Consider the following 102,124-nt stretch of genomic DNA (forward strand, 5'->3'; position numbering starts at 1 on the left):
AGAACCGTCGCCTTGAAGATGTACGACTTGTTCTGTTTTTACTCTGTGTCTTAATGCAAGATAACATGTGTTTAGTCAGTGATTGTCATTAGCACTGCAACTAAGTAATGAAATGTTTTGTCCCCACCCCTTAGAGTTGCAGTGTTCTCTGTGATAGGGACTCTGAAAGTAATAAAAAGAGAGGAGCGGACAAATGTGTTTCAGAGCGGTTGGAGATTTGTAACTGTAAACACATCTCTATCCGTTCTCCTCGCGAGATCAAAATAATCTAACTCTCTTGTCTTTTCTGTTTGTTCAATTTGTCTTTAATAGGTGTCAAACCTGACAGTTAGTTAGTTAGTTAGTTAGTTAGTTAGTTGTTCCAATTTGCCCCAGTAGGAGTTTGTACCTCGTGTTTGAAGCGTTACATGTAAATATAGATTTTATGTCTTTCTCTGAAATGCCCAGCAGAGGGCGCCATTATTCTAATAAGAGACCGTTAACAAATCGCGCCAGACCAGCGTGCAGACGCTCCTTAGAAGTGTCAGATCCGTCCTAGCGAATCTGAAGTCGATCCGGATGGCACAACAGATACATCAGATCCAGTCGATCCAGTGGGACTGAGGCACCGCTGCTCTGTGGTTTCTGCTGGGCATTTCAGCGCCAGAAGGAGGAAGAAGAGGAGGAGGAGGAAGAAGAGGGGAGGTTTAAAAAAAACTGCATTCCTTTAAAAATTGTGTTATTAACCGGCGGAGGGAAGGGGGAGGTCGATAAGTCGGATCCGATTGATCAGGGTTGCAAATTTTGCACGGTGAATATCAGCGAAGCCTCCCCTGCTCAGCGCGCTTCATTTCTTTAAGGTGAGAGGAGCGTCAGACAGCGTGTCTGCAGGTGCCACACAATCAGATTCAAGTGCAAGGTAGGAGAGAGCCTGTTGATGCCACTTTTCTAATGTTGGTTCATCTACTGGACGGGCTCTACCGCTTATACAAAGCAGGAGAACATTAAACCGGGGGATCATCCCGGTGAATCACATCCCTGCACTGATCAACAATGCTGAAATGTGTGTTAACTCTAACACTATGTTTGAATGGACCCATTACAGTCTTACTACTGTTGCATGACTTATGTGTGTGTGTGTGCGTGTATACTGTATGCTAGTGATACACCCCCTCTTCCTTCTCTAGTCTAATTCTGGCACAGAGGGCGTATGTGCACGGCTGGAATTACAGCGGTGGCTGCATCTGCTGCAGTGACGGGCTTCAACAAGTTTATAGAGCAGCAGTGACAGCCTACAGAGGGTGGGTTGGGTGGATGGGGTGGGAGGGCTCTGAAAGGAGGAAAAAGGAAAAGTGACAGCTGCCAGGGGACTGCAGGATTAGCGCGTGTGCTTAGGGGAGCTTGTGTTGTGTTCATTTCAGGGACAGCAAACAGGCAGCATGGAGCTGATGAAAATTGCATTGTCTCTTCCCATTCTTCTGTGTCCCGCTTGGGCCTTATCCCATCACTCCTACCTGGACGACATCCTGTCGCCTCGCTCAGGTAAGGTATCAGCTGTGAGTGTGTGTTGCTGAACGGAAACAAGCCCAGATGTTCTGTAACAGTAGACCATGTAACATGAGTGTTTCGCCGCAGCGATGCAGAGGGACGTCCTCCCAGCCCTCAGGTTCCTGGATGAGGCATTGAGGTTTGACCCCTGTTGTCTCATGTCGCCTCCTCCACCGCCGCTCTTCCCTCCTCCTCCTCGGCTTTGGAAGAGGGGCACGCCTGTAAGTTAGTGTACCGCACCCTCTCCTAGTCGGCCTGTGCTTCTATTCCCATTGATGGCCACTCATTGAGGAGCTATTGTTTTTATTTATGTGTTAACACGATTGGTGAATGAAGGACACACTGAGCTTATTGGAACCAACCGTTTTCGGAGGTGAAGGGCCGGATAATACGCAATTAACCACAGATTGTTCACCAGGACCCCCAGGACCTCCAGGACCCCAGGTAAGGACTCACCTCAACATTTTACATTTACAGTGCTTTGTAAACACATTTGTGTCTTTTGAACTCTTCACAATGTAGCCACAAACTTCAATGTATTTCTGAAGATACTCGGGGGTTCACCGATTGATCAGCCCTGAATTCTTTAGCTTTAGGTGATCAGCCGATACTCAAATGTCAAAATGATCTTATCCATGTATCTTGCACTGATCTCCACAAAGATCTGAAAATCTCTGCCTTGAGAGAGGGCTGAGTGACAGACCTGCCCACCGGGTCACGAGTAAACATTTCATTTATATTTGAGAGCACTACCACTACCTTTTTACCTGGTGCAGGTAAAAAGCTTGTGCCATGAGCTTTGTTCAGTCTTTTTCAGTAAAATAAGATTGGAACATTGAAGGTGTATTGTACCCTTATAACACCTGACACTGTCAGCCATTTACAAAAAATCAGTATCAGTCCAAATCACAATCGGAAGGTTGGGCTCTTTAAAGACTGACCAGAAAACGGCAATCGGTGCACTTTTGGAAAAAAACATATCACCACAACTTGATGCTGGTACCTCCATGTGTCACCACTACGATGGTGCATGCAGTATGGTGTGAAGTGTTAATTTGCAGGCCAAAAAGTTCAACTTTGGTTCTTTGTGACCAGAACACTTTCTTCCACATGTCCAGTTCAGGTGGGTGTCCACATCTTTGTTGGTTTGCAGTTGTGCTATTCCAGCTCTTGGGATAAAGGTTGAAACTTAATCCTACTGTAATTTTCTACATTAGCCTTTAATTTGCAGTATCAGAAACATAGTGCCGTCGGCATCATGTTGATGGGATGATTTTTTGGGCAACATGTAGAAAAGGTCAAAGGGTGTAAATGGCTTTGCCGGGCCCTGTGCATTAGGTTTTGATTAAATCATGTTGCATTGGATAGCTACAGACATTTAAGGCAGTAGATGGAAATATTGTTCAGCAAGCACAGACAGGAATTTCGATAACCTTGTTACTATTGATCATGCTGCAAATGTCTTGTCCTCAGTATAGGTCACACAAGCTGGATAAAAATGTTTTGTGTCATTTTTCAGGGTGAAATTGGATTGCCTGGTATAAGGGGACCAAAAGGGAGAAAGGTGTGTGTTCTCCTTGAGAATTGTGCCCCTAATTCAAAGCTCTGCTGAAGGAATTTGTCCTTGCACTCATCTGCGCTCTAATGACATCTCTTCTTCTTCTCCTCCCATTTGTCGTCCTCCAGGGAGAAATTGGACGTCCGGGGGCAAGGGTGAGCAGCTTCACTACTGCACGTGTTCCTTCATGCCCCTCTCTAGCTCCCTCCAAGCATTCTCTTTCTATAATCCAATTTGTTTATCTATATCCCCGGAATTCTCCTCCCGTTACTAAATGGGTCATGCAACATTAGTCTCAGCAGTAAGCACTGGGTTGATCTCCCAGGGCATCCTTCGGTACCCTGCTCATTTTTCCTTACTCTCTAGCTCTCCTTGGCTTGGTCCCATTCACCTCCACGACTGAACCCAAGTCCTGCTGATCAAGCCCCTCCACCAGCACTCTCCTTGTGCATTTTAATCTTCCTAAGTGCTTTTGCTTTCCATGATAAATCACACAGGAGGTCCGCTGTGCCTCCAGATGCCGCAGCCTTACACACGGGCTGCCGAACGAAAGCACGGGCTGCAGCTCTGGAATGCAGTTCAGGTGTAAACAAGATGTGAGGATGCTTCTCTTCTGTTCAACTAGCAGAAAGCTGCAGAGTGGGACTAATTAGGGCTTTATGTACTGTATATTCCTCATTTTTAAGGTTTTACATCCAGACTTTTTAAAAATACAAGTCTGAACAGATTTCTTCCAGATTTTCCCGCATCTAGCTCCACCCATCTTCTTCCATGTTCTGGCCAGCGTCTTTGTTTTTGGCTGCAGAAAAGCATGCTGCATGATTCTGCCACAGAGTGTCATGGTAGCGATGCTGTTTTTGGTTGTAATATGACAAGAAATAGTGGGGAAAAAACATGAGCATATAAATCAGTATTTCTAACTGGCACTTTCTTTTCCTGCAGGGCCGTCCTGGCGCGCCCGGTCCCCCAGGGACACCAGGATTTCCAGGATTTCCTGGTCCACAAGGACCCAAAGTAAGTGCCATAAGGTACAAATATATCACTGTGTACTATGGTACACCTATCTACAATGGCACACTAGAGAAATATGTGTCGTAGACATCTGTATATTGGGAATGATTGATTTTTTTAAAAATTGGTTGTAAGGGAGAAAAAGGAGACTCGGGACTCATGGGTTTACCAGGGCTGCGAGGTCCGCCAGGAACAAAGGTCAGAGAGATCTTTACATTATGAAAACAGTCGGGTAGATTCAAGGCCAACCTTAACATTCTCTGCTTGTCTTTTCAGGGTTTACCTGGTTACAAAGGTGACAAGGTAAGCTTAGAGGCAGATGTTCTTCCTGCCAAACCGTAACTGTTTCCAAGAGAAGTTGGAATTGTGAAAAGAACCAATAATGTCAGGGATCCTCCTGACAGTGCAGTGATTTATAGCCTACCCAGTTACATTTATGCAACAGAATAATATCAATGACAGACCCTCTGATGGAGGAAGTTCCAGGAAATGCTTGCTGCTTTCTGTTTTTAATTGAATTTTGACACATTTCAATCTTCTGTTTTCAACGAGGGGGACCGAGGCGACCGTGGCTCTGCAGGACCAAAAGGGGACAAGGTCTGTTTGTTTACACTGCAGGTCCTGAAGTCACCTGGAAACTGTTGTATCTTTGCATTTAGTACTTCTGTTTGGTTCTATGATAATCTGCTCATACTTCGTTCCAGAGGACTTAAACATCTACACTATAAACATCTTCTCCAATTAACTAAAAGTTCCAAGTCAAGAAAGTCTGATGCAAGACAGTTGATTTAAATTGCTGTAGTAATATTTATTTTTCATAACGATTTTTCTCTGTCCAGGGTTCAATTGGTTTGCCTGGGATGCTCGGACAGAAGGTATTGAATAAACTGTTAGGAACTTTCACATTAAAAATGAGCCGGAACCCTGAAGTATGCTCTTCTCTCAGGGTGAGGCGGGCCCAAAGGGAGAGCCAGGTGTTTCTGGGAAGAGAGGACCAACTGGGAGACCAGGGAAAAGAGGCAAACAGGTAAAGAAATCTTGTACTATTTGTGTGACTCTAGTTGTACTAAACAACGTGATAAAAGTGACAGTTCTCTGTGTTTGTGTTTACGGTTGGCCTGCTGTTGAATTTGTGCAGGGTATCAAAGGGCATTCAGGGGCCCCAGGCGTCATGGGACCCCCAGGACCTGCAGGTCCCAATGGCCTCCCTGGCCCACCTGGGCCTCCAGCATCAGGTACTGTAACCAGCTCACACACCCACACCCACACACCTCTGTTCCAACCTCTATATATTGTTTTGACCCCTGTATGCATTATCCATGCACCCTTTTTTCAGGTCTCTACTTGGTGGGGGAGAAAGGAGAGAAGGGCCTCCCGGGCCCGCCAGGTCACTGCGACTGTGATACTGTAATTGGATCAAATAACGCCCCCTTTGGAAACTACTACACAACGCGACGGGGCGGCAACAAACTCACTGCTGTGAGACTCTGCGTGTTGACAGTGCGAACTGAAATCGTACCGTTAGTGTGGCCACTACGTTTGTGAGTGTGCTCCGGTTCTTTATGCAGATATTTGTGGTGAACAGCGAGGAGGAGATGGGTCGCCTTCGTGTCGAAAACGCAATCGTACTAAGGAAAGATAAGCGAATGCTTTACTATAAGGATAAAGACGGCTGGAGTCCCATCCAGGTAATTAGATTCAAAGGTGTACGTTTGGTATTATAATGTCTTGCACAAACAAAAAAAGAGAAGGGAATAAAGCAAAGCAGCACAGATTCTCAATTGGATATGAATGCTGAACTTTGACTGGGCCATGGTAACACATGAATATACTTTGATTCCATGGCATGCCTAGCTGGACATTCATGACTGTTGTCCTAATGAGAGGCGAACCTTTCTTAAAGATTCAACCTTTACCAAGTTTTCTACCAGGACTGCACAGTTTCAGCAGAACAGCATCATGCTGCCACCACCATGTTTTAGCTTGAGAATGAGGTTTTTAGGCTGATATGCATTGTTTTTCTTCTCATGTGGTATTTCCCATGTAGACCAAACACTTCTGTTTATTGTACTGACTCTAAGTAGGGGCATCTGAAGCTGATGCAAATGCATGACATATTCTGTTTTACACTTCTGCATGTAAAAACAAAACAAATCTGAAAACCAAAATATTAATTTCCTACTTGAATATTATGTACTTTTGGTTTGTCCAGCAAAGGGGCCTGGAACCTGCGGCTCCGGAGCCGCATGTAGCTCTAGCTAAGATGATAAGAAACCCAATGTTTTTGAATTTGGACCCAATAATTACAGCTTTAATTGTAAAAATTGAATTTTTGCAAAAATTACATTTTAATTTAAACATAATTTAATTTAAATGAATGTAATTTAAATGAATTTAATTATAATTACATGTAATACAATTTTATTTAAATTTTCAATTTACAAAAGTGTAAATTCCATCTTTGCATTTGCAAAAACATGCAATTTTTCCTGTCATTACTTAAAATCCGTGTACTTTTTTTTTCTTTTTACATAATTTTCCACAAATACTGACATCCTAAAGAAGACAACGTATCCATCTTCTGTTTGCAAGTGTTGTTTTTTATGTCATTTTAAAACCTGAGCATAGAAATAAAATGTCAACTCATCAAAAATGACAAGTCTGGTACTGCAGATATTCATCAAAAATGTCTTATCCAAACGTTCATGTTACATGTGCAAATCTAAACCAGACTTTTAGCCTCACTGGGGATAAAAATGGCTCTTTGCACTGTAAATGCTGCAGACCCCTGGTCTAGCACATGAAATCTCAATCAAATGCAATGTGGTAAGTGGCAATACTTCTGTGAAGCACTGTGCATTCGAACATGTACTGATCTTCAGCTTGAAAGCATAATATGCTTAGTCTCTAAATGATCTCGTGCTAGCATTCTTTTAGTCTGCATAGCAACACCTGGACAGCGTTTATATTTTCTGTCCCTGCAGCCCTTTCAGCCATTCCAGTCCACGGAGACCGTCCCAGAGAGAGGAGGTGTGTGTGGGGATGGGAAGGTGCAGATCCAGCACGGGGAGGAGTGCGACGACGGAAACCAGATCGTCACAGACGCTTGTCTCAGTAAGTAAAACGCACAGACTATATTCTCAGTTTCATTTCAGATTATTATGCAGCAGTTTTACTATAAACTAGTCTAGGGTTTTGCCACAGGAAAAAATAGAAGCATGCTGCAGAGCAAAGCCACAGCATGCCACTGGATCCTGTGCTCATGTGGCGCAGTCTAAAAGACTTTCCTTGATCTTTTATTAATCCCTCGCCCGTCCCTTTCCCTGCCAACCTCTCACTGCGCTCTGCCTCTATCCAATTAAATTAGCAGGAAAATGCTTTGCTGGCATCGCCGAACATGGGTCGCTGTGCCAAAGAAATTAGTAACGTCTTCTTTCTCCTGCCCCGTTGCGTTCTCACATTTTCTCTTACCCCCCTGCAGATTGTAAGTGGGCCTACTGTGGAGATGGATACCGACATGAGGGTATAGAAGAGTGCGATGGGAAAGATTTTGGTTACCAGACCTGCAAATCCTATCTCCCCGGGTACGCTAACTGATTCTTAGAGCATGCACACATGTATTTTACTGGGTTATTTTTTTAATTACAGCAACTCTCATTACAGATTTTAAGACGATACGATAAAAGGAAAGCGGTTTTAAGGTGTAAACAATTCATACACCTTAAATTTTCTTTCCAGTCATGCCACGTTACGATCACAAACTTCAATGTATTTTATTGGAATTTTTTGACATAGTCCAACACAAAGTAGAGCACAATTGTGGAGTGAATCAAAAAAGGTAGTGGCAGCATAATGCTGTGGAGTTGCTTTTTCTTAGTATGGACCTCTCAGGCTATATTAAGCTAATGGGAAGACGAGTGAAGCTACATATAGAGCTACGTCAAGAGATATCTAGAAAATGAGGACCCAAGAAAAAAGTGAGGATAGTGAGGGAGTTAAAATATCTTAATACATCACTGATTGTAAAGTGCAGCAATTTTTAAACGTGAAATATTGCTAAATTATATTTAACAAAAAAACTGAGCTGCAGATGCAGAGGTAGACATATTTTCATGTATTTTTATCGGGACTCCCTGACTTCTTTAAGTTTGCCCTGCTTCTATTTTCATGTTAGCAGACTGGTAAATGATATTTTCATTCATTTTTAACCACTCTCTATGTTTTTTGCAGGTCCTTCGGGCAGCTTAAATGCACCGAGTCCTGCCTCATTGATTCTACCGGCTGCAAGTACTTCACCTGAATACAGAAGGCCTCCCTGAATGAAGAAATTGTACTTCAGACTTCCTCTGGAGTACCAAAACTCTGAAACCAACAAGTGATGCGCTGAAAGACGGCACTAAAGCGAAGCTGATGTGCCTGCTCCCAGGCATGAAAAGTCATGGAAGAATGTTTTTTTAGTTTTTTTTTTACATCAACTGTAGTACCCTCCACACCTTGAGGTTTGGTCTTGAGCCCATGGATAACAGCTCCATGGGCTGCAGCACTGTTAGAAAATCATTAGAGATGGGGGGAAGCATTTTAAGGATGTAATGATTGCACCATGTGAAATACTTAACGCTGTTTAAGACGTGCTGACTGTTAATGCAGAAATAAGCTATGTGCTCTTTCCTACAAGACGTTAGAAAAGGGTTGTATTGTATTGTCGTATGCAAATGTAAGGCGCCTGAATGTTCTTACTCCTGTGCAATGTATAACAAAACACGTGTTTATTAATTACAATGTTGTGATATTGCATGCAAATATGTATAAGTGCACAGCAGACTGCTTTATCTGTTCAAAGCTGTAGCCATATTGTGTCCCCTCTAGCAGAGGAATTTCAAACAATCCGACAGGAAAACATGAATGTCCTTTAGCAAAAACATAGTAATAACATACGGTTACTGAAGCAGCATGATGTATGAATGTAAGTGTACATTTGATAAAATAATAACATCAATAAAGACTTGATCTGCACATCGGGGCTTGTGTGGAAAGCAGCCAAGCGGAAGAAAAAGATCTGCAGCAGCTTCCTGTAGATATTCCTGTAAATATTCCTGCACTTGTTGCTTTTCTCGTTCAAAAGAAGGATCTCTGCAGCACAGAAACACAATGCTGTCCCTCACTGGCAACAAAGACTAAGTCATGTATTTTTATTCTGCAATTATTCTGCACTGTATTATTGAGAATATTTAAATGGAGTGAAAAATAATGCTCCTTACCATTTTGTTCAAATGTCTGTCATCCTGGTTATATTAAAAAAAGTAATTATTAAATAAACATGAATGATGTTAAGGACAACAACAGATATGTGAGAAGGTAAAAGCATCACCCCAAACCACTTCATTGGTCTTATTTCATGGAAACATTTTGCTGTTTCTGTGCTTGATGTTCCATTCATAGATGTTTCACCTGCTTTAGCTATGAGAATCCCAACTGTAAATAATCATGATCTCACTTCCTTCTTTTTTAGTTTGCTTGGCCCAGACTCTGTCTCTTTATTCACAACTTTTGAGGTACTGAAAAAATTCTCAATTTTTTTCTCTCCCGCAGGTCTGGTGAAGATGGATAAATGTTCATAGTTACTTTTCTTGGGTTTTTTTTTCTCATGTCACTTGGAAAAGCTCTGATTGCCCATCACTACCATACGAGTACCATTTATTATGTTTCTGTGTCAAGTTGTCCTTCTTGAAAAGAATTTGATCCAGAATCAGAAATGCTTTGAGGCATAACTTTACTGATTTGTTCTCAAACTGTGACTGAAATACTGTAAATATTACAGAAAGCACTGCAAATGTAAAACAAAATCAAATCTGAGAATAACATATTAAGAAAAAAAATGATCACAGTAAAATAAACATCCCACAATTGAAATGCAGTCTCATATGAATTTGATCCTTACTGGTAAAGAACATTGCAGATGTGGCGCCTCTTAAGACTCAATCAATACAATTTGGATCAAACTATATCTGATTCTGGATCTAGTTCTTTGCAGGAAGGACAATTTGACACAGCCAGTGTAGAAAGATAACAAGTAACACTTGCTTGAAAGCAATTTAATGGGCTACAGTAATAAGAGCTGTATTTTGTGGTCCATTTTATAATCATTATGTAATGATTGATTGGATGAGTTTGTGCAATTAGTTACCAGTTTTGATTCATTTTCTAAACGTTTTGACACGATGAGAGCCTTTTGCAAACACTTTTGCTGTACTTATGGTCACTTTGATCATGAATATTGCTGTTTAGGCCCGTGTGTTAACTGACTTGAAAATGAGGAGTTTTGAGTCGACAACTGCACAAGAAAAGCTGTAAATTATGAATAATAAAGTGCAGAAGGATAACAATTGCGTGCAATGAAAAAAGAAACTTTCAACCATTTGAACAAAATACTCTAATTTATTACAAGTCATTTTATTAGATTAGAATTACAGTAACTTGAGCAAATTAGAGTACTTTGTTAAGCTGGTTCAAAGAAAAAAACATTTCAGTGTGCTGCAGAGTACAAAAATTTGACAAAACTGATGTTAAACTTTACAGAAAAAGAGTAAGTATCTGGTTCAGGCTGATTCACCTGCTGTGGAAGTTAATGATTTTCTTTTTTCATTTGATCCATTGGACCAAAAAAACTCACTAATCGAGCAGACTTCTCTCTGTGGGACATATGAGAACATGACAAGACGCAGATGAGTTCATAACATCCGTCAGTGAAGTTCAGCAAGACATCAACACCAAGGTACATTTTTTTTATCTTCTAGCTCCAACATGTTGTTGATCTCCTCGTTGGGTCTGGCTCTGGTTGCTGTCTCTCCTTCAAACGGGAATGAACAACAGCTGTCCAGAATCCTGGTACATCTTCAATTGGACCTGCTACCAATATGTTGACACAAAGACGACCTGGGCTGATGTGGCGGTCCACTGTGTTTCTGTGGGCGGCAATGTGGTGTCCATCCACAGTCAGGAGGAACAAAACTATGTCAATTCCGTGATTAAGACCTTTGATCCTACTCAGGCCTTCACCTGGATTGGACTCTCTGATCTCCACAAGGAAGGATTCTGGATGAGGTCAGATGGGGTCCAAAGTGGATTTTCTTTATTGGGACGGAAGACAACCAGATAACAGAGAAGCACGTGAACACTGTGGACATATCAACATGCACCCACACTATAAGTGGAACGATAACGTGCGCTCTGAAACATTGTCTATTGTTTGTGGAATGCGCAGGGTTTGTCAATAGCAATGCGGAAAAACATCTGAATCTGCTGTCCAACTTAACTTGTTTCTGCAGCCGTGAAATAAATGTGCTTGATTCAGAAAAAATAAAGCTGCCTTCCAGAAACCTTGTTTGAATGATTGTTGAATACTATTTATCTTTTGGTAAAAAGGTTAATAAAGGAGCAATGTTGTGATGACTTCCTGACAGTGAAGTCTCAAAACAGTAGACGTTTTTAAAGAGCCTGATTTCAAGGATCAAATCAGGAAGTAAACTTTCTTTTAAGTCATATTTCACATAAGTAGCATTTTTATAGCAACTGAAGATAAAATAGTGACTTGACGATGATATTAAATGTCACTATGTGCCTGAAAAACACAGAATGCTGCCCCTGTAATCTTGCAATCATGGAAAAAACTAAATAAATCACCTGCAATGCTGTGTGCGTTCAGGACAAGATAAAGTAACTATGACATGATTTCTTTTACTTTAGTGTTTAGAAATGTGAATAACTATTGAAAGTACAGAATAATGAAACAATCAACAATCACATGCTGCAGGAGAAAAACTTTCTTTTTACTTAAAAAGATTAAATATCAGCTTTAGGGGGATACAACCCTTGGAGGTTGTAGGGAAATGTTAAATTAATGATTATCTTTCTTTTTCTTTTTTTTTTCCATTTGCTAAATTCATTTGACCAATGAAACTCGCCAATCGAGCAGACGCCTCTCTGTGGGATGAATCAGAACGTGACAAAAGGCGGACGACTTCATTACATCTATCAGTGAAGTTCAGGAAGCCATCAACATTTTTGGGTACATTTTTTGTCTCCTAACTCCAACATGTTGTTGATCTTCTTGTTGGGTCTGGCTCTGGTTGCCATGTCTCCCTCGAACGGGAATGAACTTGTGCTAGCGACAAACAATTGTCCGGAATTCTGGTACAGCTTCAACGACCGCTGCTACAAGTACATCGCCACAAAGATGACCTGGGCTGACGCCGAGCTCTACTGTCTGTCCATTGACAGCAACCTGGCGTCCATCCACAGTCTGGAGGAACAGAATTTTGTCAATTCCATGATCAAGAGCTTTGATCCTACTCAGGCCTTCACCTGGATTGGACTCACCGATCTCCACAAGGAAGGATCCTGGATGTGGTCAGATGGGTCCAAAATGGATTTTCTCTATTGGGACGGAGGACAACCAGATAATGCAGGAGGAAATGAAAACTGTGGACACACCAACATGTACACACACTATAAGTGGAATGACTATGTGTGCTCCCTGACATTTTCTTTCGTCTGTAAAAAACACTGTGTTTGTTGTCTGTAGAGGCAGGGGAAATCATTTGAATCTGCTGTGCAATTTAACTTGTGTCGGCAGTCATGAAATACATCTGTATAATTAATAAAAAATGAACCTGCTCTCCAAAAAACCTCTTTGTGATTATTGAATACTATTTGTAACTAAATGTTCTTACATTTTTCTGTGATGTAGTACATCTCAAGCATTAGATCTAATAAAATCAAAACAAACAAAAAAAAACCCCAAGATTAATCTTTTGGAACTGAAATTTGTGGCATTGGATGTATTTTAATAACTTGTGTTTTTTATTTACTTTTTTTTTTTTCAAGCTCTTTGGACATTTTTAAAGCAGCACTTTAAGTGTAGTTGACATTTTTGTGAAAAAATATAACTTGTGTGAGGAAAATTCAGCAGAATGTTACACAAGATCCATGGTGTACTTTGGTCCAGAGACAAAGTCTGAGCAAACAGTACATGTTGTACTGTAAACTTTGTGTGGGGTTTATTGATTTCCCTTAGCCGCCCTCATTATTTTCAACAGTCGGAAACATTCATTTTAAATTGACAAACTATTAGTGTGAATATTTCCAAACACACTTCGCTGACTTAAAGTGCCACAGATATGGAAAAAGTTTTTAATTTAACTGGCTTGAGGTGAATTCATTTGAAAGTTTATAGCAACTTCGAGTGTAACAAATGAGGTTGGACAAGGACCCAGGAATAATTTGAAGTTGGTGAGAGGAGGTGAAATATCTTTTTAAATCACTCACCGGGAACTAAGTTATTTTGTATGTGGAAATAAATGCTTCTGCAAAGAATTTTACTTATTAAAAAAAAAGTAAAATAAAACATAAAACTGAGCCACAAATGCGTAGGTGGACATATTTTAATGAATTTTGACTCCAACTTTGATTTTTTTTTTAAGCTAACCATTTTCCTGCTTTATGTTTATGTAAGCAGAACTACTTTAAACAAGAAATTGTATTTTTGTCCATGTGCTCAGATCCATAAAAAGTCACGGATTTTTTTGCTGGTGTTCTTGAGGTAACTATAATATATAGCAAAAAATAAAAGAAAAACATTTTGTTTTTGCATCAGCCTATAAAGCATGAATGAATACGTGTAATCAGATGAATGTTTGTGGGCGGGGCCTTTGCGGAAAGCAGCCAATCAGAGGAAAGATTCCTGCAGCAGCGTCACTCACTGCCACGTAGAGGAGAAGCTGCTTCTGCTGCTGCAGTTTTATGTTTTCTGCGTGTTTTCTTCTTAAATTTGCCTGAAGTTGGGTGTGTGGGCATGTGGCTGGTCGTGCTGCTCGGCTCCTCCATGCTGGCCTCCGTCAGCGGCGGGAAGCTGCCCGAAGCCGAGGTGGACATAGAGGTTCTGCACAGGCCCTTCATCTGTCACCGAAGGTCCAAGTACGGAGACATGCTGCTGGTGCATCATGACGGATACTTTGAGAACGGGACCATGTTTTACTCCAGGTACAAAGTGTTTCCATGACTTGCTTATTAAAGAATTTGAAACATAATAAGATGGGGGAAAAAAAAACAAACAAGTCTTCATGTTTTTTCCTGGTGGATTATGTTCTAGCATGTTGTGTAACAGAGGTTAGAACACTGATCCCCTCTCTTCTTTGTGACAGTAAAAAAAAAAAGAAAAGTTTTCGTCACCCACAAACCTAAAATTTCACAAAAAGCTTAAGTGTTTGTACGCAAAACTCTCCATTTGTTGGCATCACGTGATTAAAACCTTAACCGGAACTGATACTTTTACAGACGTAGGGGTCATTAATATTGTATAAAGGAAAAGATGCAGCAGGTCCAGTCTAATGCACTTTTACGTTTGGACTAGAGAAGGTGCTTGTTTGGACCTGGCTGGCATTTTACCTTCTCCTGGCTGCTTGGAAATATTTACTTTAACAACTACAAGAACAAAAAGCAGATTCAGCCAGTACTCTGATTAATATTAGGTGCAATAATCATTTAAAAATCAGAAGGTTTTCATATTATATATTTTGAATTGTGTGCATTAAAATCAATATTAGAATAAGAAAACTTTTGTATTTTCATTGTTATAACTATATTAACGAATATATTGTATTGTTTTAGCAGCAGAAGGAATAATTGTCTTTCGTCCACTTCATCAAGCTCATTTTAAAGGATCGTGTTGATTATGGTATTCTACTGTAAAATAGTTTTATTCTTTCTCAATATTATTATACTGTGAAAATCTCATTGCACCCAATGGGAACTATCTCTCAAGTTTTAAAATGTTGCTGGTGAACCCAAGACAGTGCCCGACGTTTATAAGAGCTGTATTGTTGCTAAGTATGGAAACCAATTGTGTGGATATTGCCTTACAAAGGGCAACTACGGCATTGCTTATCATATCTGAATATTTCACAAAAAGGTTCTATGTCTTATAAAACTATGAAACATCACTAGTTGTAATTAAGCAGACTCAGTGATTCCCCCAGTATAATATAAGCCTGGCGGGCCACCAGGCTTTACTGGCTCCACCCCCCACCAGGCTAAGCGGCACACTGAGTTGGATGTGAGGGATGCGCACCAATTTTGTTGGCTTCACGTGCTATTATTTCCAAATTATGATGCCTGCTCGTGCACCTCCAAATATTTGTAACTTTTAAGATTTCTTTTTACGCAAAAACATGGAGGGCCGCCGGTGGACTGCCCTAGCGCCTCTACTACCAGGTTTAGCAGATTTTCTGTAGGAAACTCTTAGAGTGAACAGGTTTATTTTTAAATACCAACCTCTTGCTCACGACTGTCAAACTGTGAATGAAGGCACTGGTGACACCTTTAAATGGCGTCTCTCTCGTTATGTTTTCCCGACAGTCGAAGGCAAAATGAGAAAGCAATGTGGTTCACGTTGGGGATCAGGGAGGTACTCAAAGGCTGGGATGTAGGCCTGCAGGACATGTGTTCAGGAGAGAAGAGGAAACTGGTAATACCTCCAGACCTGGCCTATGGGAAGGAAGGGAAAGGTAGAGAGGCCTTGTTTGTCTTCTGTCTTCAATGCATGCTGCTGAACACAGTCTCTCTATGTGATATTCATGTTTCTTTGTCTTACTTCCAGTGGTTTTCTAGGACTATCATGCTAAGCTGAAACTTTATTGTGGGACAGTGGTCTGCTTTGACTCAGCATGGAGCATGCAAACAGTTCTGTGCTTTCACTCTGGTAAGCACAAACTACACTAACCAAAACTATCGCCCTGTAGAAGCTAACCATCCATTTTATAGATGTCAAAATATCCAAAAGCTTGGCTGAAAGACTGAAACTGCCCAATGACTGTTTTGTTGAAGTAATTTTTTGATGGTTCTATTTATTAACCTGACTTGTTACCTGTGACCAGGTAAGATCCCACCGGAGAGCACGCTGACCTTCTTGGTTGAACTGCTTGAAATCAGAAATGGCCCGAGGTCTCACGAGTCCTTTCAGGAGATGGACCTCAATGACGACTGGAGGCTCTCCAGATACGAGGTGACCACAAAGATTTTTCTCTTCAGCAATAAGTTGAGTGTACAGAGTCAAGAAAAAGTGTTTATCTCTTTCAGGCTTCTTTAGTTTTTTTCACATAATTATTGCAGACAGAGTTTTTGTTGTTTGTTTTTACTTGGTATTTATCGTATTTTTTTTAGTATTTACTTTGTTTAATCCCTATATCTCACTGTTTGTCTGTTTTAGGTGAAAGAATATCTCAGGAAGGAGTTTGAGCGCCACGGCTACCCGCCCAATGACACGTTACATGAGAACATGGCGGCCGATATCTTCGCCAAAGAGGACACGAACAACGATGGTTTCCTATCTGCAAGAGAGTTCACCTACAAACACGACGAACTGTAACATCACTGCTGTGGCTTGTTGCTTAAACACAAGAGACTCTCAGGTTATTTAAAGCAGCATGCTTGTGTGAAACACAACTGTGAAACTGGTTGCGTCATACATTTTAAGCAGACTGTTTTGCTTTTGAGGCCAAGTTTTCAATCAGAGGTAAGATTTTTAAAAACCAAGAATAGCAAAGAAGGTAAATCATTTGGCTTTCCATTCGAACACATAAGATCATTGAAGACAAACAGTTTTGTTCAGAAGTTTTCATCTAATCAGCAGGGGCTAAATGTTCTTTTAGTGGAATAAGTATACCACAAAAAACTTAATTGTCTCTTGCAATAGTCTCAAAACTTTATATATACACCTTCACTAGTAGTTGGTTTGATGTTTTTTAGGAAGTAGCAGAAAAACCATACGGCTTCTGTGGGGCCTTGAACAAGCTCTGGAGCTAAATATTTTACCACTACTCATCTTATGAGAAATTGCTAAATTATTTAAAATATTTCTCTTTTTCACCTGGACCTGGCTTTCAAGTACATTTTTTCATGTACGTAGCTGTATATCCAGAATAATGACTTTCATGCCAATCATGAAGGTATATAAACTTCTGACCAGAACTGCAGGTCAAATGACTCCACTCCATCTGAATTAAAAAAAACAAAAACCTATGGTGCTCACAGTTTTCCTACTGTAGAAATGCCTTGTCTTTTTTTGTTGTCGTTGTTGTTGACATCTTTCTAAAGCTAATTTTCTGAATCCATTTGGATAGGAAAACATAAACTCTCCAAAAACTTGATTATCATCAAAACAAATTTACCTTAAAATCTGGAACATGTGTTATATTTATTGTATTAAGCATTAAAATAGTTCTTTTAAAGAGATTTGATCTTTTTTTTTTCTAGAAAAAGGAACTCGGACACGATATTCAGAATGTAGCTGTCAGTCACACACCACCTACAACTGAAGATGGTGTATCCAATACTGCACAATTTATTTTATTTCCAAATACTTTTGTTCATTGCTTGTGGTCAGTCTTCCACTGTAGACATTATCAGAAATGGAGTAGATACACGTCAGTAATGTCGTTTGTGCCAACTTTTGTTAATTTGTTGATACCTTCACATTTGACCAGCAGATGGCACTGTCCTCCCAGCTTTTAAACTTTGTGCTAGCTGCTGCTGGAACGAGGAAAACAGCTGAACTCATTTATTATTTGCTCATAAAATCTTAATCCCAAACATCCTATTAGTCCATCCTTGCATGTCAGTCTCATCTATTTCTCTAAAAATAAAAGTCAAATTAATACAAAGGAGCACCACTATGCTGTATGCAAAAACTACCAAGCAAACAGGTAAGACTGAATAATCATAAAGGATGTACATGGAACCTTGTTTTTTACTCCAAAATTTAGCACATCCACTAAAATGTGTGTCTGGGTGTGTGTGGGTGTGGGCGTGTGTGTGTGTGTTGCTTGACCATTTAGAAATGACAAGAAAAAGAAATGTACAAAATTCTGCTTAAAGTTCAACTTAAACGCAGCATAACTCTTGGACAAAAACAAGTTTGTATGTCTTTAAAACGTTGCGGCTATTAATGTAATAAACAATATAGAGTTGAGGTAACACAAGATGACAAAAATCTAACTTTTCAGTCCTTCCATTAGTGTGTAAATTGATCAAAATGTTTTTAAAAAGTACAAAAAAAAAGAAAGTGATGGAAGACTGTGTCCCACGACTTAGTGTGTAGAGACTGTATCTAGTCTGTCGAGCCCTCCTCCTCACACACATTGAAAACATTCCGAGCTGAAAAAGGTCAGAGGTCGCACAGTCGGAATAAGGCTGGACCCTGTTTCACACTCACGCTCACGTAGAACACGCAAACACACCAAGGATAAATTAGTCTCTGTGTCCATTTTGTGAGTGTCTGGAGCCGTCAGACGGCCGACCGAGGAGAAGTGTTCTTCGAGTGAGAAAGAAGTTGGAGGCTCAGTGACTCATCTGAGGTGTGTCCTGATCCCAGGTGGCGTTGGGTTCACTGAAAGACAAAGCAACAAATGAGACCACAGTGCTAGGAGACAGTGTAAACATCATTTAGTCTTGCAAAAGTGTCGTACGCCTTGAACCTTTTCACACTTTCTTGAGTTTCAACCACAAGGTTTATTGTACTTGATGTGCTAGACTGGCACAAAGTGGCACATAAATGTGAAGGAGACATAAGGACACATGGTCTCACATTTCTTTATAGGTATGAAAAAATGTGACAGGAATGTATTTGCCTTCAACCCTGCATCTTCTTTCACATGTTTGCTTTGTAGCCTACATGGCTTATATTTGTAGTACATATAATGTTATTGTTGCCTGTTTTTTCCAAGACAGTTGTAAGTTGTTATTTCAACTTACAACTGTCTGTAAGTTGGCAGTCTTTTTGGGATGATGGGTTGAACAGTGTTTTATGAGATGCTTTAAAGCTTGGGATAGGGTTTTATAACCTAACTCTGCGTTAAACTTCTCCACAATGTCTGGTTTGTTCCTTGATTTTTAAGATGCTGTTTGTTTGCAAATGTTCACTTACAGACTTCTGAAAACTACACAGAGAGGCTACAATTATATGTAGCTGTGCTACATTTTCATTCAACTCCACAATCATACTCTATTTGACGTATGTGCGTCCCATGAAATCCCCCTAAAGTAACCTTAGAGTTTGTGGTTGTACAATGACAAAATGTGGAAAAGGGGCAAGGTCCTGCATGTGTCCAGAGTGACTACCTCTGTTTTCTTTGCTTGGGTAAATGCGAGGGAAAGGCTTGAATTCATCGGGCGGCGGGAGGTCTTCTACAGGGTGGAACTGGAACTTGGATTCAAAGTCGTCTACTGGACAGAAAAGATGCGGCTAACGGTTAAAACATTCAAGCTCGTATTGTTCTCATCCAATACAAAAATTTATTTTAGCCTGTATCACAAAATAACATAAAATCTATACAGATACCTAATAGAATAGAATAGAATAGAATTACTTTATTCATCCCAGCAGGGAAATTATTTTGCAGTTACAGCATAGAGACAAGACACAATAACAACTACCACTGTGTAGCAATTGTAGACAAAATAAAAATAAAATATAACATGCTGTCAATATAAAAAGCAACTTAGAGCAGTCCTTGCAAAGATTCAAAAAATGCAGATACAGTATGTATATGTAAATATATGTACAGCAAGTGTGCCACAGTGCAGTTGTGCAAAATTGGACTGATTAGTGCAGAACAATGATTTAGCTTTTATTGTACAGTGAGATGGCATGTGGCAGGAAGGATTTCCTGTATCTGTCCCTACGACAGCGGAGCTGGAGCAGCCTATGTGAGAAGGTGCTCCGCTGTCTGTCCACTATGTGGTGGAGAGGGTGCTGTTTATTGTCCATAATAGACAGAACCTTCTTCAGTGTCCTCCTCTCCACCACAGTTTCCAGGGACTCCAGCCATAATAACTCAAACCATAATTATGATGTATGATTAATTTGAATTTAAAATGCAATTGTTTTATTACGTTTTATTTATTAACTGATGCATAAAAGTTGCCACACAATTTCTTGACATATAAATAATTATTCAATGATGTAATGATTTATTTATCCGTTAGCAAAATTGAGGCACGTTTGAACCTCCATGTTTGCAAGGTTCTAAAATGTTTCATGTTATTTATATTTAAGTATTTAAATTCAGCCTCTACAATGCAAAACGTCACAGTCCTTTCTACCTCCCAGGCTATTGTTTAAGCTGTTGTTAAGCAAAAGCAAAGGACAGATATAAAGGTTTCAGAAAACACAAGAACTTTGTGTTTTCAGATGCATCAGAAAACACAGTGCATCAAACCCCACAATTTAAATGTGGCGTACTGTCTTTTTACCACAATTGTACATTCTCTCTCTTTATACGCAACAAAGTAGTGAAACTTTACCCAGACTGTGGAGGTGTCCATTCCTAAGGCTGAATGGAGGTGGTGGAGGCGGAGGGGGAAGAATGCGGGTGGACAACTCTGTGGTGGGGGAACGTGCCGGAGGAGCCGGTGGAGGAGCCAGCAGCCGACCCACACCTGTCAGAGAGACGAGGGGGCCCACGTCAGCAGTTTGATCCGACCACATGCAAAGTCACCACGATTTGATCTAATGCCAGCTAACGCACACAGAATGTTTAATGATGCTTATTTCTAACTCAGGGAAAAAGCAACTATTCAGGTAAACTCCCAAAGCACACACAGAGTGTTGGGTTTAATGGCAAGGTGCGACTAGCGCCACAGAATCCAACCTGGACTCTGCATGGAAAGTCCACAAAGAGATGTTTCTGTACTCACATATGGAGAAAATCGGCAGAGGAGTCAATCTGAGCTCGTTTTAAGTCAAACAATTTCATGATGACTGTATTGCATTGTTTCACTGTCTCATGGTTTAACCTCTGGCCCTATGTGAGGGTTAAAAACTTTTGCCAAAATTGACTTAGGCCATTATTTTAGGAAGGTGACAGTTTTCCAAGTATCTCAGCAACTCTGTGGTTGTCCTTCACCACATGTATCAAACTCGAGGCCCGGGAGCCAAATCCGGTCCACCATAATTTTTAATGTGGGCCTCTTGACTCTATAGAGTCACATAAATATAACTTTCATGATAAAAGTTGTGTGCTTAAATATTAGTTTATCAATAAAATCAAAGCAGTTTTGCTTTGATTACATATTACATAGGTGTCAAAAGCTTTCCAATATTATTCAATTTCAAGAAATATTCATCAAATGCAAAGAAATCTATTAATATTCTAACAATTTGTTAATAATTGTTAACAAATTGTTTAGAAAGCAATACTGCAATAGCTGACAACCGGCTCTTTAAGGACATTTATGGTCTTGATATGAACCTAAATGAAAATGAGCTTGACATCCCCTGACACCATTTTAACTCTGGACAATTATATTCTGAAATGCTGATATTCTTTTGGGCTGTCAATAAATGCCACAACGTCACATATAAAGTTGCATCTTGGCTTTTCACCTGTTCAATACAAGATAGCTTAGAAGTTAGCTAAGAATTCAATCACCTTTCACTTTTATTTCATTTTTTTTCTAAAACATGACTCAGACTGCACTGAAAGCTTTTCCAGCTTTGCAAAATCACTGTGTGCAGTTTTAACCTTCGAGCTATTTATAACAACCTGCATGATGCAGAAAGCTGTGGACAATAAAAGGTGGATATAAAAACGCCTCCCCGCTGACATCAAAGACATATAGGCACCACCTACCTAAACTTCTGGGCACAGCTGGCGGGCGCCGAGTGGGAATGTTGCAAGGGTATGACGGTGGCAGCGAGCGCATGGCTGGCGAGGGCACCGGGGCCACTTTGGGTGGCGGTGGTGGAAGGGTGGTTGGGCAGCTTGGGGTGAAGGACGTTGGTAAAGGCGGGGGAGGAGGAGGTGGAGGAGGTCCCAGGAGGCTATCACGCAGAATGGGGAACCTGGATGGTTCAGAGAAGGGAGGCGGAGAGTAGAAGAAGTAACCTGACGAGCGGTCTGGGATGGATGAAGGAGGCGGGTGTGTGAGAGGGGGAGGTGGAGGAGGAGGAGTCGATGGCTGGGGCAAGGATGTGTGGTGAGAATGTTGAACAGGTAGCCATGTTGGCCTGGTGACCTGGGACGGAGGGGGAGGAGGCGGGCAGGAGGGAAGGGAAGGGGGCTTGTTGGCTGGTCGTTCGGCTTGAGGTGGCGGAGGAGGGGGAAGCACAGAGGGAGGGGCGGGAGGAGGCGTCGGGGGTGAGGACGCCGGGAACGGTGGTGGGTGCTTGCTGCCGTGAGAGGGGGAGGGTGGAGCAGAGGCGGAGGAAGTGAGAAGACGTTGGAAGGGGTTTTGGATCTCTGCCGTCTTGGGAGACTCTGGAAGGCTGCTTGAGTCCGCCGATGTAGGAGGGTTCCACTGCGGCCTCAAGGAGGCAGAGGAGCTGGACCGAGACACTTCACAGGATAGAGACAAACAGGAACCATAGTTAGGCTAATACAGTAAACAAAAAAATAGTTTGTGGAGGACAGGGTGTGTTGAACTCACCTTGGGTCTTGCTTGGTAAGTCTCTATGACCAATAGGCCTGAGAGTGGGAAACCCTGCAGCAAACAATCCACTTAGTGAGGGTCCTGTGGGACCAATCCCAGCTGATTGGTTTTGAGAAGAGCCAACATCTCCTGTGTTAGACTTGGACTCTATGAAAAAACACATTAAATATATTTGATTAGTAACAATATCTCAATGGTGGTCATCAAATTGAATCAAAATAATAGAAGCCTGATGTTAAAATTATGAAACTGATGCTTCAGATTAGGTCAATGAATTAACATCCATCTGCTTTCTTTCGGGTGGATTAAACCGCAAACTGTTTGGCTGTCACTTCATATAAATCATTATAAGATTTTACTCCTATCTTTAAGAAAAGAAGATCAGAAGCAGGGAGATTATAAATCACATTGTCTGTGTTTTATTAGCCTCTATAGGGATTCCTCCCTGAAGTGTAACAGAGTCCAGTTTGTGTGCATGTGTTCAAATATAGATCACAGACACACAACATTGACACCCCACACCTCAACTCCCCCTTTGACCTACATAATCTTCTCCCACACTCTCATCTTTCATGACCTTCTTACTAGAAGGGCATTTTAAAATAGACTTTTTATCAAATCTCCACACGATTAGACGATACGGTTCTGGGACTCACTATCAACTGCAGGAGCACTCCGGTCGTTGACCTGTGTGACTTTCCTGAGTTTGGCGCCTTTCTGGATGTCGGCCAACAGAGCATTTCTTCCACCTCCTCCGCCAGGCTGGAGCTGAGGAGGCTCCAAAGGGCACTACGTGTGCCCCAGGGGGAAAAGAACAAGTATCAGTTATGCCTATTACGTTATTGTAATTTATGTCGCAAACAAGAGGAAAAAAAGCTCCTCACAATATTTATACCACTTGATGTTTTTTTTTGTTTGTTTTTTTTTACATTTTTGTACCACAAACAACAATTATTTCTAAGATTCATAAAACTTACAGTAGTGCACAATAAAAAATAATTAAGTGCTTTTTTTATTCAATAGCCTTCAATCTGTAGAATCACGTTTTAGTGACATCTGCAAGTGTTTTGGTGTGAGCCTCTGCCAGCTTCACGCCTCTTTGACTGACATTTCTGCCAAGTTTTTTTGCAAAAATACTTTCAGCTCAGTAAGACCGAATAGAGAGAGCCTGTGATATTTTAAGTCTTGCTACCAGAAATTCTCACTTAGAGTCCGATTTGGACGTTGACTTTGTGACTCTGATAAATAGTTACTGTATAATCCTAACCTCACTTCAAAAGTCTCTGTAACTTTATTCTTGGTGTGTTCTTTAGTCGTCCTGATGCTGTTGTTCAATGTTCTCTGACCTCTGAGGTCTCCATAGAACAGCTGCATTTATACCGATACTCATGTAGAGCAAAGGGAAACAGGACCTGTATTGTTGCTACAAACGAAGCTCCCTTGTCTCCTATGTTTATATGTGACCAGTTCATGCGTTGCAAGTTTGCAACCTGGCAGACTGTCCGCCGTTGCTATTCCTGTCTCTATAATGGTCTCAAGGATCTTCTGTGACGCTGCCTGTTTAGATTTATGAGAGCGCCAAAAGCTAGACATCTGCTGAGCTCTGGCCAAGCAGGCGCTACAGAGAGCGCATGCACACAGTCTCCACCAGTCTTTACCACCTTTCGCCCCAAAGGTTGTTCGGCCTCCTCCAGACAAAAAGGAGCTCATGTGACTCAGACAAGTAACTGGAACTGCTTGCAGATTCAACCGGAATAAGGAGCATTTTAATGACACTCAAAACACGTTGCCTTTGGAATAAGTTTCTTTCCACTGCACTCTAATCAGTAATGGAAACATTTGCACAAACATCCTTCAATGCTGTAAAACAGTGAAGAAAGGGAAGACAAGTTGCTCCTTTTTGACATTTTAAGCGGGAAGACAACAAAAAACGAAAGGAAAAAGTGAATTTTAAAAACCCACAGCCACCTGAATAGCTAAAAGTTATGTTAAATATCATATAAAATGCATGCCACACTTTTCAGAGTACCACTTCATAAAAATGTACTACTTTATGACATTTAATCTACCCCGAACTGCAATATTATTCTGGTTGTGATGTACCAACATTTGAAAAAGGTGTCGATACTTATTCATAGTACTGTAAATCTAAATGATTTCTTATTGGATTTTTTGTTTGTTTGTTTTATGGCCATATTCTTGTCCATATAATCATTTCTTATGCAAATATATAAAAGTTCACTGCAAAAACACACAATCTTACAAAGTATTTTCAGTCTCCAGTGCAAAATATCTTAGTACTCTTTAAATAGGATAAAACTAACTTGCAGGTAACCTTTCAGTAGAAAATCTGAGCTTGATTTAAGTCAATAATTACTTAATATTAATGAAAAAATTCTAGTTATATGAAATAATCTGACAGCAGAACAATACATTTTTACAATAATATAACTTATAGTAATATTAGTAAGAAAAATTACTTGTAACTAAGATTTTGTGTTTTTGCAGAGTATCAAATTATTTTTCCTGTAAACTGCTAATTAAATTGACACCAGCACATAGAGACACACAAATTAGAAAAAATAAAAAACAAAATGAACTAAGAGAATATTGTTTGTGACACATTTCCACACGACTTGTCTTCCCCCTACACAGAGAAGAAGAAAAGCTGGAGATCACTGAGCTGTTTCTTCAGTTTGCTCCATGCATTAGTTCATTTAAAACGAGGACGCTGTGGAAACACAACACCTTCCATGCTGGCCAGAGTCGCCTCTTTGTCCAGTTCTCTGCGTGTTTGCGTGCATTGCTCAATCAATAATGCAAAGGCCTCCTCCAGGTGTCGGGTATACGCAGGTGAGCGTTTACAAATGGATGAGAAAGATCTAGAGGTACACAGGCTCACCTGTGGCAGGACAGCGGAGGGAGGAGGCGGTGGCGGGGGGCCGGGTGGAGGCGGTGGAGGCGGTGGAGGCCCTGGGGGCGGCATACCGAAGATTCAGATACCTGCACAAGAGAAATGCACGCTTTATCACCACAACTATTTTCTTCCAGCGTGGCTACTGGTGATGTTCAGATTGCATTTTGTCACCATGGACTGCCACTGTGTGGAAGGGGGCTAGATCTGATGACCTCCTGGCCTTTTTTCCTGAACAGGAAAGGCCATGCAGCACAAAACAGGAAACAGAAAGCACTCCATCCTCTCCGCAGAAACCTGACACAACTCTCCGCCTCCTATCTAACTCTTCTTCCCACAATGCTGGGCTTGAGACGGGAACAATGGGGAGCGTTGTGTGAAAAGTACTAGACCCCTAGCCTTTCGTCACTGTGTGACGAAAGGCTCTCGGTGCAGTTACTGGATGGAAAACACATCGAGGAAAGACCAGATGAAGAGGTCCTGCACTGTTCAAACATATTGTTCTTTTTTTTTTTTCCTGAATATACTCAGCATGTCTTCGAAGATCCAGGATGGTGTCAGCAGGTTCTAACCAACGTGGTCCTGTAAAAGTCTCTTCAGCCTCTCAATGACAAACACTCAGACTGAAAGCATCCTGATGTTTTTGCACACTCATCCCTCTGTGGAATTTGCTCCTGCTCCTCCTTAGCAATTTAATAAACGCTAAACAGGACCTGTATTGTTGCTACAAACGAAGCTCCCTTGTCTCCTATGTTTATATGTGACCAGTTCATGCGTTGCAAGTTTGCAACCTGGCAGACTGTCCGCCGTTGCTATTCCTGTCTCTATAATGGTCTCAAGGATCTTCTGTGACGCTGCCTGTTTAGATTTATGAGAGCGCCAAAAGCTAGACATCTGCTGAGCTCTGGCCAAGCAGGCGCTACAGAGAGCGCATGCACACAGTCTCCACCAGTCTTTACCACCTTTCGCCCCAAAGGTTGTTCGGCCTCCTCCAGACAAAAAGGAGCTCATGTGACTCAGACAAGTAACTGGAACTGCTTGCAGATTCAACCGGAATAAGGAGCATTTTAATGACACTCAAAACACGTTGCCTTTGGAATAAGTTTCTTTCCACTGCACTCTAATCAGTAATGGAAACATTTGCACAAACATCCTTCAATGCTGTAAAACAGTGAAGAAAGGGAAGACAAGTTGCTCCTTTTTGACATTTTAAGCGGGAAGACAACAAAAAACGAAAGGAAAAAGTGAATTTTAAAAACCCACAGCCACCTGAATAGCTAAAAGTTATGTTAAATATCATATCATACTCAATTTTGAAAAACAAAGGTGTTCTGGCAAATAGTAACACATATTCACGTCATTGCAGCAGATAGAAAACATTAGAATTTAGCAAGACAAACAACCTGGGTCAGTGTTAGCCAGAATGCATAGATCTACATTCATGTATTTTTGCGACTTATAGCCTCTGACATGTGCTCGATTTAGTTTCTTATGGGTCAAACTGTTTTAATTTTTTGTGACACCACCTAGAGCCTAATTTTGATGTGGAAGATACAAGTTATATGGCTTTTGATTTGTTTATCAAATAAAAACCTGAAGAGGTGTGCTGTGCATTTGTATCCAAGTCTCTTTACTCTAAGACCCCCCAAATAAAAGCCAGTTCAACCAGTGACCTTTAGAAGGCACCGAAGACCAGCTGTTTTGTGAAGCTCTTGAATGTTTGTGAGAAAATGTTAGCGAACGAAGGATAGAAGAGCAGCTTGAGGAAGGGTTATATATGTTAAACTCTAAACATCTCAAATGCAAACATGCCAAGAGGTAGATGTCTGCCTATGCTGACACGCAAGGCAAGGAGAATATGAATCAGATGTCAGTAGTAAATCGGCAGCAGCTGCAAAAATCCACAATTTAAACCATTAGAATAGAATAGAATTCAACTTTATTGTCATTGCACTGTCACAAGTACAAGCAACGAGATGTAGTTTGCATCTATCCAGAAGTGCTCTACGAGATATAAATATTTATTTACAGATGTACAAGACTATGTATGTATGGACTATAAGGGGTTATAGCAAAGAGATATAGATATTGTGTATAAATATAAATATAAATATGGGAGCTATATGCACAAATTATACAGAATATACAGAATATACGAGAATGTTAGGGAATGGATTATATATGTATATAATATAATACAAGATAAATAATGGCAGATAAAATTTACAGGTTGTATATGTGTGTGAAGAAAACAGTCCGTGATGTGTGTGTGTGTGAGGATAGTCCATGTGTTATTGTTGTATGAGAGGATAGGGGATAGTCACTCAAAAATGACTTTTATGGAGGAGTGGCAACAATACGTTAAAGGAGTCTAGTGAACAGTTTGCTATAAGCCATGTAGGGAATATTGCAAACATTTGGAAAAAATGCTAGTAGTTACATGAGACTAAAATTCAACGAAATGCTAAACACTACGCTTGGCAGAACACAAAAACTGCTCATCAGTTTCTCACTACAAAACATGGCTGTGGCAGCATCGTGCTGCAGACAGGCCCACCTCCCAGCACGACAACAATCTTATACATGCATACAGAGCAACGTTGGAATGGGAAAAATCACAGCTATCGTGTGTTAGAATGGCTCAGTCAAAGATCAGACTTAATCAGACATCTTCTATCATATCTGAGATTGAGATATTTTGCAGAGCAGAATATCTTGCATAAATTTCAGTCTGTAAGTGTGAAGTTGAGTTCGAGACATATCCATAAGCATCCTTCATGCAGTAACTGCAGAGAAATCAGGAGGCTGAGTGCAAATACAATCCATTCTTCTTTTTTTTAATTAAAATTATGTGTCATTTTCATTTTACTTCGCATTAACTCACTAATTTCTGTTGTTCTGTAAATACCCTGCTCTGAAATTGCAATAAGATTTGTGGTTGTATGGCAAAATGTTGGACAGTGCAAAAGGGGTGAATACTTTGCGAGGTACTGTAATTGTTGCTTCACCTAGTGAGAAATAAACCTAACTGTTGCTTAATGGATTTGCAGATAATAAATAATAACAATAATAATAATAATAATAATAAAAATAACAATAATAAAACATCCACCTGTTGCACAAAACTGTGTAAATGTTAAAAAGGTACTTTACCTTGTAAAAATAACCTTTCTGCAGAAACAGCTTTGGTGCCTCAGAGATCAGCACAGTTGAGTCCTCATGGTGCGCTCTTTATAACGGGACTGTGACAAAGTTATTTTTAGTCAATATAGGCCAATAAGACGCCACTGATCAAACGTACAATCCAATTTAGGTCCCATAAGCACCTGTAAACTCATTTCCTCTTGCAGAAACTCTTAAAGAAACTTTTCTTTTTCTCTTATATCTACGGCCACGGTGAACGCGCCCAGGCTGTGGAGCGCTGGTCCAGCTCAGCAGCAGCAGCAGCAGCAGCGGTTGCGGTTTATTTTCCCAAACGCGCTCTGCAGACGCCTCACCGTGCCAAGCCACACCTTAACGCCACATAACAAACAAGGGAACCAATGGTGAGGGAGAACGGTTTGTAGCTTTAAATAACACGTGGAAGGTAATCGAATCGATGTGAGGTCTATTCTAGTCAGTGGAGATTACATTACTGCATCAATTTTAGGAATTTACAAATAGTTTTAAGCTATTTCATCCTCCCTTCCCAGCTCTCGCAACTGTGAGGTAGACACTTAAGCGCACAAGCTCGCCCTCTTGTGTTGATAATACACCATTGCACCTCTCAGTCACTCATACATTCATCTCCAAGGAATCCAGCTCTTGTTTAACCTGTTGCACCTTAATTACTGTGAGATAGACGAAAAATATTGCTAATGGGATTGCAAAGAAGTGATTCTTCATAAGTGTTGACACACACCTCAATGTTTAGCAGCTGCAGAGGAATGCAGCAGCACAGGTGAGGTACTCCCTGAAGCATATACTGTAGGTTTGGCATATGCTGCAGGCCCCGTGTGTGAACACTTTGTAAAACCTTCTTGCTTTTATAGGATTATGTCGTACGACATCAACGGCTGACAAAAGGACATTGTTTTGTCCCGTTGAACCTACGCTTTTGTTCTGAAAATTTGTTTTCCTTTCCGTAGAGTACAGCGACAAAATCAACAAAGGAAGCAAAACAAAACAAAAAAACTTCACCTTTAAATGTTCAGATTAAGACACTCATGGGCTATTAAAGCACAGACACACACCGGTAGAGTCAGCTGTCGCAGGTTTATTTCTAATTTTGCCTATGTGTTAAGCATTCACAGGTGATCAAAGCTACACAGCTCCTTTTTTTTTAAAATAAAAAAAATATATATGTCACATGTCATATCTTCATCTGGATATCAAGAGCATATTGTTTTCAGTAGAGGCAGCTTTGCAACAAACCTTGCAAAATATGCCTGATTGAATTTAATCCTTCATTAGCTTCTGCTTTTTGCTGGTAAATATTTCTGATTCACCTTCACTGGAATCCTTCAGACCGCCCAGAGTCAAACGTTTTGCAAAGGTCTTGCAAAAACAAGCACTATCCTTCATCGTAGAAAAACTATTTGTAGCATTTTAACATTGTTTTTTTTTTTTTTTTACAACAAATATTGGAAAACAATTTTTTGAACATCATTTCCAAGAGGCATTTCACTTTTTTGAGAGATAAACAACTTTTGATTACTGCTTTAAAAAAAATTTTTAAAAAGTTATTGTGATTTGATGAACTGTAAAAAAAATAAAATGAAAAAATGAGAGTATCGTGATAAAAAAAAAAAATCAAGGTTTAAAAAAAATTTGTTTCAAAACCATTCAAAAAATATTTCCATCATAGAAGTTTCTGGTGTTCAACGTCAGCTTAATGATGGCTTCTTTTGGTGAACCAATTCTGCCATTTGGAAATATTTTAATTGCAAAAGCAGTGGGCAATTGAGATATAGAAACTAAAGAAGTCCCAGTTATCAACATTAAGATATTGCTGGTTTAAACTGCAGTTGGGAAAAAACCGTGGGATGGTACCAATAACTGGACAAGTCGCCAGTCCACGATGTGATGCTGTACATTTCATGATACCTTTACTCAATATTTTCATAGAGAGAGAATCCGATACCAGCCCATTGCTTCTCATACTTGCCCTTTGAGTTGCATTTGTGACATTTCATGTGCAAAATGGTTCAATGACCTTGATAAGAAAAAAAACATAAGACATTTGTAACATAACCCTACAAAATGTCTTAAATCTTAAAAATAGATTTGAACTCATATTCAGAATTCTGCATTACTGACATAAAACCCACGTTAACATCATCCCCAGCGCTCAGTACAGTACAATGCCTCATGAGACTAAAGTTCCTTCAGCTATTTAAATCCCACTCCTTTTGAAGCAATACTGTGAAGCAGTCTTTTTACATGCACACGCACACACACGCACGCACACACACGCCCACTCCTCTCCCCAGGGTCATCGTTTGTCCTCCCTGCCTGGCGCTGCGGCTTCCCTCCCCTTGTCCTCGATGGGAAGGGTCGAGCGTGGCCTCCTCTTCTCCTTGAACCGACCCGAGCGGGAAACCTTCATGTTCCTGCGGCACGTCTGCTCGTTGAACACCGATTCCAGCTTGGAGTCATCGAAGGTTTCGTCGCTGAGGAGACTGGAGCCCTGCGCGGGGAGGGTCTGGTCGGTGGTGGTCTTGGACGAAGAGGACGGGTCTTTCAGCCTCTCTGGTTGCTGGGCGAAAGGGTTGAAGTCAGGGCCCAAGCCGTACGGATCCGCATTCTTTTTCTTTGGGATGAACACCTTCCACCATGGGACCTTCTCTGTCATCTTGAACTGGCGGTTGGGGCCTGTGAAAAAAAAAAAAAAAAGATTGAAGCACTTTTAAAAGTTTTTTTTTTTAAATGAACAAAACCTTGCAATACCTTTAGAGTTGGATTCAACATTTCCAACTCTATCAAAGTAAATGTGATAATAATAATAAGAAAGTTAAGTAAAAGACACTGATGTGGCTTTTCCTGACCAAGAGAGGTAGTAGTTTTGATTCCAACAGAAAATGGAAAAAAAAAAAAATATATATATATATATATATATATATATATATATATATATATACACATTTATGCAACAAAGCATTTGTCCTTAACCTTTATCTGATCTGTCTTAAACCTAAAAAACAGTGCAACAAAGTACATGCTGTTTGTTGCTCTATTTATACACACAAACATGACGTGAGAGAGACGCTGGAAAGCTCAAAATGATACAGCAGAGCAACTTTTGCCGTAGTCTGTTCAGCCCTCCTATTATCAACTCTCGCTCTCTTTATAGCCTCAACAAACTCCCTGATATGAATTACCGTTTCTCAACATGTAGCAAAGACATGTTTCCTCTTGAAATGGCAATTTAAACAGCTCACTGATACTGAAAGCATCTTTGAGTCAGGGAACATATGGGACTTTAAGCAGAGTTTGGTTCGGGGCCCCTCTTCCTGTCGAGAGCATCCCATAAAGACGATTCTTTGATGCTTCACACAGTGAATTTAATTTAGAGCTTGCACGTTTTAAAAACTTGTAATTTATTTATGCTGAAACCGTCAAAGTGAATTTAATAGTATTCTCACTCTCAATTTAAAAAAAAAGCATGCAAATTCTTTATATGTGATGATAAAATTCCAAGAATTTTAGGCTGGTTTGGTTTGCTTTGCCTTGGGCAAGCTCTTCTTTGAGCAACTTGACACAGCTGCAGTATCTGCACTTTAGAGTTCTGCTGCCAAACTTGTGCGTTCACTGACCTGAAAAAGATTGATTTATTATCTGTACTTATTCATAAACGTACACTCTGATGGTTTGTCAATTTCCTGACAGAAATAGGAGAGGTGTTTTTATTATTATTATTTTCCTTTCATTAGTTGAGTAATTTTTAAAAAAGACATTTCACTTTTTGACTTGACTGCAGATCAGCTGATCGAAGAAAAAGATGGCCAATTCCGAATCGTGGCCCGACTGATCGGCGCACTGATAGTTACAACTTTGAAACATCTTTGACATTTTTACTTCACTGCCAAATAATCACCTAAAAAAAAAACACAACAAATCCACGTAAAGAACATTCTACACGTCTACATTGGAATATTTTTCGGTTCCTGGGTCCAAGCTTCACCAGCCAATCCCATGAATAACCAGCGGAGCCATATTTAGCCTCTCTGTAAAACTGGTTTATTGAGTCGTGAGAACAGAAGCGCAAATCAGTGTGAATCACATGTCAAGAATATGCATATGATAAGAAAAAGTACCAGTGCTCTCTTACCTGAGACGTGGGAAAGAAAGATGATAACAGTTAAAGGGAGTCCAAACCACTGGGCAAATTATATTATTAATAGTCCTAAGATATCTCCAAAGCTTTTAGGACGCGGTGTTTTTTGGGGGGTTTTTTCTTGTTAGACCGCAGACCTGGGATCAGAAGTGACAACAATCCGTCAAAGGGTCGATGATCAATCCATTTTCAAGCAGAGGACACCTCAAAAAACCTCAAACACCCCGCACCAAACAGCTTGTATCGCTTTTATTGTCGCTCTTGTTAAACAGTTCGCCTGCGTTCTAAACCGGCCTTCGGTAAAAATGGACTTACATATTTATAAGAAGCAGCCTAACCTCCTCTGAACCTACAAGTTTCCGCCCGAAACTTCGTCCAGCGCCACCTGTTCTCGCTGCCGATTGGCTGAGCATAGCGCGTCACCTTAGAACAGCCCAGGTGAGTCCGGAGCGGCTGTGGGTGGGGCTTTTTGGTTGCGTGGCAACATACCCCATGGGAGCTCGCGCCTCTTCCGCGGCAGATAACGCATAAAAAGGACTCCTTTGTATCAGGTTAACCCAACCCAAGCCGGGGAGCCAAATTATGTTTAGGCTGTGGCTCACCATACAAAGGAGTGGAACAGGGGCGGTGGGAACTTTCTTCTTTATTCAACAGGGGTTGTATTATCTACTCTAGATAATAATAATAATAATAATAATAATAATAATAATAATAATAATAATAATAATAATAATAATAATAATAATAATAAACAGGCTACATTCAGTGAACTAGAGATAATCTACATGGATTTAAAGCATAAACATGGATTTAGTGTTAAAATCATTGCAGGAAGATGCCAAAATAAGCCGTGATATCAGTTTTATCTCTATTAGTAATTACTCTATAATTTATTTCTATTTCATCTGCATGTAGGAACCCCCTGTCTCGCTGTTTGGCAAGTGACCAGGAAACGCTACGGAGATTATAAAGGACAACATCAAACATAATCTGTTGGATCTAGAAAGATACTGCTCCCTCATTGTAGCTGCAAACATAAACTCACAAAGCAACCATTAGCATACTCTCACATGAGACTGGTGTGTAGGTAATTTAATGTTTAAGATCATTTTTGTCTCCCAAAATATTATTTTATGATGTTGTCATTTTATTTTCAAAAATTGTAAATACATTTTTAAGTTATAAATTCAGTGATGTCCATATCAGATATTCCATATCGGTTGATCACACGTGAATGATCATGTCTTTTCAAAGCAGATAAATAAATGTTTTTGGTTTTTTTATGTATATATTTGCAATGTTCTTTGTTACTGTGTCTGTTTTTGGGGCCACTTAATGGAACTGTGATTGTCATTGTAGTGTTGAATGTGTGGAATATCGCAATCAAACTATTTGGTTGCAACTTTTAAGGCTTATTTTAGGAACCATATCTGTATTTGTAGATCTTTTTGCATCTCCTAGAAGTGATCCTACGCTGTTAAAAGTTGTTGACCTTGGAATCCCTGAGCGGTTTCTGTCTGTTTGGGTTGTTGCCAACAGGGAGTACCAGAAGAAACCCAGACTCAGAGGGACCAAACCAGACAGGTCAGAGATAAAGTTGTGTAGAGAATTACAGCAGGGTTGGACCAGAAAGCAAGAGACTTTGAACATCTTTAGATTTCACACACTGTTTTCCAAACATGAAGAGTACTTTATAATGACAAACTACCATGTAGGGATGCGGGATGTTTGCTCGATATCCGATATACTAAAACTCATTTGGCCAATAACCAACACCAATATTTTTGTCCTATGCCGTCTTACTGAAACTACTGTATATGTCTTTCTTTACTGTGGAATTAAAATACTGCATTATCTTTGTAAGTTTATCCTGTTACCAAATGTAAATGCTTAAAAGGAGTCTGAAAATGATGTAACACTTTCAACTTGCTTTACGTTTAATGTCAAATGACATTTGCGCTCTCTAAGGCAATGACAACACTCAAACACTGCAAATTTGACGTTGTGCTGTGGTGCAGGCACCATTGTCACTGGTTTGCCTTTTATATCGATGAGTTATTTTGACGGAATGGCCAGTGTCCTATATATTAAATTTTACAGCTAATATCGGCCGATACCATGCCGATAAAATCGTGCATCCCTACTACCAAGACAAAACCTTTGTGATTGACGGGACTCTAAAGAAGATCATTGATGAAAGAAGTGGGAACAAGTCCCATCGTATTTCTGCAAGAGCAGAAGAGATGTTCAGCTCAGACAGGATAATCTGTCAACAGTAGCACTATTATTCAAGCACACCAGAATTTAGCTTTTATTTCAGAAATGACCAAACAAAACTGTTGTAAAAAAAAGCCAGAGAGGGTTTGCAACACGTCATTTAGAATGAATGATGTTGGCTTTCCCTGAGCTCCACAGTTATGCAGATCTTTACATCTAATTTCTTTTGCCCATTCCTCTTTGCAAAAATATATTGCACAAAACGTCCAAAAATTGCATTGAAACTGGTGATTGTAACTTGATAAAATGTTAAAAAGGTCTAACAGGAATAGTTCTTCAAATGTGCAAAACGGACCCGAGCTGCCAAGTGTAAATAGGATGATAAAAGCTTCCTTATCATGCCTAAGGTGATCTGAAGTGTAAAGTGGGGTTACTGTTGGCAAATATGAACGCATCATATTTGACAAAGACAAAGACACGCCCTTCTCCCTGTTTGAACTGCTGCCACCCGAAGAGCAATTAGTACAACCTGAAACATTTTTTCTTTCAGACTGGCAGCCTCACACCCTTCTTACAGAAGAATGAAAAGTAATTTTGAGCATACAAGTACTCTCCAAGAACAGAAGTTCACACAAGAACAAGTACATGTACTAGGAGAACGTTTAACATTGGTTGGTACATTCTATTCTAGTAAGACACTATTATGGGATCACTTGTTTTTTGATAGATGTTGTGGGGGAGAATGTACTATTGTACTTTTTGCAAAAGAAAAATAAGGTAATTTATTATTTTTGTTTAATTATTATTTCTTGTTATCAGTGTTGTCATTAAAGCAAGCTGGTCCACAAATGATGTTATTGACATTTCAATGAATAAATGATTGAAAAAGTATTGAACTCAAAGGAGGGGATGTATTAAAAAAAAAAGCATAAAAAGCCAAAAAAAAACAGCTAAAATATGTCAGTATTTAGAAAGCATCCCTGCTTCTATTTGCAAATGAATGTCGTCTCATTTGGTAGTAACTGATTGTCATTGATTACCAAAGTAATAAAAATGGCGATACAATTTACAAAAGCAAAGATTCCTTCACAAAAAAAATCTTACTGTTGCAAAACAAAGTGGATACAATGATTGCAGCTTTTGCTCCGAACTTCATAGCGATCAAGGTTAAACTCATAAATCCGGAAGTGGAAAGAACATGAGACGCATAAGTCAAAAGAATTTTCTAAAACGTTGTCTGTAGTCTGCTTCAGAGAGACCTGGGATTAGCGGGTAAAATTTGTTCAGTGAAAATAATCGGAAATGCACTCAACCACAGTGGCCTACCTTCAATGCACAAGAATTCATTGCTGAAGAAGAAACATTTTAGAGGTTGTTTAAAGTTCTCTGCAGAAGCAAGGCAATGAAATATTGCGAGAACATAGTCAAATTAAAGCTAAAGTCTTTTGATGTCGTTGTACAGACCATGTTTAAAAGGAGATCGGCCTCCATGTCACTCTCCACAAACACAACGCCAAAAAGTTAAGTCTGCAAGTGGGGGCTGACGTCCAGCTTATGATTACTAGCCTACTTCATAAAGCTGAAGGAAAGACGAGAAAAGCATTTACATACCAACTTTGTATGTACATATACTGTATATGTTTCATTAATTGTCCCCAACAATGGAAAATGCCATTGTGTGTTCCCATACAGAAAACTGTTGCAGAGGTCATGGCCTGAAATAAATTAAAACGTGATGTCACCCATTCAAGTGTGTCAAAAATATTTATGTTGACTCACAAGCACACAGACCGAGGCACACGAATCTGCGTAAAGGCTTGTTTTGTGATGACGCTGATGCGTTTGCATCATGCGTGGGACAATTGCTTATGACGAGAGCAAGGTGTCCGTGCATAGCTGGGAAAAAAATCTCTTCTTGTCACTTTGAAGTACTGGCTAACAGGTTGAACAAAGTTGTGCTGCTCATGGGAAAGAAGGCAGGAAGGCAGCCAGTTGGACTGGTAGAGTCAGCTGGGAAAGGAACAAGCCCAGCGAAGGAAGTGAGCAGCTACTGTTCCTAAGCACGGCAAAAACATCAACATGGTTTGCTCACTTTTTACAAGTACTCAAACCTTTTATGACTTTTACTGACAATTTTCTTATATGCAAACTCTTTTTTTCCACACCAATGACAACAGGGAGTCAGGTTGTTCCTGGTGTTAGTTAAACAGTTCCCATGCAGCTCCGAAACAGTTGCTTCCTCCAGAGCACTTGGGTGGAGCAAACCACAATTTGTCTTAATGGAATGAGTTTAATCCATCTAATTGTCTTTTTAATTTCAGGATTGTACTGTTTGACAGGTTTTCTTCAGGGCTTTCTTGAAAATATGAAACCTGCACATTGAGGCTGACCTGTGATTAGTGCAGGAACAGAGGATGAAAACTCACAGGAATGCAGAAAGGAATCTAACAGTTGCAAGCCTTTTCTTTCTGTGCGTCTGATGAGTTTCTATTAAATGTTGTTCTTACAAAAGTGATACAGAGAAACTCGCTGAGATATGCAGACAAACAGCTCTACTGTAAGCTCACATACATCTAACACAGTGTTCTTCTGATTGGAAAATTTGTTTCTTGTATTTCTTTTCACTATGTGGAATTAAATGGGTTTTTTTTTAACAATTATGTCAAGTATATGTTCATAAAGCTATCTCAACTCAATAGATTTATTGTATTTCTGCACTAAAATGATTTTAGGCAACTGATAGAAATACAGGCATTAGAGCTCTTTACTTATTTATTTCCAAAACTAACTGACATATTTTAGTTAGGTTTTGTTTGCATATTCAAAGTATCTTGTGGAAATACTTACATTTTCCATATTTGGTCATTTCACAACTTCTAATTTCAATCTTCTTCGTATAAGTACTCTTTACGCTGATGCCCATGAATAAAATTCAATGCTGGCGATTCCAAAAACCGGAAAAGCAGCCAAGAGACCCATGTTAACTTTGGAGGAGATGCAGAGATCCACGGTTCAGGTGGAAGAATTTGTGAACTGGACAACTATTTGTGGTTCACGCCACAAATCTGCCCTGTATGGAAGCCTGGAGAAGACGTTCACCTTTCAGCACTAGAACTACAATAGGATGGTTGACATCACAGAGGATGTGACCCAGTCAAAGTACAGATCTGGAATCTGTGGTAAGAATCAAATATTGATGTTTATGGATGTGTTTCATCCAATATAATTGTCTTTGCGCCATTTTTGCAAAGATGAATGAGCAAAAGAAATTAGACATAAAACTTTAATTGCACAGAAACATGGTTCTATTAGCAGTGTATATCTTGATCCTAATAAAATACACCAACATTTGCAGTTGTGAAGGCACTCAATTAGGCACAGCGCACTACCTAGTTTTAAACATAAAAATCTTTCTGAGTAAGCAGCTGGCTTTCTCTGTAATTTGATCATGCACCTTGCCATTTTTACCATTTGTACCACATTGAGTGTATAGACACTTAATTAATAGTTAGATTCAGGAATAGTATCAATCTTACAATCACACCTCTAGCATTAATCAAAAAACTTCACTATTCCCAAATAATTCCAAATGCTAGGAGTTTTCTGTGTATTTTAAGTCTTTGGAGTTTAGGAAACATTATTTCCTGGCTGTGGCCTTACGCATGTTGAAAGCGGATCGTCTGGGTTTGTAATTCCAGACTGGTTTCTGTCTGTTTCGTTGGCAACAGGGAAGAGCCAGAGAAACCCAGTGTCACAAAGTTAGGGGGGGGGAGGATTAAGGAATATTTTTTGCATTTCTCTCCTTTGAGTGGGAGTGAACAATCTCATCATTGCACCAAGACTGATTCAGTCATGAGAAGGTTGCCCTTTTCTTTTCTTTGATCAATTATTTCTGTACAAACACATAATGCAAGAGATTTTTCTTTAGAATTTTACCTCTTGTAATTCTGACCTGTGATTACTTGGATACATTAATTTCAAAAATATTTTTCAACTCAGTTGCGTCTCTACGTTTGTGTCTGTATTGCTGACTGTGTTTTATTACAGTTACCTTTTCTGATGATTTTAGAACTGTTTGTCTGACTGGGATTTAATGTTTTGGGTCTTCTTCCACCAGCGTTTCTTTCCTTATGACAGAACTGGTATAACTGAGTTGTGTTTGTAGACCGAATGGCTCAGACACACCTTTCTGCTCGACCTACACATTTTCAATAGGACTGAGTTCAGGGCTTTTGTGTTGACCAATCCAGAACATTGACTTTGTTTTCCTTAAGCCAGACTTAAAGCCCGAAATAGCTTTAAAGTTAATAGAAGGCTTGGCTGTATGATGAAGAAAATATTTAGATGAAAGAAGTATACATTCGGTGTCTTAAACTATTTATAGAATTGCTGCCTTTAAGGTTGTGGCAGTTCACTACATACCGTTAGTTTACCACAAGATGGAGCCAAAAACACAATAAGTGCCAAGTCAAGCATTTGTTACTAATTATAATGGAAACAGCAGAGAATCATCAAACGTACTCCTTAGAGGGATCTATGTAATAATTTTCCAGTGGGGTGTCAGCTGGGAGATGAAAACTTGTCTGAAGTTCACAAAAATACACAAATTGACTTTTTAAAAATGAACACCCTGAAGAAATGCTCTCAGTGTGCTACTTATTCACTCATGAGCATTACATTTTTAACCCATATATCCCAGTGTTTTCTCTACATGTTTACAGATATTCTAAAGAGAAATAATAAATATTTCCACGGTGATAACAATACAAACCAAGCTGGTCTGGTCGTCGAAAAGTGCTGTACTGGGAATATACAATAGACGTTTTGAATGCTTTTGATGACAGCAGCCGCTTTTTATGTCAGGGAAAGACCCAGTGCAACAAAACAGGAACATATCAGGTTTCACTCGCTGAACAATGAACTGAAAGCTACTGAAATGCTACAGTTTCTCCATGGAGAGCTACAATCCTCCATAAACCTCTTCTTGGTCTCTTAGATAAGTGATTTACTACTTGGATTTTAATGATCACATACATCTGCTTGTACTTTGTTATAGTTTGGACTGAATTGAACTGGATCAGAATCTGGCTATTTGATTATATTGTAGTCAATTCTCACCATGTAATTGATTTTATTTAATAAGATAGTAATCGAAGATGTTTTTCTTGTATGGCACACAGATGTGTGAACTGAATTGGTTTTAACTGAATGTAAATGGAAACCACCTAAATATACTCCTTCAAATGTTAATCTGTCTGTATTTGTGCCACTATCTCAGCTTGGACTGACATTTGTTTCAGTATGGCATAAAATGAATCTCAGATTCTACCTCGCCACACAGTAAAGTCACAAATACAACACGCCATTCGGCCAGAGGAGGGCGCTGATAAACTCAATGCCAGGTGTTTCAACGCACCGAAGAAGTGAGCTTTCCCATTGAAACTTGTGTCATGTAATTCTAACATGTCGAAGGTTATTACTGTTGAAGGGGAGAAATACATGACCTGAATTTGTGTGAAATGCGGTTTGGCGTCGTTTAGGTAAGAAAATTAACCAAGCTTCTGTCCACCCGACACAACAAAGCGGAATAAAAACCCTGCTTTAATGCAGCTTTAGCTGGTTAGCTTACTCCAAAGAGGTCACGCCAAACTCCGTTTAGATTTATCTCAATAGTACAGAATGATGTTTTCCTACCATTTTTTCAGGTTTAAAAGTAAACATTTTGTTATTGTTCTTACATCCGGGTAATGTGAAAGGGGCATCGGCTGACTGCTAGTACTATTTTAGACTAAAAGCAATATATTTTAAGGCAGTTTGTCTTATTGTAGGTAGCCTTTGCTTCCGTTTAAAACTTGTAGATTTCATAATCAGCGCCTCAAATGAAACCCAAACGACTGCAAAATGAAAACGGTTTACTATAACACCGCTAATGTGTGACTCAGCAGTTTTGACAGTTTTCGGCTTTTTCCAGATGTTGTCTGTTCTGACAGGAAGCCGAGTAGCGATGAGCGCCCCCTGCGGGTTAATTTGCACCGCTGCTCGACGCTTCGCCCGGCAGAGTCCTGCTGCTGCGCCGCTGTGCAGGCGGCTGCTGGGCCCCGGATCCTCAAACAGGTGAGTCTGCGCTGCTCTGGTTTGGTTTGGCTGAAATTCAGTGGGGATCCCTTTGCTAATAACCTTTAGTCACTAGAAAGATGAATACACAAATACCTCCAGTATGACAATGTCATTCAAATGCGTATTTCATGAATTAAATTCAAAAGATGGAGGAGTTTTTATGTAGCCTGACTATTTTAAGCATTTATGTTAATGTTGATGAGCATAGGCTACAACTAGTTAAATTCAGTTGCTCTGAAAATTAGAATACATATAAAAATTACTACTAATACAGATATTTAAAGGCATAACAATCATGGGGGAGACTTGACTTGGTGGGTAAGCCACTAAAATGTGTTTGCCAACCAAGCTGACGGTTTACAGAGTGCCATATCCCAGCATGTTTATGCAAATTGAGTGGAAGGAAAAACTGGCAGAAAATAAAGCAGAAACAACAGAGTTTGCTGCAGCCTTCAGATGGTTGTGACTCACAAGACATGGTCTCTTCCAAAATCATGGATGTCAGAGGCACCTTGCCTGGACTAAAAACAGCATTGTTTCTTTTTTTTTTAGATGGAAGATCATTTTTATTTAATTTGGAATTAATATTGGTCCTAGAAAGTACAGGAGGAGTGGAGAGACACTGAATCTTGCTTTTTGGAGGGTAGATTTAATCTAGATTAGATCATTTTTCAAAATTAAATAGAAAAGCAACAAAAAAACTGATTGGCATTTTGTTCTATAGGTAACAAGGTATATCTAAAGTGAGTTTCGTTGAATTGGCCACTTCACCTCACATTTTTCCTGTATGACATATATTTAGTGTTATAGCAATAATAAATTATATGATTGAAAAGTAGTGTTAGCGCTTAGCTCGTCTCCATTTGTGTACATAAAATCTTGAAATAATTTGGTGTACTTTGTGTGCGCTTTCCTGCTTAGTGTATTGTCCTTTATTGACATTGAGGTCAAACTCCATGTCTCTTTTTTTATATACCAGTGCTCCCTGTATAGCTCCAGGCTCTTTGCACAAACTATTTTCTAACTTCTATTTAATCTTTATCAGAAGAAATATGTCCTCCAAAAAACAAACGGACCACTTAGAGAGGACGGCGAGCAACTACAGACAGAATGTAAGCTCTGCTTTGAAAACAGCAATGGGAATTTGTAGTAAAAAGCTAGCCCTTCCTCATTTATTGACGTGTTTTTATTTTTTTTGTCTGTTTGTTCGGATGCCTGATGTAGGCACTGTATCCCGCCCAAGTCTGTGGAATTGTGACCGAATCGGAAACAGTAAAAAGACTGAGGATAGCCGTGCACCCAGACTTCAGCTTCAAAGCAGGACAGTGGTGAGAACACACTCTGTTTACACCCCTATATAAGCATGAAGATCTTCCCCGGATCACTGATTTATGGGCTCAGTTAACTGGACGAATTATTTTGTGTTAATTCTTGTTGACTTTGCATGTTTCCAAAATATAGAAAGCATTTTAAAAATACAAATCTGTTATAGTCATATGTTACCAACCACAGCGGTCTGTAAATCCTTTTTTTTTAATCTGCAGTACTCAGAGCCACCACCTAGTGGCAGCATTCGGTCAGATTCAACCACTTGAGATTCAAGCTTTCAATATTGACAGAACTTTACATACTATACAGATGTATGAAAGATATCCATTTAGTAACATTAGACATTTTAGACTCAACGTAATGAAAATAGGTTTTCTAATGAAAGCAGGCCTTTATTTTTGTTGTTGCGTCTGATAGTTTTAATCAGTGGACAGCGCGCTAGGCAACCAGTCGAACTGCTTTAAGTGGCTGTAAATATGTCATTTTTTTAAAGAGGACATGACTACCTTGCTACAACAGGCCCTTCATATGTGGCTCCTTTATCTTTCTCTAACGTAACAGTGGATCATTGTGCTGCTGAAACATTAGTCCAGCTGTTTAACGTTGGCTGCACATGTGGCTGTGCTTTGTGGCAAACAAACGTGCTGCAGTTGGAACACAGTTGCTAGCAGGCAGCTGCGCTTCTGCTTCGATTTCATTCTGTGGGTGTTCTGGAACAGGCCACTCTTGTCGCCGAGGTCAGAGGGCGACGCTCTACCTTCATTCAGCCTCTGACCCGCAGTTCAACACGTTTTCACCACTTCAAGATTGACTTGAGTTATCAGTTTTCACCGATCGTTTGGGGTTTATATTTTGCATTGTGCTGTTTCCTGGTGCAGGGTGGATTTCTTCATCCCTGGTGTGGAGAAGGTGGGAGGTTTCTCCATGTGCTCCAGCCCGGGTCTGTTGCAGAGGGAGGGTGTGGTCGAACTGGCTATCAAGTACGCGAAACATCCCCCAGCACACTGGGTCCACACTGTGGTGAGTGAGGGGAGAAGACTGAAAAGGAGGGGACAAAGGATTGTAAAAAGTGCTAACAGGGGAGGCAATGAGTGTTTATTTTTCCCCTCTGAATAAAATATGAATTTGCCTTTTAGTCGTTCTTTAAGTCTATGTTATGTTTGCCTTCATCTTTCACTTTCCCTTTCCATATTCCATATTCATGTGGGTTTAATGTAGTCTCGTGATAAAAACGGTCTTATTACAGAAAAATCTGAGGAACAGCGGCGTTCATTTGAGCGTTCAGAGACGTACATCTCTCTGCTCTGGCACGATTTGATCCTTTTCTTTGATATCGTTCTCCAGGAACAGTTAGGCACCGGTATAGTAGCTTGAGAAAGAATGCGTTATCATTTAGAATAGAGCACATGAAGAAAAACAACACTTGAAGTGAGGAAACCGGTGCATTTTGTTGTGTTCTCTTTATTATTAAGTCAGTCTTCCTCCATTTTTCTGGAACAGTTTTGTCGTCTCGTCTCTTCTGCCAGTGTGCAGTAGGCTCCCGTGTGGCCATGCGTGTCGGCGGAGACTTCTACTTCGACCCGCTGCCCTCAGGTCCAGCTGTGGATTTGCTGCTGGTTGCCGGCGGTGTCGGGATCAATCCGCTGTACTCTATTCTGCTGCACACCTCAGATCTGCTGCAGCTCAACCAGTCCTCTGCTGGTCGGCACTTCAACATCGGCTCTGCCCACCTCTGCTACAGCGCCAAGAACACTCAGGAGCTGCTCTTCGAGGTTCATTATGTTTTTCATTTAGAGTGAGAATGCTTGGAATAATTTCTGTTGCAGGTGCAAACATGATAATGTGTGTCACATTAAGGTTTCTGATGAATCGATTATTGTAGTAATCGATTAATCGGCCGATTAGACTGTCGATTAATTGGATAAAAAATGTGGCACGTTCTGCAGATTATTCTGTTAACCACTTATGCCTTTTTTATGCAATTTTTAGAAACACATTCAAAATATACAAACAATTATATTCCTTTTTTAAATATGAAAATAAAATATTTTTAGCCTAAAACCTTTGTAGCAAAGGATGCATCTGTAGCTAAAAAATATATATTTCTGGCATCAACATGTGAAAAGCTCACTTGTTTCTGCTAAACGTCAATAAAGTGAAAGGCTGATGCAATTATTATTTTTTAGATTAATAATTGGATAGTAAAATGTGCTTAATATGAGATCTCTGTTAAAGAATTTGAACCAAGTGAAGCTACAGCTATGCCACTTGAGAAGTTCTGGGTAGAACATGTTCAGAGACAATGGTGTATTTTTATCTTACGTCCAAAATGTATATTTTTCCTACAGTTTTGACTGAATTACTGCTCTGTGTGCTTTCAGCAAATGGCCTTTTCTGTGTCTGTATACTCTAGTCAACAATTAATCAGTTACTAAATTAGACTATTATTTGAATAATCGATTCGCCACGAGTAATTTGATTAATTGTTTCAACCCTTAATGTGACAAAATCTGGAAAGGTTCAATAACCATCGACCTGTCACAACCTGACTTGTTGGTTTTCTTTTTTCTTATTCTGTCTTCCAGAGCTCCATCATTGAGAAATGTGGGGAGTTTCCCAACAAGTTCACCTGCAACTTTCACGTCACGCAACAGAGGGCAGGAGTCGAGCCGCACCTTCAGCCATTCGTCAAAAGTAATCTGCACACAGAACCGTTTCCTCGTTTAGCCGGGATGATTGATCGACTGTCGCATTCCTCCGCAGTCTGCCTTTCTTTTGATTTATCTGTTTCATCACGTGAAGCCGGCTCTATCAAAGCTGCGCAGACGAGCCTCGGCGTCTTAATTAATGCCTTTGCTCCCCCGTGTCTCCTCAGGTGGGAGAATCACAGCGGAGGAGTTGCAGGCGAACCTGGACCCGCAAAGGACTTTGTGTTACTTATGCGGACCGCCGCCAATGATAGAGGCGATTTCAAAAACCCTCATGGACCTCGGCCTCCCAAAGGACAGGATCCTGTTTGAGAAGTGGTGGTAGGAGAAGTTGTAACTTTTGGTGGTCTTCAAAGGGAGGAAATGCCTCTCTACACATTGAAGGTCTATGACACCATCCATGAACTGCGAACTGGATCAAATATATATACATATATATATATATATCTTTTTTTTTCTGAATTACAGTCAGGAAAATATCTTTGACTTTAAATGTCAAGATTCTGTACAGATTGGTAGCAAATACTAATTTAAGTTGAGAGTAAGATTTGTACGATTTGCAACAAAATCCTTGCAAAGTTTAGTTTGGGAATATGTTTCATACTGAAATGTATTTTAAAGATGCACCGGTCACAGATTTGTGCCCAATTTCCCATCTTTGTGTTGATGCTGTTTTTAACCAATTCCGATTTCTGTTATAGAAATATTAAGAGCTCACAACATTTTTTTTATAGCCTTCCAGCTGTGTGCAGTCGTCCATCAGTATAATATTGCATGAAGATCTTATATTTGATGCCAAATAAAACAGCAGCTTTCCTGTTGTGTGCTGGAATCCGCTCTAGGTCAATTTGAAAATGATCGAACTTGTGTAAATTGAATTGTTGTGGGATTTTCAGAATTTGCCACCAAGCTTGTTCACTTTGGCTTCACACTTATTGAAGCCATTTATTGAGACCTCAAAACAAAGCAGCAAAAATGTAAACTTTGTGTTTACGTGCCAAAAAGAATAACTTCATTTGCAAGAGGAAAAAATGTGGCTGATGTGCTTGTTTTTTCCCTTCCATGAGAGTAATTACACCTCACATCTTTTTCTTTCCCAACATCAAGTGAAAACTTGACAATCTCTCACATGTTTGGCCACCACTGTACTATTTTCCTCTCTCTCACACACACACCCTCCCACGGTGCTCATCATCTGAGCAGTCTCTTTTCTCACACATCTTCCACATCAGCAAACAGTTTTCCATCCCAGGGCAGGTTGAGCGTCCCGCGGCGCTCTGTAATGGAACCTCCAGGTGGTCTCTGATTGGCACGGATCACCGAGCGTCCCTCAGAGACGGCGGCGAGCCTCTCGCTGCCGTTTGTCAGCGAGGGTTGTAATGTTCCCCCGTTCACGACGATAACACGGAAGTGAAATGGAGAAAAGAAGAAAAAAAAGAATAAGAGCTAACTTTGAGGCAGTCTGGGCTTCAAACACTTTATTGACCTTCTTGTTAAACCAAGACCTAACTGTTACACCGCTCACACACTTCACAGGTAGTCCAGGAAACAAATAAAGAGCTCATTTCTAAATAACACATTCTTGGGTCATTTATTGCAAATAAAACTTTTCTATTGCCTTCAGCTTTTGAGAAAAACGGCAAAGCACACGAAAGGTTGCACCTTTTAAAATACTACAAGAATCACGTGGATATTTGATATTGATATTCCTCTTGTCATGTTATCACTTAGTTTTTTGGAGTTGGATAATGCATATGCTGGTAATTGGTCTAAATTTTGAGTTTAGAGTTGGAAGATCTTTCCACTTGATGAAAGGCAGCACTTTTTCCAAATTGTAGAACTGTAAAGCAGTGAATCTACAACTAAGCTGATCTTATCTCAGTTCCCGTAAGTATGACTGAAATATTCATTTTAAATTCATATCCGATGAGCTCTTATCCATCTGAAACATCAAATGGACAAAGAATGAATTTGACTTGCTCCAAACCTTTCCTGTTTAGTTTATCTGCCTCTACTGTTTACTTCAGCGATGACTAATCTAAAGACTTGTTTGGCCGGTTTTTGAAGTACGAGAAGGTTTCTGTTTTGCTTTTGATTTGACAGGGACCGGTCTACTTCCTGGAATTTGTTTTTCACCTGACCTAATGTTGTAATGATTTCTCATTTCGCTGCCATCATCATCTACCTCTGCTGTCTTGTGATTTCATTGCTCTCTTATAGAAAGGTTTGTTTGATCTTTGCAGTGATGATATTGTACTGTTACTGAGAGCCTCTTTAAACAGGCTGTGAATTTGCTGCTGCGGATTTCAAATACGCTTAGGAACATGGATTACTTGCTTTCCTAGTCAACACATCTATTGAAGCGTCTTTTCAATAGATGTCTGTAAAACTCCAATTTGGAACTTATGCATATTTTGTCACGCAACAGAAACTTCAATGCATTTTGTTACCATTGATGACAGATGAACACAGGAAATAGTGAGTAATGTCAAGTGGAAAGAAAATAAACTTGTTCTGCAATAATCTAAAAACTGTGGTGGAAATTTGGATTATTTTACTTTTTGCACTTCAGTTAAAATCCAGTGTAATCAAGCTGTTTCATATTACTAAACAGCTTCCACTTGTGTGTAACTTGATGTCAGAATAAATCCACCTGTTGTGAAGACTGTAGGGGAAGGGGTGTATGGAAGTGTAGCCAAAAGAAAGCCATTGTTAAAACAAAGTCATAAGAAGTTTGGCTTGTGTAAAACTGTGGAAGATGATTGGAACGCCAAAATTAAACTTTTTAACTTGCATTCATAAAGCACTGGACACGCCATGGCAAAACATAGTAGAGGCAGCATTTCAGTCTTTAGATGTGTAAATTTAGTAGCTCTATACCCCCATCAGTCCATCAGTGGCATCAGTCCTGCCACTTTATGTGCAGTGAAAGGTGATTCTACAAAGTATTAAGCAGAAAAGCTGAAAAGAAACGCACAGCGCACATTTTGTTTTTTGTGTTTAAAAACCTTTGGAAACCAAGTCGCATTTTCTTTCCACTTAACAGTGGCATGCAGCTTTGTGACCGTTACTGAAAATATAAATCCAAGTATAAGATTGTAAAAGTAAAAAAATATGACAATGCTCAAAAAGCGACAATACGTTTGCAAGACACAGTACAAATAAATTTACATTTATTTACATTTATTTGTACTGTGAGTAAACTTCAAACTCCCCCTCCAAAATGAGAAAACGTTTACCTTTCACCGCATATGATGATTACAACCTGGACTACAACTAAGAAACTCACTCTTTATTTACAAAACAAATTATTTTCATAGCAGCTTTAGAAACAGCTGGTGAAAAGGGGCAAAGGTCACCTGCAGTCCTTCAGGAGTTCCTCATGGGGGTCATTTTGGCCCTTTGCCATTTTGCAATTTGGATCTTTTTGTCCCCAACTGTGTTGCCGCTGGTTGATTTTTATTATTTTAATTTTTTTTTTTTACCACCCACAAGTCACACTAATAAATAATCTATTTCTTCAGAAAATAATTTGTAAATAAACTAGTTTCTATGAGAAATTCAAGGGTTTTGTGATGTGATTATTTGTCTCCATAATTCATCAAAATATTTAAATACCAGAAGAAGAAACTGCTATGGATTGACTAAGGACATGGATACTAGCTGGTTGGTTTACAGATGTGAAGTGGTCGGCAATAGGGCAAATTGATGTCGCATTAGCCAGAAATAGATAACAAATGTAAAAAAAAAAAAAATCCCCAAACATATGTCCTACTTAAGGCATTGGCAGGAGAAGCTGTACCGCGCTGTACATTTCTAACAATTTTTACAAAAACAGTCAACAAAACAAAGCAGGAAACTCTACAGCGCACCTTTACCAAATGAACACAAGAAAAATGTACCAAAGTTCTCCAAAAAGGTATTTACCCATTTCACATTTCTTATGGTTTCACTTTGTTGGAGAACTTCCAAGTGGACAAATACTTTTTCACAGCACTGTATATGCTTTTCTCCAGATTAGTTCTTCAAACTGGAATTCAAACTGAATGTTTAAAAGCTTTTCCTTCTCTCCGATTGCAGACGCGTCAACAAACGCCGGAGAACAGCTGCTGTTTGATGCGCTCCTCCACCCTGACCTTTTCCTTCATCCCCCTCACGTCACCCGGACAGAAATCCGTCCACCTCACCACCTTCTCCAGCCTGGGCAGTGGGATGGCGTCGACATTGGTTTCCTCCTCTTGATATTCGACAGAAGCCCTGCGCTCCAGCAGAAGGGAGAAGGCCTTTTGATGCTGCGCCCCGTCTCCGCTCTTCTGAAGGCCCGCTCTTTGGCTCCTTCCGCTGTCCCCTCTCTTCCTCCCCTCCGCCTCTACCTCCTCTTCCTCTTCGTTGATCCTCAGCCTGTCCATCTCAGTCTCTATCACGAGGGACTTGTTCTCTTGCTCGTCTAGAGCCTCCCCGGCTGAGTGTTTCTTTGCCTTGCTGCGACCTCTGAGGTTCAGCATCTGAAATCAAACGGACGTGTTTGAGATGGTTTCCTGCTTTGTGCCACGTCTTTTCTTTCGCTCCCCCCCCCCAGACGCCTGACAAACCACAACAAAGCCTTGTTCACTGATGCCTCTTTCCTGTACAGTTTGAGGCCAACTACCTGCCTATTATTAGACGTTTTCTAAGTGGGTTTTACAGTCGCTGTACATCCCATATTTAGAAACATACCTTTTTTTTATTTTACCTCCTGTGACAAAGTCACTCACCCTCAAGGCGCAACAGAGACAAGTGACAGATTTGTTGCAAAGACAGAAGACGAACCTTGAAGTCTTTTCTCCTGCGTTGCAAAATGGGTCTCTGAAGGAAAAGGATTTGCTTAGTCGACAAACTTCCATCACTGCGAAAAGAGAAGAGCAGCCCTTTAATCAACGCCACCCACCGTATTATAATTCAGGGAGCTTGCATTAGCGCCGCGTGAGCTGAAATCCAGGCTCTGCTGCCTGCGGTTTCTAAAGTGACAGGTTAAAAAACAAAAGCGGTTCAGCGATGGCTTTTTTTTTTTTTTTTTTGCTTGTTTGTTCACAGAGGCAACAGATTTCAAAAGCTTTTTCATGTCGAGACGAGCATATGATCAGGATTTGTCAGATCTGGAGCCATCTGTCCTTCATATCCGACTTCCAGTGTCAGTCCTGCTCCCAAAAGGAACGAGAACGACAAGGTGTTCGGCGAGAAGGATCAACAATCGAGCAAAGCCGTAATTAGACCCGGCTAAGTTTAGGAGACTTTTGTCAGCGGGATGAAAGGGTGAATATTTTAAACAAATCAAGTGTTATCTTTACTTAGAATTTCAGAGGGCTTTGGTACCTGTTTGTTCTGACAATGGGTGTTGGCAGCACACACATCAGTCTCCATCCATATGGAGCTAAGGACTGGAGCAGCGGGATGTAATCAGTCTTCACCACAACGCCCTGGAAGGGGGAAAAAAATCATTCAAATGTGTACAAGATGTAAATACTTACATTACATGAATGCTCAGAAATTTGCATTGTCATTATGAGTGTAAAAATGTCATTGTACAAAAGAGACTCAACGATTCATGAAAACAATAATTGGATACAAAATATAGCATTTCTGGGGTCAAGTTCAATTAATCAGACTCACTGTCAATCAAAAAAAAAGGGTTCAAGAGCAACCCAAGAACCCATCATATACTAGGAGCTTCTGGCACACCAGAATCCCTGACCAGTGTAGCGGGTTCAACATCACCCTGAATTGAGGCACCTCACCAAAATAAATACCTTGCACCTCGACTGAAACCTGCCTCACCCCACATGGATTATTCCAAATGTCCCGTTTTATCGTCAGAGGAACTATTTGTCCAAGACATTTGTGAAGGAGTCAAAGAGAGGCTTTCAGTTTGGAGAACACTACACCAACTGTCAAGAATGGTGGAGGCAGCATCATGCTGAGGGTCTTTTGTTGCCAATAGTAGTGGATGGGATAATAAATTGGAAGTTGTTCAGAATTTCAAAACAGCAAATAGAGTGGACTGCTAAAGTGCTGAGTTTAAAAGTGGACACAACTGGGTGTTTCAATAGGACCGTGATCCCAAAAGCATTTTAAAACTAGTTTTTTGAAAATAAAAAGCAGTCTATGAAGCTTCTGTGATGGATCTGACATCAACCCTGTCTACAACGTTGGATTCCACAATTTTAAATAAGAGCAATTAAATATAATTATGCACCGATTGCAGTTTTCTGGCTGATCGCTAATCTTTAAAAAGCCCAACCTGCTGATTTAGATTTTGGCCGATATTTTTTTTTGTCTGAAAAGTTGCTAAAAAGAGTCGCTAAGCTGGCAACAGTGGGGTGACAATTATTAACCGCAGACGTAACATGGTGGGCGGGTTTGTCAATCAGGTCTTTCTCATGACTGGGCAAAGGGGTACCATAGCTGGTTTGCAGAATATTGCAGAGATAGATTAGATTTGAAGACAATATCGGTTTTTCATGCATGTGTTGTCTGATTGCCAATCTCCCAACATTAAGAAAATCAGGTCCTACTTATCGGTGCAGCCCTAATTAAGTATCCACAAAGAGCTAAGCCAGAGGGCTGGCAGTGGCTGCAAAAGTGGGTAAGGAACATCTATCCAAACACTATACAGTTGAGCCACTATGTATATTTCTTACCAGATTCAGATTGAGAAATGTCAGATCAGACTCAAAACTGTGCACCCATTTTTTTTGTCATTTTAAAAAGATGATTTTAAAGTTCTCACCAAAACTATACAATGCGCATTAAAGGGGGGAGATTCAGGAATCAAGCGCACTTTTCAGGATACTTGTTTTTCTTCTTCTCAGAACATAGGAAAACTTTCCCTCCCAAGTCGAAACGGCACAGGAACAACATTGAAAACTCACATCTATAACAGTCCACTGCTCAACCACGATGGCGTCATAGGAGGTGTCTGTGGTCTCCTCCGCAGAGCTCTGGAAGATGAAAACGCTGTCCACAGATGAAACGCCACTGTCTGGAAACAAGCAGAGTCACAGACAAACACAGGCACATGTAAGCGATTCAGAGCCTCCTCTCCATTCTCTCGCTCTTCATCCTCGTCCATTTTAGATTAAGCCTGCTTCACTCGTGTGCAGCCGAGCAGCGACTTGTGAGACAAGTCGTGGACTTTGAGGTGATGTCCCGCATGCGTGTCATCCATCACGCAGCAGGGATCTTAAGAATTTAAGAAGATTTTCTCATCTCGCCAGACTTTCAAATTCTCGGGTTAGACTTAGATGGTGTGGGATTCCTATTTTAATCAATAAACTCTAGTCAGAAATAAGATTTATTCTGCCAACGATTGTAGAGCAATATCTTGATTCTCTCAACAAGAAACATTTTGATCTGGAACTGGGTTTCAGCATTCACAGAAGTCACGGTGTCTTGCTAAAGTATTCCCACCTCTTGAATGTTTTCAAGATGTCACATTAAAATCACAAATTTCAATGCATCTCATCAGGATTTTATGTGAAAGGAGCATATCTGTAAAAGTGAAAAAGGGGATTTAATGTTAAATGGTTAAAGAAAGTCTGTTTCTAGAGGTGCAAAGCAGGCAGAGACGAACCAAAAATAATCTTGTGGCTGTATTCACAGTGAAAGGTGGTTCTACAAAGTGTTGACTGAACTTCTACACTTTCTGAATACAAGTGTACGCAACATATTTCAGATTTCACTGTCCTTCCATTTCCAGTTGTTTCACCAAATTGTGTTGGTCGATCAATCCTAATAGATTTGTTGTTGTTAAATAACAAAAAGAAGATTTCGAGGGGCATAAACACTTCAGCAAAGCATTTTACTCATCTGTGCTAAGGAGATGCAAAAATGTCCTAGTATAAAACAAGCCCTGGTTTCTGTGGCCGACTTTGCTTGACCTTCGATTTAACAATGGACATAAAGTGTTTCAAAAACATATTTAGTACGGCGGACAAACCATGGTTGTCTGTGAGGTGGAAAAACCCATCAATGAGCTGTGCCCCGCTGCTAAAGTGCTGAGTCATGTGGTCGAGCCAGTTTGCATCAACGTCTGTGATCGCCTCCGCCTCCTTTTGAACGTGAAGAGGCACCCTGAGAGAGTAGAACCTCAGGGACGTGTCGGGCTCTTCTGTGTGGTTGTACAGTGCAAACAGCTGCATCCCTGCAGACGCACAGACAAATAATCAGCAAAAATGAAGTGGAGAGTGAGCCCGGATGATGAGCTTGTCGAACTGGGGAACAAAATAACAACCTTCTGCTTACTTACTAGCCTGTGCCGGCGGTGAGCTTGAACCTGTGTCGTTCCCAGAATTCTTCAGCCTGATGTGATTGTTGTTCTGTGTTGTCACGCGTCTTTGCCCATCTGTCTGCGTTGAGTCAGATCTTCTGTCATGGTTACGATCCAGCTCTGGAGAGCTGAGCCAGCTGTCTGGGCTGGAAACTCTCCTTTCTCTCTGTTTGGAGACATTAAGATGTTTCTCTGTGGATACAGTGAAGTGCTGTTTAGTCTCTTGTGATCTACACTCTGGCAGCCTCGTTGTGACTGCTGTTTCTGGTAGGCTCAGACTTGACCGTTTGCCCTGGACTTCTGCCATGTTGTGAGCTTCAGGTTTGATGTGATTATGAGGTTTATTGATGTCCTTGGCACCAATCTGTGAGGTTATTATTTGATCACAAAGCTCTTCTGGGTTATGAGGAGAGTTTACCGGGTGCTTCAGGAGGCTGAAGTTTGGTTTTCTGGACGCTGAGGAGTTTTGATCCTGTTTGACACTTTCCACAGCCCCATAATCCAACTCTTGTGATTCGCAGCAGCAGAGATCAGCATCTTCACCATTCAGGTTTGGCTCCGTTGGGCTCGTATTGGTGCTGAAAGGCTGCCGATGTATTGGCGACGGGCTTGAATGCAAGGACGACAGCTCCTCTGGGTCCCAGTGTCCCAAAAAATACGGCCCTCCTCCCGGCTGTTGTAGAAATCCCACAAACATCACCCCTTGCTCTGCCACATCCTGGATCTGTAAAGCATACACACACATAATTAATAGATTATCTGGCATATGGAGATGTTATGAGTCTTTCCCTTTGATAAAAGGAGTTCCTCAGGATTTTGTATTGGGACACTTGCTTGTCCTGGTCTACAAAAACCAATATTTCCGGTAATTTATCAGGTATTTAATTCCATTTTTCCTCAAATGACTCAGTTATCTATTGTTGAAGGCAGCAATGGCTGACTCTTTCTTTATTTGTGATGATTCATAAATGACAAATCTGTCAAGACTCCAGAATCAGCCAAAGTTAATGGTGAACAGATGAGTTCTTAAAAAAATAAAATAACATCACAGATTCAACAAAAAACAATACACACTTTTTATAGAGCTTTTATTTAGTCAGTTGTTTTATTCAGATTAATTTACCACAATTTAATACAACTGTAATTGGCTTTACCTGCACAATATTCTCAAATAGCAAAGAACATCCTAAGTACTTTTAAATGGGCCCTGACCTGAAAAGTGTTATTGATCAGAAGTAGTCATTGAATGCATCTGGGAAGTATCTAAAGCTGTTGGATACGGTCTAACATTGTGCTGATACACATCTGCTAATACGCTAACAGCCAAGCAAGTTAAGCACATGAAAAATATTTAGCACACTTAGCCTCCACTAAATAATTGTTTCCGGATAAATTCAAAATTTTCAGTTGAATTAAATTTCAATAAAATTCAGCCTCCATGTTGAAGTTAAAACTGTTAAGAATTCGTCAAATAGACGTTTATGTTCACGCTCTTATTTTGAAGTGGGTGAAGACTTGTTTCCGCAGGAGTTCCGTTTCCTCTCCTCACGTTTTCCGGCCGTGCTGTGATGAGGTACAGCAAATGCTCTGTACCCAGAATGCAACAGTTTAAATTCAACTGATGTCAAGCATACTTTCTGACTGAAGCTCTACCATGGTCAATAAGGAAAAATCAGCCACCGAATTAAAAGATAATTAGAAAAAAGAGCTGTTTAAGTATGAAGCCATTTTATTTCCTGTAATAATAATTGAACTGTCAGAACTGGTTACACTGGGATAGTTAAGTCCATTATAATGAAACAAGAGAAGCGTTTGCCTGTTCATAGATTGCTCTGCTTTTATTTGGATGTTTGACTGTTCACTTGCTTATAGTGAATATTCATTGTTTATTGGGGGTTTTTTCTGTGTGTGAAAGGGCATTTTTTACAGCGGCACAAATGAATTTGCTGCGTCGGCTCCTTTTATTCCGACAAACAAAGCCTAATTTACACACAAACAAAGGCTGACAGACGCAAGGTGGGTATTCTTCATAATAACAGCCCACCTAATCAACTGGAAAGATCAAATATTCAAATCATAAAAGGACCTCATTATCTGTACACATTCATGTGGCACGTGTGTTTGCTGACCCCCCTCCAACCGAGCTCGAGCGGTTAATTGTCAGTTGATATTTGGGCTGACAGTTTCAGGCGGACCTAACAGGGGAGAGAAAATCAGATTTCCAGAACTACCGCGGAACAATAATGAGGCACATCTTCCCCTATCGCCCACTCTTTTTGACATTTCACTCATCCATGCACGCAGGTTGCAACTCTGAACTGGTTTCTCCAGCACCCACGGATACAATTTACAGAGATCAGCTCCAGTTTATCTGATCATTACGTCCAGCGGGATGCTAAGAGTGGCCAGGGCTGGCTTAGTACTGGAAAAAACAGAAGTATAGAATTTCAAAACACACACACAAACCATGTACCCTCTACTCTGTCTGCTTTGGTTCTTATCACAAACTCTCACTGGCAGCTTGCGATCTGATTGGTTATTCATGTCACGCTGCCGGAGCCTATCACATTATGCTCAGTGATGTGCATTTCCATCCAATCAGGTTTTCCTTTGTGCTCGCTGGGTGTTCAGATGCAAATCTATTCAATAGAGCACATTTTCATTTCCCAATGTAGGACTGCCGGGGAATTCATGAGTGGAGATGCAGAGGAAGTTTAACACCAGACACGGGACTGTGCAAAAGTGTTGAGCTACACCTATTTTCTTTACATGTTTCCACCAAAGACTTTGACTTGTGTTTGTTTATGGTGTCTTAAAAAGTATTTCTTCGTGTTTTGGTAGATTTTTCACTTGTTTATTTCTTAATATCCCTTCATAATAGCCTACCTCACAGCTAAAAGTTCAGCATAAACTTTTTATACATCTGATACGTTATCATACATAATTAGATCTCCATCTTAGACAGACTGTATTGGACACAAAAACATTGGCAAAAGCGCCACGACTCAGACACTCTGTATGCCATACACAGGAATGCAAATGTTGATGTCACAAGTTTATGACAATAATAACCTCATGCTATCCTATGCAGAGCTCGGTCTGTGCTGATAAAGATACACTCGTATCCACATGCTGAATGCCTGGAGGAGTCGCCAAGGCAAGAAAACCAACTTTTTCTTGTTTGTTTTTTTTTTATTTAATTGTATAATATTTATTTAAACCACAAGGGGGCACTCAGACTGTTTAAAGATCAACAAACTCTCAGCCCAAGCTGGTCAAGTCATCATGAGTTACAGAAACAGACAAAGGAAGGTTGTAATGGTGTGACAGAGAGTAACACTTTCTATAACATTTTAAAACATCATAATTACTTCATTGACATGAAGTAATGTACTAGATGTGTTACAAATTTGCTTCTTTCCTTCATAATTAAATCCACATCAAGCACGTTTTTAGATATGCCACCAATAAAACAGAAATAATGCCAATTCTTTCACTTTTTTTACACTAAAGTTATATGAAAAAAACACGAGAGCCCATTAAATATTCTGTACTTTATTGAGAAATTTTTATATACTGATAGATGATATCTTAAATAAAATGTATCAGGTGAGGAATAAGTTATGAAACTCCTTATGAGGCCCATTAATAGCTAACCTCACCAACTTTGACTAAAATAACCTCAGGGTGAGTACTTGTCGTCACCTACCAATCTCTGAGGATTTCTGGGTGTGAGGAAAAGTTTTCCTCCAGTCCTCGTTGCCGATATAATCCCTGGCCCCCACTAAAAATAAAGACATATTGCAAACCCCACAAATATCTCCTTGATAATCAACTTGGTGCTGAAAGAAAACTCCCTTATGGATTTTGTCAAATGGAAGTAGTAGAAGAAAAACTAATTTTTTAGTTAGTTCAAGGAAGGTTCAATTGCAATTTAAAAGTGGAATTTAAAATCTCTTCTTTGTATCAATTGTGTAGTGACAAAAAAAAGTACATGTGCTCGAGAAGAGGCTTTTTTATGCTTAAACGAATCAAAGGCTTGAGTGGCTCACATGAACCAAAAGCAAAACTAAAAATGTCCTGGTAAAAGGATTGGAAAACAATGTCTCAAAAACCTTGAACGTCATCACTTTAAAAAAAAAAAAAGAAAAGAAGAAGCTAAATTTAAAGAAATGACTCAAGGCTTTGTCAGAGCTCTATTTGCTCCAATAATGACGCTTTACCTACCATGATGTTTTATCTCCCTTTTCAACTAGTCCAACCGTTTATTATTTACCAGCTGCAACACACTGAAGACAGTCCCAGGATATGCTATTCTGTTCTTGCTCAGTTTGATTTAAGTTTATATGTTCTATTTAATGCATAAAAAGGCAGATTTATGCTTTTTTCCCCAGACATAAAAACATCAGTTTGAGAATTTCTTAATGGAGAACTATTTACTTTAGCCAAGACACAACTGTCTTGTTTAATTTACCATATTCTCTCATATACTCAGGAATCTTGTGACCACGTGGTGATGAAAGTTCGATGCGCTATGATTTTTACTTGACCTAAATTTTCAAATAATTATCAGATGAATTAATTAGACATGAGGTCAGGCTGTCATCAACTCGAGCCACTCCAGGCATTCGGCATCCAGAGGTTAGCAAGTCATTCAAATTCCATTAATAAGTTACATTTCAATAGCACTTACACAGACTCGATAGCAGTGGCACATACAGCTCCGGGAAAAATTAAAGAGACCACTTAAAATGATTAGTTTCTCTGATATTATTTTTTCATAGGTATATATATGTTTGAGTAAAATGAACATTGTTCTTTTATTCTATGAACTGCTGACAACATGTCTCCAAACTTCCAAGCAAAAGTTTAGTATTTATTTGCAGAAAAGGAGAAATGGTCAAAATAGCAAAGAAAAGATGTAGCGCTTTCAGACCTCATCTAATGCAAAGAAAACAAGTTCATTTAGAAACAATAATACTAATGTTTTAACTCAGGAAGAGTTCAGAAATCAACATTTCGTGAAATAACCATATACATAATAGTAATAGTCTGAAGTTTCAGAAATGTTTTTATCACTATCATAATACAGGAAAACAACATAAAACCAAATGAATCATCTTTGGACTGACCTTCTTAACATAGTTCTGGATGGCTTCCGGGTCAGCAGCCTGTTGACTGGCCACGCAGACCTCCGTCTCCAGACGGTTTCTCGCCCACCTCAGCTGGCTTTTCTCTGGACTGGGAGGCGAGACATGAAAAGAAGATGGTCATATGTCATTTAGCTCAGGTCAAATACTGTCTTATTGACCCAAAAATGTCAAGATGCACCAGACCAAAAAGTGCCTTAGTGTCATTTTCCTCTCTTCCTTTAGTAGTTACTGCACATCGCCGGTACCATTACACTCATAAGGGATGGGGGGGCAGAGGGATTGGCTCTAGAGATTCTGGGAGGCGTGCTCATGTTCACGAGCACTTGTTGACCCAGAATGATCACAGCAGAAATGTAATGTCAAATCTGATGGAAGGGGGATTTTCCATTTAAGGGGAGCACCCATTTACCACGGGGACAAAAACCTTATTAGACAGAAAAAAAAGAACCAAATTTCCTTTTGCTCCCACTGCAAGGCACCATCATGAAAGGCGCATTCAGATACGCCTCTTCAGATTTGGATTGAGGTCAGTGGGAAGGCCGTAGTAATATCTTGTGCTCTGAGGCGTGAGTGACATTCTCAGCTAGATTTGAAACAGTAGAGCTAGCTTTTTTTTCTCTCTCTCTCTTTCATTTTTATGGTTTTGATGAAAGGGATGGTGATGACGGGGAGATAAAAGGCAGCGTAAAGGGGACAAAGAGGGGTGATCAGGACAAAAGAGGGGGAAAAAAAGGTGTGTGCGTGTGTGTGTGTTTGTGTATGGGATGGTCGCTAAAAGGAAACAGATGAAAGGATGGAGAGATGGACTCTCTTTCAGTGCGCCGTTCCCTTCTGGCAAGCTCTGGTGATGCAATCAGCCGTCTCCACGGTGACAGGTGCCAGGAAGCAGCAGGACAGCTTGGCAGGAGGGGCATCAGAAGAGCAGCCTGGCACCTATCTGTGTGCTGAGTGTTTGAGTGTGCATACAACTTAAATTAACATAATTTACAGTAATGTCCAAAGCTGTTAACCAAGCACATTAGATCCTTTGATTGTAAAAGGAAAATCACACAAACAACATAAAATCGAAGTATAAATCCCCATTTTGATCACCAGGGATGTCTTCTTTTTTACAGATTTTATTACAATGGCATCTGTCATGCCTGGAATGAAGTTCATAAGTTCTTTAAGTAAGTTTTGAAAACACCAGGAAGTTGTTTTAGTAAATCCACTCATCGATCCATCTTCTATACCTACTTGTTTTTGGAAGGGGTCTTAGTAAATGCAGAAGGGAAAAGGTCAACACGTTTAAGGAATATCAAACGTAAAAGCTTTGTTAAAACATAATACACACAATTGGAAGAGTTTGCATGCGAGGAAATCAATGCAAGTAATCTAGACGTCATAGTTTTGGAATCATCACAAATAAAGTTAAGACATTAAAATGATGGAAAATTCCATTGCAATAAAACCCAGTAGCATAATAGAGATACCTAAAGCAAAAAGTCAAAATAAGTTCCCAAATTAGATCCAAAGACATCAATAAAATGAGTCTGACTGATCTGGAGTGCCAACGTGCTCCAAAGTTTTGTACCTGTAGCAGCAACTCCTCTGTCATCCCGACTTGAATTGTGTTTTAGAATGATCAAGAGCATCTGATCCACTGATCTGAGAGAACAAGAAGGGATGCATATATGCTAAATTTCTGGGCACAACCTTTAAGAGACATAAAAAACATGTAAAAAGGACTTCAATATGAATTTTAAAATGAAATCCCAGGAAGGCTAGCATACCAACTAGGGAACACACAATCCTAGTTGTGTGTTCTCCTCCGTTTGTAACAGGTTGAAATGCTGAAGTGTTACTATAGGTTGATTCAGTACAACTAGGTTTGTACTGAATCTGCCAAAACAAACTGGCTGATTCCCTGCAAGACTTGCATGCATTGCAGTAATCCAGACTTCTTCTCCTACTTTCTTCAGCATTTATCCATTTATTGTGATCCAATCAACTCTAAAGCTGCTTCAACAAACATGTGGTTTGTTGAAGCAGCTTCAGATTCAGGGTTAACATTCAGTCTTTACTTCAGCGCCTCCCATCATGTTCTGGGGTTATTTTCCCAAGAACATGATACTACCACCACCATGCTTTACTCTGGTTATGGTGTTCTATCAGGTACTGTGCAGTGCTAGTTTTGCAACATTCAGAATTGTGGTCTAAAATTTCAAGTTTAGTTTCATCTGATTGTAGCCTCCTTCCATAAGGTTTTGAGGGATTTTAGCCAAGATATGATTTTTTTTCTTTGGAAGAAAAAGCTTCTATTAATCAGTTCAGACCTATGGGAAATAAAGGAGTGTGTTGTCACATGTACAATACAGCCAATACCATCGAGAACTTCCCGCATCTCCTTCATCATTAGAAGCCTCCCTGAACAATTTATGAATTGGTCACATTGTCTAATTTTTTCCTCAATCAGACATTTTAACTGTAGACTTTTCTTTTGTTAGAATCAGCTGTATTCCTGGGTTTCCTTCTATATTCATCTAGTATCATTTCCCAGCCAATCCCCTCTGTTATCTCTAGCTCCTTCATTTCCCCACAGCTGCAGTCAGTTAATCAGACTCACCTGTTTTGCAGCAAGCAATCAACCTTGTGCCCTAGAGTTTTTCTATAAAATTCCAAGTGAGTTTGTGTTCCACCTGCGATTCCTCGTCTATTTTTCTCAGTCTTTTCATTATTGAATTCACTATAATCAGAACCCTTACTCCATCTCGCCACCACAAGAGCCGTTCTTGACACCTGCAGACCCCAACTTCCTGTGCAGATCTTTCTGCCTCTATGCACTTTTTTAAAATCTAGGCTAGATTAATTCTTAGGAAAAAAAAAAACTTGAGTTGAATACGTCCCAAAAATCAAACTGCTGATATACAAAAACTGTAGAAGAAATATTCAAGGTTATGGATGTACTCAAAGGGCCGGTTATGGAGGAATGGTTTGATGAAACCTGTTAAACCGTCAAAATATGATGCACTCAATGAGTACTTCATAACAGAGATGTGCACAGATAGACACTAGATGGTGAGCTCCTGCCCTTTCAAGTGCCACACTAGATGCCCTTTTTTTAATACTTAAGCACCTGCCCCGCAATTTTTTCTGCACACCACTGCTTCTTAAAAGTAAATAATAGTAAACATCTTTTCACACTGAGGTAATTTGGTAGTATACAAATGAAAACTATTCTAATTTGATTGATATAATACTTGCGCATACAACTGCTATCTTAAAGGTCGTATTCCAGGTTTAAGAGGACCACATTAAAAGTTACGGCGGGCTGGATTTGGCCCCCGGGCCTTTAGTTTGACACATGTGCCATATAGTGTAGCTATCAGTTGTGCACAACACAAAAATAAGTGAAAGAATTGGGATAGGGAGCTAAACCCAGCCACTTTAAGAGGCTGAATCACCCACGATTAATTTTACATTAACAAAAGAAGGTGAGGAGGCTTGTGATAATGAGTCTCTGTTGGCTCTCGTGTCAAAACAATGAAGTCGCACCAGCAGGCGCCCTCTAATTGTTAGCTAAATCTGGCTGCAAGCTAATCATCTCATTTATCTTAATCAGCCCACAGTGGTGATATTTACAGTTCAAACCACTTTCTTAAGCGTAAGTGGTAATGATGCTGGGGGGGAAAAAACCCCAAACAAAACAGAGATGCGTTTGATCTTCTCACCTTTGAGTCTCTCGGACCAACACGGCCCGGTGGAGCTGGCGCTGGATGTGAGCATGGCGAGGGCCGCAGGGGTGGACGAAGGGGTGGACTGCCACCAGGACAAAGCCCTGAGCGTACAGTTCCCTGACCTGAACTGGCAGCTCTCTGACCGATGATAGGCAGAGCACAGACGACACCGACACCTCTGTAGGGAGAATGGGTCGAAGGAGGAGAGTTTGGGGGTTGGAGGGTGGGGAACAACAGGGTTAGACAAGTAGGGTTAATGGGAAATATGCATGGTCAAAACAATTATGGTGACACTTACAAAAGATGAGGCAAAAAAGCTGGAACAGAGAATAGGAGGAGGGAAGAACGGGGAAAAAAAGGGCCAAAAGGCATGAAGGAACAAAGAGAGAGCACGTTTCATTATGATAATTCCCACTGAACAACAACACATGGCATCTTCACGCTAAATCTGAAACCAATTACACCAGAGCTATGAGCCTGTGTCCTCACTGTCACCGGCAGTCTGGCTTTTGGAAAACACAGGCTTGCAGAGATTCATCTGAACATTCGCCCATCCATATTAATGCAGAGCGGGGTTTAATACGTTCATGCCGACACGAACAGACACCATCCTACAGAAAGGCCGGGAAACAATGCTATCACCCTGCTTGTTTGTTTACGTGTGTGGTATCAGCAAGCAATTGTGAGTGCAGACCTGGTCCCTTATTACCAGACATAATGGAAGGAAAACCTGTTCAGCTTAGTGGAAATGGTTAGGGGGAAGCTTATCGTATGGAAACAAACCGTCGCAGCAAATTCGCCGACAACGGTGAGAGGGTCCCTCCTGAGGTCAGAGCATTGTGATGATTAAGGCTTTTTGTACAGTAGCAAGCTTTAAACGGAGCATGTCAGATGCTCGGAAATTTGTTGGCATCTCTTGTAAAGATGTGTTGAAAGCCTTCAAATTAATTCCTCTTTTGTCGCAGAAGTGTAATCTCACATAGGCATTAAGATTAAAATTAGTCCGTTATTTAAAATTTTATTCAGTGAAGAAGAGTTCTAATTTTTAGAAATGTTTATTTTTAACAAAATCTGCGCTGGCACACTTGCCGCACAGACTTTCTACTGGATTCCATATGTTGGTTTTGTTTGTAATAAATAATTTCTGTGTTCATTTCTGCCTGAAAGCCGGTGCTTCAAAAAGTTTACAATGCCATGCAGGCCTCACAAATCCGCCACTGTCCATGACAGTGGCCATTAAGAGCTTTTCCACTAATTCTTGATTTGTTTTATTCCAAATGCAACTGGCTCAGTTAAAGTCCCCCTAATGTGCAGTAAATGCAACATGTTGACTTCTGTGATGATAGGACGGAAAAGGCTTTTTTGACAACCAGTTGCCATTTAAGAAAAGGAAAAAAATAATCGCAAAAGTCTTCAAATTTACCAAATTTATTTAAAATAATGAATCTACACCAGGCGCTTCTCACCATAGAGGAAGACTTTGGGGTATAGCTTGGCTCTGATCACCCACTGTAATGACCAGGAAGGTGTATGTGTGTGTATGATGATGACAATGTCTTTTTTCCCCCTTTCCTCCCATGACCATGATTAGAGGTTGTCAGCCATGTTTTCACTAGACCTGATGGGTAATTTTACTCTGTAAGATAGCTTGGACTTGACAACCACACCGTCACAAACACGCACACACACACACGTATTAATCTCATATGAACGATGAACGCAAAACCAGAACACACACACAAATGCACGTCCATTTGCAAACCCAACCCACTCACATCCCCGCTGATAAGAAACAAATCAAGTGGCGTGTCTATTAGAGGGGGCTAATCAACAAGGCCTGCGTGTTGTGTTGCAACTCGCACAAGAACATTACAGATAATTTGTGTCTATAACATTGCACGCAATGATTCCGGCATACGTTGCCGTGTGCCTGGCATTTAATGAGCCGGACTAATTAAATATGGAAATTAAGGGAGATTCAAAGGAAATAAGGAAAAGCGAAATCCTGATGCATCTGAAGAAGCCGCTGAAAGCTTTTCTTTACAACATTAGGGAGCGAGAGAAAAGCGTGCCCATCTCTAAGGAGCCCATCAACAAACAGGGTGATTAGCGCGAGAGACATATAGGCACCCTTATGACAAAATTTAATCGGTGGAGTGATTTATGACCCTAATCATTAATTGCTTTTAATTTCAGGTGACCGGATGTGCCCCCCTAAAATAAATATTCCTTCAACATCTGTTAATCCCATCTTTGTGACACTTTGTTTCTGTTTCTGACCTCTGAGTTTTAAGAGTAATACAATTAAAGTATGAAAAACAATAAGACAATAAGTGTTATTTAATCAAGAATAATATATATATAGCATATACTATACCAAGAGAAGTTTAAATAGATTCGGATGTTGTATTTACCTCTGGTTTTAAACAGAAGGTCGTCCTGATACACAGTGTGAAGGGGGGAGAGGACTGACCCCACCACAGGATGATTCTCATGACCTCTGGGGAAAGGTCGATGGCAGTGGTGCTCAGTGTACCTGTGCGTATGCGTGTGGGCGTGCGTGTGTGTGTGACCACGTGTGATGGATTTAAAGTACAGCACAATTAAAGTATGAAAAACAATAAGTGATAATCAGACTGTTAGACTTTATGGAACTCCATAATAGTGTCCAGTAATAGCGGATTAAGCTCCATCTTGGTAGAATTATATTTCTACATTTCCAGTTATTTATTATCATCTGTGATAAAGTGATGCCAACACCATGGATTCAACAGTGAGGAGTTTGTTCTAGTCATCTTAAAGATGGAAAGAGTCAATGTTGTGCTGATTCTGAGTAGCTGAATGATTAACTGAATGACTTTTTATTCATTTCAGAGCTCAATCAGTGAGGTTATTCATTTTGTGGTGGCCCTGGTATAAAAAAGAAAGAAGCAAAGGAAGAAGGCAGCAAATGTTCATGTTGGTTCCACAGGCTTCCCCAGAAAATATGGATAAAATCAGTCATTACAGGGTAAAAGTAATTTGAAGAGGGAGAAGCATATAAACAACTCAAGTCAATGACATGATGCATTCTGCATTTTTCTTTTACCGACTTAAATAATACATTTAAATTGCTGCACTGTTTGATAAGTAAAACGCAAAATCTTGCACGCGTGACGTCACAAAGCAAATGCAATTTTAGAAGCTTGGTTGCTATGGTGACAATTACCAAGATAAAAAAATCCAATGATCGTTCCATATCGTGATATGGAACGATCATTGGATTTTTTTATTTATTTTTTTCAGCATTGGATATCTCTAGATAAGAGTTTGAGTACAGAGTCATGATTCGCATAACGTTTGCATGTGTGTTTTTAAAATAAAAAGAAATAACAAAAAAGCAACATACCTGCAACATTTAAAACAAAGACAAAAACATCAACAGCTATTTACATTACATTACGAGTCTGAATACATACGATGATGATGTAAAACGTTCAACATTTAAAACAGAAACAAACACAAGAAGCTATTTATATTACAGTTAAAAGGCTGAATCCCAAGTCAAAAAAAATACAAAACTGTCCTTTCCTTTTATGTTGTTGTTTGTTTTTAAGCCTTTTCTTATTAAATAAAGGAGTACAATAAAAATGAAACACTGACTTAGAACTTGCAACATTTAAAACAAAATGACACTGTATGGCAGGGGTCTCAAACTCCAGTCCTCGAGGGCCGCTGTCCTGCAGTTTTTAGATGTGCCACAGGTACAAAACACTGGAATGAAATGGCTTAATTACCTCCTCCTTGTGTTGATCAGTTCTCCAGAGCCTTAATGACCTAATTATTCTATTCAGGTGTGGTGCAGCAGAGGCACATCTAAAAGTTGCAGGACAGCGGCCCTCGAGGACTGGAGTTTGAGACCCCTGCTGTATGATGTGTTTCAGGCCACTTCATGTATCTGAAGGGAGTGAATGTGTCTGTAGCCCCTTTTGCACTGCACAGCCAGACCCGGGCTGGCCCTGGTCAGACCGGGTCAGCAGGGCTGATCATTTTTGCATTAGCACTTCCAGCCCGGTACCACCCGGCTCCCTGGAACCACAAGAGCTGCGGTTCCAATCGGGCCGACCAGACCGGGCCGGTTTGGAGTTAGCTGTTGATTGGTTCATTGGCTGCCGGGGCGGGACAAAGATCCGATCTCTGGATCAGAGGAGCACTAGGCTTTCTCGATGGCCGTCATTTCAATGTGCTGCATCAATAAATTCTCGTCATAATCTATTCTCTCCATACACTGGAATTACAATCGCCAGCAGGCAAGGTGGGTGAAGTGGGAAAACAAACGGGAAAGGGTGGACAGACCGGGAATCGACCGCCGCCGCAGTGATTCCCAACCGTAGTCCTCCAGTACCCATGCCCTACATGCTTTAGGTGTCTCCTTCTCCGGACTCAGGTGAATGGCTGAGTGACAGACTTTTGCAGTATTTGGTGGCTGCAGAGGAGGTCATGCAATCATTTGAATCAGGTGTGGTGAAACAGAAAAACATGAGTTATTTTTACATGAATTAAAGTATTAATCTAACAACAAGGTTGTTAATCACATAACTTTAAAAAGGTTGGGCTTTGATGTGATGGTGTTTCTTTTTCAAATCTTTGTTCTTCTGGGATCTATATTTTGCTTCCTTCTGCAAAGCCTCTATGATCTCTATGGCCTCCATCTCATAGTTCTCTGCCTTGATCCTTAGGGTTTTTTCCTTTTCCAGCAAGAGGGTGAGTTCCTGGATGTCTTTGAGCAGAGATCTCTGTTTCTGGTCGTCTGCCTGAAGCTTGTTGGTAAAAAGTACGGTCTCAGCCGAGAGCGTCTCTGTCAGCTTGCAGGCTTTCTCGAAACCCTGGTAAAGTATATCACTTGCCTTCTCCAATTCCAACTTACCTCTTTCTGCCTCTTCTCTCAGAGCCCTTTCTTTCTGGAGTTCTTTGTCCGTTTCCTCCCGAAGAAACTCTACAGTTTTCAAGAGAGCAGCATTTTCAGTCTCTCCTTGGACCCTTAGTGCTTTCTCCTCTTGGAGCATTTTCTCTACATTTTGGAGTTCGAGTTCAAATTTATCCCGATCATCCAAAGTGATCTCAGTTAGAGCCTCCTTGGACGTCTTCTCCATGTCCTCAAGCTTTTTAAATAGTTGTTCTGCAATTTCCACAACTTCCTGTTTATCTGCCTCAATTTGGGCTTTAAGTTCTTGCTCCGTTTTCAGTTCCAGATCCAATATTTCTATGAAATTCTCAGCCTTGACCCTTAGTGCTTTTTCCTCTTGGAGCATTTTCTCTACATTTTGGAGTTCGAGATCAAATTTATCCCGATCATCCAAAGTGATCTCAGTTAGAGCCTCCTTGGACGTCTTCTCCATGTCCTCAAGCTTTTTAAATAGTTGTTCTGCAATTTCCACAACTTCCTGTTTATCTGCCTCAATTTGGGCTTTAAGTTCTTGCTCCGTTTTCAGTTGCTGATCCAATATTTCTAAGAAATTCTCTGCCTGCATCCTCAGTGCTTTTTCCTCATGGATGGTTTTCTCCAGCTGTTGGATTTCCAGTTGAATCTTGTCCCTTTCAGCTGAAGTGATCTCAGTGGGACCCTCTTTGGACATGTTCTCCACGTCCTCAAGATTTTTAATCAGTGGCTCTGCTATCTCCACAGCTTCCTGTTTGTTTTCATTCTCCATCTTCTCCTTAAGCTCCTGAATTTCAAGAAGCAAAGCCTGCTTCTCCTTTCTCTTCTCTGAGACAAGGTCTTCATAGTCACGTCTGGTGTTGAATTTCTCCATTGTAATGGCCGCAACATCTTGGTGCAGTCCCTTGATCTCCTGCTGAAAGATGTCAAACAGCTCATTGTTAAGGTGACAGACCAATGGTTTCGGCCGTTCTTTGATTGTTTCCTGCCGAAGGATCTCTACAGTTTTCAAGAGAGCAGCATTTTTACTCTCTTCTTGGACCCTTAGTCTTTTTTCCTCTTGGAGCATTTTCTCCAGCTGTTGGAGTTCCAGTTCAAATTTGTTCTCAAATGGAGCCTCCTTGGATGTTTTCTCCATGTCCTCAAGCTTTTTAATTAGTTCCTCTGCAATCTCCACTGCTTCCTGTTTGTCTGCCTCAGTTTGGGCTCTACGTTCTTGTTCAGTTTTCAGTTCTTGGTCCAATATTTCCAAGAAATTCTCTGCCTGGACCCATAGTGCTTTTTCCTCTTGGATGTTTTTCTCCAGCTGTTGGAGCTCCAGTTGATTCTTGTGGCAAGAGAATTGTAGGGGAATCTTAATGGCTTCCCTTTTCACTGAATCCCTTTCTGCACCAAGATTTTTTTCATTCTTCAGCTTTTCCTGGAGCTCCTTCACCTCTTTCTGAGCCACAGCGAGATCAATTTCATGCTCAATGGTGAGCATCTCAATTTCCTGATGATGTTTCTTTTGCATCTCCTTTATCTCTTGTTGAAGTTCCTGTATTGTGGGGCAGCACGTTGTCTCATCTCTGCCCACCAGGCCTTGGTTCTTGGAGTCAGCTTTCTCCAGCTTCTCCTTAAGCTCCTGAATTTCCAGAAGCAAGGCCTGCTTCTCCTCCCTCTCCTCTGAGACAAGGTCTTCATAGTAGCGTTCTGTGTCTACTTTCTCCATCGTAATGGCCGCAACATCTTGATGCAGCTCCTTGATCTCCTGCTGAAAGATGTCAAACAGCTCGTTGTTGAGATGATAGGCCATTGGTTTCTGCATTCTGGTTTATTCAAACAGGTTTTGCTCAAAACAATGTTTTCCGCACAATCCGCTCAATCCGCACAATTCGCACAAGCCGCACAGTGAAAAGTGGGTAAATTTCTATGGAACTGTGTGTCTTTATAAGATACAATTCTTGTGTATGATGCATGAAAAGGTCTGTGATGTCATCATTAATATTACTATGGCAATAGTTCTCTTGTGGGCTTGTAAGCTTTCTCGGAATCTTATTGGCTGAATTTATTACAATACAAATATATGCTTTATTTATCGTAAGGGAAATTGGTATGATATATATATATATATATATATATATATATATATATATATATATATACCAGCTGATAGTTGTCTGTAATTTGGACATGGTGAAATACAAACAGCATCTGTTTTATGAAGTACATAAAACAAATGCTCAGAGTAACCTCACCTAGGCCTGTTAAGTCCCTGTCAGATATTCTTCAGAAATAAATTCACAGATGAGGAACTTTTACTGACATGTATCACACGAGCAAGTGTTACAGAAAAAAAATCTACGAGTTTCAAATGTATTTAAACCAACCTTTACTATTTTGGAGAAAGCATGAAGCAGTGGGAAGATCAGTGTCGATTCAACAGCAAGAAAAAAAACTGAACGAAAGCATTCACAATGATGCGAGGACAAATTCTGGAAAGGGAGAAATGTTAGAGGTTGTCTTTCACTTTAACTGCGGAAAAATAAAAGTTAAATTTGAGTAGCCTCGAGTAGGCCTGTTTACTGTCTGTCACATTTTCTTAAGAAGTACATGTACAAATGAGGAACATTTACTGAAATGTATAATACTAGCAAGTGTTACAGTAAAAAAAGTCTATAAGAGTTTAAAATTTAAGTGACAGTTTTTGGAACGGATGAAGGAAATCACAAACTCATAGTCAGCACTGACTAATCGTGCTGCCATAAATAATGCAGTAAATCAGTTAAGCTGTAGGTTTTCTTTAGAGGTACGCAGGGATGCACAAACGGCTTGGTGACCAAAACCTTAGGGAATTACAAGATTCTAAATCTAAACTTCTCTAGGAAATGTAACAAACTGTATATTATTCTTGATAGTGATTATCACTTATTGTTTTTCATACTTCAATTGTGTTGTACTTTAAATCCCTTACATGTGGTCACATATGCACCCCCCCACACACACGTTTACACACAGGTACACTGAGCACCACTGCCATTGACCCTCCCCAGAGGTCATGAGAATCATCCTGTGGTGGCGTTTGAATGGTAGCTTCCAGACCTTCTTAGAGGTGGGAAGGACTTTACCAAATCAAAGTGTCACAAAGTTGGTGAGCAAATGTCATGACCATCCTGAGCTGCTTTTACCCCCCCCCCCACCACACACACACAGATGGCATGTTGAACGCCACCACAGGATGAACCGGAGTAATTAGAGAAATTCTCCCCATAGAACCTAAGTAAATATACCAATATAATAACTTAAAAAGCAGGGACAAGATTGTACCACTATCTCGAGAAATAAACGCCGACTGAAGTCAGGTGGGTGAGAGAGAAAAGACGCAGCAACAATTAGCAGCTAGCGGGTTGAAGCTAACAAGCCACACGAGGAGCAGCGCCTGAAAATGACCGACACTGAACTGATCCTGCGAGAACTAAAAGGGTTTCGCCAAGAAAATAAAGAACAATTTGAGACGATAAAAGAAGAACTTGCGAAGGTGAACACCAGGCTGGAGGAGGTGGAGGGACGTATGGAGAAAGCAGAGGAAAGGATCCTAAATACGGAGGAGGTTATCACGGCTATGCTAAAGCTACACGCTAAGCTGGAGGACAAATTGATGGATCTGGAGAGTCGATCCAGACGAGAGAACATAAGGATATATGGGGTACCGGAGGGATCCGAGAAGGAATCGACGATGATCTCATTTGTCGAAGCCCTACTCCGTCAAGGTCTTGAGTTAAACGAAGACACCCTGAACTCCACACTGAAAGAGCTCATCGGTCTGTGGGGCCGCAGCCGCCAGCCGCCGCGCCACCACCTCCATCATCATCAGGTTCTGAAGCTTCAGTACGAAAGAGATGATACTCCGTAAGGCCTGGCAGAGGAAGGGGTTTACATGGCAAGTAAATCACATCCACCTGGATCATGACTATCCACCTCTCATACTTAAAAGACGAAGGGAATATAAAGAAATCCGCAAAGTTTTGAAGGAAAATAACATCCACTTTCAGACCCTCTTCCCCGCGAAGCTGCGTGTTAGATACGAAGACGGAACCAGAACCTACGATACGGTGGAGGAGGCATCAGAGGACCTGCTGAGACGAGGCTTCCCCGTGCCAACCATCAGACCTCCGGAGACGCTCATGGAGCAGGTGCAGCAACTGTCCTGGACGAGAGTGGACCGACGAGCGAGGAAGGGCGCATTTAAAGGCCGGGGGTCCAGCTACAAGGAGAAGCTGCGAGCCTTCAGGAGAACACCTGCGGGCCCCTGCGGGACCCAGCGCAGGGGTCGGCAAATCAATGGCTCCGGAGCCATGTGTGGCTCTTTCATCCTTCTGTTGTGGCTCCCAGTGACTTTGGGAAATAGAATATTTTATTAAAATTAAATCATTAAAAAATTATAAATTAAAATAATTTTAAAATAAATTTCTAAATCTGAAGATTATGGTAAACTTGTAACATTAAAACAAAAAGTTTTGAACATTTTTAGCACCCAAAATATACGTCATGTCCGCCGATGTGCGACAGGCATTCCTGGCGAACCCCACATGTCTGGCAGACCGCGTTTTTTTTTTATCCTTGCCTGGAAGATACATCATGAATAAATCCAAGAAAAGGAAACATTCTGAAGATGGCAGAACATTTAATGCTACCTGGACAGATCATTTTGCTTTCACCGCTGATGAAACTGGTTCACCAGTCTGCTTAATATGTGGCGAAAGACTGGCAAACAACAAGAAGTCAAATGTTGAAAGACATTTCGAGAACAAACACTCTGTCTTTGCTAAAAAATATCCCGAGGGAGAGGAGAGAAAAAAGGCCGTTTCGGAGCTGATGCGAAAGGCTGAAGCGTACGGAGCCCCTTAAGGGACATGGGGGATTTTTTTTCTTTTGCGTTACCTCGCAAAACTTTTGCGTTCCCTCGCAATACTGTACTGGTCAGTTATGCAGCATAATTGAATACTGTAAGCCTTTCTTACGGTGGGCGCCGTACTTTATGCTTTAATATAAGGTTATGTGAGGTTTTTCCATGAATGTTAGAATCTTTTTGTGAAATATCTGAAGTTTTATATCTTTCTTTAGGATAGAAAGGCACCACAAACCTACGATATAAACAGAAACTTTCTGTAAGTAGTAAAGAAATAAAAACACATTATAATTTGGACTATTTCTGAGTTATTATCGCGGGTAATAAATCATCTGACAGTTCTGATTGTGTCTCTGTTGTGTTCTAGTCTGAATGGTTTAAAGAGCTGCTTTCAGTTCCATCTTAGCCTTAACAGACATAAACATACCGGAAAAAATGAATCGATTTTCAATCAGTGTTTTGCACCAAACAGTTAATAATAATAAACAAGTTTTCACTGAGGCTCTGTAAGAGCCATATGAATGAAATAAGTAATTATTGATATGACAGGAGCAGGAGGCTTTGACACTTAGGTGTGTCGACGTGGGAGTGACGTCACCAGGTATGAATGGGAAGGATACTGGCTTTGTGTGTATGAGGAAGCGGTGAGCGGGGCGGTCAGTCCTTGCAAAGTTTGGAGCCTGATCATCAAAATGGAATAAATCGATAATTGTGACAGAATAAAGAAGAGGTTTGGAGTTGATTGATAAACGGACAGATGAGATTCCCCGAGTTAACCCAGTGCTGCCCTTTACCATCATTAGTTTGTCGTGGTTTTAATAATAAAAACTTGTTAACAGTAAAAACTGTTTGGTGCAAAACACTGATTGAAAATTGATTTTTTTACTGTATGTTTATGTCTGTTAATAGTGGATTATCTGGAAAGGTTTGGGCCATTTTGTTGCAGAGTCCAGTTCTGCTTTAGCTTTAATTTTTTTAAGCGATGGGCTCACATTTTCCTCAGTTAACCCTTAGATACATGGTGGAGTAGTATGGAAGCACATGATAGGAAGAGGAAAACACCACCATTCTGCTCTGCCAATGCATGGTGGCTAATAAAAAAAGTCTGAATAATCTGCTTATACCTGGTCAGAAGTGACAAAATGGAAGTGACTCAATTGAAGATGATTTCATTTGCTGGCGTAGTCAAGTTAATGCAAGAAGTTATTTAAAATCAGTGGATGTCTGCTAACTTAATGGCATTTGCTTTTGCATCTTCAATTTTAAAGAGAGTCACGGATAAGACGTAATATTTAGATTCTAAAACATGAAGTCATGGATTACCAATGAAAAGTTCCGGGACAGTCCAATCATCTCAAAAAGTAAAAGTACAAATTAGGAATTATTTTTGGTTTTTAACTACCTCCTGAGATGGATCCAAATCAATGTACTCAAATCAAAAGTGGGATTTTTCAATAAATGGGGTGCCAGGTGTTTGAGAGGACGTAAACAACAGAAACCAAGTGGAAAAACAAGCCAGCAACAAAAAGGGAAGAAGGTGTTGCGGGGAAAATGCAGAAATAGGGCTGTCTGTTTCCATCTCGACATTTGTCATCCTCCTCTACTCAGTCTCATTTGCATGGGTCTGGAGATGAGAAAATAACCTGAATAAATTAACCAGACACACACCAACCGCATGGACACACATCCACGCATAGATTGAGCGGAGGGGGCGGCGGGCAGCTGGGCGGTGGGTTCTGCAAGCCATCTCATTTTCAATTTGTTCTCCATCATCTGGCGTGTTCACTCAGACACACAAGCACACGAGAAGCTGGCAACAGTGTTAGGATACTTGCACGTGAGTACACACTTTTCTGACTCCCATCTCACTTAAACAAAGTGAGAAGAAGAAGAAGAAAAAACATCATTTTGGCATAAACGCTTGGAACTGAGAGAGCTTTTCATCAAGCCAGCACTTAAACGAGTGTCTGTGGAGACTTATCAAAAGCAGTGGAGTGGTAATAATAATAATAATAACAGCTGGGGATGAGGGTGGAGTTGTGGAGTTGTAGAGCTGGGGGTGGGATATGGAAGGTGGTGGTGGTGGGCGGGGGGGATAACAACGATCCTGTCACTGTAAACAGTCATTAGCTGTCATTAGCTCTGCTCGGCTGGCACTCACCCACCGACGAGACGCAGCCCGAGCTAATTCAGCCGAGACATCCAGAAAGTTATTAGGGTGTTATGCGCTGCGCTTAAGGCTGGGAAGCGACTTCATTTATACTGTCTGCCACTGTGGGATTTAAAATAAAAAATAAAAATAAGGGAGGCTGCAATCCCTGCTCCACAATGGGAGCATGGGAATGGCTCAGGGCAGAAAAGCTGGTTTTATAGAGCCAGCTGTGGAGGCCAGGGGAAGACGGTATTAGCACAGTGTACAAACTCTGTGTGCGTTTAACCACGCTGGAGGTGGCGATGTGGTTTTGAGGCTTTAAAATGTTGGGGGAGTGTTTTATAGAGTGAGAATATATTCGAGGTGGCATTGTCAGACAGACCCAAAGAGAATCTGAGCGGCTGTTCAGCTGTTGATCCCTGATATTCTATTTCGATCCCCCAGCAACTGCTCTGACCACATCAGTCACACGCCTTGCTTTTTGAACCGGACTTTACAAGATGTTTCCGGAGCCATCTTCAAAGGAAATTATTAATTCCCCTTCTACTGTACAAATGTTGAGTTTTCCTAATGAAAGTGGAGGACATTATCTCTGCTGTGTGTGTATGAACCAATTTTATTTTTTTTTGTCCGTTTAGTCCGTACGCATGTGGAAGCAGAGTTTCCACTAAGCCTGCTAGGTGATGCAGGCAGATTTACTACTTAAAGCACCCCTCAAGGCTTATCCCTGTGCTTGCTGGAGGTTCACGTTTATTCAAATAGCCTTCTAATGACTTGCAGAGGTTTTACGAAAGGGAGTGGGCCAAAACAGTATCTATAAAATAATCAACATTCCAGCAGCCAGGAGCTTCCATGCTGGTTTGGGAATGTGGACAAAAGCTACTAGTTTATAGTGATGCCAGACTTGGCAAGCCAAATGCTGACAAATGGGAATTTTCTTTTAGTAAAAGCACTAAGAACTCCCACTGCTTTCAGTCTATAAATGCATTGGCCAACCATCTGTAATTTGTTGCATTCCATTTTTTTAATTTAAGAAAAATCTGATATAGACCTGGGACGTTTGCTTTCATGCATAGATGATAATCTTGTAATTTGTTCATTTTGACATGTATCAAAGAACCTGCGGCATATTTGTGCTTTTATGGAGAGAAACAGTGGTTATTCTAAAGTTACCTGTCTTGACTTGTGACCAGCTGGTTGGAAACTCAAATATCCAATCTTTTTCTATCAGATAACCCACTGCACGTTATCGCCATCAGGTCAGGCCGTCAATGACTCTCTTTGGTATGGGGGCGCAGTTACTGAGAGGAGCAGACTGAAACGTAGATATTTTCAGTGACAGTGAGGTGTTTAACACAAAATCAAGTGAGGAGAAGCAGAGATTTTCCAAGAAGTACAAAAGAAAGCCATTTTGTATGACATGTCAAGACAGGTTTGCAGTCAGATCGGGCTGTGAGAGTGAGAGAGAGCTAGGGTTCAGCAAAGTTTCTCTTTTGTTGCTTTTAAGCTTCCATCCCCCTGTCATAAAGGAAAATGCAGGATTTAGGAAATGTTGGCAGCCTTTTGAAAATATGAGTTTACATATTTATGTTCACAGAGACTACAGTTTCAGAAAGCTAATGCTAGCCCTCTAGCTAACCTTCTAGCAGTAGCCTAATGCTGCTGACATGCATTATTATGTATGATACTAGAGAAAATTGTAAATGTTAACTCCATAATCAATTTCTCTCTCTCTTTTTTTTTTTTAAAGAGACTGAATATTTCCCAAATAAACCAAAACCTTTTAGTCCCAGTAGGGAATAATTTATTAGATAAAGAAAAAGAAAAATCATTGACACAGAATAGTAATGTGCAATGCTACAACAGAATTCAGACTCATGTTCAGTATACCCCACATAGAAGTCATGGCTCACTTTCTTTAATGTTTTTTTTTTAATATACATAAAATTACTTAACTTTTTCTATTTGTTAGTCTATTTACAACCTTCTCTGAATACCCTAAAGGGGCTGCCCATAGGGTATACTTATGTCTCAGTCCGTAAACAGGAATTAGAACTCAGCAGCTCAAAACTGTACAAAACCTGCTGACTGGGGAACACCAACAAAAATTAGCATTTTCACTTTTATGTGTTTTTGTCTTGAACCAGTTAATTGGAATTGTGAGGTCAGACATCTAAGAAAACCAAAAAATGGTGTGAGCCAGGAAAAGCTTGATCAGTACATCTCTAAATGTTAATCATTGATTTACCAATCTTTCTGGAAAAGAGGTCTGAGAATTTTCCCAGAAACCAGCGTCAGGTTCACAAAAGTGACTGGCAAGTAGAAGCAGGAGGCAAGGTGAGAAAACATGGCGTGAAGCTTAAAGCGCACGCAGTGGCGATGTACTTGTGAGGCTGCGAAATTCCAACCTGGCTTGCTTTTGACACACAGCAACACTCTGCTGTCCTTGATGGCATTTTCTCAAGGCTTGGTGCCAATAAGATTGACGCCCTGTGAAAAATCCTGCACAAATATGACTTGAACTATGTCAGATTGACAGCCTTTCAGGGAAAAAAACGTTGACATGCAGCGCTCGCCTTGAAAAGTGTGTCAGGCAATGCAGCTGTCTAAGACTGATGGATCTGTGCAGTGCCAAATTCATCACACATATCCCAGCAGCATGGATATATATCATAAAAAGGTGGAAGGAATACATCACTGTTTGTGGACAGAGGAGACATTGATCATATGATTTTTATGGGGATCACGTACGCAGACAAATACTCTTAGAATTGGAGCATTAAACCTCACACACACATACATCTGTTCTAAATAAAGTCTCCCTGTGGCACACAAAAGCCCTGCAACCAGACACACCAACACATACACACACACACACACACACGTGGGGCTGAGCATTTGATACTTGTTATAGGTTTTAATGAGCTGAGTGGGTCTCTGTCTCTGCAGGACAGAAGAAAGTCATCAGCAGAGTTCAGCTCCTCGTTGCTTCCAGACACGGGCGTCAGTCACACTGCATCACACTTAACTTCTTTCCTCACACATACACCGAGTCCTGACTTCCACTCGCTCATCCTCACACCTCTCTCTCTCGACTTCTCCTCGCCCCCTCTCTTCCCCTCCCCGATTCCAAACTCCGGCTCGCTGCTGCTTTGGTTTTTCATGAGGTGTTCTTCTGATACGCCTCCTTGATGTTTTTCCACCGCTCTTTTATTTCCTCCGTCACTCTTTTCTGCGTCCTCCTTTCCTATTCAAGTTTTCCTGTCTCTTTGTTCCTGCTGCTCATTATCTGAGCGCAGCCTTGAAGCGCAGGAGTCTTGGATAAAAAGTCACACCTGGCTGTTTGAGTTAATACTGAGCATTCCTGCTGATATGTCAGAGTAACCAACTGGTGCAGCCACTGAGCTAATGACGATCCTAGTACGTGGAGTATGGTGGCCTCAAGGAGACGCACAAAAACGTGCAAGATTTTTTTTTTTTTTAATCGGTGAAAAGGTTGGTGAGGATAAAAAATATCTATGACAAAAACCTTTCAGAATCATATTTCTGAACTTAATGTTTGTTTTCTTTTCCTTAAACAGATTTTAATGACGATATATATATATATATGTACGTATTAAAATCTGTTTAAGGAAAGAAAAACATTTAATTCAGAAATATGATGCTGAAAGGTTTTTGTCATAGATATTTTTATTTTTATATATATATATATACAGTATATAATGTGCTTTTTTTTCCTTCTTAAAAATAATCTGCCATTGCTTCAACTTTTACGATACCATTCCAGATACAGTCCACATTTTGCAGATGTTTAAGAATTAAATAAATTATTTATTTAAGTTGGAGAAAATGCAGTGGAACACTCCCAAATGCCAACTTTCCAATCCAATACGGCAGCTCCTTGCATCAACAATAGTAAGTTGTGGTGAAAACATGTTTATTTTACAAGTCATACTTGTAGGAGTGAGTCTAAAATCAAAGCTCCGCGTAAACTGAGGAAACTAAACCAAGAGGCGCTACAGAACAACGGCTACCAGGGTGTCGCCATATTGGATTCCTGTCTTCTCAGACTATGTTGGAACGCTATTGACTCGGGAATGACGGCTGTTCCAGCTCAGAGTTCCGACTTCGGAGGTAAATGAAACTTAGCGCAACTCCTCCAACATCTCTGGTAAAACAAATGTAACATTTTTGAAATTGCATCTCTATTGTTTTAAGTTGTTCAGCCTGTCTTCGTATGATGTAACATTAACTTTTTTCAGGGGGAAAAAAATCAGACGTTCTAGTGAGACAGATATTCTCTTATCTTCATGAGTCTTGAAGCAGTAATTCAAATGTTAGCATCTGGAACTGTGGCAAAGAAGACTAGAAAGGCTTCAAGTTTATCTTGACAACTCACAGTGAACAGGATGGTAAGGTTGGTAAGGGACAATAACTATCCACCTTATTCCTGGGAGGCTTACTGGGGAAATGATTATGGGTCTTATTTCCGGCAGCACCCGGAAGTAGCAGTATTTCATTGTAATTTGTAGGGTTTTTGGCTAATCTATATTCATGATAGAAGTTACATCTCTCTTTTCGGTTATTGTACAATATTTAGTAAAACTTGTTTACGGCCACGCCGTGCTATCAGAAAGCTGTTCAGTACAGAAGAGCGTAATTATGTGTTATTACAGGAACACAGCGTTAAGTTTTGTAACGGAATAACCGTGAATTAACAGCACAGCTAGCAGCTTGTTTCTCTGACAGTAATAAAGAAGAGAAAAGCAGGGAAGTTCTGAGCTGCAGGTTTGTGCCGACAGTATAAAACAGCAGAACTACATAATATTAGCTTAGTGTGATGTGAATTAGATTTTTTTTTTTTTATTTGAATTTTAAAAATAATAAAGTTAATGAAGTGGCTGCAGCAAGTGTGTTTTATCATTATGTTTGGATCAGCAAATATAAAACAAAATAAAATATCTGGGTTTATTTAGTCCATCAGAACCATAACCTCGAGGTTCTCAGTTGCTGAGTGACGCTGCAAATCAGGAGAAATGACCGCAGCTCCTGCGCTTCAGACCATAATACGGATAATCTCCCCCCACTGGACTAGAACCGAACCGAATCACACATTAACCTGTTATAGAAAGCAACTTGCCACTGGAGAAGGTCGTAAGATTGCCTTGTGGAGCTCGGGTAACTGTTGTGCTGTTCGTGGCTGTACTCTAATAATCAGACCAAGTTTAATTTGTGGCTGCATCAGCAAATGTGTTTTGAACGTGCTCCTGAAACAAAAAGGCAGAGTTTCTGTGATAAGCGGTAGTTGTCGTCACCTACCGACAGCTAAGGAAACAAAAAGAATTTGGCTAAAAATTCTAAACTTGGAACAGAGAACCCAAAATGCTTTATGTGTGCTCGTTTCATTGTGTGGATAAAAAGCCAACGGAAGAAACCCCGCATCCGTATCTGAAGCAACAGAGTCAGTGAAGTAGCTAAATAAGCGAGTGCGGGTTATTTGCGGCCATTTCTGAAGGTCACCATCCCTCCCCGCAATAGCTGTAGGTTGCGGTAAAACAATATTGCCACATTTAAGCTGTGATAGTTGATGTTCCCACATATTTTATATCCTAAAAAGCTCTGACGAACGCTGGTGAGCGAGTTGCTAACATGTAAACAAACCGGCGGTTCCGGTTTACGGCGGAAGTTGCGCCCATAAATCACGCAAAGCCTCATGAGGGCTAGGAATAAATAAAGAAAACTGGTCACCAAGATTCCATAGCAACCACTAGATCAATGAGATTTTTTTTGCTACTGTTACAAACATAAATATTTGGATTATGCTAAATGAACTTAAAACTATGAATTAACTTCTGGTCAGATGAGACTAAGATGCAACTTTTCCTCATCAAAAAGCTCAAGTTTGCTGTTCCTCGCTCACAAGAGTGGCAGCACATGTGGTCTTCTGCTGCTGTGGCCCATCTGCATCAAGGTTTCCGACATGCTGATTTTAGCTACCTTGGTATCATCTCAAACCAGACTGCTCATACTGCTCTGATGCCAACAAAGCATTTTTCTCCAGACAAATGCTGCACACTGGGTATTGACACTTTTTTTGGCCCATTTTCTGTAAACCTGAAAGATTATTGTGTGTGAAAATCCCAGGAGATCAGCAGTTTCAGTCCAACTCATCTGGCATCAACCATCATGCCAAATTCACATTTAAAATGCACTCAAATCTCATTTCTTCCCAATTCTGATCCTCCCATTAATATTCAGCAAGTCATCTTCTGCACACCTTGATCCTGCTGATTTGCATCAAACGAATAAGTTTAAAATTATGTGCTCCTGATTTAAATTTTGTATCATATTTTAGGATTTTTATCATCATTTACTTCCATAACTTTTCAAAAATAACTGATTGCTAAGAAACTGTATAGTAAAGTGAAAAGGAAGTAGGGAGGGACAAAATTATCTTTGTCCCGAGTTTTATTAAGGCTTGTAAAAATGATACGTTTTCTCTTTTTAAACATATTTCCCCATTTCTTTAAATTGTTGTATGTTCTTGGCTTGGTTCTGTGTAGAGCTATTGCGACCTAAGCCTCAGGGCTCCCACAGTGATTGCTGAGCAGATTGGCGATCACAGAGTAATAAGACTGTTGAGGAGAATTAGCCTGTTGGTTTCGGGTCATATGGTGCGACGGCCCCCGACAAATAAAGAAAACTGTCCGTGTGTGACCCACGGGGCAAAATGTCTGAACCATTCAAGATATTTCTCCTCATCCTCCCCTGGTGCACCACAGGGTCGCTGTGACACGGTGTGAGAGGATGAGGCTTAGTCACACAGACATATTTCTCAGCTCAATCATTGCTTGGAATCAAGGCTAATAAAAACGAACACAGACTCCACACTCATTGGCCGCATTTTTCATCACTCGCTTGTCAAAGGTCGAGTTGGGAAAGCTCACTGTTTCCCTCCTCATCCAGAGCATAAAGTGGCTCATTCTGAGGGCACAATGTAGCTTCATAAACAGACATCTTTCACATATTTCACAATGGCGCCTGAGAGGAGATATTTGTTTTCCCTTGCAGCCTAAGAGTCATGAAGTCACACTGGCAGGGAAAAAAATAATGCCATTAATGAAAGCCAAATTGAATTAAAGCATGGATTTGACCGTGGGTTTCCTCAATGTCATGGGCTGACACAGAGATTCCTCTATCTGCCTCTTCCAAACACACACACACTCATATATATACAAATAATCCCGTTGCTGGGAATGAGGTCTCTCAATCTCCACAAACAATCAGATAATCCTCCAGGAATCCTTTACTTCTCATGGTCTCTATATCACAGATAAAAAGGGAAGGGAGGGAGGCAGACACATACCAATTCACAATCACACACATGCGCGTTCGATTCATAGCAGCTGCCTTTATCCTAAAATATAGTCTGCCCATCTTAAGCAGCTCAGGTGGCATCAGGGAGTTTACCATATAAATGACCTGCCTGCCTGCCGGTAGATAAAACTTACTCCATTGACTGAGTGCCATAAAGTGTTTTGTGCGAGAGCGAACGAGCCAACCTGCTTGCTGGTAGGAACGCAGTGTGAGCCTGTGTGTGGTCTCACTCTCTCTGTGTGTGTTCGTTGCTGTACTTCTTATTTAACAGCGCCTTGAAAAAGAATTCACACCCTTGGACAATTTTTTTTCCCCCTTTTCTTTTTAAAGTTTAACGTGTTCTTTTGGTAATATATATGAAAGTTTGACAAACTAGGACATAGTCGTGAGATAGAAGGATTTTTCTTCACTAATAAAAGTATGAGGACTGTGGTGCATTTGTATTTGGTCTTCCTGAGTCAATACAATCTTTTGTTGTACTTACAGCTGCAAATCTTTTGGGATTTCTCTAGCAGCTTCACACATCTAAAAATATATCCAGCTTCAAACAGATTTAACGGAGAGAGTCTGTGAACATTAATTTTCAAGTCTTCTCACAGATTTTCAGTAAGATTCATGTCTAGACTTTAACTGGGCTATTCTAAAACATTAATAAGCTTTGATTTAAATCATTCCACTGTCGCTCCGGTTTTGTGTTTACTGTTGCTCTCCAACTGAAAGCAAAACCGCAGGCCTCTATTTCTCTTTTGAGCACCATCCATCTTTCCATTAACTCCCTGCTGAAGAAAAACATCCCACAGCATGATATTGCCAACACCATGTTACCCGGTGCTGACGCTTTGTTAATTTTACAGTGTTTTGAATGCTAACCAAAAAGTTCAATTTTGGTCACATCTAAGTAAAACACCTTCCTCCACATTTTCAATATGCTCCATACAAAACGTCTGGCAAATCACAAGCAAAACATGTCATTACTTTCCATTTTCTCTTTGTATCACTCTTTCATAAATGCTACCTTGGTGAAATCCACAGTCATTAGGTGGATACTGTTTAATAATTATGTTATTTCTGAAGGTAATTTGTTGCAATGAGTAATATTTTTCTCTTGCAGAGTTCTCTCACTCTGCAAGTGAAAAAACTGAAAAGTTCAAGAGGTATGACCATTTTTTTTTCGGAGCTGCTGTATCTGTTACAAGAAAAGACAAGTGGCTGTCATGACTTTGATTTGTTTCTTGATCAGCACCATCATTCCGGGCTGCCAGGAATCCCTCTGCCAACCCAGCAGCCCGAACCCATTCGCCAAACACAACTGGACTGGCTGATAGCGAAGCCGACTGGCAACCGGACCGTTGCCACTGGGCTGTGGCGCCTCGCCTGCTGTCTGTTACACTGTTGCATTTGAAGACGCATGTAAATAGGATCTGAATGAGCTCCTCGCACCTGCAGCTTGTGAGGTGATGGAGTGCGCTGCGTGGGATTATAGGAACAGCCAGCCATGAGAAACATTTTTTTCCCCTAAAATAATCCTTCAATGCATTGTTTCCTTCAATCCTTTTTTTTTTTTTTTACCTCGCCTTACTCTGTCCCTCACGTCTGTTTCTTCACAGACCGCACAGACACACAATGGGAGAACTGGTATTTTTAGAAAAGCAGCCTCAAGAGGATTCTCATCAAATATATTCAAGATGCAATGTGCTTAAAAATGTATTCGCCCCCATTAACTTGGTTGTTTTCCATATTCGCGAGCAAATACAAACAAAAGCAATCCCAAAGATGGCACCTTCGAAATGCACCTTAGCTTTGGCGCCTTGCCGTTGTGCGAGGGAGTTGGAGGGCATTGCTACCGCACGAACAGTGTAGCTGAGTCTGAGAATTAAAGTCTTTGAACTCTTTGCAACTCTAGCTGCACAGAGACACAACTTCAGCTTTAAAAGCCACTCTTTTGCCCTAAAGACACTTGCAGTACAACGCTCCAAAAATAAGCTTTTATAAAGCTGCTGACCCAAACATTTTTCAGGGGTGTGAAGCAGAATAGCAGCAGCTCTGGTTATAAGAAGGCACCACATAGTAGACCAAAACAATTTAAGATATATATTCATGTTTAGCCACCGAAACACGCAAAAGAAACTGAACAAGGTGTGTGAATTAGTCGGTACGAAGGAAATGTGAAGTCTCCTTCTCCACACTGGAACTGGGACAAATATGAAACAGATCTGAATGAAGCTTTCCCAGAATATGTCGGAGCCAAAGATCTGTCCTTTTCGTTGGAGCCGAGTCTGATATTCCTTCACTGTTCATTAATTAACTTTATTTCAAAAGGAAAGGGAGAACATGGATGTAGAACAGTAAGAACAGAGAAGCTTGGAAATAAACAAAAAGGCCAGATAACTTTAATGATTTAAAACTGGCAAAGAAACTGTGTTCCACAGAAGTATTCATACGCTTTGAACTTCATTTTCTCTCACATTACAGCCATAAACTTCAGCGTAATTTATTGGGATTTGATAGAATACAAGCCCATGCATTATTGTGAAGAGAATGAATAATAAAACACGACTTTCTTTTTTTTTTTTTTTTAGAAAAAAAGTCTCGAAAATATGGCAAGCATTTGTATTCAGTTTATTTTGCTGCTACTAAAAAAGATCCAGTTGTTGATAAGCTGAATCAACTCTGACCAATTTCCTGTCACTGCTAAAGAAAATATTTACATGCTGGCATCTCAATCTCTTAAAACTTTGGGATATTGTTTCACAACCAAACTCTGCTTCACCCTTCTTGTTTTTTTCTTTAACTTTGGAGTATTTCTTAGTCTTCAAATTTTGACCCCAGGCACATTTAAATTGTTTTATTTTGGGGGAAGAATGTAATTTTTGGGGCCTGCAAGTACTTCCAGTTGAATGTGACTAAAAGTTTAAACAGCACATGATGCTGTTTATTCAACAAACATTTGATGCCTTCATAGAAAAGTAAAATTTATAAATTACTCTCAGTTGCACTATAGCTACTGATGAGGAGACTTTTGAAAAAAGTTGGTTGCATTGGAAAGTGCAAACGTGGGTAGTGAAGATTGGAAATGGCCCAATATTTCCCTGTCAACAACTTTAAAATCTATTTATTGTCAAGCACACACATAGTCGGCATGTAGCTGCATTTTTGTAGCTGAGCCAAAATTTGTCGAAGAATTTAAGTCATATGAGGTTATGTCCTTGCCGCAACAATTAAAAGGTGCAGCGGCCTATAGTCATGCAGGAGTTAGCATAACATGAATTAAATGGAAGAAATAAATATATTCATAAAGCTTTAGTTAATATTTGCCAGTGGAACAAGACATTTTCCCCACATTATAAGTTAAAATGTCTTTTTCCACTGGCAGATTATTTCACTTATAACTAGTACTTTTACATCAATATTAAGGAATTATTTGCTAAAAGCAAGCTTCTATGTCATACTGAAAAGTTACATGCAAGTTAGTTTTGTCTAACTAAGACAAAACAATTTCAAGTATACTAAGATATTTGTACTAGAAAGTACACCAAAAATACTTGGTAAAATTTTGTGTTTCTGCAGAGTAAAGTCAGATTCCAGAAGGTGAAAATCTAAACATGATTCCGACTCTCGACAACCTCAGTCACCAGTGACTCTTTAGCCAAAAGATGATACATGAAGAAAAAAAAAAAAAAAAAAACAGTAACACATGACTATTTCAAGAATGCAAGTGTGGGAGTCAAGTTGTGTCACATCACATGATGTCTCGCTTAGATTTTACAGGCCAGACTCTAGGGAAGAATAAAACCTTTAGGACATAACGGAGGATTCCTACGATCTGAATTACTCACAAGAGGACAATCATTTCTTACAACAGGAGCCAATTGCTCATACCTTCTTTCCCCAACAGGAAATCCAGAAAGTGGTAGGTGTAGGCCACTCCAACTTTAGTCTCCACTTGAGGCCGTCTTAGGGTGGAGTAGATGTTGCCAGGGCTATGCCTTTCCTCGGCCTTCCTCAGCTTTGGGAGCCTACACCCCATTTCTCTGGAAAGATTGAGGAGAAAATGGCGCTAAAAGTACTTAAAAATCACCAAGAACATTCAGAGAATTGTGGCAATAAAGCTGGAGAGAGCATTGTTATGATTTCTAAATATAAACAATGTATTTGCACTTTTATGGAGTGTGATAGTCACACACAAACATAACTGCTATTGTTCATATGCCACCTTCAGCTTCGAGAAACGATGTGTGAATCAAACTGACACGTTCCAACCACACACACACACACACACCCCAACTGAAATATGAGCGTGTCAGCCATTACCTACTCGCCGGGCTGTGATACGGGCATCTCCTAATCAAATAGGGCTGATTGAGAGCGACATGTTTGATCAGAATGAATTAAAGCAGAAATGAGAGCGATTTCCTGCCCTGTCAAGCAGAGCGACATGAGACGACACGGACAGGAAAGAGGAAAGGGGAAGCAAAAAACGTTGAGGATGTCAAATAGATAACCTATTTCTATGCTGATCCGAGAAATATTTGATAATATAAGGCTTTTTCTAAATGGAAACACTTGAAAATATCTTAAAAGAAGGATTTGGATAAGCCGTTGAATTTCTTTTAGGTATCCTTCTTCCTTGGACATTCAAAAAGCAATTTTTACCTAAGAATGCCAGTTTAAATATGTATAAGCATAGAAAAACAGACAAAAGTAGAGGAAAGACAAAAAAGGAGGGTAAAATCACCAAAAAAAGGGGGGGAAGGGTCAAATATCATCAAGTTAATTCGAAGCGACAGGACTGTTACTCTCAAACCATCCCCACAGATACGCTTAATATTTGCGTCTGCACATCTGCATATCTATATGAGTTGATGTGTTTGTCTTCCCCAGGGGAAGGTCTATATCTGTATCTCTGTATCTGTTCAGGGAGCGTGGAGAATGACACGGTAACTCTCATTGGGCCAACTGCACGGACATTAACTCTGCTAACGATCCTAACAGAACACATTATGCTGTGGGTGTGTGTGCGTCTGTGTGTGTTTTCTGACTTCTAGCTTTGACAGTGCTTTGAAAGGTTATGAAGTTCTAAAAAGAGGGCTGCATCTTTTTTATGCTTAGCTCATCTGTTTTAAAGAGGACACATATTTAAAATTTGCAGTGTAGGAATAATTAGGTGTCATTATTCTTTTAATACAACATGTCTGTCTTTCATAATGAGTACAAATGAGGAGAGAAGCAGGGATGGAGTTCTAGTGGAAGGAGAGTGAGACACTCAGTATGTCTCAGTTTCTTAGCTCTCCTCTTCCTCCCACCACCCCACTTTTTCCTCTTAAGTTCTTCTGCCATCAGCTCTTCCGCTCGCTTCGTTTCAGAAGTACTTATCAGACCCAAACATTAATCACACCTTTTCCGTTTAAGCTATTTTCTGCTTCTTTCTAGCATCTTTGATTAACCTGCCTCCATTCATCTTCTACAATGCCCTTGATTAGTTTTATAGTAAACTACATTCAATCAATTTGATTACAAGACTTTCAAGCTTTTCTTTGCTTTGTGTCGTCTGACCTCTATGTTGTCTCAGTTGTGAATTTGTATTCTCCACAGCGAAGTGACATTCTGTCACATTCTAGCCAAGTCTGAAGCAGCTGGGATGAGAGGTCGTTCCTCTAAGAGGGTGTTTCTCAACTAGAAAAAGGTGGACCGCCCCCTATAGGTCTCTCTAGTTTACAACTCTAGGAGACGACATCAAGCATCTTGTTAACGAGGAACGGCCGGATGAAACGGGATTGTATAGACAGATAGGGGCCTTGCGATGCTCCACACAGCTGAGTCGTCCATCCAACCATTCATCCATAGTCTTCCACTTAACTGAGATCAAGTTGCAGGGGTGACAAATCTAGGAAGGATGCTCACACATTTTCCGAAGTGTCCCTCTCCATCTCATTCTCGCAGATCCCAGACCAGAAGGGATACAATAATCCTCTCAAGAGTTCTGGGTCTTCCCTGGGGTCTCCATGTAGCATAAAGTGCCCAGAAAACCCCTAAAGAGAGGCTTTCGGAAATCACTCCAACTACCTCCTTTTGAGTAGCAGCTCTACTCTGAACTATTCCTTGGCTAAAAAGCTCCTCACTGCATATCTAAGGCCAAGTCTGAGAACCCTGCAGAGATGTTGTCCTTTCCACCTTGATTTATCTCATGACCACAAAGGTAAACTGGTGAATCAAGAGCTTCACTTATAGGCTCATCTCTTTCTTCACTACGACACTACAAGAGCCAAGAGCTAGCCACTACTGCTGAGGAGGTCCCAACTAACCTACCCTTGTCCTAATCCATCTTATTCTCAAAACAGCAGAACTCTTTCACTTGAGGTAGAGACCAACCCCTTGTACAGAGTTCATTTTACTGCACTTCAAAGGAGCTGACTCAAAAAGCAAAGCTCTTGATTTACTGGTTCACCAAAGTTTTGACCCTCATTTATACTCACGAGAAATGGATCCCATCCAAAATGACATCTTGCATACAAGCCACTGTAGCTACATGTTGAGCCTACAATGGTTGTGCTCAACCTTACATTGAGAACTTCTGTTATCCACAGGGAGCTTAGAGTAGAGATGATGCTCCTTCAAAGCAAAAAGTGTCAGTTGAGGTGATTTGAACATCTGATCAGGATGCCTCTTGGGTCCCTCCCTTCGAAAGTTTTGCAGCCCTGTCCAAATAGGAAAGCCTCCTGTGAAAACCCAAAATTCACTGCAGACTATATAATCTTGGCATGATGATTCAAACTGTGATTCAAACTGAACAAGCTGGAGAATTTTTCTAGGGAGAAGGTTCTCTGGGTTTCCCCCATGTTACTCAGCTCAATTTCAGACATGCAGAAAGACTAGATAGTCTATTCCTGTTAATTCTGGCTCTTGCAAGCCACAATGTTGCTCTTTCAATCACAGAGAATTAGCCTATTGAAAGGCATCAGTAGGGACTATGCATCACTTCTGGTCTGACAATGCCTCAGGATCTCTCAGAATAAGTTGGAGAGTGTTGCTGGAGAGATGAATACCTACATCTCCCTCCTTGACTATTTACTTCCTTGGCCAATTTTTGAATAAATGCAAGAGAGTGAATGGGTAAGTTTCTGGGCAGAAATTGAACGAAAGCTCATCCTACAACATCAAACTCTCCTATCTTTACTGTCTTTAGACAGCAAAAATATTTGCTTTCCACTCTTCACTTCATTTTTAAACACTTTCTTTCAGGCAACTCTCCTATCAAGTCTGTCCTGAAAACTACTGTATTACAATGTCTCCAAAGAGAGGAAACTCTGGGTTATGACAATGTTAGCATGCAGTCCTACTCCCAACTTAATATCCTTGAGGGGTTTACTTTAATATGATCTGTCAGCTAAAGGGACAAAAGTTTCATGTGGGTATGTTGAGCAGGATTCATCTCCGGCTAGTTAGGGAAAAGGGATTTGAGGTTAAAAGGAGGCTGAAGCACAGGAGGGAAAATATTTTAAATTGTACCATAAAGCAGACACTCTTATGCCTCTGAGGTTAGATTTGAAGATATGTTGTTAACCCCATTCCAATCCAAGACACCTAAACTAAATCACCCACATGTTTAACCATATTTCTCTCCATTTCCTTTGCATAATGCAGTATTTTAAACAACTATTGAAATTACAACTGTCATGTTGCAAATGACAGTTGATTTTGTCAGATGAAAGGTGACTGGTTGTACATCTAGGCTCTGAAAAGCCAAGTGTGTCGGTGTTTGATCCAGCATCTCATTTGCTCTTTAATTGTATACCGATAATTCAGTCCTATGCCTAGACCTCACTTTTAACAGATGAACTCTGTCAGAGAGGGTTAAAAAACATGTCTCTAATTGAACACAACACTGACATGAAAACATAAGGTTGTAGTGGCAGAGAAATTCATCTGAGCTTAAGACTGGAGGCCTTTCTGGGGCCTTTTTCTCTGTGAGTTGACTTCAAATACAACCTCTCCCTTGCTGTCACACAAACACACTGGGAGAAAAGGGCATTGACAGCAAAAAAAAAAGAGACCCTTTTGCCAAAAAGGGAGAGAAGAGTGAGACAGATGAAAGGAATAAAAAAAGAGACTGAGGTAAAAGACAGGGAGTAGCAGAGGGCTTCTCATTAGAGAATCTCTTGTAACGGAGAGGTTTTGAAATGGCAGGGGATTTATGTGAGAGCATAATCTGCCTGCACTTTGTCACTGCTGTACTACCTCCAGTGCCACTTGAGGGATGATGGTTTTACAAGAAACATTATTCATCTGGAGAGAAAACTGCATATGGACTCAGACCAAGGAAAAATCCAAGTGAAATTAGATAGAACCACCTTTGAGAGGCTGACATGTTTTTTTCTTCCATCCACTAAGCACTATCTGAAGTCAAAACCATTGCATAAAAAAAGAAAGAACTAGATGACATTTTTTTGTATACTTGAATGCAACTTAGGAATTGGACTTATGACCAGTAGAGGTTCTACTGGTTGCATTATGTGTCCAGAAGAAATAATGGTGTGAACAGGTAAACAAGTCCAAGTTTTTCTTCAATTCTTGCAATGTATTTTGATATAAGAGTATTTTAAGAATCTAAATCTACTTTAGTTATATTCAGTTCTGCATTAAGTGAAAGATATGATAAATGGATGATGGTAGATGACTTATTGTAGATGATAGGCTCTATGAATGCCTAGGCGGTGACACATCTGGCCAAGTGAGAATAAACAGAATGTGGTGTGCTTTGAGACAGACTAACACCAGAGCCTATAGCTGCTGCTTTGTAGCAGCAAAATTCTTCCCTGGCATAATAAGTTCCATTTCCAATTTTGTACCATAATTTATTTATTTATTTATTTTTTGCTATTTATTTTTCTTTAACATTTCAGATTCACATCCTAAAATCTGGAAAAATAAAAACAGAAAAAGCAAAATTGGTAGAGTGAAACAAAATAAAATAAAAGGATGCCATAGGGCCCCTCACATTATCTGCCAAGAAAAAAAATTATAGCTTGGAGACGCAATCATATTTCCTGTCAGAAGACTAAGCAAATTCCCAAAAATCACTTAAAATTTTTGGTTGTCAAAAGACCTACAGATTAATATTTTTTTTACCAATGCATTGTCATTTCATTCATCCCCACTTCAGTTTCTTACAGATATATTTAAACCATGACCCATCAGGTTTTGTCTTTTGTAGCTCAGTATTTTCATGACTGGCAAGAACAAACTAAGAGTGGTGCAGAATGTCAAGCGGTTGACAGCACAATATCATGCCAAAAAAACTGGGCATAAATCAACAAAAACCGTAAAGGTACAAAAGGGTGAAAAGATTAGAAAAGCATGGTTGATATAGAGTAGGGGCCTCAAAGTCTGGGGTCCTGGAACTTTTAGACGTGTCCCTGATCCAACACTCCTGCATCACCTCCTCAGTATGCAGTCATCTTCTCCAGAGTCATGCTAATGACCTCATTATTTGACTCAGGTGTGTTGAAGCAGAAACACATTTCAAAGTTGCAGGACAAAGATCGGCAGCAGCTTTTTTTTCTTAGCTAAAAACCTGGTTATGAAACAACCAAACAAAAACAAGAAATAAAAACTGGCTTAGGGACCAAATTAAGTGCAACCTGCCTGTTATCCCTCAGATGAGGGCGTTGATTATTTAAAGATGCAATCAGGCATGCAGTACATAAACCCATAATTCAAAGATTGTTGTGCTTTTGATTGTACAATCTTCTTTGTGACATATCCGAATTCAGCTAAATATACTAGCAGTACTGGTGCTTAGGAATCAATTGATGAAACAGAATTTTGTTACACTGCATAAAAAGATGACAAATTACTTGTTGTTGTATAAAGCATTTTTTAGACATTTTTCTAAAGCCGAAACCCTAGTTAGCAATGTGTCTGTTTTGGTATCCTTGGAGAGGGAATACTTTAGCAGGGAGCACCATCTTTTCAGCAGTGAGATGAACAAGATCCCTATAACAGATGGTTTGACGCCCACAGAGCCCAGCCTATATCTGCAGAAACACACAGTGGCAAGTACTAAAAGATGCTCAACAGGACCTGTTAGATTTTTTTCTTGGTTGCTTTAAAGAAAAAAACTGATTTGATTGTTTTTTTTTTTCCTTCTAGTTATCTCTAATTGAAAAAATAGTATAATTAATTATTTTTTGAAGGGTTTTGGATACATTCCTAGTTCCTTTTGCACAGTACTGTCTCCTATAAATTACAATAATAAAAATTTTATTAGGCCGAGACAGGATCAGCAGTCTGTAGTTTTATGGTTCTTGTATGTACACCTCATGATTGTACAGTATTTCACTGCATTTCAAAATCAGAGGTGACAGACCGATTCCTGCGGAGTGGGGCCTCCCTCCCACTGGGCTGCACCAAGTCTCAGATGTGGGATGCTGCCATGGATGGAGGGAGGAAGTAAAAAGGGGGGCAGTAATGAAATGAGGAGGAAAAGACAGAAGGAGGAGGAAATGGAGAGAGACAGACAGGCAGGGAGCAGAGTGGGGAGCATGTCAAGCTGCCTGGAGGGAGGTGTGATTCCTCCATGCAGAAATGTAGTCACCTCAAACGGTGTTTTAATGAGGCTGCGCAAGGAGGATAAAAACTAATTATGACAGTGATGTATTGGTCTGCCACACAACTTCTTGCACAGTTCCCTAAAAACAAAGCAGCTTAGGCAGAACAGAGAGGATTACACACACACACACAAAAACTGGTTATAGGAGCAAAGTCATTATATTTTGCCCTAGATTGTAAAATCTAATGTAAAATGATATACTGCATATGCCCCCAAGCCCCTGCAGGTCCTTGCTGCACACTGCACGTCAGCTTGCAGAAATAAAGCCATTCCACTCATATCCTGTTTACAAAAAAAAAAATAGTTAAGAGGATAAAACAGTTTTAAAACCACAGTTAGCAATAGTTGTAATGCAACAAGCCCTGAAATACTAATACGGAAGTAGTTTTTATGTTTGTTCTAGGTGATCTAAAAAATTTTATAACAAAATTGGTGATAACCAATATGAATATTGCCATTACAGCCAACGATTTATTGATTGATGACTAGTTAGATAGATACATACCCATTTAGTACAGTGAAAAATAATGACCACACCCCTGACATTGCTTCTCTGCTTTAAACACCTCAAAGCCTCCACTGCATCACTGCAGTTTCCCACTCCCGAAACACATACAGAAACAACTACAAAATGGAAATAAACATTGGTTATTAACATCAGCCCAGTTTTACTAATTGAGCCGATCTGCCAGTGCCTACACGATACATTGTTGGTATCAATGTATCGTGCGTCCTACTTTATTCTATTTTCTTAAATATGTCTTGGTAAGCATTTTTTATTTGGGAATATATCCATGTAAAGTGTGTGTAGGTGTATAAGCTAAAATGATAATGTATTTGGTCAAAAAGTAAAACATTTTTGGGGGTTTAAATCAGATCTGTACTTGTTTATTAGCAGCTAATATGTAAATGCAAGATTGACAAGCGAAACAGAGTGACATGCACTGTGACCAAACTCTTGCTCTCACAATTAGAAGTCTTCAGTCTTAATGAGTTTAGCTCCATAACTGTACAGTTAAAGATCAACATGTAACTCATTTAATGTGGTTATGTCATGACTTCGTTTCCCTTTAAACCAAAAAATCAAATAAATGTGAAACTCCATTCCTCTTCTGCCTCACAGAAACCCAGTCAGAGCTGCTTCATACGTGTTAGGAGGGCAGCTGGGAAATAAAAAAGGTGCAGAGGTGCTGAAACTATAAGAGCATAGAAGTTCTGGCTGGAAATTACAAATGTGACTCATTCAACTTCATCTTGGATCCAAAAAATGTTCACGAAAATAAAAATATGTTGCTATCCAACATCCAAACATGGATTCCTATCTATTATCATTTTCTCAATTCTTAGCTAAAACAAATCTATATATTCTTTTTCACATATTGATAAAGAAGATTAGTTAAGATTTGGAATGTGCTTTCTGGTAGCTCAATGTTATTTATAGACTGTTTGTGGACCTTTTAAAAGTTTGTCAAAGATATTCAAAACACTCATAAGAACAAAATTGCTTGGTCTAAATTGCTCGGTTTAGATGTGATAGACATTTGTTATAATCTGACAATATTGTGAAAATGTGAGTCTTTAATAAAGGTTATTTAAGGAGGCCGTGATGGTTTTGAAAATTGAAAATATGATCCTTCACCCAGGGCATCCATACCTTCAGAGAGCTGTAATGTTTAGAAGAAACAATTGTATTGCAGTTGTTTAATGCCAGTGGAACTGAAATCTGAATATTTCCACTGGCATTAAACACTGGCATCTCCCTCTAATGTCTTCACTGTCTGTCCTCGTCACATCCGAGCTAAATGGCTATTTCACTGTTTTTAAAGACACTGGATTGCTTTTGAGTCGTCTGTAGTTGAAATTTTTATTTACTTGAAGTAGGCCTAAAGTGATGATACAAAGAACCAACCATTAAACCATTACCATTAAAAGGTAAAATTAAGATTAATGAACACTTGAGTTTTAAAAGCACTGAAACATATGTACCATAGATGTTAGACATTTTACACTAATGTTTTCCAACTCAATTTTGTTTTTTGTGAAATGCATTTTTTAATATATTTTTCTAATATTCTTAAAGTCTTTTATTTATTGAGAGTCTTATACTGGCTCTTTCATATTGGCTTAGTTGGAAGTGGGCACTTATGTGAAATTTCTCATCGCTAATTGATGCCCCTTGCATGTTGTGTGGGTGCAGCCTTGCTTGAAATAGTATGTTGTTGGGTCAGCACAGCCAAGTTCATCCCACATGGCTGTGGAAGATCCTGTGCTACTTTTTCTTTTTTTAAGAAAAGGAACACAAGACATTGCATCAAAATTGGTAGAGTATAAAGAAAATAAAGCATCTTAAATGCTTTTATAAATACACCACAAACATCAACGCCAGGAATTTTATATTAAAGTTTAAACATACATAGAGGATAGTATAAGGATAGTAAAATGATTTGAGAGATTATATGATCTTTTATTAGCACTTATATATAGAAAATCAGTCGATATTTGTTTTTGGATTGGAGAGTTTAGGTCAACTGATGAAGATTTTTGACAACCAGCAAGTTAACCACATAAAACTAAAAAGTTTCCTTGTAGATCCTACAGTGGTTTGGTAACAGATAACTGATACACGACAGGTCGCTTCGTGACACATTTACGCACGGACACGCACTTCGTCACACATATGCCGAGTTCACGCAAACCTGTGACAGCGAGTGAAGGGCTTTATTCAGTTCGCTCCGCTGCTCAATTACAAACGGAAAAGCAATAGTGAAATGACAGGATGCTCGGAGATGACATTAGTTTTATTGTGAAAGAGTCTGAGAATATGAGGTAAGTTTAGCTGACTGTAAAGTTGTTTTTAAACACGCTACAGTAGGAGGGGGATAAAAAAAACATGTTTGTTCAGAATATTTAGGAAGTTATAACGGATTTAACTTCGGTAGCTAATTTTACCGTACATCTTCAGCAGAAACCGCTCTAAAAAAAAAAAAAAAAAAAAGAAAAAAAGCAGTAAATAAAGAGATACTTACCCGTTAAGAGGTGGTCTCGGTCTGTTTAGGAAGTGGACTGAAACCCTCCTCGCGCCCTCTAACGTCTTCACTGTCTTCACTCCCCGTCACGGCACGTGCGGCTCCCGCAGCCACTGCGATCCAATGGGAGGAAAACATGAATCCCTCATCTAGGAACTACAGCTGAGTGGAAGCTCGGCTCATGGTAAACACTCCGTCTGGCTCCGACTGCTTGAGGAGTAGGTGGGGGGCGGATTATCATCTCTCCTCGCCTTCCTGTTGTTCCCTTCTTGCTGCACCAAACGCTGCAAGGACTATGAAATGACTGAACATGCAGGTGATTTACGTGGTTGCATACAAAGAGCAGGCAGATTAAACTACGATATTATAAATGAGCGGAAGTATGCAACCGAATAGCTTTCTTTTGGATTAGTTTGATTTAAAAAAAAAAATTCTCCCCATGTCGAAATTCAAGACTTTATCCAAAGTTCTCCAGTCCATTTTTTGTCAAATCTAAAAAAATATATATATACAAAATGTAAGACATTAAACTTGAAAAAAATTGAAGGTAAAATGGACGAACAAACAGGTAAGGCTTAAAAAGTATAACTAAAGAATGTTGAACCGAAACTGAAACAGTGGACCAGTGCATGAAGGAAAGATGGAGAGAATAATAGATGAATAGATGGTTGATAAATGGAAAAAGAGATGGATCAGTGAATAAAAAAAAACTAATGGCTGCTGGATGGATGGACGATAACTTGGAGGATTAGATGGACAAATAGATTGGTTGGTGGATGAAAGATGCAGAAAACATGGAAAGATGCATCATTAAAATAATGGATGATGAATGGAGTAGATGGATGGCGAAATGAATGAGTGGTGGCACAAATGAATGGGCTTAAACAGACAAATGGAAGAATAGATGAAGGGATAGATGGTGGAATAAATGGAAGTACAGATGAGCGGGTGGACCAATATGAACTTATATAAGTAGTTTTTCCGCACTATTTAAAGCAATGCCAAGTTGTTCAGCCTACGCGTGAATCCCATAAAGCTACAATTAAGGTTAAATGCATGTTTTTCAGGGGTCTTCTTAGGAAAATTTATATTTCATAAGGAGCTATCCAGACTAATCCATAATTCAGAAACGTCTGACAGGGGGCTCAGGGGAGGGTGGGCCAAAGGCTGGAAGGGGCACTCTGGGGACCCACGGTCACACCATCAGACTGTGACGAAAACAAAACGTCCTCTGACCAAAAGACGAGGAGCTTGTTGCCAGGCAAGCCTGACTGAGGAGCGGCAACCACCAACGGGGAGGCGGATCGGAGCTACGCTGCTCTCGACAGCTCCGAAGACACATCCCGCAAGTTTCGACACAAAGTTGTGGTAAAAATCAGACAGAATTATGACAAACTGAACTTATTTATTGAACAAAATAATTCAAACCCAACAAAAAAACAAAAACAAAACTTCAAACAGTGACTTTCTCAGGCTCTCTGAACAAAAACGTCTCAACACAATGGTGCCTCCGCAACTCGAGGTCAACGTCCAGAAACTATTAGATAAGAAAGAAAAACTGATGTACACCACATGCTAATGTGCATCTATATTAAGCTCTGTTTAAAATGAAACTTAAAACCACATCCAGTGTATTCACTTATTAAATGTCTAAAATCCTTTACACAAGACATGCAATCAAACCCCCCTCAAAAAAAAACAAAAAAACATATCTGAACTGTGAGTAACCCAACTAGTGGAAAACAGGCTGTAACAAGTTTTGAAAAACTGTCCTTTTCTCCTTTTTATCCTAACATTAGTTGATTAATGAGTCAAAGCAAAGTGAATTGATGCTGTGACTGTCTTTGACTGCGAACTTCTGGAGGCACATGACGAACATTTACAACTAATGACCAAAACAACAATTCTTAATGGTGATGAGGTGCGAGGCCAAGGCTGCCTTTCATTTACCACAGTGACACCCAGTGAAATAAAAAGGGAGCGCAAAATGCCAGAGTGCTTAAAATTTATGATCGTGCCCTTATGCTGTAGGAAAGTTAATAAAGATCTTAATCAGAGCAGCATTAGACCTGACAAAAAAAAAAAAATCCACTGTAGAGAACAGATTGTAACAATGTACAAATATACAAATGCTTTCCTTCCTATGTACAGAGAGCCCTTAAAACAGACTGGACAAAACCAATGAAATAGAAAAAAATTAATTAAACTTAATATATAAATAAACAGAAAAAGTGAGATTAAAAGCCTTTCCATTTGTTTTGTTTTGCTTGGGACTGTAAAAAAGAAAAAAAAAAAGTGATCCCATGTTTTGGCTGGTATACCAAAACGTGCTCTTCTCATCGTTTATAAAAGTCTCTGTGATCTGTGTGATTTAAAAGCAGCCGACCACAGGTCAACCTCACCGATTTTGGTTCAAGTGACTTGGAGCGGAGTGGTTCGGTTTACGTTGAAAGCTCAAGAAGTCTGGTGTTAAAACGGCTCTGAAAAAACATTGACGGGAGAGACGAGGGCGTTCTGAAAACAATCTGGGGAGTCTGGATGCTTTCAGACGTCCAGAATGCCAAGATGTCCACATCTTGACTTGTTGAAGCTACTGCAGTTTGCGTCTGGAAAAGATGAAAGAGCACAAGGAAATGAGCCATTTCTTAAAACTAGTAACACTTTAAGCCTTTATTTCTGTTAATTATTATGACTATAATTACAGGATAATGAAAACTCAAGTCATTTTTTCTGGTAATTTATTGTATTAGTAAAAAAAAAACAAAATAACTGATGACCTGCTACATAAATGCAGTGTGAAATTCAGAGAATAATTTTTATTCAATTCCATCCAAGGATAAAGTCTTTGGTTAGTTGTGGAAAAAAGGAGTTTTTGTCAAAGATGTAAGAACCCCGAAAAAAATACATTCCTCAATTCCTCCATATTGTACTGAAATACATAAATTTATGTCAAATGTTGAGGTTCAATAATCCTTTTCGTAGACGCATTGCTTACAAAAACATGCAGATGTAGCTTTACCTTGCAGAAAGCTCAGTAGCTTTCAACTACAGCACAGTCAACATAGTCTGGACTCCACAATCCACAAAGCTCTAAAAACAAGGCTTAGGATCAGAAAACAGCCAGGACAAGTACTTGCTTAAAAATTCCTATGCACAACAGCAATCTCTAGTGGTGGGATTGAATATTACAATCAAAACAAAAGAAGTGGCGACTTGGGCAGAAAAAAAATATGACAAATACAGAAGACTATTTTGAAAATTTGTTTTGAGCAAAAAAGAAAGAAAACAAGTGTTTCCAATAAATTGGAGTAAGATAAATAATCACCTGATTGACAGGCCGAGTCCTTTGGTCTGGGGTCCAGGGAGCTGGAGTGTACTACGTGTTGGAGGTGAGAGAGGTCAGATGTCAAGCAAACAGCAACAACACAACAAGCTCGCCTCTTAAGGAAAACTGAAGCCAGAGAAACTAAAGTCTATTTCACAAACAGAAACTACAGTGGAGGAAGCAATACAGGCTACATCCTACTATCTGCTGTGTTTATGCATTTACCTGGTAGGGGTAGGGATTCTGTGCGTAGCTCATCGGCATCTGTGGAACCATCACCCCGCTGAAGCTGCTGTAGGAGTACGGCTGTTCCAAGAACCAGTAAGAACAGCCTTATCAACAGTTAATGTGGAGAGGAAAGACAGCGGAAAGAGGAAAACAGTTACCTGATTGTACGGGTTGCCTCCGCTGTAGACAGGTGAGGGCTGTGTAACCCCTCCTCCCATTGGTGAGCAACACGCACAGTAGATATATTGGCTAGGACTCATCCAAGGAGTGGAACCAACCAGACGGGATGGTATGGATCCTGAAAAAAAATAAATAAAAAAATAAAGTAAGAAATCAGTTTCTTGTTGGCAATGATGAACCACACTGAACTTTCCCGAAAGGCCTTTTTTTTTTTTCTCCTTTTCTAAGTTGTGGGCATTTCCATTACTTCCAGAGGTACCACTGTCAAGCTTACACACACTGATGATCATTGATGCAAAGCGTGAACAAGATTATTCATTTTTGCCTCCGCTAGAGTTTAAAGGCAAAGACTTAGTCCCAGAAAGTTAATGTGAAGAGAAATGAACATACGTGGACTCCGTTGCTTCATGATTGCAGGGCCTAGCTTGAGTTTCCGCCCTTTAAAACTGATCTGTTGCTGTAAAGGATAACGGATATATATGCGCATTATGCAGAAAATATGAATCCTGGTAGTTACATAAAAGGTTAATGCATAAGACATTCACTGACCTCAATGATTGACTGAATGTTGACATCTTCATTGAAATACACAAACCCGTACCTAGGAACACACAAAGCAGTCCACAGACTTAATGATGGAAAATATGAAGCGGAAAATAGCCATAAAAATCCATTCACTCATTTCAACTAATAATATACAGTAGAACATTGTGCAAATCCATTAAAGAATGGACCCAACTGAAGGTCTGCTGTTGCGTCATTCACCAATATGTTAGCAGGGATGTCTTAGTGCCAAATGATGTGACTGTGTGGTGTTGTGTTGCCACAGGGTGGCAGTATTGGCTACTGTCCTTGTAACGTCTATTTAGTGAAAGTAGAATTTGTGCTAAATGGACACAAACCTCTCTACAGAGTGGTAAATCAAGTAAAAGTGTAACATTAACACAAAAGGAAAGTTCAGGCTGTGTGTTTGTTTTGGGAGCAGGGCTTACTTCAGGTATGCTTAAGAATAAAACTTTAAACCAGTGAACACAGTAAAAGTTACTTTGTTCATGTTTTTCATATCTTTTTAAAAAAAGCAAATTCTTAGTCTTAGTGTCTCAACTTGACACAAATTTGCATCAACTCTTCTTCAAGAACAAACTTGTGTGAACTTTAAACTGCGACTATGACAACACACCTCTAAATATACTCACCCTTTGCAAACCCCTCCACGGTACGTGATTATTTTTACTTCCTTGACATTGCCATATCTTGTAAAGAAGTCACGCATTTCATTTTCATCCACCTAATGGTTTAAACAACAAAAAGTAAAACATAAAAAAAAAAAAATCAATTGCTATCAACATAATCTTTTGTTAATTAGCCTATGATCAACTGAGATTGACTGTAGAAAATTAAGACTGGATTGCAATTTCAATAGAACGAGGCTGTATGCAACAGAAACTGATGCTGCTTATGTATTAAGGCTGTAGTAGAATTAAAACGGTTTACTCTAATTTAAGTGCATGTATTTGGATAAGTAAAAGAGCTGTTTTGCTTTTCAGCTTTTAATTAATCCCATTGTCGCATTTTTGTTATTATTTCCAAGAATTATAATACATAAGATGATGGGTTTTTTTAATGATGGAATAAAAATATTAGCCCCAGTTCAACATCAGTCCACACAGAACCATTAATAACCTATATATGATTTCAATGAAATTGAAATGAAGTATAAGCTCACCTTCATGTCGATCCCACCCACAAAAAGGGCGTTGGGGGTCAGTCTGCCCTCTGGCAGAATGTATCCATTAGATAACTTCAAAGAAGGTACAGTCTGGGTAATGGTTCTTGGCTTGTTGAAATCCTTGCAGGAAAAAAAAAGAGTAACATTTGAGATATACGAATGTCGTGTGAATATCACAAGTGACGGGTCCTAGTAAAATCTACATCATGGAAGGTTTGGAGCAGAGGCTTGTTGACATTTTGACCTTGAGCAGCAGGCTACACTGTCTAACATGGCGGCCATGTTCTCGCCAGAAAAAAAAAAAAAAAAAACTTTACAAGAAAAAAATGGATAAATGCAAATTAAACTATTTCTCTATTCAATTTTCAAACAAACCACTAATATTGTAACTAACATGGAGTTTTGTTCTGGAACTTAACGCTCTAGTTTTCAGGCGAACATTGCTGCTTCCACAATTCAACACTCCCGCTTCAGCTCACAAGTACCGACTTTTATCACTGGGCACAAAGGAAGCAAAGACACGTCGACCAAAACGCCTACGCTGTTAACCTGACTCACTTTTTTTTTTGGGCGAATCTAATCTTGAGTATAGGTTAAATTCGTTTTTAGTCAAGCTAACATTTGCTAGGGGAAATATTCCGCCGTTTTTAGCTAGCATCGGTTAGCTAGCATATCATCGTTATTACCAATAATCTCCAGTTAGCACGCTCTTTTAAATAATTTGTACCTCTAGGATGCATACTATGTTGTACACAGAGACTTACCATGGCTAAAACAATAAAAACCAATAACTTAGATGGACTTTGAAGCCGACGACCTGCCGAGACAACCACTGCACTAAGACTAAACCACGCCCAAAGGCTCACCACGTGACTCAAGATGCTGAGAGCCACTAACAGTTTTTCTTGTTTTTCTTTCTTCTTTTTTTCCTGAGGAAGCAAAATTGTAAAATCCAGATTACAGCTACTGAAAAAAAAAAAAAGATTACAGCTACTGAAAATGTGCATAGAGTTTGCCTGCGAAATGTTATATTTGTCGGAATGAACGATCTAGCAAATAAAAACGTTTTTTTTTTTTATTGTTTCTCATAATGACATAAATCATATAACTTTTAAGTTGCACATTTGTAATTAATTTTTATTTAATATTCTTCTTTAATTATTTAGTAAAAGCCTTTTTTGTTTTTAAATAGCAGTTTTTACGTTTTACCTGCTTTTTTTTAGCGGGAAAAACATTAAAACACTTTTTTTTAATTCAAAAATGGTTTGGAATATGCATGAGCTAATTTATCAATCCGTAATCACTGCTTCAGACTAATTAGAAATTTCAAAAAATAATA

The 102,124-nt window shown here is 39.9% G+C and overlaps 9 protein-coding genes across 16 annotated transcripts; 4 read left to right on the forward strand and 5 right to left on the reverse strand.

Moving 5' to 3' along the window:
- Positions 1-355: 355 nt before the first annotated feature.
- LOC114155898 (acetylcholinesterase collagenic tail peptide-like) lies at positions 356-9,604 on the forward strand. 3 transcript variants are annotated; one of them, XM_028036039.1, is made up of 18 exons: positions 356-1,280; positions 1,401-1,521; positions 1,615-1,748; positions 1,864-1,971; positions 3,047-3,091; positions 3,214-3,240; positions 4,028-4,099; positions 4,232-4,294; positions 4,373-4,399; positions 4,649-4,693; positions 4,936-4,971; positions 5,043-5,123; positions 5,235-5,331; positions 5,433-5,575; positions 5,665-5,784; positions 7,081-7,210; positions 7,578-7,680; positions 8,327-9,604. In XM_028036039.1, exons 2-18 carry the CDS (start codon positions 1,419-1,421, stop codon positions 8,394-8,396), a joined length of 1,404 nt encoding a protein of 467 aa, XP_027891840.1. In that variant the 5' UTR covers positions 356-1,280; positions 1,401-1,418; the 3' UTR covers positions 8,397-9,604. The 3 variants fall into 3 exon arrangements, with proteins under 3 accessions (XP_027891840.1, XP_027891841.1, XP_027891842.1); XM_028036040.1 differs by having other exon boundaries at positions 356-898; positions 8,327-9,570; XM_028036041.1 differs by having other exon boundaries at positions 356-839; positions 8,327-9,570.
- A 1,188-nt stretch (positions 9,605-10,792) lies between these two features.
- LOC114155902 (lactose-binding lectin l-2-like) lies at positions 10,793-12,780 on the forward strand. The gene is made up of 2 exons (XM_028036048.1): positions 10,793-10,882; positions 12,174-12,780. Exon 2 carries the CDS (start codon positions 12,189-12,191, stop codon positions 12,675-12,677), a length of 489 nt encoding a protein of 162 aa, XP_027891849.1. The 5' UTR covers positions 10,793-10,882; positions 12,174-12,188; the 3' UTR covers positions 12,678-12,780.
- A 1,053-nt stretch (positions 12,781-13,833) lies between these two features.
- LOC114155901 (peptidyl-prolyl cis-trans isomerase FKBP14-like) lies at positions 13,834-17,379 on the forward strand. The gene is made up of 4 exons (XM_028036047.1): positions 13,834-14,134; positions 15,509-15,657; positions 16,027-16,154; positions 16,359-17,379. The coding sequence occupies exons 1-4, from the start codon at positions 13,947-13,949 to the stop codon at positions 16,515-16,517; spliced, it is 624 nt and encodes a 207-aa protein (XP_027891848.1). The 5' UTR covers positions 13,834-13,946; the 3' UTR covers positions 16,518-17,379.
- A 47-nt stretch (positions 17,380-17,426) lies between these two features.
- Positions 17,427-28,962, reverse strand: wipf3 (WAS/WASL interacting protein family member 3). Of its 4 annotated transcripts, none has more exons than XM_028036045.1 (9): positions 28,820-28,961; positions 28,661-28,735; positions 25,482-25,582; positions 23,236-23,368; positions 22,577-22,726; positions 21,781-22,485; positions 20,453-20,587; positions 19,268-19,372; positions 17,427-18,536 (listed from the first exon to the last, which is right to left on the reverse strand). In XM_028036045.1, the coding sequence occupies exons 3-9, from the start codon at positions 25,563-25,565 to the stop codon at positions 18,496-18,498; spliced, it is 1,353 nt and encodes a 450-aa protein (XP_027891846.1). In that variant the 5' UTR covers positions 25,566-25,582; positions 28,661-28,735; positions 28,820-28,961; the 3' UTR covers positions 17,427-18,495. The 4 variants fall into 4 exon arrangements, with proteins under 4 accessions (XP_027891846.1, XP_027891844.1, XP_027891847.1 ...); XM_028036043.1 differs by having other exon boundaries at positions 28,647-28,735; XM_028036046.1 differs by having other exon boundaries at positions 19,268-19,369; positions 28,647-28,962.
- Positions 28,963-30,263: 1,301 nt separating this feature from the next.
- On the reverse strand, positions 30,264-33,207 carry LOC114155903 (proline-rich protein 15-like). The gene is made up of 2 exons (XM_028036049.1): positions 32,803-33,207; positions 30,264-31,346 (listed from the first exon to the last, which is right to left on the reverse strand). Exon 2 carries the CDS (start codon positions 31,324-31,326, stop codon positions 30,967-30,969), a length of 360 nt encoding a protein of 119 aa, XP_027891850.1. The 5' UTR covers positions 31,327-31,346; positions 32,803-33,207; the 3' UTR covers positions 30,264-30,966.
- A 7,187-nt stretch (positions 33,208-40,394) lies between these two features.
- Positions 40,395-46,201, forward strand: oxnad1 (oxidoreductase NAD-binding domain containing 1). Of its 2 annotated transcripts, none has more exons than XM_028036673.1 (8): positions 40,395-40,565; positions 41,016-41,139; positions 42,188-42,254; positions 42,367-42,470; positions 43,350-43,491; positions 43,998-44,243; positions 45,057-45,165; positions 45,347-46,201. In XM_028036673.1, the coding sequence occupies exons 2-8, from the start codon at positions 41,030-41,032 to the stop codon at positions 45,502-45,504; spliced, it is 936 nt and encodes a 311-aa protein (XP_027892474.1). In that variant the 5' UTR covers positions 40,395-40,565; positions 41,016-41,029; the 3' UTR covers positions 45,505-46,201. The 2 variants fall into 2 exon arrangements, with proteins under 2 accessions (XP_027892474.1, XP_027892473.1); XM_028036672.1 differs by having other exon boundaries at positions 40,396-40,565; positions 40,997-41,139.
- A 441-nt stretch (positions 46,202-46,642) lies between these two features.
- Positions 46,643-95,722, reverse strand: rftn1a (raftlin, lipid raft linker 1a). Of its 2 annotated transcripts, XM_028036668.1 has the most exons (11): positions 95,324-95,722; positions 85,568-85,719; positions 62,348-62,531; positions 58,617-58,725; positions 53,464-54,208; positions 53,155-53,358; positions 52,088-52,197; positions 50,532-50,635; positions 50,107-50,176; positions 49,989-50,024; positions 46,643-49,684 (listed from the first exon to the last, which is right to left on the reverse strand). In XM_028036668.1, exons 2-11 carry the CDS (start codon positions 85,713-85,715, stop codon positions 49,265-49,267), a joined length of 2,130 nt encoding a protein of 709 aa, XP_027892469.1. In that variant the 5' UTR covers positions 85,716-85,719; positions 95,324-95,722; the 3' UTR covers positions 46,643-49,264. The 2 variants fall into 2 exon arrangements, with proteins under 2 accessions (XP_027892469.1, XP_027892470.1); XM_028036669.1 differs by lacking the exon at positions 50,107-50,176 and having other exon boundaries at positions 49,989-50,064; positions 95,324-95,719.
- Positions 66,245-68,021, reverse strand: LOC114156309 (paramyosin-like). Its single transcript, XM_028036671.1, has one exon. It carries the CDS (start codon positions 67,966-67,968, stop codon positions 66,934-66,936), a length of 1,035 nt encoding a protein of 344 aa, XP_027892472.1. The 5' UTR covers positions 67,969-68,021; the 3' UTR covers positions 66,245-66,933.
- A 986-nt stretch (positions 95,723-96,708) lies between the features above and the next one.
- dazl (deleted in azoospermia-like) lies at positions 96,709-101,663 on the reverse strand. The gene is made up of 10 exons (XM_028035392.1): positions 101,550-101,663; positions 100,783-100,905; positions 100,253-100,344; positions 99,606-99,657; positions 99,447-99,513; positions 99,035-99,174; positions 98,874-98,954; positions 98,649-98,699; positions 98,343-98,413; positions 96,709-97,929 (listed from the first exon to the last, which is right to left on the reverse strand). Exons 1-9 carry the CDS (start codon positions 101,550-101,552, stop codon positions 98,369-98,371), a joined length of 654 nt encoding a protein of 217 aa, XP_027891193.1. The 5' UTR covers positions 101,553-101,663; the 3' UTR covers positions 96,709-97,929; positions 98,343-98,368.
- Between the last annotated feature and the right edge of the window lie 461 nt (positions 101,664-102,124).

The sequence above is a fragment of the Xiphophorus couchianus genome, chromosome 13 (assembly GCF_001444195.1).
Source record: "Xiphophorus couchianus chromosome 13, X_couchianus-1.0, whole genome shotgun sequence".
NCBI lineage: Eukaryota > Metazoa > Chordata > Actinopteri > Cyprinodontiformes > Poeciliidae > Xiphophorus > Xiphophorus couchianus.

Bases quoted from the DNA above. Each gene is read 5' to 3' on its own strand.
- LOC114155898 (XM_028036039.1), top strand. From the start codon at position 1,419: ATGGAGCTGATGAAAATTGCATTGTCTCTTCCCATTCTTCTGTGTCCC. The intron at 4,100-4,231 runs GTAAGTGCCATA...ATTGGTTGTAAG, and splicing joins CTGGTCCACAAGGACCCAAA to GGAGAAAAAGGAGACTCGGG. The intron at 5,785-7,080 runs GTAATTAGATTC...CTGTCCCTGCAG, and splicing joins ACGGCTGGAGTCCCATCCAG to CCCTTTCAGCCATTCCAGTC.
- LOC114155902 (XM_028036048.1), top strand. From the start codon at position 12,189: ATGTTGTTGATCTTCTTGTTGGGTCTGGCTCTGGTTGCCATGTCTCCC.
- LOC114155901 (XM_028036047.1), top strand. From the start codon at position 13,947: ATGTGGCTGGTCGTGCTGCTCGGCTCCTCCATGCTGGCCTCCGTCAGC. The intron at 14,135-15,508 runs GTACAAAGTGTT...TTTTCCCGACAG, and splicing joins GGGACCATGTTTTACTCCAG to TCGAAGGCAAAATGAGAAAG. The intron at 15,658-16,026 runs GTAGAGAGGCCT...ACCTGTGACCAG, and splicing joins CTATGGGAAGGAAGGGAAAG to GTAAGATCCCACCGGAGAGC.
- wipf3 (XM_028036045.1), bottom strand. From the start codon at position 25,565: ATGCCGCCCCCAGGGCCTCCACCGCCTCCACCGCCTCCACCCGGCCCC. The intron at 19,373-20,452 runs GTAAAGTTTCAC...TTTTCTGTCCAG, and splicing joins TGGACACCTCCACAGTCTGG to TAGACGACTTTGAATCCAAG. The intron at 18,537-19,267 runs GTAGTCACTCTG...TTTGTCTTTCAG, and splicing joins CCCAAGCAAAGAAAACAGAG to TGAACCCAACGCCACCTGGG.
- LOC114155903 (XM_028036049.1), bottom strand. From the start codon at position 31,326: ATGACAGAGAAGGTCCCATGGTGGAAGGTGTTCATCCCAAAGAAAAAG.
- oxnad1 (XM_028036672.1), top strand. From the start codon at position 40,997: ATGTTGTCTGTTCTGACAGGAAGCCGAGTAGCGATGAGCGCCCCCTGC. The intron at 43,492-43,997 runs GTGAGTGAGGGG...CTCTTCTGCCAG, and splicing joins CACACTGGGTCCACACTGTG to TGTGCAGTAGGCTCCCGTGT. The intron at 45,166-45,346 runs GTAATCTGCACA...GTGTCTCCTCAG, and splicing joins CCTTCAGCCATTCGTCAAAA to GTGGGAGAATCACAGCGGAG.
- LOC114156309 (XM_028036671.1), bottom strand. From the start codon at position 67,968: ATGTCCAAAGAGGGTCCCACTGAGATCACTTCAGCTGAAAGGGACAAG.
- rftn1a (XM_028036668.1), bottom strand. From the start codon at position 85,715: ATGGGGTGTAGGCTCCCAAAGCTGAGGAAGGCCGAGGAAAGGCATAGC. The intron at 50,177-50,531 runs GTACCAAAGCCC...CTGTCACTTTAG, and splicing joins CCCATTGTCAGAACAAACAG to AAACCGCAGGCAGCAGAGCC. The intron at 50,025-50,106 runs GTGGGTGGCGTT...CTTTTCCTTCAG, and splicing joins GCTCCCTGAATTATAATACG to AGACCCATTTTGCAACGCAG.
- dazl (XM_028035392.1), bottom strand. The intron at 99,658-100,252 runs GTGAGTATATTT...GTGTGTTCCTAG, and splicing joins CGTGGAGGGGTTTGCAAAGG to GTACGGGTTTGTGTATTTCA. The intron at 99,514-99,605 runs GTCAGTGAATGT...TATCCTTTACAG, and splicing joins ACATTCAGTCAATCATTGAG to CAACAGATCAGTTTTAAAGG.